General features: G+C 46.6%; 2 protein-coding genes across 6 annotated transcripts in view; one reads left to right on the forward strand and one right to left on the reverse strand.

The window, feature by feature from the left end:
• Positions 1-258: 258 nt before the first annotated feature.
• On the reverse strand, positions 259-111251 carry MARCHF4 (membrane associated ring-CH-type finger 4). Of its 2 annotated transcripts, none has more exons than XM_074910924.1 (4): positions 109980-111251; positions 37854-38009; positions 28663-28855; positions 259-8429 (listed from the first exon to the last, which is right to left on the reverse strand). In XM_074910924.1, exons 1-4 carry the CDS (start codon positions 110460-110462, stop codon positions 8068-8070), a joined length of 1194 nt encoding a protein of 397 aa, XP_074767025.1. In that variant the 5' UTR covers positions 110463-111251; the 3' UTR covers positions 259-8067. The 2 variants fall into 2 exon arrangements, with proteins under 2 accessions (XP_074767025.1, XP_074767024.1); XM_074910923.1 differs by having other exon boundaries at positions 37848-38009.
• Positions 111252-129882: 18631 nt separating this feature from the next.
• The window catches only part of SMARCAL1 (SNF2 related chromatin remodeling annealing helicase 1), a 40484-nt gene continuing 26187 nt past the window's right edge, over positions 129883-144179 (forward strand). The window contains exons 1-7 of one of the 4 annotated variants that reach the window (XM_074911322.1): positions 129883-129965; positions 130915-131873; positions 132534-132584; positions 135198-135458; positions 136639-136689; positions 141782-141962; positions 142956-143106. In XM_074911322.1, coding sequence (XP_074767423.1) covers positions 131003-131873; positions 132534-132584; positions 135198-135458; positions 136639-136689; positions 141782-141962; positions 142956-143106 — 1566 coding nt within the window. In that variant the 5' untranslated portion in view covers positions 129883-129965; positions 130915-131002. Of the gene's footprint in view, positions 129966-130103; positions 130221-130761; positions 131874-132533; positions 132585-135197; positions 135459-136638; positions 136690-141781; positions 141963-142955; positions 143107-144179 lie in introns of those variants that run through there. The other 3 variants (XM_074911325.1, XM_074911326.1, XM_074911324.1) reach the window with 3 other exon arrangements.

Here is a 144179-nt window from a genome sequence, read left to right on the forward strand (position 1 = left end):
ATGTATATTTTCATTAGAAAACAACCTTGAACACCCAGGAATAGTTTTCTAATAAACGTAAGCTCATGAAGAGCACTTGGAAGTTTCCATTCTGGGTTCAGGAGAATGACGGGACAGTAACACAGTTGACATGGTCATTCCTCTTAGTCAACCCCTCCCTTGTGGCTGATTGTTTCTTACATTGCAGCCTTCCCTTCCCCGTGCTTCCTGCCCTGAACAAAACCAGCACCCCACCCCACCCCCACCCCCAATCCCACAGACATCTCTGTAGATGTCTCAAAGAGAGTATTTCTGCATGGACACACCATTGACTCATCTCATCCCTCAGTGAACATAGTGATTTCTTCCAGGCCCGACTCAGGACCCTACCAACAGAGCTTGGAGATCCATGCAGAGACACTGCTTCCTCTCCTGGGCAGACCCTGTAGTAGTGAAGGATCAGACTGTAGTCCTTGGGAGCAATTTCAAAGGGGACTCACGTGAGGAAATGCAGAATTAGCCTACTGGGAACTCTGCCTGCTGGGGATGAAGATCCAGGGAAGTGTTCTTGCCATCCCCACTAGCTACCTCCCTTCTTACTCTCAGCCTCTCTGGGGCAAAAGTCCTGAAGGGGTTGATGCATAGCTATGAGCTGGTTGTGCTTCTGGAATGAGGAAGATTTCCTCCCCAAGCCTGGCCTGCATTGCCTACAGAGGGTTTGTTCATAATGGAGAGCTGATGTGTATGAGCTAAAAACATGAGGGACAAGGCTATTTGTCTTTGCTACTGTATAAATCTGACAAAGATTCTTGCTCCCCTGTCATCAGAGCAGACCTCACCCGGTTTTACCACCACCTAAAGTACAAGTGCTTTGTCCTCACCATGTTTTTGGCTCAGGTACATCATCCACTCTAGTTACCCTGAGGCTAAGAAACAAAAGATTCCCCATGCCATTATTCCACAGCTCGACAGCAGTGAAGAAGTTGCTTGAAAGCATTTGTTCTTCTGGATCAAGAAGTTGAACTCCATGAAAAAGGATTCTGCTGGCCACACCAGTCGAGGGATAGGAGGAAGGTTTGTGTGCCTGTTAGCAAGGAGTAGAAGGGCTGTCCGTAATCCCATCTCAGAGAGATGCTCTACCATTTAGTAGCAATGAATCACCCCTTTCCAAATGAAAATGAAGATTATGGAATAGTGAGTGAAAGGGAAGGAGGAATATAATCTCATAAGAACATAAATACTGAGATCAGCTGTTTGCAGAACATCAATTTTTTCTGTCTAACTGGGAAAGAAGATCATGTGGATCAGGCAGAGATCTGTTCATCTTTCTAGGAAAAAGGGTTAAATTGAACCTCTGTAATGTGCAGTGGAAAAACTCCCAGAGAAGTGCAGCAGGATGGATTTTAAAAGAAAACTGTCTTCTAACAAAGAGCAAAGCAGCTCTGTCACCAACTTAAGCTGTGAAAGAATGAGATAGGTCACTTGTGGGGGCACACTGGGGAAGTACAATTCTTGTGATTATTGTTATCAAAACTTGTATATGCTGATAGATGCTCCCACTGCCCAACAGTGACTTGCTAACAACCTGCTAACAACAGGTTGTTGTCCTGCCATAGAGGAGCACAACTAGAGGCAAAACATCTCTGCCTAATGCTGGCTATCCCATCCAGAGGGAAGCTGTGGTCCCCTGTAGAAGGCTATGTTCTAGGAAGGCTCCTTGATTATGAGCAGACTCGGTCACTCAGATTTTCTTTGAGCAAGCACAGAATTGAATGTGATGCCCTAATTCTGTTTGGTAAAGCACATCTTGATGCATAACATAACATATAATGGAGCATCTTCCTTTAGTACCTCTTCTCTACTGCTACTTAATTCCATAAGTCTTGGGTATCAGAATCCTTTCTTTTCCTCTTCTTTTTTTTTTTTTTTTTTTTTTTTCCCCCTAAGATACTTGGGAAAAATAAGGATTAATAATAATAAGTAAACCAGCTGGGGAAAATACTGTCAATGTGGCTTGGAAAAGAATTACTCTCCGAGTCCTTGTCCCTATTCAGAAATCCATCTCTTCTCAAACAGTTGTGATGGCAGGTGTTTGTGCTTTTGCATCATTGTGCTTGTTTGAATATGGCTCAGATAAGTTTGAGGGGTCTTCAGTCTGTTTCCCGCTGCTGGAGCTGAGTGTCTGGTTTCCACATACTTCTGCATTAGTTAAATGCTATACAATAATTACCATGAACCAGAGACAGGCTAGAGGTCACATAACAGCATTTCCCTCTTCTGTCTTCTTTTGGCCTGAAGTCAAATCATATGTTGTACTTTCCACACAGCAACTCCCTAGCTGCTGTCAAGACTCATTTAATAAAGTATTCTTTCAGGTTTATTTGTGGTTTTTTTTTCTTTATGTTTTCAAGATAACATTTATAAATATATATGTATATGTCTACATATATTTTATCTTGCAATTCCAGTTCTGGAAGAGGAAACATCATTCTGTCATCAAAGAAGAAATTCACCCACTGACCTGGAGGAAATTTGAATAATGAACTAAGATAGTTTTTGATGTTTGTGTAAACAGCACAAAAGTGTCAGATTCTGTTCTCCTTGTATCCAGCATGATAGATGTGAGATCAAAGACTGCCTTCAGTAACTGTAGTGTGTCAGACTTGCATTATTGAGGGAAATACTCCTAGACCCATCAGCTCATTGCTGTCATATGGAAACCAACTGATGTTTTCACTACATCTCCTTCAACGTGGAAGAAGAGGTGAAGGTCAATGCAGTAAGTTCCTACACTTGTTTCTCCTCTCAAGATTCAAATATGTCATTGCCTATCAATTAAATGAATTTGCCTGTCTGGATACCTGAAGGATGTAGAAGACTCTAAAACTAGTCTGAGGAATCCTGTGTCTGTCTGCTCAGGAGATCTTCAGGGCTGGAGTCTAGAGACAGCAGAGGGGATGAGGCATCTGGCTCAGGAAAGAGAAGGGGCCATCACAGGTGAGGCGATAGCGGGAAGGAAGTTATGATACTCAGCCTGTAGTCACTAAGGCAACTGCACTGCTGATTATTTCCCTCCAAGTACTTGACCAACTTATAATAGTAAGAGGAAGGAGTAGGTCTTCTCACCATGCGTTCTCACAAGGATCTCCTTGTGCAGGAGTCCTGGTGAATGAACCACAGGTTGGAAGTGCTAACGGTTCAGCCTCCTACACTTAAGAGTAGTAGTACTTTGCTTAGTCAAAATAATCTTTTTTATCCTGCAGAAAACAAAGATAAGATGCTTGAATGACTGACCACCACATGTGGGCAGGGGACAGGCTTCAGAACTGGAAAGTCTTCAGAATTGTTCTCCATCTACAGGCATTGGCTCTGACATTTTACTGCTGCCAGATACAAGGACTTTAAGAAGGGACCTCACAGGCATGAGTAGTATTTTTCTGTCTCCCCGAGTAAAAACAACGGACAGCCAAAACCTCTCTTGACTCAAATCTGTGATGCTGACTTGCTCTTTCCTTCAGGGAACACACCTGATTTAATTGAAAAACAGTCCATTACTTCTGACATTTGAAATTGGAAACCAAGTGTTGGATGGGTATATGGGTTTTGCTTGCATTGTTTTCTTTGTGACAACCAATTAAGAGCAGGCACTGAGATTGGCAAAGTGAATATATATCAAAGAGGACTTACTGATGGTTATGGAGTCTGAGTATTGGTACAGACTCTTAACGGTCCCTGTGTTCTCTTAGTGCATGTGTTTGAGCCACTGCGGGCACAGAGGAAGAGAGTCTGACCTTGGCACCGGGTATTTACCAACAGACTGGACGGTAAGAACGGAAGAGCTGTGGAAGCTGGAGGCCAGCACTGATGTTTCAGTAGGCAAGAATAGCACTGGCAACTGACACAGAGCAAAACACCTCTGAGGAGCATAACCAGAAGAGCATTACCAGAAAGACCTGTCAAAACTGACGGAAAATCAGGGGACTAGCAGAAATCACAAGAATGAGCAGGACCACACACACACACGATTTCTGATGATGGCTAAACACAGTCCTCCACACTGACCACCCCCAAACGGTGTTGGAGGACCACAAAGCCCAAGAACTGAGGGGTCTCCACAGTGATAGGACCTGGAATTTCTCCACTGGGAGAAACAGCTGCCAAACTCTGTAAGCTTTGTTTGTCGGTGGAAGCTGATCTGACTGCTTTGTAACAAAATACAGAGAACGTCTCTTCAGGAACCCAGCAGAGAAGACTAGAGGAAAGATGTGGGGAAGAAGAGATGCCTTCTGTAGCATAGCTGTGCCCCGTCTCTTCTGTATGCTAGAGTCCCCCAATACACAAAGTATTCTCTGTGTCTTGGGACCGTACTGTCTCCATTTGCACCTTTTAAGGTCCTGCATAGTAGCACAAAAAGGATGGCACAAGGAGGTTGTGGGACATGAGAGAACTGTGCTCTGGAAGCAAGAGACCCTCATCAGTATTTCTGCCATCGATACTTTGGGGAGGAAAGAAAAAGAGAATCCAAAACCCCAAACCTCACACTAAATATGCATTTGTTCTCTCAGGCTGGCAGCCTAGAAGTTCATAAACTCAGAATTACCTTGTTCTGGAGTAAACTGTTCTGAAAACAGTTTCCAATGGCTTCCTCGAGTTTACTTTGCTGGTGGCAGCCCTTCGGCTCCATGCTGGCACATGTATGAAGCTCTTTGAACAAGTTTTGACCTTCCTTTAGCCCCTCTGCCCATCAAGCCAGCTAATGACATGCTTCGTATTGCACAGAACACATACAATTGACAAGTTCAATAGTGTTGTTTAAATATTAAACAGTCTAGACAGGCTTTTGAGTCTTACGCCACTGTGAAAAGGCTCAGACCATCATACCCATCTCTGAAATTGGGCTGCGGGATCGTTTGCACAGTAAGACAGACAATAAGACTTGTATACATTGCCATGCAACAGAAGAGACCCCGAACCGCCAGCCCTAAGTGGAAAGTTTATTTCTAAGCACAATATATGGAAAAAACCAAACCAACAAACCCCACAGATATAGAAAACATTGTAGCAAATCCCTGGTCAAGTAGGACTTCATGTCTGTCACTACCCTGCACCTCACAGCCGCTTAAAATGTCATGCAATGGAGGAGAGGGCACTCGGACGACGCCCTCCGCTTCGGATCGAGGAGGATCTCCAAGCAGGAGAGGGCCGATGGGACTCCCGCTGAGTGATTCGGACTGTAACCAGCAAAAGGGCAGTGCTGCTCACCCCCACCACATGCTTCGTGACTACCGGTGGTAGACTTAGCACTTCAACAGGCTTTACCAACGTGGATTCTCACAACACCCCTGTGAGGTAGGTACGTATTGTTATTCCCCCTTTGAGTGGAGGGGGGACTGAGCCAAACAGCCCAAGGCTACAGAGTCGGTGGCAGAGCTGGAGTGAGAGTATGCAGAATCCTGTGTGCTCAGAGTACTAGATCACACCACTCTTTCACGGCAAGTTGTGCTTCTGACCTCATAAACTTTTAACTCTTAGCCAAATTAAAAGAATTTGACTTCTCCATGTTAAATGAGTGGAGAGCAGGGAGGGAAACAACATCATGTCTGACAGCTGTCCCTTCGGCTGTGTATGCTTCCCCCTTCCCAAAACCACCATAATTACTCATCTCTTGGAATGAGGACAGCTTCCAGGACAGGCATGGGGGTGAGAGGCTGCTGTGTTTGCTTGCTTTGGCCAGGTTTCACTCTACTGCGGATCAGAAGCAGTTCTTCCAGAGACCATTCGTTACAACACCTTCATTCTGGGGGTAGCTGTTTTTAGAGACGATAGGAATTGCCCTCTCCTTCCACCCATCAACATCCCTTCCCTCCCCTCTGCCAAAAGCACTCTTTGGTAGATAGTAAGATTGGTCAGATAAAGGTACAGTGGCCTCAGAAACCATGCTGTTTCACATGGGTCCTCAGTAAGTCAACTTTCTTGGCTGGTGTTTCACCTCCCACATTCTCTGCCAGAGAAGTACCTGTTTTGTTGTATTCTGATATTCAAAGGGACACTGTCAAGTAATTGAGGTGAAAAATGTGACCTGCCTTAAGATGCTAACCTCTATCTTCAATGTTGCAGAATGGCTGGTGTGTTCGAACCTGGAGGCTGAAGTTCGAGACCCTCTCCAGTCCGGACCCATGATGGCCTAGCTGCCAAAGGAGCTGGTGGCTCACATTTGCCCTGGCTCCAACAGAAGCTGCAGAAGGTGCTGGTACAATGACGGAGGGCAGTTGGACACAGCCACTGTGCAACATTGCTCAGCACTGCTGCTAAACGGATGCGGTTTGGCTGAAGTCCCTATCTTAATTTTGGGGGGAGGCTTGATCGCTACAGGTTCACTGGTTTTGGGACAGCTGAGCTGTTGCTCCTCAATTAGCTAATGTCTGTATTTTTAGGGTCCCTGCTCTTACGCTTGCTTTGTGGCAGTTGCACTGGCAAAACAGCTCAACCCTGTAGAGCTGGGACATACCCTCCATAAAGCAAGGACAGTCAGCAGGAAATCAGTAACATGGATTTTCTCCTGTCACAGAAGAAAGGTGGGGAGAAGGTCGGGGATGGTGAAAGGAATGGGGTGAGTGGAGAGAACGATACGTGCCCAAATGGAAAAGGACAAAATTGGTAGGGAAAGAAATTTTATTTTCAAGCTTGTAAGAGAATATTACAAACAATGGAGAGTAAAAAAAGCCCAAACCCTAAAAACTATTTAAAAAGTACTTGACAGTGTCCCTTTAATATCCACAAATGATTCAGCCATTGTGCATTGAATGTTCCTGAAGAGCAACCAGTACCTTCAAGGATATATCCCAGAGAAGGAGACTTATTAAAAGTGTTATATATTCAGTCAGCAACTGTGCTCCCTCTTCAGACTAACTCTCTCTTGAATGATTGAATGGAATAGACTCTGTAATAAACTAACAGACTGGATGTGAAAGGCTCAGCCTACAAGACTGAGTGAGACTGTTGCAAATTGAGCAGCAGGGATACAGACACCAAAAAGAAAAGATGTACATCTCTAATGCATGAGTGTCTGAATCAGCAAGGAAGCAGAAACCCACTGAGATGGGTCAGCTTCTTGTGATCGGAATAAAATGGAAGAAAATTAACCTGGAATGTCTGCATGGAAAAATGATGTGTGTGAGTGGCAAGATTTGGATGCTGGATTTGTGGTTATGAAGGCATAAGTCACACCAGTACTTGTGCTTGAAACACTTGTGGAGTGTTTGTACAAAATTTGCCAAAAATGTCTATAGGTCATGGAGCACCCTCCCCGCTCCCAATTCCACCCTCACAAACCCCTTGTTAGGAACATTATGAAAAAAACAGGATTTTTGGTGAAATTTGGGTATGCCTGGGTTTTGTTAGATTTTCTTGGTGGGATGATTCAATCTCTCTTTCTGTAAATCAGTAGTGAAAAATCTCCAGCCATTTCACTTCAGTTATCCTATGGTAAATTGAACGAGGCTCCAGAGTGACTCATGAAACAAAACAACTCATAGCCCTGGTTAATCACAGTCTGGAAAATAAAAACACTCCAAATACTTTGTTACCTTCCTTGTTTTTATAAATCTCACACTGTGTGTGTGTGTTTGTGTGCACGTGCATGTGTGTACGGGGGGTGTGTACAGAGCGTTACCTATTCCAGGTAATAGGATTTGTAAGACATGCTAAACCGTCTGTTCCTCTGCTTCCCCAGAACTCTGCCTACTCAGTTTGTAGTCTGTATTGCACTTGTTTTGTTTTGTTGGTTTTTTTTGTGATTTGTGTTGTTGGTTTTTTTTCTTTTTTTTTTCTTTTTTTTTTTTTAAACTGGCTGGAAAACATTAACCTCTTTAGCATGAGTGTGCAACTCTCCCTCCACCTGCTTTTTTCCTCAGCTGGCCAGGTGCTGCCTCTTATATCTTGTGCAGTTACCGAAAAAGAAAAGGAGAGGAGAAAAAAGAAAAAAGAAAAAAGAAAAGGAAAGAGAAAGAAAAAGGCACACCATGCTCCTCTGCTTTACGAGTTCTTTGTCTCCTCCACTTCTTGTTAAGGCCTCCTGAATTCCTCGGCTCAGACCGTCGTGACCCTCATGACGAGCTCTCTGTTACTACTAGACTGACTCCTCTGTTCGTGAGGCCTCAGGTGGCTGAGTATATGCAGGATGGTATAAGCACAGTGGTGGTCAGAGAGGGTGCCTGTGGCATGGCCGGCAGCCCGTGCCCCGCTGTCGGCTGGAGCGGAGTTAGTGGCTGTACCACCAGTGGAGGACGAGTGGGTGGTTTGGGAGGAGGGGCGCTGATTTGTCCTGGTCCCTGTTTTTTGTTCCTCCATGTCCTTTGTTTTGTCATAGTTCAGCACTTTCCACTGCTGATTGACCGCCTGCCACCGTTTAAAAATCCGGTAAACCGAGGGCCCTTCATGTATTATTAGACCTGGAGGGAAGGGGGAAAGAAATAAACATAAAACAGAAAGAAAACTTTAGAAAGAACCATAAAACTACCCCAGCATCCTGCCCCCAGCTAGCTGGTTAGCTCAGCTCTCCCTCAGCCAGTGTTTATTCAACAATAAATCATGTATTTTAATTACAGACTGGAAGAGCACCAGTGCTCCTGCTCTGCTGGATCCCTTTTCCCCTGAATTAAAAGGATTACAGCTTTACCTCAGCAATCAATAAATGGATCGTAAATGCAGCAGAATGAGTGATGCTCTTACAGCAAAACAGTATCTGTTTACCAATAAACGCCCGAGGTTTATCTATCACTGGACTAGTTTTGCATGCTGCATAGGCATGATTCACTGAGCTAACAGCTGTGTTTGGAGGGGGTGTATCTGGGTCTGACGTGCCGGTGACGTCTGCTGCACCAGCGTCATGTGTGTGCACAGCCTGAGTCTCTCCCCACACACACAGCAGCAGAGCAGACACGCACACGGAGGCCAGAGGCGGCAATCGAGCGAAAAAAGGTCCTGTCTATACCTGTAAGTGGTTTGTCATCCCAGGCAAAGTTTTGCTCATCTGCAGAGCAGGTACCTCATCGTAGTACGTCATTGCTCCCTACCGAGGGGGAAAACAACACGCTTGAAAGTAAAGGGCAGATGAGCTCACACCATGTGTGTGCTGAGTATGCACGTAATGTATGTGTCCTGCTACCCATCTGCAAATACCAGAGCTGATGTCCTGGGGATGGCACTGGGCTGTAGGACCCCTGACTTGTAATGACCTCAGCACCTGAAAGAGTGTGAGCAGCTCAGGCCCTCCCACCCAGCAGTTAGCTCACCTCCCAGAGGTCTCTGTCATCCTCCCCACCCTTGCAAGAAGACTGAAAGATTAATGTTAGAAGTTGTTTAGACAATGGCGGTGCTTGAGAATTAAGCTCTGTTATTATTCAAGCTGCCAGGCTTTGGCTAGACCCTTTGAAAATACTAGGTCCAGCAGTGACTGCCACACTGTGTTGTTCTTCCCCACTGAGGCTGGAGGAAGATGCAGTGTCTCATGTAGACTGGCTTAGCTGACACACTGTAATATAATTAACAAGCTTTGCTAGAGAGTGGGATTTATGCAGAATGCAGGGGGTCTGAGTCCCCCTGTTTTGCAGCAATCTGTCTATTAGGAAAGTGTCTTTGTGTCCCGTGTAACTGAAGCCAGACCAGCAGGTAGGACTGGGTGAGTTGGCCCACAGATAGCTTCATTGTTCTTAATAATGATGGCTTCACTGTTCTTCGTCAGGATCAAGATTACCAGGAACATTTTGAGGAAGAGCAGCTCTCTTGCCTGCCTGTTGCAAGCATATAAATACAAGAGCAAAGAACAAAAGACCCACAAGGAATAAGAAGCAAAATCACGCTTAGACAAGGAGGTTGCCTTGACCAGCAATGTGTGGAGAGATGATGGTCATCACAGAATAAAATGGTTTACAGCTAACCCTGATGAATCAAATGCTTTAACCCCCACCCACCTTTTCCAGACTCTTCTAGTTTGTGATGGGAGATAATTACTGGAGTAAACCCATGCTATATCAAAACCCCAAATATCTGGAGGTCACCCAACCCTTAGGGCTAGTCTCCCCATTACTCACTGATGGAATGCAGCCACCCAGTTTCTTAGGGTCTGCAACTGATCTTACAGAGTTAAAACCCTAGCTTCAGTACAGATTTTGTTTCTAGCCTCTCTGGTTTTAAGACTTGCTGACTTGATCACAGATTAGCTTCAAGGGGACTCTCACATTCACTGTAATGGGGTGCTGAGCCTGCTTATTGGCTGTAGAAGTAATTACATTGGATAGTTTAAGTATGCACATCTGGCTATTTTGGGACAGGGAATGGCATTAGGCACTACATTATGAGAGAGATCTTCCCTCTGGTTCCCATAGACCACTGAGATTGCACAGCTGTATTCCTGTAGTGATGCCAGCTTTTCATAACCAAACACTGTGATGTCATAATAGAAAAATGTGGGTTTTCCTCTGTACTTGAAACACAGCTGAGAATTCTGACATATTCTGATCAAAGCATCAACCATATAAAGCAGGACTTAGGGAAAGCCTGCAGATCCAGTCAAGGAGACAGAGCTTTGAAGCAGGCCTGAAGTGGCTCAGCCCATGACAATGAACATTAGACATATATTTAAATGAGCTGTCTGATCTGTAATGAATGAAATTCCACTCTGATCAATGACAGAGCCAATGTTTCTCTGAGACCACTTTAAGCCTTGGATAAAAGAGCCAAAATCGAATGTTTTCTCCTTGGCTGTAGAACATTCTCCACAGAATCAAATCCATTCTCCAAAGTATTAAACACTGAGCCAGGATTGTAAATCTATTCTTAATTACCTTATCACAAATATTTAATGTGCAGCCTGATTCAAGAGGGCTGTTTATAAAATTCTTGTTTGTTTGCTTTCTAATTATAAATGTTTATGATCTTATGCAATTAACTGTGTGATGCTGATGGATGGGTTGCTGAGTCAACTGAGCACCTGTTTTCTTAGATAATTTTGGTTTCCAAATATTTATAAAAGTAGAAAATAACTTGTTTTCATCTGTATTTACTGGGCTCTAAATTACTTATCGATTTCCCAGTGTCAAGCTCAGGAAGCTATAAAATTAAAAAGGAACGAAGTGGAGGGGTGGGCAGGGAGGCGGAAGTAACAATGATTCATTTGCAAGAGTAAATGCCAAGAGTAAGCAAGAGTCCGTGAGTTTATATCAAGCTGCGGGACGCTTAATGCTCCCATCGAAACAAATTTTGTCTGCCTGAGATAAACTAGGATTGGAATTCCTACGTTCAGCTCTGTGCGTTCCCTTTCAGAAACACCCTTCCCTCAAGGATCATTCTTGCTTACAGAGGTGAAACTTTCCAATTAAAGGCCAGACTTAAGTTGGAAATCCTTCAGAAAGAGTTGTATTCAACTAGAAGTGTCCAGCTAGAAGCAATTATTCCATAAGCCAAATGCTGTGTATGTGGGGAAGATAGCAGATTGATGTGAACTTCTCTCTGCGCACTTCTCTCTTTTCAAGGCAGAAATGTCTATATGAGAATTTCAGATGGATTCTGGTAGTGGCCTGGTCCTTTTCGACTCCTTCCAAGTTTATCTCACCCTCTTCTGCTTCAAAAAATCTGTTCTCAACAGATCCTCTGTGAAAACCATCCTCTTTGGAAGGAAAATCTCTGTGAGTTTCATGCAAAATGCACTGGTCCAGACTGTTGCCTGCCCCATGAAATCCCTTGTTTGTGGTGTTGGTGAAATGAAACTCCTATGGAACGTGGGCACCGAAGATGTGCTGTTCCCATTCCCATTTTCTCATGTAGAGACCTAGCTGAATCGGCACCAGAAGAAGTTCCTTTCGCTGAAAGCTGTTGAATGCTAGAAATAGTATTCAGGGCAACTATAATATACACTTGTCTTGTTCTTATTTCACTCATGTCTGTTTGTGGCCATTGATGGAAACAGGGCATTCTTAGACATTTCTACTTGCACTGGCTTGTGCCATGAAAAGATTTCCCAGATGGCTCTGAAGCTGGAGACAGACCATATTATGTGATGGGGTCATTAACCTGACAGCAAAGACTTAAAAAAAAAAGAAATTTCTAATGCCTCTGCTTGCACTGCCACCTTGATATGGCTGTGCTGTTCCCAGAATAAGACAGAGTATCTCTGAGCTAACATGGCAGGGCTAACCCAGTGCAGTGCTCCGAATTAACACATGCTGAATCTGGAACAATGTGTACAGGAAACCACATTGATCTCTGTTTGCTGTGTTCACTCTCTCCATATATTGGCCTCCTGCTCTTTCTCTTGTGGCTTTATTATTATTGAGTCCATGCAGAAGGTCAGATCATGGTCAGCCCTGTGGAGCTCTGTAGAGTCCAGGCAGGAGAGACTAGTGATTATCCTGGGTGAAGGGATTATTTCCCAGAGCTGAGAAGCTGCTTTGGGCTTCACAGCACAGGCAAACACAACAATACCTTGACAATAGGTTATACCAAAACTATACACATTGTTTATGTTGGTATCTTATGCTTTCTTTCATTTATTATACATGGGAGAGTACCCAGCACCTAACCACTGCTCTTATGCAAAACTATCATCGTAAGTGACCCAGCCCCAAAGTGCACAGGGCTTGGTTCCAGGTTAGATTTAAAGCAACAGGTAAGCAACATCAATACAGATTGGCTAAGCAAGGGTGGTGTCAGTGCAGTTGCACACCCAATCAGTGCATTCCCACAGCATCTGGGAGAGCAAGGTGACAACTGCTGACTCTGGGGAAGACTTACCTCTACCATTTACCCCCCACCCTCACTTTCATTTTCATCCCAGAGCAAGAATAACTGGACTGTTTCTTTTCCAGATGATCGAGATGCAGTCTGCAACAGAGCTAGCACTGGTGAAAACAGTTTAATTTCCATGTTCTAGTGATTGCCACAGCTAACCCTGAGCTTCTGGACTCTTAGAATGCAAGAGTTAGAAAGGGGAACATGACTGAGGGTGAGCATTGTGGCCCAGAGGTAAGGTTCATGTCACTGTAGGATTTCTCTGAGCCTTGCAACACCTGCCCACAACACATCACAATCCACATGAGCAGTCTCTGTGCAAGGAAATGCTCTTGGTGCTGAGGGTGGACATACATGGGCTGTGTGCAGGTGGCCCTTTGTCTCTTGGGATTAATCGGGACAGAAGTACATTGCCATTAGTGGGCCTGTGGCAAGACTGGTCAAGAGAGAGGTCCTCAGCCCAATAGCTACAAGGGCTGTTGGAAGAACTTGGGCAAAACCCAGATGTGAGACAAGGACAACTGTCCAATGGGTAAGAGGGGATCAGTTGGTGTACCCCTATCCTGTGAGGTTAACCCACATGGTTGTGAGCCTCCAGTTTAAGGCAACTTTGGAGCAGTGGTTTCCCAGAAAGTCACCTTCTGCCCATTGTTAGCCTCTGCCACCAAGTGATCTTTTCACCAGGACTTTCAGCCTCTAATTAACCTTCCTCTTATTCCAACATTTGCCATGCATTTTCTTGAAAGCGACAGGTAAATTCTTGGAGTAGAAACTGTTTCTCCTGTTTGCCAGCAAAGAAACCACCAAAACAATGCTTCTACTGACAGTAAGTGGTACATGCCCCCTGTGCTGACACTCATATTATCTACAGGAAATAAAATCGCAATCTGTTCCAGGCAGTTACTCTGTCCTGCTTCTCATAAAGCTCCTGTCTTTCTACCTGAGCTGTCACTTCTTGTTTCCACCCTCAGCAGCACTTTCCCCTCTTGGTTTCCTTTCCACATGCAGTTTCACCTCAGTCAGACAGCTGCCATGCTTTAGCCTGTTTCTGTTGCTTTCATTGCTGGGTGTCAGGGGAAGATTATGGCAGCTGTGATCAAAGCTTAAGGTTTGCATCCACAGCATTGGTGGCTCAGGCCAAGGTAAACCAATCCTGCTGGGAGATGATAACACTTTCATTGCTGGGCTTTCGCTCTATTGACATCACTGCATACACAAACTCTTCCCTCTCTTTCTGCGAATTCTTTAATCTTTTGTGGCAATCTCAAATTCCCCCACTTCTGTTTCCAAAGCTCCAGCAACTCAGCCCTCATTTATCTCTTTGCCTTAATCTCATCCTATATGCTTTATCCTTAGCCACCTTTTATCTTAACCTAAGAGCAGAAAGGTGGATGTATTTGTTCAGACAAGGGGTCTCTCTCTTACAGCATCCTGCTTCCAGCAGTGGCCAACAGTACAAGGAAGAGTGTAAAAACAAAGCCAGGAGAGTGATGTTTCCCTGATGGGCTCTGCACACTGCAGGGGCCATACATAACCACAGATGGTCTCTTTTAGCTAATTTATATTCCTGAACCATAGGATTCTAGCGCAGTACAGTAAAGTGTACTGACTTTTGCTCTGCACTCTGCATTTACTCATTAGGCTACCCCACCCCTTTCCAAATTCTCATAGTCCCCGTGAGATCGCTCCATTCCAAAAAATGCTTTAGCAATAACCATGAATCTCTGCCTCACCCCAGCTTCGCAAGTATCTCACAGTACGTAGGAGATGAGTCACTGAGCTCCCACTGGACCCTTCAAATCTATACTGCTTTTCAGTGCAATCCTCTGTACTTTATTCCTCATCCATGATGCAAGATAGTCTTTGGTGATAAACTGAGAAAAGAGAGCCAGAGGAACCTTTTTCGGGGAAATACAGGCTGGGGAAGGGGCACCTAGTATCTGGCATCCCTCAGCATTGTGGTAGGGTCAGTTTCAGCTAAATATGACACATTCTTCAAATAACCTAGTGTCTTAAAATCCTTGAGTGGCCTAGACTTCCTAGTGGGGAAGAGGGTGAACTAAGTAGTGGGGAGAGGTAGATTCATAATTGAAAGTAATGTCATGGCACCAGGGGGACTCTGCACTTGGGCTGATTTGGGAGGGGAGAGAATGAACATCGGAACTGACCACGTGGGGAACCAGGTAATGCCCTCCCTCACCTCACTCCTGTTCATCATCTTTCAGAACCTCTTCATTTCATCTCCCTTTTTCTCCATGTAAACTTCACAGGAGGGTGCAGTTCCCAGAGCAGAGAGGTGCAGAATCAGCACTGTACACCCTGCCTTCCTTTCAATATTCTGATGAAATAAACCGATATGTCACAGAATTGCTGTCTTTGGCAGTGTGACTGCCTGACCCAGCTAGTGTTTGGGATTCTGATTTCTCCTTCCTAAGGGTAGCGCTTTGCACTTCTCTTTATTCAATTTCATCTTGTTGATTTCTCCAATTTGCCAAGATCATTTCAGATGTTGATCTGATCCTCCAGAGTGTTGGCAACTTTTCCAAGGTTGGTGTCATCTGTGAATTTTATAACAGCACTTCGTATTTCATTATCTAAGCCATTAATAAAAATATTTAAGAGAGCAGAGTCCAAAACAGTCCTACCTGAAACATATTTCCAGTTTACAGTACACTACTGACAACTACTGAGAAAGCAGTTTTTTGACTGACTGTACACCTGCATTATGGTTATTTAATCTAGACCACATTTGTCTGGTTTGCTTAGGAGAATCTTAAGGCAAAGCACCAAAAGCACTGTCCAAGTCACGACACATCAAACTGACTGCTTCCTCTTTAACCACTAGGACAATTGCCCTCTCAAATTAGATATGGTTATACTCTCATGCTCATCAATTGGTTAGTTAAAAAAATATTCTAATATTCTATGAATCAGTTAAGCTGATTTGCCCTTTGTTTCCTCAACCCTCAGTTCCTACCTTCCTTAATGATAGAGATTTTATTTAAAGCTAGGTAATCTGCTTGCATTTCCCCACCTGCCTGGCACCTCCTGCATACTCCCCAAGTTCCTGATGATGAAATGTTTATGGGTCAGAGACTGTTCCTGCAGCTTCCTCTGAAGTTCATTAGGACGTGCTGACAAGGACAGAGCTAACTCGTTTGAATATTTTTGAGTCTGTTCTTTTCTGATTCTGCCCTGGGCTCCTTTCTCCTCATTAAAATTATTTTAGTTAAGTTTTGAAGACTGAAACAAAGGCAACATTTAACTCTTTGGCCATTTTTGTATCAAATATTATTTGAGCTCTTAGACTTGCCTTGTTCTTCTTACTTTACATATGCTTATGGACCCATTTCCTGTTGCCTTTTGTAGCTCTGAATGGTCATCCTGGGGTTCAGCTCTGATGGCTCCCCATGCCTGTGTGATTTCTAGAGACTTTTCATTATTTGCAGGCTCTTCTTTCTGCCTTTTGTGTGATTGCAGCTTCTGATTTTGGGTCCTCAAAGAGCTCCTGATGCAGCCTCAGAGCTCTCTTCCCACGCTTCTGAGCTTTCCTCTGCACAGGCACAGTTTGCTGTTGTGCCTTTAGTATCATCCCTTTTGGCAGCTGCGAGCTGTTCGCGCCTCTTTTATCCTTCAGATTCCCTTCCCAAGAGACTCCCTGCTCTGGCCCCCTGAGGCTGCTGCCACTGCTTTTCTGGAGTCCATTATCCTCACAGCATACTTCAGCTCAGGAATGCTTTCACTGCACAGTCACTTCATACAAAATACTGCGACATACAGATTTTCATGGATTCTTTGCTTTCAGGTGGAATCAAATAGGGAGTATAGACTCCTTCATAATTGTTACCTGTTTTCCAAAATGTACATTTTGTCCCCAGAACGTTTCAAGAGCTTAGTGGACAGTCTATCCTGCATACAGGAGAAGTCCAGGTAGTAGATAACCTGGGACCTGTGGTGCTGTCTTTTAGATATTTCTGATAGTTGCAAGACACTAGACCAGTGAGCAGGATGTCTCCAGTCTACAAGACATCTAGCAAAGATCTCCTCTGAATAACGCTGGAACTGTACAAGGAGGGTGTGCAAGCTGAGAAGTGTCCAGCACTGAATGACATATAGCATAAACTGAAAATGTATTCATAATGATTAGAGCTCAAGTGAATGCTTAGCGTATGGAAAAAATAAGTAGCTGATCATAATCAGTCATTTTCTTATCAGTCATTCTCCATGCACATTTTTTAATATCTAAAGAACTGATTAAATATGTACAAAGCTGGGCTGTGTTTTGGCTCGGCAGAACTGTGGCAGCTACATGGCTGGATCCTGTTGAGTGCTACTGACCACTGAATGACATGTGCCATCATGGAGCCTGTGGGTCTGGGGAAGACAAAACACTCCTTCTGCCCATTTCCCGTTAGGTGCATTTGCTGTAATGGGGCTCCACTGGCAGGCGGCTTTCACGCTGATGTGTATGCCACGCTGGGCTTTCCTCAGGCCACAGAGGTCACGACTCAAGCAAAACTGAAACGGAGCCCCTCAGGAGTGAGAACTCCATAGCCTGGGCAAAGTCCTCACCAATTTGCACATAAAGCTGCTCTCAGCTGTCTTGACAGGTATTTTATGGAGGTATGGACTCTTCCATTTTGGGTCATTAACAGCATAAACAGGCTGGCCCCCAAGCCTTCAACTGCTGACTAACAGGCAAATCTTGCGCTTATCGCGTCTTGTTTCCTCTCATGCAAGCTGAGGTTCAAGGACAGCTCTGCCTCAAAGCTTCCTCAGCCCCAGGTGGGCCAGGACCCCCCACAAAGGCAGCAAGAGCCCTTCTTCTTCCCTGCCTCCTCCACTCCATCTGGCCTCTGCAATGGGAGCAGCAGGTCCCCTCTGGGCGGGCGGTTATGCTACGCCCCAAGCGCTCTGCAGCCATTAACACCCGCCTCCAGACTCAGCAAGAGCCCTGCTGGGTGGGAGATGGATCCAGCGCACCGCCGTCTTAGAGGGTCCCCACAGTTGCTGTTCCACCAGGTGAGTGATGATGGCAGACCTCACCCCCTGCCATGCTGGAGCCGAGCACGGGGAGCTGGGGAAAGGAGGCAGCTCTTTTATTACTGATGGGAGTGCTTGGCATGACAGCTGGCAGCATCTCTCCTCCAGGCAGCACTGTGATTTTGCAGGATGCTGCTGAGCTATACGGGAAGAGACAATTTCCAGGTCGTGACACTGCAGCATGTTATGAGTTTGTGTAACACAAGCAAGCAGCAATGATCCCTGTGTGCACAGTGTGCTGTGGGCTCCTCTCAGAAGCAGCAGCAGCACATCCCATACATGGCATTTGTAGCTGGGGATAGAGGACTGCTTTTATCCAGTGGAATGAGGACATGCAGGACTGCCTGTCGTCGGGCTTGGGGAGCTGGTGGGAGATCAGGGCAGTATGTTGTAGGGGCACTGAGGGAGCTTTAGGGCTGCTAGATAGATGCCAGATTCTCTGCGAGGTGCTAACTTCATTCCAGGACAGCCATCCTCATTCATGTCCTCTGCTCACCCTCACATTCCTCTGCAACACAGGTGCTGGGCCCTGTAGAACTGAGCTGGTAAGGCCCCAAAATGAGGAAAGACTGGCAAAATTTAGGAGCTGAGAGGTGCCCAAGGGACAAGAAATTTCTTTTCATTCAGTATTCCCACATGGTTTGTTTGTAGCACATCAGCAGTCTGCACGATTCCATCTGTGACAGAGAAGCTGGGTTGACCCCAGGAACTGCACACAGCAACACCATCCCCCTGGAAACACCACAGTATTTTCAGCTGTAAGCACAGGAGATACCAACCACCACAACTTTCTCCTGCCCTACCCAGACTAGCACTTTTACAACCTGCCTCAAAACTGGGACAAAAAACCAAACCAAACCAAACCAAGAAATAACAGCAAAAACGGGTAAAATAAACCCCAGAGAAATCCTCACTCAGGCAGTAGACAAACCATAAACAAAAGCACTCCTATAAACTCAACTGGCTGTGGACAGCTACGGCAAAATGGATGTTGTGCCCTTAAGGGCTCTTGTATTACTGTGGTATTTAATTCATAGCGCACGATAAAGCAGAGGAGTAAAGGGCAGTCTCTAGCTATGCAGGCAGCAATAAATGAGTCTCTTCCTGGAAAAAGCAATTAAATAAATAAAGACTGGAGCTTCACTGGCTGAACAGCCTTGCTTCTGAATCATACATCTCCAGCATCATTCCCCACTTGTGAGTCTACCCTTAACTGTGCCAGTACAGGAGGGATAGGGCTTGGAGGCATTAGCCATATACCCACATACCCACTTGCTCTCTTAAAGTTTCCTCTTCTTGATTTGTAGCTAGGTTTATATAGACCCTCTTGGTGCCTTTTTTTCCCCAAATTTAAAATGGAGACGAGAACACCACCCCACATCTTGGAAGGACTTTGTGCACAAGAGGTGAAAGTCACTCACTGTGTGCACGGCAGATACTCTTAGGTCCTTAAAAGAAGGGAGTAGAAAATAATTTCAAACTGGATTGAACAGAGCACTGGCCAAATGCACACCCTGGTATCTGGGTCTCTCTTTCCAGACATTCCCTGACAAAAGTCCACAGAGATGGAGACTTGTGGTGAGGAGAGAAAAAGCACATGGCTTCCATTTCACTACACTTACACCACAGCCGTCAGTACTCCAGGTCTGGATCCTGAACCCTTCCATCCTGTAGCTAATGGTACTCTGACCAAAGCGCTGCCCGTGTAGTCATGCTGCATCCTCAGCTGCACCTGGGACGTTTCTTTAAAGGCAAAGCTGGGCAACAGCACTGTTTGTGTAGGGCTTGGAAATATGGCTTCACACTTGCTTGGAGCGAGACTTGAAAAAGTCATGCTATCCCCCAGGATGGAAGAATACATGCATATTTTCAGGCAGGTGAGAATGTTTCTCTTGGACTTGAAATTTTTTTCAATGTTGTATTCCAATTCTGACACTGAATTTAAAATACTCAGCATGAGCAGTCATCTCTAAATGCTAAATCAAAATGCTTTGTTCAATAATGATCAAAACATGACATTTGCTTCTTGAAGGTAGAACTAGTGCCTCCCTCTTCGCTTTTATTAGCAGAAGAAATTCTGTAAGAAAAAATTAGTATAGTTTCACAGTTTTTCATTTTCTAAGACATGTGGGTCCTGTGTGAGTCCAATCTCTCCAGACTGCTCCAGCCACCCAAGCGCTCATTCAGTAACAGGAATAGGGGCCAGTTAGGGGAGAGAGAAAGGTGAGTACAGATCACCCTTAACAGAGCATCCCCCAGGGTAATGTAGGGCACGCAGACTAAACTAATGGATCTGGAAGTGCCTCTGAATTTGCAATTGCTTCTACCCCCCTTGTTGGAGCGAGATGTGGGCACCTTTCCCCTCTGTCATGTGGGAAGGCAGCCCAGGGACATGAGGCAGAAGGTGCTCATGGGGCTCTCTGGACAGCCTTTTCTTGGAATAAATGTACCCCTAGGACACACCACAGTGCAGTCTGTGTTTGGCTGCTTTGTCCTCCAGAGCTGTGACAAAAATCTTTCACTGCAGACCCCAGGGATCCTGTGAGAGTTCCTGGAGCCATCCACCTTGGGTGCTGCAGCCTTTCTTCTCTGCCCCCCCCCCCCCCCCCCCAGTGTCCCTGCAGCTGTCACCCCGCCTTCTCCCCTGCAGATGGATGTCTCCCCAATTCACACAGGGCACTATGCAAAACTAAGGAAGGCAGTAGGAGCCAAGAGGACAAGGGTCCTCTAGCTAGTCCTGATCTGTCACTAGCTAGAATCCCTGGGAGGGCAAAACTTCTGCCTTCCTGATCTGGATATAAAAGGTTCTCCCACCATTGCTGAAGACTTTTAGAGGCTGCAATACCCAGCTGAGTGAATGCTGATGCAGGCTGAAATGGGCAGGTAAGAGTTCGTATGCACTTACGGGATCTGTCAATGCTGAGCTGACAAGAACGAAAGCAGTGAAAGGAACTGAGTGGCTAAGTCTGCAGCAAAGGTCTGGGTAAGAGCTGAGCCTTGTAGGACACAGAGAGGTCTGTGAGGTGACCATGGCTGAGCAGAGTGAATTGTTCCACCTGGTATAGTAAGTGGCCAGACCTTTGCTTCTTCAGGCTTCCCTGCATTCCGCAGGTAGTGATGACTGCCCACTCCACACTGGCCCTGCCTGAGTGTCACTGCTGTGGGTTTGTATGCTGGCTGAATCTCTTCCAAGAAAGTAAAGTTCTGGCTAAATTACTGGGCACAGGTTCTCTGGCATTATTTGATCTTATTGAACAACTTCTGCCAAACACTGCATGGTTGTATGGATACTGTGGATCCAGCTCTGCCATAGGGCAGAGCGACTCCAGCTGTGGCTGCCATTGGTGGGTCCTGGTTCAGGAAAAAAAGCACTGTTCAGGGAGTAACTTCCACACAGGATAAATTTAGCAAAACCAAGATTTGTTCCCATCAGTAAGAAAAACCTGCACTGCTTGACCTGATATCACTCATGAGTCTGTTTGCAGTGTTCTTGCTTACAGACTGCTGTATCTCAGTCTGAAAGATGGCTCTGTTGGTAGGTAGCCATTCCTCCTGGAGAAGAACTGATCAGTCACCACTTTAAGAAGCAATCCCAGAACTGGATTAATGTGGCTTCATGTTAATCTCTTCTCACCTCTGTTGCTGGCTCCCTACAGATCTGAGGACACACCAAAAGCAGCCTCATCTACCCTGCACAGGGGATGACTCCCCTGTGGTCTCATCTTTGACTATGGATTTGACTCCTCTTGCTACTGCCACAACAGCATGCCATGGACCACAGCCTCCCACCTCCAGGAGTAACACGTCTGCAGGGATGGAGGCTGTAGTAGGAGGAGCGACGGGACAGAAGGCAGTTGGAAAAACACAGCCTGGCACAGAGCTGAGGACTTTTTCCAGCCTTTACTAGACAGTACAATTTATGCAGCTGGTGCGGGAGGTCCTACCAGCTGCCTACAAGGGAATCTCCTGCTGTGGTGTAGAAGCTGTGACAGTCAGGTGAATGCTTCTGCCTCTGCCCATGGATGGGAACTTAACCCAGGGACACCAAACACTTGATTCCAGCACAGGGTTTAGTGAAAGGGAAGCATTGTTCTGATTATAACGTATCACCCTTGAAATCACAAGATGCAGTTCACAAGGTAAAAGGATTTCTTTTCCCCCTCAGAAAATGTTAACTATGTTGCCCTCGTTAAATGCTAAACACATTGATCCACTGGAGCAGAGAGCACCATATGGTTATTCATGACAAAATACATCTCCGGAGCCCTGTTGCAACAGTGGGAAACTGCATGGAGATGGATGTGGTGAGGGATTGTGGAATTGAAAGGACACGTGAGAAAGGCCAGGTGCTGCTCTGACAGCGGTGGAAGCCAAGCTCCTTCCCCACAAAAAGGGAGGGGGTTCAGAACCAGATCCAAAGCCTGTGGTTCTTTGCTCAGCAGCGGTGTGCTCGTTCTGCAGAGAGCTGCTGGAGCTGCACTGGAGTTCAGTAGGCGCATTGAGCCTGTGCAGAAATGCCCGCTGGTGAAAGCAGCACACATGCACGCACACCAGCTGGCCCACTCTGCTCTCTTATTGAATAATCAATGCAGCATTAGATAAAAATAGGTCCCATCTTTCAGGAACAGAGGGGTGGCATGTCTCGGCTCTGCCAAGCATCCACTGTTCCTGGATATCAGCCAAGAAGTCAGTCAGCAGATCAGCTGTGCAGCATCGCTTCTGCTGCTGCTGGACCAGGTACAGGGCCCCCAGTGACTGCTCTCGAGGGACAGTCCCTACCCAGCTTGAGAGCCCCACAGTGCACCTTGTGGGGACTGTTACTGTCTCTACACCCCCCTTTACAGCTGCTAATGATTCGCTCAGAGATTTTTTGAGCATGCACATTGTGGCTGAATGTATGCAAAGCAGGATTCACAGTGCAAAAAAAGCAAATCAACTCCCTGACTTTATCCCAGCTGCCTGCTCTGATGATAGGGCCTGGATCTGGTCCCTCCAGTTAGCTCCTGGTAGCTCCAATTTGCAGGCAAACTGGGCAAGAAGTGCATGAACAGTGTGGCAAGCAGTGCATTAATCTGAAGGGCACAGAAGACTTCCACACTCAGGGGTCTCTTCCAGGTATGTTGAAGCCATACATGTTTGCTGTCTGGGTTAGTCTCAGGTTTCTCGTCCAAAGACATCTGCTGAACTTCTCTGCCTTGTGCACTGCCTCTAGGGTGTCATTAAGCCAACGCATGGGCTTGGTGCTTCCCCAAAACATTCCCTACTGCTGTAGCAATTCTTCCTACTTTGTACCTTGGGGGGGACTGAATGAAAACATCTGTTTTCCTTTTGAGAATTGGATCAATACAGATGAAGACCAAGACCCTGAAGACACCTAAATCCTCAATTTGTCTTTATTTTGTTGGGACTTTGACTTCTAAATCCTTTGAATGCTGAGGGCCCAAGTGACCTGGCTAGAAAAAACCCTGAAGGCTACCTCAGCCTGGCATTTCCTCTAGGAAGGAAAGCTCATTTAAAAAGAAACCACATTAGTCTTGGCAGGAAGCTTGAATTGTGACCGTCTCAAGGAAGCTTCATTAATTACTGTTCCCATTGCACTATGAAAGATCAAATGCTGTGGATCAGTTTTAATTGGCTATTGATTTCTTATGTTATTACCTACGGTTGTGCTGAGATGCCATCAGACGTACTGGATGCTTTTGATTATTCTTGCTGGCAGCTGGGATTAAAAACAGCGGGCACACACTTCCTGATCTGTAATGGATTGCCATGGTGTGCCAACAAAAATCGTTGGCAGGATGAATGGTCCTGCTTTGCCTGTCTCTTGTGCTATTGAGCTGCAGTGCAGTTACTGTTGTGAAGGCAAATGCCCTCAGGGACTGGCTGCCAAGGAAAGCAAGGAAAAAACTTCAAAGAGCATGAGGATTTAGTGCTTTCAAAAGTGCACTGCTGTCAGCACCAAGGCAGGGTGAGTCAGAGAGCAAGGACTGGGTGGGCATGGACAAAGCAACAGTCCCCACCAGAGAGTGATCCAACAAGAGACAGATCAGATTGCTTTTGCATCACTGGAGATAAACCCCCCAGCATGCCAACTGCAGGGATACCCCTGTGTAAGCACAAGCAGGATGGCACACACAAACCGTAACAGTGACAGCCCTGTGCACACAGGCTGCTAATGGCCTTCCTGAGACATGCTTCTCCCTCCGAGCCGATCTGGTGATGCCTGAGCCTGGACTGACACGCTCTCATTAACTGGCAGAGTTCCTTCTTGTTTAGCAGGAGATGGTTTCCTGTCCTCCTGACCCCAATGACACCTTAATCTACAAACGGTGACTTTCCCTAATTGTACCTTAACAGAGAGAGAAGCAGACTTGTCCTTCCCCCTCCAAGGACTGTCACGTAATTAACAGGCAGGTATCTCTCAGGATTTACAGCCCAGCTCTAAACTGCTACTCTCCCTATTCGGTAACTCGGCCTATGAAGCCTCACTCCATTTATCTCTGTATTTTGGTAACCACATTTCTGCTAATCCCTCTCTACACCACCTTTCTGGATTTAACTCTTATGGACCCATGCAGAGAGCGGTTCATCAAATGAACAGCTTCCATCTCACTTTTCAGTCACTTCCTGGTTGCTGATCTCAAATGTCTGTGTTGTAGATGGCTTCATAGCAGAGCGATACCTATGCTGGCACCATTACCAGTTTCTAGTTTAATCCAACTCTCGTATCTGTCCTACAGACATGACCAGAGATAGCACACATGAAAGAGAGAGATCAGAATCAAAGACATTGGGTCTGGCTAGATATCAAGAAGCATTTAGTCTGTTCCTCCTTCACAATCTGGGATCATCTCTCCACAACCTGTTCTTGACATATGTTTTCTAACAGGTTCTTTAAAAAAATCCAGTATTGGAGACTCCTACAAATCCCAAGCAATCCTTTCCAGTGCTTCCTGCCCTCCTGTTAGATGTCTGAGAGCAAGGGGGAGAACAATGTTGAAAAATCATCTTGCACATCTTGCCCAGATGGACATAGCTTCTGGCACTTGGGGCCATACCATCTGTCCTGCTGGTCATGAGGAGCAGATTAATTTTACATTGGTTGTGGTTTTGTTTCCATGGTAGGTGAAGGGGTAGCAAATGGAGTCTGTCCCCTACAACTGTTTTTGTGGAGCATGCTAGGATCTAGCAAAGTCCAAAGAAAACTAGTGTATTCCTGAATGTGAGTGGCTGAAGGTCAAACCCAAGACCCCTGGATTTTGATGCATGGATCAATAGTCTCTGAGTTAACAGTCACATTTTGAGAGCTCATCTTAGGGATGGTGTGACTATTTCAGATCAAGTACAGCTCAAGTGAATGTAACAACCAAATGATCTGCATTTAGGTGCTCACAGCTATATGTGCAAGTGAGCACTTGTGCACTCACCTTTGAGTCCACATTGGAAAGACCAGTGCTGCCATGGGATTGCCCATGAAAATTGCCATAAATATCTCTCTCTTAGCAAATGGGTACCTAAACCCCTTAATGACTTGATAGAGAGGAGACCACATTAAACAGATGGGCAGTTGCTGACTAGGTGCATATTCCACGTCTGACGATAGTCAGGATCTCTGCAGATTTGGTGTCTTCTCCAGCTCTGTGACTCTACAGTGCCAGAGGAAGTGTCCCGCTGAGCACCTCCAGTGACACGGTGTATAAATTGGCCTCCTGGACAAATGTCACTGGCTACTCAATGGACATGAGACATCCAAGGACAACTGAAATGGGAACTGGCAGGAACTACAGAGGAGATCTGCTTCAGCACATCTGCTCTTTAGTAAAGCCTTGTCTTTCAAACCCCTGCCCCTCTCCAGTAAAAGTAAAACCTGGGGTCAAATTGAGGGAAGAAACAATTGGAATTCATACCATTAGTGTAGAACCTACAGTATAACATTCTGCTAGCTAAGGCTGCCCAGCCTGTTACCAAACAATGCACGAACAATGTGTGTGTTACATTAGTTGAAAGAAACAGGTGTGGTAGTACTGACTGCACTTAATGTCCTGCTCTTTCACCATCACTGAGCATTTCTTAGTTCCTAAATCTCTCCTACCCACCCACAGGCTAGAAAGCAAAAGGGGAAAAGGGCTGGGCTGTGGAGGAGGAGACACCGAAATGCACAGACAGCACCCTGGTACTTCAAGAACTGTTGTCACTGCAATTATCCATGAGAGGTTTTATCCTGAACTTGCAGAAGTGGAACTAAAGCCCAGCGAAGAGTAACAAGAGGCTTCGGGCCATGTTGGCAGTCAGAAGCAGAACTCTGAATCTCTAGAGTCAGCTTCGTCCGGCTGTGATCAAAGACCCTGCACGAGGCTGCATGGTGTGGGAGAGGATAGAGAGGGAGTATAGCTGTTCCACAGCGAGGAACTCACTGGGAGTCTTCTAGGGAGCTGGCATTGCTGCATCCATCATAGTTGAGCAAAGCTATAATGAATGAGGAATTAAGCCCAGTCGCGGAATTCCCTTTGATCAGCCCTTTCTGCTGGCCTGACCTGGCCTGGCCTCTCCATGGGACAGACCCGCCTTTTAGTTAGCACTAATGCAGTCCCCCGAAATCAGCAGGGCTGGAGAGAAGTCACTCAGAGGAGAGACCTGACTGCATGGACAGCCAGGGAGTCACAGCTCTCTCTGAAGACCTCATTTATCACTTGGTTCAACCTGGGCAGAGAAAGAAGAGAAGAAGGAGGAGGAGAGTGAACACCAAATCTCAGCTAGCACTACTCAGAGCTCCTTTCCACTCCACTGCAGACCTGGGAGCAGCAGCAGCTGGGATTGCAAAGGGTATTGATGCACAATACAAGCAAGTTTTACACTGGAGCGTGGCAGAGGCAGAGGACTGGCTGCATGCACATATGAGCTTTTCTAGGGAAACGTATACAATGGCTCACTCCACACAGTACAAGTGGAGCCATCTCTGGGTAGTCTCTGAGGTGCTGGGCAAGAGAAGCCACATTCAGACATGTTAACTTATTGCATCTGTAATGCTTCCCACTTGCTTTTGAATTTGTGGGAAAGCCAGCATGCCTGGCCCACCAGGACTACCAGCTGTGCAGGGAGGATCCTGAGACAAGGGACTGCCCCAAGTCATGACTCTGAAATGTTCCTGGGAATGGGATGGCTGCTTGCTCTTTGGCTGGGAAAAAGAAAAGCTCCCAGCTTAGGGCTTAGAGAAATAGAGGCCAGACCCTTTAAAAAATCAGTGAGAAAGAAACAAGAACTTCAAATCTGAATCTGTCTGCCCAGTTCCCCTTCAGTTCATGGCTGCCATGGTTTGTTCTCCACCATGCGGGGAGGCATTAGGTCCTACTGAAAAATGAGCTAAACAGTTCCCCTCAGCGCTTGAAGCTTTACCAAAGCCAGTTAATCATACTACTGACATCCACCCAGCCTGGGGCTCTCCACTTCTGTCCTCTGCCAACAAGGTGACACAAATGCACACACATAGGTATGATTTTTTTTCCACTATCAATTCCACCAGCAAAAAGATGTCACCAGTGGCTGTTCTGCCAACATGTGGGAGCTGCCCATCTCTATTTCACCCCCTTTGCCACCCTTTGTTCGTGGAGAGATGTGGTAGCTCCACCAGCATCTCATGAAGGAGCAGGATGATCTCTACAGGCCAAGCTTACATCTTGTTGAAAGCAGAGTGGTGGCAACAGTGGGAGGAACTAGCCTGGTTTTTGTCAGGCCCAAGTCCTGTGCTTGGAAGGATGCTAAAGCCAAGAGCCATTTGAACCTGGATACCAGGGTGTGTAGCCCAGACCTCTGTCCCTGCTACTGAGTTTTACTTCTGTACCCCAATTTCACCAACTGCTTCTCTGTGATGTAGTCTGTCCTGCTCCTCCTGAGGGCTGAACTGGGGGCTGTGCTCCTTCCCTCTGGAGAGGCTCTACCCACACAAACACATTTCCACCATGTCAAGAGGACTGCCTTGTCCCACTGAGCTTCTGGGAGGTTCCTTCTGCCTTTATACCAATGATGGGAGGACCCAGACATGAAGAGCTCTCTGGGACCCTCTTTGTTTCCTGTCAGGGTCACTTGAACTGATGTTATATGGTGGCATGTGCTTGGGTGAACACTGCTCAGGAGCATCTTTGGAGAGGCTGGTGTTCACTGGACTGTTTTGGTAACCACCACTCTCTCAACAGCCTGGATGGTGAGTGCCTCTGCCCATGGGTGTTGTCAGCTACATCCCCCCATCTTGCAGACCTGCACTGGGGCTACAGCTCAAGCTCTCAGGGAGACCCTGCTGTGTCCAGGCTGTCAGCATGTACTTTGCTGTCTGGGTTTGCTCAGTGTGAGGCAGCTACATCCTCAGAGCCCCTCTGTACCAGGCTGGGCCATGACCTGGGCTGGCTGGGACTTGCAGCTCCAGGGTGGGCCAAAGAAGGGGTAGCCACCCCTGCCCAGCAAAGAGACTGGGCTGGAGAGACAAGGAGTTGCATGTGGAGAGACCCTGCCATACCCAACCATGGGGCAGTCGCTAAATTATCTGTTCCAGAAAGGAAGGAGTTTCTCAAAAGCCTTACACACCCCAGCCTTACACCCCTCTTCTTGCTCTGAAGAGAGATTTGTGTCCCTCTGGGGTTGCTGCAGGTCCCTCTGCCAGCCCAGCCAAGGAGACACTCTAGGGCTGCCCAGATGAGCAGGGAGGACTCTAACAAAGGTGCTGTGCAATCGAAGAGGAGGAAAAGCCAGGGAGACTCAATCTGAGCCGAGCTGTACCGGTCAGCTCTCCATGCCATCTCCCACTCCTCTCCGCGGGTGAGCGGGTGGGCGACCTCGGCCATGCCATGACATACAATCACCCACCTATACAGACAATGTCCATGAAGCCGTACATTCCATAGCAGATCTGGAAGAGCAGGTCCTGGCGCTGCCATTTGGCTGAAGGACTGAAGGTCGACCAGATGAGCCATGAGATACTGGCGATGAGGAAGAGGGAACCCAGGATGGCCGCTGCTATCTGAACCTTCTCAATGACTGTCAGAGAGATGGCCTGCCACTGCAAGGGGAGGCAATGGGGAAGAGGAGAGGGGACAAGGGTGAAGGAGGAAGGAAAAAGAGAAAAGATTAGTTACTTAGGGCACACTGCTGGTTTGCATCATTGTGGTAGTTTTGGAGATCCCAAAGAGCACCTATGAGCATAAATGCTTTTACCTGGTTCACATCTGGGGTGGAGGCATGGCAGCTGTTCAACAGTGCATGGCCCCAACTCCTAAAGAGGCAATGGGGAGGAATCCTGCATCTCACCAGGAAAGCACAGAGACTTGAGGGAGGCAGGATGAACTGGGGGCAAGACACCAAAAATAACGTCCCCATGACAAACCAGGACATTCAGTTGCTCCCTCAAATAGAGGGCAGGCAGCATCCTCGACCAGGACATCCTATTACCATGAGAAGAATTGTTTCAGTGAGCCAAGCTTTCCTTTGGAGGCCTCCCATGAGCTGGCTCTGTGCCACTTTGTGAGAGCTGACAGGATCACAGTACTAGGTAGGATCTCACAGCAGCAGTGCACATCCCACAAAACTTGTTACAAACAACACAAGTTGCTGTGGTCAGGACACCCTGCCTTCAGGTGATGACACGTTCAGGCTGTGTTCCAAGGTAAACGTCAATGCTTCTTCCTCAGAAGAAGAAAAAAATAGAAATAACTCCCCCAAATCCATTCACTATGTCAAATAGCTTTGTACAAGATACGGTATAAATATCCTAAACCTGGACTCCTCTCTGTCATCCATCATAAAACCTCCCCACTCAGATTTACACTGCTGAGAGAACTGCCCTGTAAAAACCAAGAGAGAAATAGCTTTCTTTAACAAGACCTGGGGACATGGTCCATAGCCCCTCCTGCAAATCAGACATCAAATGCATAAACAGGCTGGGGAGAGACAGTCTCTCCTGGCATCACAGTATATAGGTCACCTTTAGCTGTGAGATACATGCCCTTGAAATCTCAGTGGGACTGGAAGAAGGATAAATAAAGGCGGACTTCAACCTCTTACAAGTATAGAGGATTCACAGTAATTGAAAATGTTTAGTCTGGATTCAGCCCAAATACAGTGTCCTTGTGAAGTGGCATCTCTGGCGAGCCCTCAGCACCCTGCACATTTGTGAAACATACCCTGGGATGGCAGGGTCACCTGTCAAGCCTTGTCCCATTCTTTTGCAGGTCAAGAAGGGAGTTCAGTTGCTGGGTCCCGTTTCAATGCCCAGGCCAGCCAGGAGTTAGCAGTGTTTTTTTGAGAGGTAGGGAGGACTTTGAGCCCTGGTCAAAGGGTAAGAAGAACAACAGGTGATTTGTGCTGGTTACAGGGCTGCATGGCATTGCTACCAGTCCAATGACCAAACCTCCGGACTGAATGCACTCCCCTGCAAAGGGCTGCCTTTGGAGAGGAACAGATGACAGCTTCAGCCTGATGCTGAGGTCTGCGGGTTGCAACTGGAAGGAGATTGCCTGGCTTGGCTCAGACACGAGCTGAAGTGTCTCTGCCAGCCTTTGCTCCTTGGCTTATATCCTGCAAGGGCAGACAGCCCTCAAATCGTTATGTCAGGGATGTGCAGTATCAGTGAGGTCGGTGGTACCAGCTTATTTCATAGCTGGCCACAGAGTAGATGGCCATAAAGCTGCTGAGCAGAGAGAGAGCTTGTTCCTTGCTGAAGCAGGACTGGGCTTGGCTAATCCCAGTCCCCTTCCTGCCATCCGCTCCAGCAGCTGGCCCAGCCAAAGGCAAACACCAAGCACTGGGGACACTCAGAGATCTCTTCAACAGCCCATTTCCACTCTGCCACCGCCCGACCTGCCCAATGCCTCCACCAAATCCAGCCACACAAGTGGCCCCTTTGTGCCATGAAGAAGTTGAGGTAGTGAAGAGCCCTGGTCTTAGAGCTGGAGGCTTGGTGGTGCCAGCTGCAATGGGTCAAGGCTAGATGAAGGGGTACTGGAGAGCACAGAGGATGCACAGCTGTGAAACTCCTCTCCTGACATATGACAGAGCAAAGGCCACCCAGCACCCATCACCTCCAAATTCGGGTTCTGAGGGTGGGATCAGCAGCTATGCTGTCCTCCCATCAGCTCTTCAGCTTTGTTCTCATCAGCACCATAAGCAGATGCAGGACAAATCTGCATCGGTGCCATCATCTCAGAGCTCCAGGTCTAGAGGCATTGGCAGAGAGAGGGTTTGGGTACATGTGTGGGGTTGCATTTCCACCCCTGAAGCATTCATGAGACCTCATCTCCCACTAACTCTGGCAAACACTGAGGGGACAGGAGTCTGGTGCTGTGTGAGAAGGTTTTACTGCAGGTCCCTCATGCTGACCCGTGTGTGCCTGTGCCAGCCAAATCATTCTGCATCATTTCTCTCTCGAGAGGAGGTAATGGACTGGCTCCTCACCATCTGTCTGGCACACTGCAAGGCCAGTGGTGGCAACAGGTGCTTCCAAGGTAGCAGTTAAAGACAGAAAAAGAATAAGGAGCTGTTTTCTACAACTTGCAGCCACATACAAGCAGCACCACTGCTTTGCAGAGACAGGGAGGCTTAGGTGGCGTACTAAATATACTGTCAGAGGGGATGGGGCTCAGAGCACAGAGAAGTTACACTTGAGTACAAACTTCAAACCCTGCTCCCTTCGGTTGGGAACAGAGAAGCTGAAACACAGACGGGGATGCTCCCTGATGCTGCTCAGCTGGCAGCAACTGCTGGGAAGTTCACTGCAGCGATAATGAAGAAGCTGGAGTCCGTCAGCTGTGCCAGGGGGTAGGAGCCTCTCCCCCAGCATGTGGCACTAAGTGACAGTGACACACACAGCAGCAGTCCTGACTCTGTTCAGGAGGTGGCACTGGGGTGTGATTACCCTCTGGCAAGGAGGTAAATGGGTCAGAGCTGAACACTGGGGAAAATAACCAGCTTGCAGAAGAATTTAATATTTTCCAGAAGAAAAAAAAAGTAAGTAATGTGTTGTATTTCCTCTCTGGCAACCCTGAGAGCTGCAGTTTAGCATCCCACAGCTAGCTCGAGCCACCAATAACTGGAGACATTATTATTCATCTTTTAATTTCATTTTGCTACATGTCTTAGGATATGAGGTTTGCACAAAGAGAAGGGGTGAGACAGGGGATAAAGCATGTTACCCAGTGAGAGCACAGACAGAAGGATCCAAGTGCGGTCCAGAGGGGGAACGTGCTGATGAATTTCAGCTGCAGGCACTGGGCCTGATGTGTCCTTGCACTGGTGGCCTTGAGAGCCTGCCTCAATCACAGCACTGGGCCTTTCAGATTTCATAACAGCCCTTAGAAAATAACCCATTTTCCAAACCCCTCTCCACCATCGTTATGGCCAGTAGACCAGTGATTTGGTAGGTGACCCTACTATCCTTGGGTCACTGCTAGAGCTGCAAAGAAAGGTCTCAGCAATGCTGCAGAGTGCCTTTACCAGCACATCTGAAACCCCCAAAGCTTTTTGTCTGAATGCTCAGCTGCAGACCCAGCCCCCTCCCTCCAAATCTCCAGCTCAAATGTTCAAGCTCTAGCAAGGTCACAGTGTCAAGCAATCCAACCTTGCAGGGAGAGACCTAAAACTGAGCTCTTCTTTCCTCAGCTGATAATGACTGTTGAGTCCCGGGTAGCTGCTGAGCTGTACTGTAAGTGCACCTTTAACAACCGGCAGCTCACCCAGGTTGTCAATCAGGAATATGACCTTTAGGCAGGTAGAAAGCTCTACAGATGCTCTGCCAGCACTGAACAGGACAGAACTAAGGACTTGGTGGTACCAGAAAGCTTTAAAGGCTCTTGCAGGATAACAGGAGCAGCTTTATGAACTCTGGGCTTACAATGGCTTCAGAGCATGCCTAAGCAGCTCTCTGCAGCGGCTTGCCACCTGTACTAGAAAAAGGGCTCTGTCCCTCCAGACCATTTTTCAGAACTGTCCTCATTCACTCAGGAGCTGTCTGTCCTCTGCTGCCAGCCCCCTTGATCGAGTGCTTTGGCACACCGTCCAGATATGCACGTGCAAAACACCACACACTCTTGGATAGATTCTCCCCAAGTTTCCCTGTTTTCCCCAAACTGCAAAGCTCTACGACCCAGATGCCTCAAAAATGGTTTCTTAGGAGCCCAGGTCTGACATTTGTGATGACCTTAGCCAAGGTGCCAAGCTGGGACCAGTGCCTGACAGTCATGTCACTCTTGTTCACTTGGACTGTTTCATGACCTACGTGTTATACTTGGGACAAACCTGTTTCTCTGTTTGCTTCAGTGCTTCTGCTCAGAAGCTTGTGAGTGAAAACTCCCACTGCTAATGTAACACAGATTAATAATGTCATTACTATGATATTTAAGGCCTGATATGTATCTTCCTTTCTTTGGCACCATCAGTCTCCAAAGGTTCCCAAGCACCAGCACAAGCAGATCCAAGGCAGATATTTGCCTGCAGAAGATATCTATGTCTTACTGCAGCAGCTTGCAAAGAATACTTGCTTGCTGGAAAAGCCTTCCTACACTCCTCTGAGAGCTCCCCCATGCCTGCCTCAGGCAGTTCAGTTTATTTTTATTGCTGTATCTGACACGTCCCCTTAGTATGTATCATTAACATCCTGAGCTGTGCTATTCAGCAATTTAATTTTCGGGCCCAGGATCACAAGCAAGATGAGGTTTTCCCTAGAAGGTTGGAGTGCACCATTCCCAGTACTGCTTAGGTCTGGCTCTCCCCTTGCTTCTGTCCCAAGGCCCTTGCCATCTTCCTCAATTATCTTTTGGAGGACGGCTTTTCTTTTTATAAATTCACCAAAGAAAGTTATGCCATCGCTGTGATACTGTGAAACACTGCTGTGTATTTGCAGATGCTGTGACTTATTTAGATACTAGAAAGGCAGCAGGGAGGAAGGTAAGTCCACTATGGCCATGTAACAGAAGCGTGCAGTGATGACACCCCCTCTCCTCCATGTGCCAGAGTATTTGGTAAAACTCAGGCTACAGTATCACTATCCTAGAGAGCCCCTGTTAGAAGGCAGAGGCCATGAAATCTCTCTTGCTGTGATTGCACCCACTGCTTGCAGGCTGCAGGCTGCAGCTGGAGCTCAGCAGGGACCAGCCAAAACTCAACACAAGTGATTCAGCAAGTTGGGACAACTAGGAGACACCAGTGAACTTGCCTCAAGCTTTTTAGGTCAGGAGCTCAGGCTGAAGTTCAAACATCCTGGGACCTTGGCCACTTTTCTTGCAGATGCTGGTGTCCTGATGAAAAGACCATATAAATACACACTTATCGGCTCTTAACAGACCATCACTACAGTCAGAATAGAGCCAGAGGAGAACTGGGACCAGATTCCAAACACAGCACTGGATAACTGAGGATCTTTGAAGCTGAAACAACCCACAAAGGAAGAGTCAAGGCTAACAACTGCAAGGCAGAGTTGAACTCCCCGAGACTGCAGGCAGTTGTACGGCTAGGAAGGGTGGTTCAAACAGATTTTCTGTTTGCTAAAATCAGATCATCAGAGTGGATGTGGCCCAGGAGCAGCTACAAAGGATCTGTATGATGAAATCCACTGTGGAGTCCCATCCGCAGATAGCTACTCCACTGTGTATCAGCACGAGGGTGCCTGCAGTACTATCATGTGCTTCTAAACCCCTGTGTCTTCAGGGCCTTTTTAAAATCACGAGCTTTGCACAAATATTGCAGTGGAGAGGAGCATTTAAACCCTTCATGCCCATGGCTCCTGTCTCGGTGACTGGGAGACTGGAAAGCAGGAGGATGGATGGATGGATACGAAGTATGGATGGTCAGACAAAATTTCTGGATCTTCTGGCTGCTCACAGCTGATGAGATGCTTTTACTCATTTGCTGCCTGACTGCTGCTTGACAGGACACCTGCCATGCTGTTCAACAACTTTAATCTCCCAGTATCAGCAGGTTTGCAGTGTTGCTGCTTTAAGACTTTTGCTCTTAAATGCATTCAATCCAGGGATGGGGGGGTGGGTAATTCATAGAGATTCATTCTGCCAAAATACCAGACTAAAGGCCTCTCTCTGATATGAGACATCATAACAGCCTGGAGGCTGGAAGGAGTCTGTGTTAATTATGCATGAACCATGCTCCCCCGGCTGTAACTTCCCTGCCCACGCCACGAGTCTCCACACACATCTGGCCCACACCATGCTCCTAGGCACTCCAAAAAATGTGCAGCAGATGTCAAAACGGGCAGAAGAACATTCAGATCCTGGGGAACATGTGGGTGTTGGGTGTGCTGCTCTGCTCAGACCAACTGGACATGCTTCAGGGAGCCCAGGGCCTGCCAGCTGCCTGGGTTTGGCTTTCCAGCAGGCTGCCACATGAGAAGACATGGGGGATAGGTAGGCCATGTTGCTGGTTAAAATCTAGCCAGGCTCAGAGCATCACTCAAACAGTTTTCATTTGACAAGGAGGTGAGGTTTATGTGGTATTTGCCTGTATTATGGTGGGTCTGAAACAGACAACCATGACTTCCTACAGCATTTTCCCTCCAAAACCTGTGCTTGAGAAATTCAGAGTTTTCTAGTAAGAATAAAGCCGGGCAGGCATTCCAGCAGACCCTGAGAAGAAAGGCCATGGACTATTGCTTTACTTAGAGGCATGCTTGTATATCCATGTGGCCCTGTTATCCACATGTGGGGTGAAGGCTGAGCAGGAAGGATGTTCTTCCTGCCTGCACATGCTGTGGCATCTTGTTATGGCACAGAGTGTCAGGGCATCGCAGCCCCTGGGTCCTCTCTGCCTCCCTTTCCCAGCATCAGAGGATGGTGAGAGCCACTGAGGAACAAGGCATGTGTGGTGATGGGTTATGGGGGGCCTGAGCCCCCTTAGTCCTTGTGGAAAGTCCAGGTCTGGTACATCAGCCACTTCCCATGGGACTTCACATACTACTGCTAATGTAGCACCTGCTTTGCAGAGGTGCCTTTGTGCTGGCACCAGACAGGGTGCCTGGGCATGCAGCTGTAACTCCACACACACTGAATTTATTTCAGATTAAGCGGCATTTCGCTCCAGTTGCTTCTTCCCACCCTCCAAATCTCCCAGTGCTTCTGCGGGAAGTGCTGTGAAATCTAAGCCAGCAGCATGCAGCCTTCAAACCCAGGGTCTGCATGCTCCTCTGGGACTCTCGCTCCTGGAGCTGAGCTCTCTAACTCAGTTGCTCCTGCCGTGCAGTTTCTGTGTTCGTGGCAAAGGCCAGCAGATCAGGCCACTTTCTAACAGGAGAGCCAAGAAAGACCAATGCTTTGCACAGGCTTTTGAAACATGTGCATGGAAGGGGAGCTTGCTCATGATTAGCTCCAATGAATTTTAGCCTAGTGAGGAGCTGGAGGAAAGTCACTGACCTGTTGTTCTGAGCTACCTGCAGGTGTAGAGCATTTGGAGGTCATTCATTAAAGGCAGTGCTGGCTACACACATGCTTGCAAATCTGCACCCACAAACCTCCAGTGCTGTTCAGCATCGCACCCCAAATCTGAGACACAGGAAGCATTAGGGCACTCATGGACCAGCTTTCCAGAAATAAACAAATGCTGCTTTGTCCACATCTCCCCTCCTGTGTTTCAATCTGCTCTGAGTTAATAATGCGTGTGGGGCTTGGGATGAAACTGATCTCTCCAGCCAATGGCACATGGAAAATTGAATCAGAAGCTGTAGGGACTTGCAGAGAGCAGGCAGTCTTTTTCCTTCCCCCCAGCAAAATTACCCCACGATGCCCCACTAATTTCACTACTTCATTTAAGTCTGGAGTCCTAAAGGGCTGCCCCTGTTTCCTCACTGTGGTTAGTGACCTCAAGCCTGGAAAAAAGTCACAGAGACTGCAATTTGGAGGAGAGAGCAGGAGTTTTCATTTCCCCCCACCCCTGTACAACTGGGCACCATCACTAGCAAAGTCCTTGACTCCTGTTAGAGAGCAGAGCGACCAGCAGAGAGCCAAAGCCCTCCACTAGGTGCTGGACAGACCAACACCCTTATGGACGGACATTGCTCTGGTCTCTAAACCACAGCACGCCGCTGTAATGTCTCTCCAGTCCAGATGATGCTAGTTAAGCAGTAGTGCCTGGATGTAACGTGCTTCCTTATGTCTGAGGTAGTAATGGTGCTCAGCAAAGGCATGAAGCAATTAATCCATCTTCAGGTGTTGCCCCCACAATAAATCAATAGCTATTAAGGATAATTTATCCCATTTTTAACAGTCACAGTTTTCCCCATTCTGAATTTTGATTTTAAATTACCAGCCTGCAGTGGGGCTTATTAAACCACGGTGCTTTTGAACTCGGAAGAGAAAGAAGGTGGGTCTTCTAATGCCTTTCACAGTCGCTTACATCAAGACATGCTTTACCTGTTGTGTGCACATCTGCAAATGTTCACCGAGAATCAGGCTTGGAGAGACCAGAGCATCAGAGCCAACACCATGTGTGCAGTGCCAGGATGTATTTGGTCTTGGGGAGCAGTAAGGTGAAAAGGGTGGCAGGATCAGAGAGATCTGTAAGAACCCCCCATTTGCCTCCTCCATCCCTCATGCCAACTCAGAGGAGGCTCAGCAGGAGGAGATAGGGGTTAATGGCACAACACATGGAGTCTGAAGTTACTGCTCTGTTGCAGACTGTGCTCTGTTGTAGCAAGTCCCATAACTGCTCCGTCCTCCTCTGCCCCTGGGGACAGTGGCATACCTGTGGTCTCATATGAACATACTTGAAAGGCTGTGAGGTGTTACAGCACTATCGTGGTCACACTGGCATTTCAACAGGAGGGAAGTGAATGTGGGAATTGTCAAAAGACAGAAAGAGCAGACTCCCAAGGGATGCCCCCAGTACCACTGAGCAGAACATGGGGCCTCTTTGGACCAGCCCCCAAAAACTCTTCCTAAGCATCTCAGACATACAGGTTACTCTGCATATGGAAGGAAAACCCAGGCAGTTAAAATCCACTTGATCCCAGAAACAAAAATAGAAATTAAAATAAATAGACTTTGAAATGTCTCTAGTACCTTTACCTGCAGAGGGTTCTTTGTGCTTATGGCAATGACGTGATACTTGTAGTAACACAGCTCACAGCTCCAGCATCCTCTCTCGCTAATCCATTTGATCAGACATGGCTGGTGCGTGCACTTCACCGATCCATCGCATCGACACGGGCTCAGCAACTCCCCCTGAAAAAGAGAGAAACATCAGTGAGGCTCCCTTCCTCTCACAGGCATGGCACAGCATGGCATGGCAGAAGCTCCATCATCCACCTATTTGCTCTTTGTTCCTTTTTATCTGGTTTGGCTTAGGTAATCATTCTGCCTCCACCTGGTTTCCCTCTAATAATTCTTGGCTGATGTGAACAGAGATGTAACAGTCTCAAATACTTGGGTCCTACATTTTTTTGTGAAAAGAGACAGATGGGTAGATAAGAGAGGCCTAATACCACCACTGAAGAAAAAATTAGATGAACACAACTCTTACTAGACACCAGAGGACTCACACTAGACCACAGCCATTGGACACAGCTCTGTTGGCAACCAGATGCAACTGTTTCATTGCTTAGGTTTCTGTCTCTCTGCTACCTATTTTAGAAAGCAAGGTTGGTGGTGGGGATAGCTACTAGACAGGCTCTGCTGCAGACTGGTGTCCCGCTCAGCCCGGGGTGGCTTCCTCAAGCCCAGGTAGGCAGGAGGGGGAACGTAGATGCTGCAGCCCTTGGTCTTTCTGCACAGGCTAGCTCATGCCAGCCGTGGAGGTGCCACTCCTCCCCGGGAGCTGGACTGAGCCCAGCGCCATGCGATACCTCCCAGGACTTGCCAGACAGTGGGCGTTTGCAGCGCTAGACACAAGATTCTCCTTCCTGGTGCTCCTGGACTGAAAGGGACAAACCTGACTACGGGTGGCAGGTGTGTGCTTTGGGTCCAGGTCTTTGTGTACTCACAGCCCACCAGGGAAAAGGTCCTCAAATCTCCCCCCCTCCCATCCACTGCCCCCAGTCTGTCCTGAAAGTGAGTCATACTGATGCGTAGCTTGTAAGGCTGGCTATTTCCACCCTAGAAGCAAGCATGATGGAGAACAAATTGTGTCCTGGCTTGTGACACACAGACATTTACGAGTGGTGGCCAAAACACTGAACCTCCTGGCTCACTCCCTTGTTTCTGGTATAGCTTTAAACATGATATCCAGGAAAACCCAATATTATTGTGATCCATCTGCTATCATCCTGTTCACAATGGGACTAAATGCCTCTCTGCACGCACAAGCTTGGGAGCTCATTTTACAGTCATTTGCCATCACTTACTTAGGGAAGAACAGAGCCGTTATATTTTACTCCCCACCTCTTAGTGATTAGAAGTCACAGTATAGACCCCCAATAGTGTATTTAGCTGTGCTCCAAGACAGAAAAGCTTCTAAAGGCAGAATGAGAATATCTACAGGATGGGGAAGGCTGACATCATACTTTCAGAGTTGGGGAGAGGGTATTTCCTCTTAAACCCCTTGATCAGCCCCATTATTACCATGATGGAGTACCAGGGTAACAGACCCTCATGTCTGAGGCTGCTGGACAGTAAAAGACAGCCATCCCATCTGCCTTGGGTTAGGAAACCAGATCCTGCTCCTGCTAACCCTGATGGGAAATTGTCTTAGCTTTCAGGGTACCACATCAGGTCTCAGGACCTGAGGAACTGAGCACCACGCTGGGCAAGAGTGATCCTTTTTTTATGAAACCTAATGTAAACATGTTAATCATTTCATTTGCTTCATTTAGATGACCTAAAAATGTCATCCACAAAATTTTAGAAAAACTGTAAATAACTGTTTACATTACTAAACCAGGCGCAGGTCTACCTGTCACCGTTTTTTCACTGCACACTGGAGGGGTTGCAAAGGGAGAGGGGGAGCAAGGAAGGTTGCAGGATCTGTGAACCTTTTTCACCTTGAAAGGTGTGACAGGATAAGCAGAAGGGAAGCAGGGAATGATTAGAAGAGAGGGAAGTCCATGTGGGAAGGAGCACTGACATTTGGCAACTCTGAGGTGCAGTTTGCGGGGTGCAGGTTCAGCTATGCCTGTTTGTGCCCCTTGCTGGGACGAAAGTGCAAAGGGTGATAAGGAACTGCGTGAGCATGTACTGCCAGCCAGGATGCAACAGGGGAGGGATCAGGGCTTGGCACTGCTCCTCCTCTCCCCTGCTCCCAAATCTCTTCCACACCAAGAGAGAGCCTGGTACAAGGACCGCTGCTCTGTGCCTCTGGACTACTCTCCTCATCTCAGTTCCTGATGCTTTATTTTCTCAACAGCTTCACTCCTCAGCAGACAAGTGTGATCCCAGCACGAAAGAGGTAATGCAGAAACATCCCAGCTCTACAGCTTCCCTGCCTTTCCACCTCACTGCACACCAGGGTCTCTGCAGGGCTCCTGCAGAAGGGAGCAGGAATTAAAAGCAACAGCTTCCAGGAGAAGGCAGAGGAGAAAAGCTGTAGCTGGAGCCTGGACTCACATTGGCTTCTTGGACTCTGTAACAAATGACTCTATGAAATCTGAGCTTGTCTCTTCAAAGCAAAGAGATGTTCATAGATGTCCTACACCTCCTCAGGGACCCTGTCCCCCTTTTCTAATTGGGACTCTCTGCCCCAGACAGTCCTGTCAGCTCCTGCAAGAGCTCAAGACTCAACTGCAGAGATGAATCCCCCAGTTCCTTGATTTTTGCAAATCCAGCAAAAACCTAATTTATCACATTTTCTCCAGCCATGTGAAATATTATATCCTTGCGTGCAGCGCACAGCTATTTTTGCATACTGTGAAGCCCAATTCTGTCCACAGCAGGCATTCGTAAAACACTGCCACACGCACACACGCGCACATGCACTTCTGTACCAGCTGAAAAATAAACACCGGGGGCATATTAAAGGAATAAATCCTTTGTACAGCAAAGGAGAAGGACTCTAATTGCTGGCTGTACAGTGAGCTCAAGAATGGTCCATGGGCTGTGATACACATGAAGGATTTGCTGCACAGAGACCTCTACTAAAAGCTACACACACAGAAAAGCAAGCCCAAAATGAGGTGCAGATCACAGCAATTAAAGATGGAAATTAAATCCCCATGCCAGTTTCTGTAGGTTTGTGGAAGATGGCTCTGCACAGCATATTCTCCAGTGCTTCAAACAACAGCATTCTTATCAATTTCCTTTAGGGACTACTCTCCAAAGACCCTTTGAAGAGTCTACTTCCCAACACTTATTTTTGCAATTTTCTTTTGTAGAGTTACATCCCATCACTCAGATCAGACTAAGCAGCATTTCTGCTTTGTCAACAACTAGTGGAGAAATGCTCCCTGGCTGCAAGTTTAATTCTCAGCTTGCTCAGTACCACCTTGTTCCCTTGAAACAACCAAGTGGACTTTGGACTCAGGGCACCTGTCATTTTGTTGTTGTTATCCAAGTCTATATTGGGGTTCATGTCAAAGGTGGAAAACCAGACTTAAGAAAAAGGGAAGGGTGCTCTGGCTCCAACCACAACCCTCTCAACATATGGATGAAATACTCCTCCCTATATTTAACTCTTCCGTACTTCTGGGAAGAGTAATGTATTAAGCAGTTATATATAATATTCCTCCCTATTTCTGGCTGTGATGGGAGCTTGTCTCTAGGAGCAGCAAGGGCAAGGACAGACTGAACTGGCTTTACCCTGAGGACGATACTGCTGGAGACGAATTGGGAGCTCAGGTCTGTTCCAGCTCTGTCCTCTCATAAATTCCCAATCTGTGCCCGTTGCAATACATCAAAGTGGTTAATGATTAACTGGGCCCTGCTATTTTTAAGCCTACTGGGAGGAGTTCTGAGAAAGTATGGGAAAAAAAATATTGCCCGTGCGCAGTTCTGATGCTCAGTATATCTAGGGAGAAAATAACAACATCAGCAACAGAGTCACCCCTGTTGCGTGCTGGTGTCAGTGTTTCACCTGTCTGTTTTGTCTGTCATTTATCAGTGCTGGGAGCCCATCCACACACTGCTTCTAAGGTTGCAGCTCCTCACCCACCAGCAGACAGTCATGGGATGTGCTTCCCAGGCCTGTTCTTTTAAGTCAAGTATAGCAAATTTGCCCAGCCAGTCTCCTTTGAACACGGCAGAGCTGGGGATGATGGTGTCATTGGGCCAGGACGTGGTCTTGTGGGCTCTCCCAGCTCCAGCTGTGCTGACCTACGTCTGCTGCCTGGGCTGCTCCTGAGCACCAGCTCAGCTGGAAAAAGCCACGGTAGCAATATCCTGCTACCACAGCTATTAGTAAACATTTTGAAAACCCATGCAAGCTGTACAGCAAATTGTGATAGCTGATGGTGATCATAACACCTGCAGTTTTTCCTCAACTGTGTGTCTTCCCTGCTCAGGTGTGTAGTCCCAGTCATCAGCATCACCCACAGGACCAGTGCCCTGCACCAGAGCGGGGTAGTGAGAAGCTGAAAGTTGTCCACATCACAAGGGCTACCATCTCTCTCTGGGTATGCACATGCAGCTGCCACTGCTCACGGGAGTAGCTACACGCATGGATCTGACTGCTAACATTTATCTGAGTTTGTCTTGTTTGGAAAAGGAAACCAAGAATATTTAATTTCAGGTCTTCAACTGAGTCTCCTAAATACACTTAAATCTTCACATTGAATTTAAATGCAATGGGAAGTTTTATTATGGCAAATAAATGCCAAATTATTTCTATATTAGGAACATAATTACAGAGGAATTATGTCCAATGGCAAAGAGAAACCCATTGTTACAGAGCTGGTAAACTTCAATAAACATGTAGTAATGATCACTCTGTCTTCACACACACTTAAAAGAACTGCCCCTCCATCCTTTTAGACTAAACACACACGTTACTATCAGCATCTCAAATGCTTCCCATGAGTACTTTCCTGCATGCAAGCACTGTGCTGGTCAGCAACAGATAACAGGGGACATGAAATAATTAGCTATGAATATATATGTATGTATGTGGCATGAAACTCTCCAGCACTGGAAGAGATTGATGCAGAGTGTGTACCCAGACAGGAGTGGGCTTATGTCTCCTGTGGTGTTGGGACAGCACAGGACACGGCTATGTACAAGGTGGGGTGGCATCTCCCCAGGCACCCTGGCAGAGCAGGGTGCTGACCCCAGTCTCTACCTTGGCAGCGATTTGCCAAGACCTTCCTTGGGGGAAGATTCCCCGACTGGGCAGCTCCCTAGAACCTGGGAAATCTATAGGAAAATCTGTGTGTGTGATTATAGAAAGAAATCACCCAGACTCCTTGCAGCTCCCTTCCCAGCCCCAGGCGCCACCATTGCTGCCATGCCACCTCCGAGACCAGGACTGGCTCATTCCACAGCTCTCCTGCAAGACTGGGCAACCCTGCAGGATGCAGAGGCAAGATCCTTGTGCCCTGGGGTGCAATGAGTACCCCCCACTCCAGCAGCAAGATAAAATGCAGCTCTAGAAAGGACTGAAGAAAAATCCAGCTCTGAACAATTATTTCTGTTGCTCAGCCGTGTCTTTAAACCTGCGGCTGTCTGGATTAAATTTTTGGTCTGGGATCTTAGCCTGGCAGCTCCCTGGGGCAGGACCTCATCTTTGCAGGGCTCTGGCATGGTAGAAGTGTGGGTCCCTCTCTGGGAATGCTCATTCCCACGGCAGTACGAGTGAGCAGCCACAGCAGGGCATGGCAGCCTGGGGACTCTGAGGTGGGTGCAGGAGGGGAACAGTTCTGTTTTTTCATGGTTTTCTGCAATTTTCGATGGGTATTAGCTGTTCTGGCAGCCGTGCGAATGGGGCACTTATCTCCGACAGGGCGATGACTAATCTAGCAACAAAACACAAGCATCCCTCTGCCTACAGGCTGGGTGCAAGTGAAAAGGCAGCTCAGCTTTAATGCACCCAGTGAAACACCACGCAACCCTCCGGGCCCATCAGGCGTATTTTGGCAATGTCTGGAAACGTGGGTGGTGGTCAGGAGAGAGATATGTTTCATACAGTCCTGAGCTGAGACCCAGTGTTTGTTCCAGAGCGAGTCCTGTCTGAAAAGCCACCACGTCTGCAGAGTCCTGATCCTCTGAAAACAGCACAAATTGCCTTTCCGCCCACGGAGGCTGCTGCCGCGACACCTCCGAGGAGCACCAAGGCTGCCACGCTGCTCAGGCTTTTTCTGCACCTCTCTGATGAAAATATGAAAGGCTGCAGCCACAGCTGTGGGGAAGGCAGGGTGGGACCTGCTCTGCAGGAAAAGTCATTGCACGGCTATCACAAGTGACGACTTTCTGGCTGAGCCATTGCTGCCCACAGCCTTCAGCTTTACTATGGCCAAGGAGAATTTCAAGTGACCTCTGCTCCTTCCCGTCTCCATTGTTTTGTGCCTGTCACTGCTGCTGGGACAGATGGATGGATGGACAGACAGTGCCAGAGATGGCAGCTCAGAATCTGGGAGTAGGATGGTGAAGGGGGAAGAAAGGGAGGCTTTCCTTTTTCTGAGCCTTGCCAATCCGCATGAGGTCTCTTTGTTGCTGCAGAGCTAAGTGACCATCACCCCATCTGGCCTGCTCACCAGGGCATCAGTGAAGCTTGCCCATGTTTTAAGCCAAAAGATGTTTTTTTGCTTAAAGTGGATGACTCGGGAGGCTCACCTGTGTTGGAGGCAGACAGCAGATAAAACCCCTGTGTCCCCATGCCCAACAATAGTGGAGGGATTTGGGGGAGAGGCATCTGGCCAGTCCCCGTCTCAGAGCTGTGCTCTGGTCAGCAGAGCACAGGAAAGCCTCAAAAGGGCCCTGAGCTGCATCATGGCATTGGGTCTCCTCTTTACCAAATTGCCCTTCTCCTCCTCTGCCACCTCGGAGCGGGATGTTCAAAAGCAAGACCCCCACAGCACTGCCTGTGTGCTGTGGTGGGATCCCCACCACTTATTAACAAGGATGAGTGTCTCTTTGAAAAAGCCTGAGGGCAGCTCCGTACTCCACCTTTCCCCCAGGGTAAGCAATGGTCCAATGGACTCAGCCGGGCAGGAGCAGCGACAAATCTCGGCAAATAGATCAGCTCTCAGCCCCACCAAGGCGAGAAAAAAGGATGGCTTTTTTTCCACCTTTAATTACTAAAACCCTAAAGAGCTCTGCAGGGCAGGAGGGTGGGTGAGAGACAAATGAAGACAAGGAATAAAAACTCAGGAAAAAAAGAGAGAAGGAGGAAGATGCTTGAGAAGTCCTCGGTGCAGAAGGCCCAGCACATTAGAGAGCAGCGTCTCTGCCTCCCTCTGACAGGAGCCTTCGCTGCGGTGACTCATCCTCAGAGCAGTCTGAACCGGTGGCTCCGCTGCACAGCTCTGCCCTCGCTCCCTCACTGATTTCCAGGGGAAGGTGATTGAACGCAGCTCCACAGAGCCTAATGTGAGCTGTCAGGGAGCTGGGGCACATTTGCTCAATGCCTTGGAAACAGAAAAGCAAAGGAGGAATGTTGCAGAGTTTAATGTGAAATATTTGGACACGGCCCTACCCCTTCCCATTAAAAAAAAATTAAAAGGAGAAAAGGGCTTACTCTAGACAAGGGCTGTTTCAGTATTTAGCTGATGGTACCTTGCTCATGTGTTTGCCCGCAGGCAGGCACAATCCACCAGTTCTGGGTGCATCCCTGCCACCACTGGTAAAGGTCAAAGGGAGCCGGTACAGGTAGGACCAGAAACATCAATCTCCTCTAAGGGGAAGTACTTTCAAGGAGCAGAATGCATACATTTTTGTGAGAAACAGAGAATCACAGGGTATTTTTTGTGCAATGGGCTATGGAGGATTTTAACACCTGGTTTCAGGCCAGTGAAGGGTGAAAGGCAAAGAGGCCTATGATGTAAGTCCCACTCAGCTATGAAAGGGGGACAGCATGAAAAGGGATGCTGGGGGCTGGTTCTCACCTGGGACAGGTGAAGAGAGGAGAAGAGTCCCTAAGGGTCCCTTTAACTGAGAGGGAAGATGCTGAGCTCCGTCTCTGTGTGTGGGTCTTGCCAAACAGATGGGCCCTTCTGGGCGGACATTCGTCTGAATCCTGACTCATCAGTTGTCCTCAGAGCAAATAACACAGCAAGCACTGGGACCTGCAAGCAGTCCTACCACGCTGTTTCTGCCACCACTGAACCCAAGAAGAAGCCACGACTGATCCTGCACTGTGTCCAGCAGACTGGGCCATTCTGCATCCCGCAATATAGCAGAAGGGCTCTACTGACTTCAGAAAGGAGAAAATATGGGCCTTGACTTTCTGTAGGTGTTTCTCTCCAGCAGTTTGTGCCAGTGGTGTCCCTGGCTCCGTTTGTCAGCAAAAATGGAAGTCCCACCACCCCGTTTCTCTGCCACAGGGAAGCAGACACCAGGCTGTCCCGGCTGCGCACAGGCGTGTTGGCAGAGCCCAGCCACAGCCCTGCCGTACCGCTGCAAGCTCTTGCTCTGGCAACTATCACACAGGCTTTTGGCCAGTGTCAGCTATGCCACCAAAATATGAGTAGAAAAGGTTTGTGAAAATCTGTCCCACCCGAAAAAATTCAAACCTTTCCTGAAATATGGAATAACAAAGGATTTTCAGGAATTACTTATCAATAGCCCAAGAAACAGAGAGCTTACAATATATAGATCACATTGAGATCTATTTGCTTTTCTCTCTACAGAAGGATTTCCACAAGAAAAATAACTTTACTTAGGTCTTCTAGAGCCCACTTCATCCTAATGTCATTGAACGTGTTTTTGATTAGCTGATTTAAGTAATTCTTACTAAATGTTGCTCAGTTGCAAGGAATCAAAAGGCAAGCATCTCAAATATCACCTGCTGTGCCTCATCAGGTGTGATAATAGCACCAATTAAGTGAAGAGCCTTCAGTGAATAGAAATCACAGCGCTGCACATGTGAAATCAAGATACCTGAATACCCCTGAGCACTTGGGTGTTATAGAGCGAGTTCAGCTCCAGACTTGTCCTGAATACAGAATGGAGCTGTTTTAGCATCTCAGAGACTAAGTGTCCTAGTCTGTAGCTCTTGGGCTTTCACCCAAAGTATTGAGGCTTTAAATTTCTGGAGATTTACTGTAGACCACATCCATTTTGTGAGCTAGAACAATCTAGTCTCTTCTGAAAGAGAAATCCACTGTGTTTCACTTTGGTTCTTCTTAATTAAAAAATAAAAGTATTTCAGACAATACTTAGATTTATTCTGTGTGAGATACAAGAGTGAGCTCAATTTTGTTCGCTAGGATGCTGGGGTAAATCTGATGTGACTCCATGAAGCCAAACAGCTCTTCAGCGTGAATCAAGTACCCTTAAGTTATGGCTTGTTGTAATAAATTTTCAACCAATTAAAGAGGTTTTCAATTATTATTTTTTTTTCTACTGAAAAAGCCTCAGCTAAATAGAATTCTTCTAAATATACTGCTTCTTTTTCATGGAAAAAAAAAAAGCAAGCATTCCTTATTATCTCTAATCCTTGGGGACTTTCACCTTTCTACTTCTTCAGTCCTCATCAGATCCATCAATGTGTATTTTAAAAGTTCGAAGTATAAAGTTAATGCTTTCAGCATGCAAGTACTATACAATACAATCCTTATCAGAGATGTGCTCATAATTCAGCAAATTGAACTTTGCAGCTACTTCCCTGGGAAGCTGTTCATAAAGATACTCAGCTAATGGCCATTTCAGAAAACATTATGCCATCAGCGTCTGAGGAGCAGCCATGAAAAATCCACAGAAATGGATCCTGGTTTGACTCTCCAGATGATAGATCCCACTTTTAAAGATAGTGAAACAAACAGAGCAATAGACTTTTCTTCTTTTCTTTTTTTTTTTCTTTTCCCCCCCCCCCCCCCCCCCCCAAGAATGCTGAAAAACCCTTCAACACAAGAGCTGGGAAAATCTTTATTCTGTACCATTTGCCTCATCTTCCTGCTTTCTACATGAATGAGAATATGTCCAGGTGCTGTTGGCAGCTTTACAGCTCTGAGATGCTCCTTCCAAAAGTGTAGCAACTGTTGAAGAGCTGCTTCATGTCAGTACCATCAGCTCATCAATAGAGGGGAGTGGAAAATGATGGTACCGCAGGATTTGGGGGTTCCTGTTTGCCACAGTACCCTCAAGTGACCTCCAGTCAGGACCAAGGGCAGCAGGGTGGGGAAACTGGGGGAGCTGTGTGCACGTTCAGTAAGTGGAAGCCAATGATAAGGTGCAGACATAAGCACAGAGTACATCTCCAGTACTCGAAGGCAGCATGTCCCAGCTGGGAGCTGATGGGGATTTGGGAGGAGGGGGGTCTCCAACAAGTCTGGATGGGGATGGTTATGCAGGAGCTTTTCCTGCTCCACCTGGGCTGGTCAAAACTGGCAGCTGAGAGATGGAAACCCTCCAAAGCTATCTTTGTCTCCAAAGATGTTTGTGTCTCTTGCCACGTGGGGTAGCACTGGGCTGGGGGCAGCCACTGGCCTCAGGTGCAGCCAGGGTGAAGGCTGCTGCTGGGGCCAAGGGTAGCCTGGCATGGGGCTGAAAGCAGAAGTGGTGGAGGGGCAGTGAAGTGGGAGACAGCACATCACACACAGGGCTGCCGCAGCGGCTGGGGAGCTGTGATATAAAATAATGAGCACGGTTTGTTTACTTTTAGCTTCGGTAGCGCTGCAGGACTGAGCTGTTTCATTAAGACGTGGCCTGATCTGCTTTTCCTTTCTGCCTCCTGGACTCAAGGAGAAGAATACGCAATTACAAAGTTCACTCATGTAGAGCCCTTCAATTACTGGGTAACTCAGTTACGGCTTTTCCAAACGTTATGAGACTCGTGCAGTAGGACTTGACATCTGAAGTAATTCATTTTTCATCTGCCGATTAGCAGAAATTAAAATGGTTCTCAGAACATCCCAGTTTATGTGAGATCAAGTTCCTTATTACTACAGACTGTCTTAGTGGGGAAGGCATTTCTTTTTAACGTCTCAGGCAACCCTGTAAAGAGAGATGCTGAACAAAAATATATGAAGGAGGCAGCAGAGGGGAGCACAGAGGCCCTCAGGGACCGTGGACGGTGGTGCTCCAGAGCCTTTGCTTTCCAATCCTGCCATAAGGTCACTTAAATGTTTGGCAGAAAGACAAAATGCTTGCTGGCACAAACATATACTGGAGGCAGAGGCACCTCCTTTGGAAATGATGCAGTTACAGAGTAAGGCTGAACTGCCTCTACTGACAATGAGCTAAATATCAGCCATAAATATAACGTGTTTCTTCAGCAGGTATCTGCCGAGCTGGTGGGTGAAGTGGCAGCAGAGCAGCTGCCTGCAGGATGCACTCGTGCAGCGATGATGGATGCTGCTCACAAACCCCAACAGGCCAAACCAACCACCCGCCAGTAATACTGGGGAAAGACCTGCGGGGCTGGGGTGGGAGGTGTCTGCAGGGCTGGCAACTCAGGCTGACGCCTGGGGGAGTCAAGGGGCTGCAGATTAGATGGGAGAGCCAGCAGCAGTGTCGAGCTGCTGGAGCAAGTGATGGGATAAGGAGGGGACAAAAGCAGGGAGCCTCAAATCACTTGGCCATGGCAAGAGTGGTCACATTGCCCCTTCACTTGCTTTCTACTTTCAAGGCATCCTGGGTGCTGGAAAAATAGGTGAAGACCCCTGGGGAAATGCTGGGATTAGGAGGTGGGTGAGTGCAGTCTTGCCAACTCTCAGCACCATCCTCCGCCCCCACTGTGGGAGCGTGGTCCAGAGCTCATAAACCCAGAGGCCCACTTAGTCGAAGTGCAGCAAAAATAAACCATGGGAAAGGAGAACAGGCAGCCTAATCCCCAAATCCCTTTGCCTTGCATGACAACTTTCCAGCTGAGAGCAGCTCAAGAGGATAGATCCGAAGGTACTGGCGGCACTGGCTGCACTGTCCCCGGGGGAAGCTGCACAACATTAATTCTGATTTTTCAATGCTGCCCTGGCCAAAGGCATCCTGTATAAAAAGCTGCATGAATCTATGTGTTTCAGTCTTTGCCTGCATGTACCTCCTGGTGCAAAGCCTTGTTGTGTTTTCCTACCCCAGCTGGGGAATCCAGCTTTCCCTTTTGCAGGAAGAGTATAAAACAGAGGAGAAAAGGTAGAAATGAATGCAAGAATAGCTGTAACATCAGTAAAGTGTGCTACAGAGGCCATTTTCTAGCTTTTCTTTTGGTCTTCCTCTTGCACCAGAACAGTATCAGGTTTATTGTGCGTGTAAGAGTTAAATACACACAGAGAGACATGTATATATAAGCAGTGCCAGGGCTCTGAGGTTTTGGCACTGTCAGTGTAAAGATATTAAGCATTACATAGGGCTGATTTATTATCTGACTCTGAAATAACCTTTTGAAGATATACTGATTGGCAATTTGCATATTAACAAATACATCAACACTGAGGCAATGTCAGATGTTGTGCACGGCTATGTTCCACTCCAGAGGTGGCTGAATTTCAAACAGTGGCCAAATAATTTGTATCCTTCAGCACAAAAGATGCCCTATTGAAATATGAATCATTACCCTTTCTGTTGTTGATCTTTATTGTGCTTTGACAAATTGCTTCCCCTGCTCCATCCCCATGGGATTTGCTGTATCAGATATAAAACCTGCTTCTGCCATCTGAGATTCCTCCTACCACACCTGGATTAGGTTACTTAACTTGGTGAACCACATCTAGTCAGCTAGGGCCATGACAGGTCTTCCAGCATCCTCCTTTAGCTAGGGGGTAGGCTGCCTTCCTCTGAAACCACACCTCTCCTCCATAACAACTTACAGTTCCCTTAGCAAGTTGTGTCTCCACACAGCAAGGATCAAGTGTCTGCTCCTGGCTGGCCTTTTCTTTTGCCTTGGTAGTGAAGCTAAAGGCGCAAGCAATGAAACTGGTGCTTAGCCTGCTCTTGGGCAGTGTTGGAAATGAAAAGTCGGTGTGCACCGACCCATGGGCTTCAGCCACTTGAGCTGCACAGAGACACTGCTCCACCACTGTCTCCAGTGGTGATGATTTTATTCTCTTTCTACTCTGTGGTCAGTTTTTAGGATGGGATTGTCCTTTACATCCACCCAGCTGCTCTACTCTACTTTCTGGTACACCAAGCTAAGAGCAACATGGAAACGCGATGCTTAGCCAGCCCACTTCCCTGATAATGACCCGCTGTCATCTGGCAGCACTAGTTACTCCTTCATTACTGATCATGCTGCAAGCAGCTGGGATGCAAAAGGGTCACCAGCTGGGCCATCAGAGAGAGAAGAGGAAAGAGAGATGCTATTCTCATTGCTTTGCCCTGGCTGTCATGGATGTCAAGTGGCCAGGGCTGGAAGTCCCAAGAGCTGAGATCTTTTAGTGTGGCACTCCTGGGCTTTGATATGCCAGGAATATTTTTAAGAGTTTTTTGAAAGTTCCTAGGTTTTTTTCTTGCCTTTTCAGAACCGGGGTTAGTAGAAAGATGGGCACAGAAATAATCACTATTCACAGATGTGTACTACCTGGAAGAAGTCCCACTAATTGTTGAGATTTGTGTTCAGGGCAGGGTAGTGTGTAATCAGCTACTCATCTGCTCCTTGGTGCTGAACGCTGAGAAGTGTCTGCAGAGCCAAAAGCATTCAGGCAAGACTAAAGAAACTCATTACCCAGCCATCACCCTTCACGGCGATGCTCCGGGAATGGGAAATATCTGCATCAGCCACAGATGCTCCTTGTGAGCTGCAGTGCACTGGGAAGCCCAGCCGCCTGAGGTCGCCATGGGCAGAGCAGGTCCTGGCCCCGGCTCTCCCTCCTGCAGCTCAGCTGATGACATGCTGTTGGGTTTGGGGCAGCCTCCACCTCGGGATCCTTGCTCTGTGTATCAGGGTAATGACTCTTACCCACTGCACACAGCCAACTGGAGACTTCATTGCTCTGCATTTGTCAAGGGCTTTAAGATCTTGAATAAACAAGGCTGTTGAAGAGCAAATGATTAAACGTGGCTGGCCACCACTCTGCACAGACACTGATCTTCACTAGCATGCCCTTGCTGCTCTGGCAGTTGGAGTGTCCCTGACTTGAGCACTGGGGCAGCCCACATCTGCTCTGGAAGAAGATCCCATCCCTTGCGACAGCCCGGTCCATCCGCAGGGGTGTGTAAGTGGCAGCTGTCCTTCAGAGCCCCCTGCCAGTGTTATGTGAAAGCAAACTGAGCCTTTGAGGGAAAAGAGGTTGTTCTACTACTGCACACCCACCCAGTCTTCTCTTATTCACTACATTTACACACAGATCCCCCCCAGTCTGACTTCTGTGTCCTTGCTGAAAGGAATGGGCAGTGGGAGGTGATTTTTTTTATTTCCAAAACGAGTACCTCCAGCTACCATGCAAGCCTTTGGGAAGTGCTGGTGGTCAGTGAAGTCCAGGGTTGGCTGAGGGGGTTGAGGTGCCTTGGCAGAGACACAGCACCTGCATCCATGGCTCCTGCCCAAGCCACGTCTGCCTTCATCTCTTCTATCCCTGCATTTCCACAGGCAGTACATTTCACTTGGAGATTTTTTCTGAGGGGCAGTGAGCAGGAAATGAAACCGGTGGTGCCTGCCGGCAAGGGTACTTGTAGTCATCCTGAGAAGCTGGAGGACTTCTGACAGCCCTAGGGCCTGGCAGGTGGAAAAGCTCCTTCTACATCCTCCAGATCTTCTCCTTCTTGTGCTTGGCCACCATCCCTGGGCTCTGTCAGCAGCCGGGAAAGCTAAGCAGGATCTCCAGGTGGAACCTGCCTCCTGGGCTTCAATGTCCAGAGTCTCCAGCAATTTTGCCCTCTGCTGCTGGGAACAGACCACAGGTTTTGAGTTTTTTAATTTAATTTCTTTAATTTCTTTGGCGATATCAGAGATGAAAGTCTGCCTGGTAACAGTACAGATGAATGTGAGCACACAGGGTCTTGAAACATGCTCTGCTGCACTGCCATGTTTCAGGGCTGGCTGTATTGCAAACAGAGAGCAGGGTGCCCAGGTCATTCGTGACCAGCTCGTATTCTGGTTAAATTCATTGCTTAATAGGAAAAAAATAATAATCCAACCCTGTGACTATTAGATTTGCCCACTGTTACAGAGGGGAGCTCCCCTCCCCCCTTACCTGATTAGACTGCAAGGAAACAGGGACATAAACTGAGTTTCCCCAAGGTGAGCCTGAAATACGGGCACGTTTGTCACCACAGGAATGATTTTATTTGCACAGCCTGCAGGTAACTCGGACATGTGAAGGCACCGTGTAGCGCTTGGGCTGAAGCACACGAAAGGAAGGCAGAGGGGAAGCGGTCACCTCGGCATAATGTGATGAAAGGGAGCGAGGTGTGAAACTGCAAAGGAAACAGAGACACGAGAGCTGTGGTGCGAGGAGTAAACGCAGGCTGGCAGCGTGCGCCGAGCCCTGCCCATGCTGCCAGCACACTGGCCACAGTCGATAGTGGTGCTGGCTGTGCAGAAACAGCCAGGCAGCAACCCGGGGAAGTGGTTTTCCCTATGAGGTGGCGATAAACAGCTGCTAGGACTGAATGTGTTAAAGTCAGGCTGCCCTGAGACTGCCAGCAGATCCAGTCCTGCCTTGACCTGGGTGATGCTCTGGGCCTTGTGATTTCAGGCAGGGGGACCTCAGAGCTGATTACCTGCTCACTGCCCTGGGTACAAGCCCTTCAGAACAGGGCTTTGCACTGTCCCCAGCTTTGTACAGACCCTTGCACATTGTCTTCCAGAAGCAAACCCAGTATTTTCCCCATGCTAAATATGAAAGAAGCTCAGATACACAAAGGCAGTCACTCAAACCTGTCTGTCTGACTCTGCCATAATCTTTCCTTTCCTCCTTGGCTGCTCTTTACATGACCTCTCTACATACACTGATTTCTTTTTTTTCATCCCAGACTGTCAGGAGGAGATGGCAATAGACAGCTGCTTACACTGTGCCATGTCCACCTGCACTGTTCTCTCAGGAGAAACATCATATGACACAGCTGTGAAAGATGATGGGAGCAATATCTTGGGACAGACACAGGGAGCAAGCAGTGCTATTATGCATCAGCAGTGTAGATGTACCCAGGCTCTTTGCACATCAATACTCATTTATGGAGATTATCACACATAGAAGAGATTCCTTGTTCCCACTGGGCAGTGGCAGGAGGATCCTAAATTGCCCTGGAACACAGAACAATCCTATTACAGCCTTTCTTTTAAAGTATTAATATTGAATTAAAACTAAAAGCATCGTAGCTAAAATAGAAAGCATTTCCAGGAGCCCAACTTTCTAAAATAAAACCCAGGGAGAACCTAGGGCTTTTCTGGCTCAATCCTCCTCAGCAGGGACCACACAGCATCACAACCTACCTGCAACTCTGCATCTCCTCAAAAGGCAACCCAGGACTTTTCCTACCCAAGCCTTCTCTTTAACCTGGTGATTGAAGGCACCTGTGGAAAGCCATTAGGCTCATCTCCACAGTCCTGTTCCTTGCTATCAGACACACTTGAGCATCCCATATACACCCTTTAAGAGCAGAAGGTAAGGCTGGTTTAGGGTTAGGATAAGGCAGTGGGGTCTTCTCTTGAGGAGGCTGAGGCTACAGCTACCTGCCCAGGAACGCTCCCAGGATTCCCAGAACTGTAGCCTCTATAGCTGAATTACTTATTAGATCAGCTGTGACGAAGGTACTTTTAGGCTTCTATTAAAGCAGAGAGGTGGCTGGGCATAGGTTTACTAAGGGTCATGCAGCAATCTGGGAAGCTTCTGCTGGCACTTGGGTGGCTGTGTACTTGGCCAGCTCTGCTAATCTGGCTGAAAAACAACCTGGGAAAAACTGAAGTCTTTGATGGGGCCAGGGAAGGGATAGATACATAGAAGGGAACCTGTCCTTAGAAGCAGGGTGGAAGGATGCTGTGCTGCCTCTTAGGCAGCAATGTTACTGCCTTGATTTGGCTTCAGTGGGTTGTGATATGTTGCTCTGAGTCGTGCAGGATTGGTTTCCTTGGTACAGTGACAATGTTAACTTGTACCTTCCTCCTAGGAGGATTAGCTCACTGGTCTTGTGGTCCCATGCAGAGCAGGGTAGCAACAATTTTTCTCAGCCTCCCCTTCCCTTGTCTCCTCTTCTTGTCTCTGGGCATGCAGTGCCTGCATGTGTTCTATGAGCTCGTTCCTAGGCATGAATTTTAAGTGTTTAGCAACAAAATACAAACTAAATTTATTCCTAAATCAGAGCTATTGTCATGGGGAAGAAAAAAAAAGTCACCTGATAGACTTTGGTGACCAGGAAACACCCAAGCCTGCCCTCTCATCAATGCATCAATATTTCTTGGGTACAAAATCTCAAGAGCAGATTAATGGCTGAATGTAAGCAGGGAGTTGGCATGAGGTTTTTAACCTGAAACTAAACACATACAGTCTTTAAGTTTATTTGATTTAGAAGCTCCTCACAGTTCTCCAGTCCCTAGAGGAGACTTTCTGCTCTGCACAGTGCAGGACTAGAAAATGGGAGTGCTATAGATATAAAGGATGGTAAGTTACATCTACCTCATCCTTGCTGTGTTTTAGGCTTGTCCTCTCTCACATGAACCTGAATAGAGACATCCAGTCAATGGGGAGGGAATATTTTTCACCAGAGAGAGGCAATACAGTTCTGATTTTTTTTTTTTTTTTCTTCCCTGATCTTCAAGAGTTTGAGATGATCTTGGAGCTAAAAGTAATTTTTCTGTCCATGAACCACTGTTTCTCTGAGGTTTAAGGCCCTCAAATAATGGGGCTGCTCACCCCTAGTTTTGGTTGGTGCTCAGCTCTCTAACCTCCTCTCTCACACATACCCCTACCTCCCAGGGCTGCACATTCTCACCTCTTTTTGTACAACCAGATTAATCCAGAGCCTCTGTATCTGGCCTGTAATTAACACGGGTTTTTCTGTGGTTCAGGGCAGTTTCTCACCTGTATCAGCTCATGATGAAAGCTATTACTGCTCTCTCCAATGCTGTGAGCTAAGGGACTGCACGGAGAACTACATCTCCCTGGCCTACCCCCAGGCTCACAGAAACATGTTGTTGCAACCCAGCAGCCTTTCAGGAAGTCATTCACTTCTCTTCAGTGATTTTACTATAATTCTGTGCTTTTGTGACTTGTGAAGCGGTTGTTGGCAGTGCTGACACTGCTGCCTGCACTACTGTGAACCTGCTATGAGCCATCACTCATCTCTGACCTGTCATCTTGGACTCTGCATACACAGGCAGCAGTCTCTGGAACAACCACAATCTAACAATTTTTTTTTTGCAAGTATGACAGGATAAGATATTGTGAAAATGAAGACCAAGACTCTTGGGAACAATTCTGAAATCTGTACCCCAAAGACCCCCAGTTTCTCTGCCTAATGTTATGTTTTCCTTTACACTTCAAGAAAATTATCTTAGCCTGTAAGCCTGTATTATCTGAGACAAGCACTGCCAGCAGCAGGCTGGAGATGCTGTTGAGGTCTTTGGGATGCTTTTCCTCAGGGCAAATAATTTTATTCCCCCCCCCCCCCCATTCTCCTGAATGGCTCGTTAGATCCTATTTAGGTGGAAACAGTACTTATTTCACTTGGGAGATACTCAGAGCTGTCTGCCAGGCAAGTGCTATCTACCTGGAACTATTTTGGAGGATGCTTTTCCACAATTCAACAGTAATTGTAACAAGATCACCCAGGTGTATTAGCAAACTGGGAGCTTTGAGTGCTAATATTAAATGAGCAATAAGCTGTTTACCAATTTGAGATTTACCTGTTCCCTCTACGAGTGTGAGTTTGGAGGTGGTTGCTTTTGGTGATAGTGGCTGATTTGAGGATTGCTTGTCCTGATTCACATTCACAAAACCCAGAGCAGGGTTTAGCACAGGGGAATACCCATACCAGAAGTCAGTGAAAAGGCAGGAGAGGGACAGGTACCCCATTGTGCATATGGCCTGCTGAAAGCTGCAAGGTCAGGGAGGGAGGTGATTATTTAGCAAAGTTCAAGGAGCAGCAATGGGAGAAAGTGAACAAAAATCCCCCACACAAGAAGGGTCCACCTTAGCCTGGATGATGCTCTTCTGGGCTGTGAGGGGTCTTGCCCTTGCATTGACTTTGTTCTAGCCTTCATGTGTCATAAACCACAATGTTTCTGCTATTCTGTGGATGCCTTTTCTGGATTGCTTCTGTATTAGGAATAACACACCTTTATCCTTGTAGCCAGGGAAAAAAGCCTAAAAACATTAAAAAGAGGCTCTTCCAGAAAGAACATGACTGGGTTTGACTTCAGAGGAAGGAGTTTCTTTGGTGCAGAAATTTTTGTTGCCTTGCACTGTAGCTTGATGTTATCTCCTTAGGCCAAGAACTGTGAGCCTCTAGCCCAACCCCAGTGAGAGCAGACCATGGGAAGCAGATCTGAGCTATGGGAAGAGGTCCATGGGCTGGTGGCCAGCCACACATCTTCCCTTGCTAATGGAGGTAAATGCCTTTACATTAAAAAATTGAAGCCTGCTTTCAACAGACAGATATAAGGCTGAAAAGACTGCTTCAGCAGCCAGTTCCAGCCTCCTGTTATTGCACGTCATATACATTTGCTCACAAACGTGCTCTGCTCCATTATAAAATCAGTTCCATTTAATGCCCCAACTTCTTCTGAAAACCTCCTCCAAAACCTCCCTACTTTGTCACTTAGAAACTTGCTTATGATTTTCGCTCTAAATTAATTCCAGATCTATCTGTATTAAATACTCCTGCTGCAAAATATTTTGGGGGCTTAAACAGCTCTTTTTCCTTCCCCAGAGCTTCCCCTCTCTTGTGTATTTACAGGGATAAGTTGGATCCCCTGTCAGCTGTTTCTTTTTCCTGGACTCACGAGCCCCCACTCGTGAGATCACCTTGCTGTGGTAATGTGTGTAGCCTGTTTCTGTGCTGCTTCTGGGTTGCAAGCCTCTTCTATAAGCATGAGCCATCTGCTGCTCATGCTATCCTAGCCCAGCCCTTCTTGTAGCCAGACACAGAGGTATCAATATTGCACAGGAGCTGGTGGGGAGACTGTTTTCCACAGTGTTGCAGGATCACGTTTGTCTTTTTCATTCCGGAAGCACCCTGGTCATTCAAAATCACCATATGTTCAATGACAACACCAAGGTCTTTCTCTGCATTACAGACGCACAGATACCAGGCTTCCTCAAGGAGATCAATTGCCTTCTATCTGTTGTTCTTAATTTTTCTAAAGTGGAGATGATGGACACAAGGAAACATACACCCCTCTGCTTCTGATGCGTGCAGGATGTTACAGCAGCAAGTGTAGGAATACTGTTTGTACCAGATGCTGTATATTGGAGCCTTCTGAGACCAGCCTATTGGAGGTGGAAGCCTCACAGGTTTATCAAATTTCTAGTATTTGTGCATTAGGGACTGAGAGATTTAACAAGGGGATGCCACACTTTTGGCATTGCTCCACACTAGATCAGCTCCAGATGTGCCCAGGTCTTGTCTAGGACTAAGCCCTGTGTTGCTCCCTTGCATCCTGGCCACTTCACCAGCAGCATGTGGATCTGAGCTACTCCTAAAGCCAAAGGGTCTTCAAATGACAGAAACTCCTGGCTACAGAAAAGCCAAAAAATATTGGAGGAAAAGCACGAAGGGGCACAGCAGGGAAAGCCCAGATGAGCTGAAGATTTTCTTCAGCAAAGCAGAAGCCCTCGGTGTCCCTCTTGTCTGCATTTCCCTCAGAGATGTGGGGCACAGCAAGCACTTTCACGCAGTGATGCTCTAAGCTGTAGAGCTGGGAAGGGGAGGATTGCCCCACCGGCAGCAGTGCTGGGAGGACTTCCACTTCTCTTTAATGGCAAAATTCCTTTGTTTCCTGCTCATCAGTTCAAATGCTGCATTGTCCAAACAATTCATTAAAAAAGAGAATTAAACAAACAGCTCCTTCCATTTTCCACAATAATTAGTTTATTCCTGGGAAACCTTTTTTCCTGCACTGTAATTTAATGGGCATAAGACAAATGTACTGATTAACTACTTGTTTCTAAATTTACTCAGTGCAACAAAGGGGCACTTAACCTTGCAATGTGGGGATTTGAATGACATTTACTTTTGAGAGGCAGGTCAGCATATAAGGTCAAAAAAGGACCCATCCTGGGGAAACCTGCTGCCCTGTTCCTCTATGCCTCTCCGGCTGTTCCTGCATGTGAGGCAAAGCACTGAACTGGAGGCAGAGGTTCAGACCTCTCAAATACACCTGGTGCCATCAGTACAAGGCAGCTCTCCCAGGTGTGCTCAGGCTGGCTGTGGCAATCACAGTGGTGTACCACTACCTCAGGTTCACAGGAAGCACAAGAAGAGTCACGTGTGTGTTATCTTCTGCTGTGATCTTTTGAAGGCTATGGTTATTTTCAGACTTCATCCTGTGAAGCCAGTGGAAGGTTGCAGGCACACATCTCAAGAGTGTTTTCTGGATCCCTTTGGCGCACCACCCCCCATGAGCACATCAGCAATGGTGCTTGACTACTGGTGCTGGAAAAGCAACAGGGCGGTGAATGTGTTTCCTAGCACTTTTCTTCCTCTGTTTTTGCAGAGGAAGGGTACAATCCCCAAGCTGATGTGTGAAGTCCCCCAGGGTTTGGGTGAATTTGGCCTTTGGGTTTCAGTGCAGCCCACATGTTCTAGCCCATGAATGTGGCTGGTGGCTAGCTCAATGGCTGGCTAACAGAGGTTGGCTAACTGTGCTTATTCTGCAGTGAGACATCTTCCATGTCACAGCAAGGGAAAAGCCTGAGTCATGGTGATGCCTGATTCAGCTGTGGTGCCTGGGTTGGATGAATCACCTGCTCAGCTTCACGGACTCATAAAAAGGGAGGGCAAAATCTAATGAACTGCCATTAAACCCAGTTCATTCAGGCCTGCAGCCAACATCCCACGTGTCCTGAATCTTCTGGGACGTGTGGCAGGAAAAAAAAAAAAAAAACAAACCCAACCACCAAAAACCCTAGCTCTTTAACACTTAATTCACAGAAATTTTTATGCTTTTTCTTATTCATGCTGCCATGGCTTGTGAGAGTATGAAGGCACTCTAGGGATGCAGGCAAAGATTTAAGACATAATCCCTTCAATTTCAGACGTTTAAAAAATATGAATGCACGACAAGAATAACTGCCTCTCCCAGGTCTAAGAGATGTTGGTAGTATGTGAAAGGGAAGGTCAGAAAGGACAAAAGAAGCCTCAATCCTGCTCTCCAGCAAATTCAACAGCAAAATTCTTATTGACTCTGCTGAAATTGGGACCTTGAAGAAAGTGTATCCTGCTGAAACACTCTGAGGATATTTTAAAACCAGATTAATAAATAATTGGACCATCTGCATCAGAGCCTGTAAGTGGAGTGACACATGGAGGGTGTCTGTAAATGGAACAGCTTCAAATATGCAGAGTAAAATACACAGTGGAATGGATTTTTTTTTCCATAATAGACATAATTATTGCCAATTTGGGTCTCTATTGCAAGCACAATGAGAGGCACTGCCTGAGAGATGGGCTGATTTCTGCTAAGAACTGAACAGACAAATAGTAAAAGATTGCTCCTGCCCTACAGGGGTGACCATCATATTAATAAGACAGACCAGGGTCAGGAGCAATACCAAGGAAATGGTTTGCCTGAGGCCATGCAGCAGGTCACCTTCCTATTTCCTAGACTCCAGTTGGGCTCCTTTTTGACAAAATATGATATTGCCTTTAAAGCCACCACTATCTATTGAATCTCCTCCCATCACCACTGAGCACTGTCTGCTCTGAACAACTGTGTTTTAATTAGTATTCCTCTTGGGGTTGCAACAGTGGTTGGGGTTAATGTTTCACACCAGCAGTATTTGTAAGAACAATGTCAGACCAAAAGTTCACTGAAAGAGGATGCTTCTGGACCACTGAGTTTAATAACTCTTAATCCCTTTTTCAGGTGTTTTATTCTTTTTCCTCCTGCAGTACCCCGAGGCAATGAGCTGCCCAGCTGTTATCTGATAACTGGTCACCCTTTGGTTCCTGGATTGGAAGAAGCAGTCAATAATTAATTGTTCGCTGTTCTTGTACCCCACTCCATTCTGTGTTTTATGGATTCTATAATCCCCATCATCATTCCTTCTCTAAGACAAGGTAAGCTCGCTATTTAGCTTCTTCCTATCTAGAAACATAGCAAAGGAAGGTGGTGTATTTTTTGGGGAAAAAAATGTTTCATTTGCATAACCTATAGATAGCAGCAACATCAGCCTCTTTTAAAACCTGAAATTGAGAGGAACATTGAGAAAGGCACTAGCAGCAAGCAAGCAAAACACTGACTGAGGGACACTGAGGGTGGGATTTATCACATCCAACGTACAGTGCTCCCATGCAGCTATCTCCATTTGAGGTTATTGCCCCGGGTTCCTCATTTAGGGGCTAGTCAACACAGGTGAAAGAGGGCAGGGTTCGTTTGGCTTATTTTGGGTGATGCCTGACGTCTCTTATGGAGGCTGAGGCAGATGTGACACCTGTGTATTGATGATGGTAACCCTCAGGCTGGGAACTGTAGCAGTAACCATTAACCAGCCACGACCAATGAGTTGATTTTGACACTTCCTCGCTGTACTGTATCCATTATTAATCCATGGGGATAGTGCTTGGTTTCTAGACATTTCTGGAGGCATATGTGGTGCAGTGTGCTCACCTTTCCCTGCGCATCTGGAAGTTTCCCTTCTCTGATTTCAATGGCAGAAATTCTGTCTCAAGAAATCTGAGACATGATATTTTTAGGCTTTTTCCTGCACAATCAGGCTGACTAGAATTTAAATTTTTTATAAATGCAAAAATATTTTTGATCAGTTGACATCTCATTTACACTAATTGTCTTTGAATATAATTAGCTTTTATAGGGATAACTCCTGATTTTAAAAATGCAGTTGAAATTACATTATATGTATATGGAGGGGGAGACAGACTTTCTGTTTCAGTTGATTTAAATATATCTTTACTGTGAATAATGCCCTTTAAATTTTTGGGAGAACAAAGAAGAAAATCTTCTAAATCTCACTTCAGTTCTTTTGGTGTTCTCATGAGCAAAAGAAAACAGCAGCATTAGCATGAAACAAATATATATTAAATAGCTGCCAAAGGTCCAGAAAAGGTCCTTACTCGTGGTGGCAAAGAGGTCTATCTCCAGTGATAAAATATAAAGGAGTAGAGCATCCCCTTGAAAAAAGGGAAAGTCCCACCTGGATGGTAGAACAGATACTGCTGCCAGGAACAGCCAGCCCCTAACTTTAGACACATGCCAATAAAGAACCCAAAGAGCGGGACAATGCCGGGACTACACAACTGCAGGGGTGCCAATAGAGACAAACCATGCAAAACCTGCAGCACCTCTCTCCAGGCACTGCCCTGTGATCAGGGAAAGACTGTGACTGAGGGCTGTTATAGATGATGGGAACCAAAAAATGTGGGAGAGGATGGAGAAGTGAAAATAGCAGGTATTGCCATGTAGATCACATCATTTCATTTTCCTCTGCTTTCCCTAACGTGGTTGTGGGTGTCCAAGGAAATGCATGAAAAGAGATGAACCAAAGGGGTCCTTTTGCCAGGAGGTTCCTGACATACACCCACACTGCACCCTCAGGATAACCTGTGTTCCCTGCTCTCATCTGGAGCAGTCTAGGGCCAGTCCCTCCTGGCATCAGTGAGTGCTTGACCACATCTCTACATTCAGCCCCACGAGCCCTCACCATGTAAGAGCACAGTGGAGTCTCTAGACATAACCTGTATCCAGACCCTTCACCTCATGGGATGGCTAGGCAACATTTGTGAAACCATGGTTGTCTTTTATGCTCCATAGTCTTAACTCTGAAGAGTAAGAAGTCGGTTTTCATCAGCAACTTTCACCTCAAACCACCTGACCATTCCCTGCTGAAACTCCTGACTGTGGGTTGGGGCAAGTTGGCCATCACAGCCTCTGTAGGAGTTACGGGTCAGGGAGTGTGGACAGCAGCTCTGGCTTGCCACTGTTTGCAGATTTAATAATGGTTTAATCCTTATGCAATGCCTCCTCTTTGCATCCAGGCATTCAACGAATGTAAAGCAGAAATAAAATTCTGCTTTTCTGTAAAAGCAGAATGTAAAGCCTCGTTAAAATCTGGTCACAGAGCTGAAGATAATACCCCTGTCTTTGTCAGTTACGAAGTCACACGAGTCCCAGCAAGGAAGGGAAATGATAGATGGAGTAAAATGTACCTCCTGTCCCTCAGACACCCCCCACTCCTTTGCGGTCCCATCAGTGGCTGCCGTCAGCACGTATCGTCTCCAGCAGTAGTGAATGACTGACAGCGCTGCACGAATCCCTGCTGGAGAGCTGTCTGTCAGGGGTTCCCAGAAGGAAATGCAAGAGGAACCTGACTGAAGAAATAACTAACCCCCGATGCAGATATCCCGTGACTCCCCTCCCCACCCTCACCAGCAGATCCAGACTCGCCCCTGAGGGCTGATGTTTCTGAGTCTGCAAACATGGCCATGGCTCCTTGTCTCCCTACTCAGCACAGACACCTCCACACTTTTGGGTTTAGTACTCTTAACTCCTGGCTGAAGGCTTGTTCACTTGCTCTTGGCCTCTCCTTGAGCATGATCCATGCTGGAGAGCCAGCTACCACTTGCTCCCATTTCACCAAAACTCCCAACTCCCCCAAAAGCTCCCTGACTCCATCCCAGCCCCCTAACACCTAGTTGTGAGCGCATCTTGGCATCTCGTGCCTTCGAAACTGCCTCGTTCAGGGCTCAGGACAAGAAACAAGGTTCAGCTCTTCTCCTCACAGGACCACCCCATGTGGGCATTCACTGACCAGGATTTACACCAGTGAGCTAGAGAGGAAAAACACTTTATTTTTCCTGATTCTAGTCCCCTGAGCTCATGGATGCTGTGAATGCTCTGGGTTTTCAGAAGGAAGCAACATCTGACTGTGCTGGGAATAAAAAGTCAGGCAGCCTTAATTTTCAGGTCTGAAGAAAGGGAAGGGATACAATAGAAATCTAGATCTTAGAAAAACCTCTTCAAAGAGCCTCTGAAAAGGCCTTGTCCCCCAAGATTTAGCACCAAAAAAAAAAGCGCTAGAGACATGCCCTGGGCAGCATCATTAGAAAAAGTAGAAGGTTGGAGCCATTCTGAACCAAAGTGGACCAAAAGCTGCAGAGTTCAGGTCTGAAACCCTCTCTGGAGGGCTGCCCACATTAAATCTATTTGACTCTCAGGCTTCAGCCTCTTGTAGGGATGGGAGCTGAAAGCAAAGGTCAGACCCACAGCAGATGCCTTCCCGGCAATAGCTGCGGGGGTTTGATTTAACAGAGGGGCTGCAGGCAGGTACAGACATCCCCAGCCTGGTGTCTGGCAGCTGGGTCACAGCTGCCTGTGGAGGTTGGCCCAGCACTGCCCTTGGAATGTCTCCTCCTGCACCACTGTGCATGTGAGGACACCTTCCCCGTGTCATGGCTGGGGACAGGGATGGAGAAGTGATGCCCCCACTGCCTTTGGGGGTACAACCTGGTTGTCTACAAGCCACTATCCCATGTTTCTACAAGGAGTGATTGCTTTCAAACCATCCCCATAGCAGTGCTGAATCAACAACCCCTAGGAGCCCTGAGCACCCAGTATCTGGGTACTGAGGGTGCACAGCTCTCAGCATTGCCTCCTGGGGTGGCAGGCAGGGGGGCTCAGGAGATCCGGTGACCCAAACTGTTGCCTTTTCCCCAAAATTTGCACACTGTAGTGACCATTTCAGGTTGGCTCTGAGTGATTCACCAAGATCCCACAGGAGGTTTGTGGCAAAATTTGGTTTCTACCTCTATTTCCTCTTTAAATGAGAACCCTAAAAGAATTTTATTTCTCCTGAGCAACACACAGATTTTGGTATGGGCCAAGCAATAGATTTTCAGACAATTCCAGAGAAGAATAAATGTTAACATAGGCCAATCACCTCCAAAACTGACCATTGCAGAGCTAGGAGCAAGGAAAATAATTTAAAATCAATTTCTTTGTGTGCCATAAACTGGATTCAATCTGTGATAATGGGACCAGGATGCAGAGCATGCAAATGAGATCATTAGTCCTCACATGAAGCAGGGTTATATGACGCTCTGGATGCTGGAGCTGAAATGTTGCAGAGCTCTAGCCAGGGGTTGGCTTTCCGCTTTGGCAGGTTTTCATTGGCCCCAGTGTCAGCTGGACAACGTGACAAGTCACTCACAGCGGCATCCCCCAGTTACAAATAAGCTCACAAAGCTGCCCAGGCACGAGCACTATAGACTGCAGCATCTCTTTGGTCGATTGGCGAAAAGATAACATGCATTTGGTGGAAAATATGGTGTACTGTGACTGTAAATACTATGTGAATTATTAATTTGCTGTTTACTAACTTCAATATTTTTCTATTCAATTATTCTCTATAGATAGAGCAAAGGGCTGCTCTGATTTTTAAATAATACACAAATTATTTTTTGTACATATTTACAGGAAGAATTTTTGCACATCTTTTTGCTTGAATAGATTTTGAATTATTTGTTGCATGTTTTATTAAAGCATCTGTTCAATAATTAAGTAGGGTATATAATTATATGTGAGGCTACCGAATGATTCTTATTGCAGTATTTATTAACATCGTATTGAAAATATAACTCCTCTCATGAGAGCTCTACTTCATAGCACTTTATAGGGAGGGGGCACCATTGTCTCCAATCTACTGCTGGGGAAACTGAGGCATGGGAAGGGCAGATGCCTCAAGGGACTAAGTATGGAATTAAGAGTCAAACCCAGGACTCAAGACCCAATACAGAGCTCTAGCCATCAAACACTGCAGCCTCCTGGCATATTTTGCAATCCCTTATAATACCGCCAACCACACACAACGTCTATGAACAAAGCAAAATGAGTGTGGATAACTAAAATCCTTATTGCTCTTGCCAGCATTCAGTAGGCAGTTATTGACCTCAGCATTCAAAGAGACAAGTCCCAGACCCTCTGCGCAGATGATTTTAAAACACAAATGGCCTTAAAAGTTACCTGGGAAAACTTGCTGACTCAGGAAAAAGAGTTTTTCATGTTTAGGCTGAACCCAATTGCACATGCTGTGATGTAATTTATTGTTCATAATACACAACTCATTTAAGGCTTTGCAAGCTGTGAAACATTTAAATCAGCAAGAGGGTGACTTTGAACACTGTTACTGAAACAGGGTGGGAAAACCTTTAGGTAAAGGGACAGAGAGTTTGGAGTTGTTCTGTTCCTTGCCAGCTATCAGAAAACTAACCTAAAGGGATTGGGTTTCTGCTTCAATGAAGGACGCTCAGCCGAGCTTTTCACTTATTAATTATTTGCAGCAGTAATACACAGACACAGAGTAGAGCTGGACAGAAGTATAAATCTAGCTGAAAAAAATGTAAACCTGTAACAACTGATCTCATCCAAGGCAACATTTGCTCCTAACTCTTGCTTTTTCTTAAATGCAGCCCCAGTTCCTCAGCTGAGAGCTATGAATCAGGTTTCCATCAGCACCTTGTAAATGCAACAGAAAAGGTCCAGGTTGAAATGGTGAAGGAGCAGCAACTGTATGGAGCTAGGAGGAGTCTTGGCTGTGGGCAGAGATTTTGTAGACCAGCCCGGCAGGAAGGTGGGCATATCATGAGCTGGAGGAGGTTTTGCTTTCCAGCTTTCCTTGACAACAGGGAATTAACCTCCCATGCTGAGCTGCTCACTTTTATTTTTTTCTCCTGTGAGGCCTTTGTGTTGCATGAGCTTTGTTCTGTCCTTGCTGTGAATTTCAGAGTCAACACACAGAAAAATCTCTCCTAAATGAGATTTGAGTAAATCTAGCCCTCCCCCCCCCCCCCGCCCTTGGCATCCCCCAAATATTGCAGTGCTTTTGTGCAGATCTTTACATAAAGATCCTGGTAACTCCTGATTAGTGTCAGGTGAAGGACATATTTTTTTTCCTCATGTCTACAGTAGGTATCTCCCACAGAAATGAAAGGAAATGGATTTTGTGCCACCTCCCCTGCCAATGGGACCTGTTCCCCCTCAGTGACAATCTTGCTTTTCTTTGTGGTGGTTGTTTCTAGCCCTGCTGAATCCAGACTTTCTCATGGATGATCCACTCCTAGAGCACTGCTGGGATTCATTTCACAGCCCTCTTTCTAGGAATGTATTTCCAAGGGGTTTATGACCCCACTGGCTAAGAAGACCCCTAATTTGGGAACTATTGATCCAGAGGTCACAGCTCTGGTGTACTGGAGCATGCAGAGACTGGCTTGACCCTATTTTCAACTGGAGACCTGGTGATGCCAAGGCTGATTTTTATGGGAAACCTAATCCTAGCTTCTTTCCTGGAAAAGTGAGACCTTTTGGGACTACACCTATGTGGTAGTGAGGGAACAAGTTATGGGAAGCTCCACTGGTTTCTGACAGACAAAGAAAAGTGGTAGATCCCACCTGAATGTTCTTGCTCCCACAATGCTGACATTGGAGCTGATCTAAATCACCATGATGCTGCAGAGCACAAGGTCTTGGTCCAGTCAGCCCACCTGAATCCGAACCTGTCACTACACAACAGCACCACAAAACCAGCCCCAGGACTGCAAACTAACAGGTAAATTCAGCTTTTGTTGTTACTGGTGTGAGATGAAGCTTGTAGAAACAGTGGTCAGATAACCTCTCTCAGGCTTCTTGGTTTATTTACCCAGCTGGGGCTTCCCACAACAGCCAGGCTGGGGACAACGCACCATTGCTCAGGATGTGCCATTTACCCAGGTAATGATGCAGAGCTTGGGTCTCTTCCTGCCTGCTGGGAAGCACCTGAGCCCATGGCCATGGGAGTGCAGGAGAACCAGTTTTGGGTGCCAGCCACATGCAGGGGCCCAAGAGGGGTTTATATTGCAGCCAACCTCAGAGAGGTCCTCAACGTAGAAAACCTTCAAAATCCAGCCCTGCTTGGCACTGATCTCTCTGTGCTGGGAAACCCCAAATTTATGTGCTGTAGATGAAAAGAAGTGGCAGAGTGCAATTACTGACACGTCTTGGCTCATGATTATGATGTTGCTAATTAACCACCCCCAACACTCCCCAAAGACCTTCCCTTTGAAACATGGAGCCACCATGACTTGTGGACAGGACAGTGACAGAGGTGGGCACATGCCTGGGGCACTGGCCCTAGCCCTGTACAAGGAGCCTTTTCAATTCACCACACTGCCGCCCCCCGCCCCCCCCCCCCCCCGTAGAGGTCCTTGCACATCATTCAATCTTAATCCACCAGATGTACAAACCTAAGGTCATCACTGTACAGAAATCAGCAGAGCACGTACCTCCACTGAGCCATAGTGATCACAATGTGGTTCTTCACCTCCTCTCTGTTCTCCTCCTCCCCCCTCAGCAAAGCCATGATTATCACTGTTTGGGGGCAATACAGTTGTGGTTACCAGGACATAACTTGGAGCTCTGCAGCCCTGATAGTGATGATGATGTTTGGTTTGGATGTGGTTTCCATTCCCCATGTGGGACCACTGGGGTTTCCTCTGTGAGCTTATATAGCAGCTCCTCCCCCAAAATGATGCCATTCCCAAGCACTGCTGTTCATTTCTTCCCCATCCCAAAGAGATGCTGTGGTGGCTGGATAAGGCACTCCAACATGCAAAGCTCTGCCTTCTCTGTCAGTTGGGAGAACTTATAATTACAGTTTCCATTATTGTAAATTGTGTACGCAGTCCTCTAAAACATGACACTTTAATCCTATTAATTGCTGTGTTTCAAATTCTTGCCAGCGATTTACCCTCCCCTCCCCCACCCACAAACACCCAACAAAAGAATTATTCAGTCAAATCTGTAGTGCAACAACACAGCCACAAGAGCCCAGGCTGCTGCAGACAGGTTTGGGACACATGAAGAGCTGTCCCAAGGCATTTCACACAGGATTGTAGGGCCCTTCTCCCAGCTGCCAGCAAGGTCTGTTCTTCACGTGGGATTAGTATCACCACGGCTCTGACAAAAGCCAGGCTCATGGATGACAGCTGCTTCTCCCCCTCCCCAGTCATGCTCAGCCTCACCCTTCCCCAGAGAGTGTTTGAGCTAAATTAATTCAACCCCTGAGCTTAGACCCCTGTCTGATCCCTGATGCTCAGCTCCACATTGTGGTTGACTCTCACTCCAGACCCCCCAGGTTACCAGAAGAAGTATACTACCTTGCGGGGAAAATGGGGGTTCATCACCCCCAAAATGACTTAAAACTTCTCTGTGTGTACTTTGCAGGCATAGGTGGGTTAGTACCTATCCATCTCCTGGCCAAATTTCAGCTTTCTTCCTAGGAAGAAGTTCCTGTCCTTCAGCTGACCTGTTTCCCAAGCACTTCCAGTGTCTGGCCATGCTGAGCTGGTGTGTCTTTGGTGACAGTCACCTTCTTCTTCCCTCCCAGCACAAGTCCAGTCTGCAGCAGGAACCTGAGTCTTGTCCTTGCAAACTGCTTTGGAGCCTTTTAAGTGGAAAATAATGTAGCAGATGCAAAAAAATCTATATGTAGCAAAGATTGAGTGGGTTTTAAATGCTAATAATTTTTCTGTCTGGAGCATATGCAAGGACCCCCAAATGGTTTTGCAAATGATGGTGAGGCTCTGATCGTGTTGTGATGTGAGAAGGCAAAGAAACCATGTCCAATCAGAGATGGAATCAAAGGGAGATGGTGAGGAGCCAGGAAGAGGATGGAGGCAGCTCACCTGTCTTCTCCTACAGATGGAACACCTCACTGGGTTCACAGAGGAGGAAAGGGAACACCACGACCTTGGCCCCCCTTTAAGTGAGCTGTTCTCCACCCAAACAAGAGCAGAATGGAGCACACAAAAGCACGACATGGAGATCTTCCCCAGAGCCAGACGCTAGCACAAGAGCCCCAAGAGCTGCATCTGACTCTTTTCTAATCCCTCACCAAGTGGACTTTCATCATACTCATAATTAGGGATAATAATTTAAAGAGATAGTTGAATACCCAAATCTGCTAATCCTCTAGTGAAGCCTCTTTCCTTTAATCTCTCTCTGGTTCACTAATACATAAAAATGTAGCCAGGCACCCACTGCCCTCATTAGAGAGAAACTTCACCCTCCTCCTCTCGGCCTTGGAGGCATGCTGGGAATGAATGGAGGGCACAAAGGCAGCCCTCTGACCGCTTGAGACATGCGGGAACTTTGAAAACCATCAGCCTGGGCTTGTTTCAAGACCAATGTCACTACAGAGGCCAGTTGCCATGGTAACAGGTTATCAGCTATCAAATACCATCCACAAAAAAGGTATCACAAGGAGAGATGGCAACTGGGGCAGGGTGAGGATGGACACACAGCGGAGAAGGAGATGCCAAAGGGTGGCTTTGCCCCTGGATGAGCAGGAAGGCAGGGGGAGGCCTGTCCTCCACGTAGAAGAGGCTGCAAAAAATCCACCACTCTCCTTTGGTTCCTGTGCAGGTGCCAATAGGCAGCACATAGAGGAAGGTTTTGAGCACAGGAGATAGAAGATGCAGACGTGCAGGCTCCTGATTTCTCCTGCCATGAAGGTCAGGGTGAGGAGGTTCCCATAGTATCTTTTCCCTGGCAAGGCTGGAGAACTTTATAGGGGAGAAAAAAACCCTGATGCCAAAGGAGGAGATGTGAGGCAATGAAAAGCCTCAAACCCTCCTGTCTAAAGAGTGCTGAGCCCTTCATTTGGAGGGAGATCAAACCTACAGCATGGTGCTTGAGAACTGGGGCTGTGAGGAGGATGAAGGCCCTGTGCAGGTGCAACTCTTGACTTCTCCAAGCTTCCCACTCCATCTGACCAGATGAAGATCCTCCCCTTCGCTACCATTTCTGCTGGCACAGTGGGCCACCCCACTCTTCCTGTGACAAATCTTGGTTTGCCACCAACGTGGTACTTTTGCACATCTCCTCCAGCCCTGTTGTTAGTGCCCTGGCCACTGTCCTCCCATGGTGGATAGCAGGAAGCCCCGCTGTCAGGACCAGCAATATCAGTGTCAGCATCAGTGCAGCTGATGCACTTGTTGGGCTAGAAGCACTCGTGAGAGGCAAGCCATTGTTAATTAATCAGATACGCCATGTAATAGCATTAATCACAATCAATATATTAGATAGTGATGATGAAGATGCTGTGCAATCTGTCAGATAGCAAACACACCCACACGTCCCAGCACAGCCACACACAGTTCTTGGGATGCCCATGCTCTTTGCCTGATCCTCCCAGGCTGATGACACCACAGAGCTCTCTTTTTGCCTCTGCTTCTGGGATCCTGCTGTTCTCTCCCTGCCTGGTTCTGGGTTCACCCTTCCAGTTTGCCTCTTTCCCTCTTCCCTGTGCCCTGCCTGTATTGCTTGTTTTTCTCTGGTGACGTAATTTGGAGAGCTGCTCTGAGAGGCACCCGTCTCATCCACACACGTCTCCATCTCCAGGGCTGGGGAAGGCTTTGGAAAAGGCTGGGACTGAGACCTCGATGCGCTGTTGTGTAGGTGGGCAGCGAGGGCTGTGCCGCTCCTCTCGGAGGCCCTCTGCTCCACCAGAAAAGCACGTTAGCCTTCACCAGAGCCGAGTGACAGGAGAGACTGCCTAAAAATGTAACACACTCACACCATTCATATAAATTGTTCTTCCCATGTTTTTCTGAGGAGTAAACTCCATCTTCTCCTGGTGTCCCTCATTCCAGGAGCAAGAATTTTGCGCTGGAAAGGCATCTGCACTTAGGTAAAGGGTCCTTCCATAAAAAACACTCCTCCCTTCCCACACACGCAGCCACAACCCCCCTGCACAAGCTGGAAGGGTAATGCATTTTCTCTGGCAGCTGCCACCGCAGAAGTAAGAGGCATCTTTGAGATAACAAGACTTCATTTCAAATAGGAACGGTTTTCATGGCAGGCACAGTGAATAAATGTAAGATATCTATTCTTGCTTCAAGTCTTCTTTCTAACACACATGGAAAAGAAACCCCAGACACACCAAAAACTTTGACAGAGATAATGACCAGCCCAGAATATCATGCCTTAAAAAAGGGAAAACTTTAAAAAAAAGAAAACTAAATGCATTCCATTAAAAGCAGATGAGACGATATGAAAAATGTTTTTGGAGGCTAAATAATAATAATAAAAAAACCCTCAACAAATTGGCAGAAAAGCCTAGTGAGTCATTTAATGCTCTCCGTGCAACCGGCAGCAGCTGGGTAATTTATGCCTCTCCACAGAGCAGTCTCGGGGCAGGTTGCTCACCGAGGGTGTGTTCAAACCCACCATGTTTTTGGCTGTGAAGAACTAAAGGCCCTTTCCCAGGCCCACTCCTGCTGGAGGGGAGGTTTTCTGCCTGCACTGGGACCATGATGAAGAAGGTTGGGAACTGTTTTTTGATGGCGAACAAAGCAGCCCGTGCAGCAGGGCTGCCGTGCCCTGGGAAGACAGTACCAGCAGGAGCAGGAGCAGGGCTGGAGACCCTCAGCAGGAGCTGGGAGTCTTATGCACAGGGTATAAATAGGACCAGGAGAAAGAATTTTAAGGAGAACACTGAGTGAGGGGCATTTGAAGAGTCCATGTGATCTACCACATGAGAAGGCTGAAGGAATAATTGCATACAAAGTTTGCTTTGGGGCTGATGAAGGCCAGCAACCTCCTCTGAGTGAAGGAGAAATGCAAAGCAGCCACTCTGGGATGGACCAGCAAGCATGGCCAGATTCCCCCTTGCTCAGCTGCCCTCCTGCCACCTTTTCTGGACCCTGACTTGTGGGGCTGTGAGGTGCCTAGAGATAGTTCTAGGTGGAGGAGTATGTCATGTTGTGTGGGGCTACAGGAGATTGCTTCCCATAGAGACTAGCCACCCCAGTGACTATCTCAGCTTGTACTTTCCACATTTTCATAAGACCTCAGGAAAGCTGAAGCTACCCGCTTAAAGTGGACCTTGCAAGTTCTCACTGGAAAAATGCAGTCTCTGTAAATCCTTTGAAAGTCTGCTGTCCCTTGGTCAGGCCCAGGAAGGGAGCTTCCTTCCCAACTGCACTTCCTGGGAGTGTTGGAGTTTTTTCCTAGCAGAGAGCATTAGGTACGTTCATAAATTCAAGTGCTGAAGAGGTTGCACTGCCTTGCACAGGTGGCTGAGATCCAGCAGGACTGTCACTAGAGGCTACCCCCGAGGAGCCTGTGCTAGCTACAGGTAATTAGCTACAGCTAATGCCAAACCCAGTTGCCTGCTGATCAGTTGGTCTTGTCCTCAGATAGCCATGTCTTCACAGACCACCAGTTGGACAGTGAGTGGAAGTTTAAATACTGACCTGAATGATTTGCATCTTATCTCTCTTCTTTTTACAAAGCCATGAGAGCCGAGACAAAGCCAAGACAAGGTCTTGATGTCTGTGCTTGCTGTGCCCTTGTTTATGAGAGCAGGAGCTGGACCAGAGCAAATCTCCTCTCTGTGCCTCCTGACAGCAGACGTGGCTACTTAGGTGGGATGAAGAGTGTATGTGGAGATCTAGACCTTTCCTGAATTTAATGTTTTGTGTTCAAAGGAGTTTTACTCTGATTAAGATCTAGAATAACATTTATTTAACTAGATGCAGATTACAAAGATGAACTGTCTGATTTGTAGCTTTTGATCAGGAAGAAGAAACCAGAGATGATGAAATAGTCATAAGTTCGAAGTTATTTTTATTTTTGCTAGTGGATGAGTCTCAAATGACTAAAACAAAAAAATCCAGCCAGGATTAACCAGCTGTACGTATAGAACTGGATACCTAAGGTTGGAATCTCAAATCCTCCTCTCCCAACAAAAACATCATGCCACCTTCTTCCTACCACTTTATTTATTATTTTTGGCAAATGGGTGCTGGGTGTGTGAAGAACAGTAGGATTACACACTCTGGGACAATAATATGGTGGGTGATTTACGTGAAACTTTTCTGAATTGATTGTTGTTACAGGGAAGACTTTGAACTTGGGTAGATCAAGTCACATGACTCCAAGGCAAGCATCAATCCCCAATAAAGGGCTTGGGCTTCTCTTATAAGTAGTTTTCCTCTTCTTTTTATTCCTATTGAGGCTATTTCTGAATTTCTCTCCTTTGAGAACCAGTGCTGATCACTAGTGTACATCACTCCTTCACGCTGTGACCTCCCACCTCCAATAGAGCTAGAATAGCCCAGCATTTCTCCTTCAGACTTTGATTTCTTAGATAAAACACTTGGCTGTGGTTTTTCTCTTGTCCAATGGGGTCTTCATGCCTGTGGTCATCCCAGAAACCCTCCTCTGCCCAGGCTTCCACAGGAGGGCTTGCCAATGCCACGGTCATGATTTTCCTGCCTCTGCAGAGCACACCTGGCCTGCTAGGTCCAGCATTGCCCTTTCCAGCTGCAACACTGGAAGTCCAGGCTGTTATTCCCTGTAGTCCTACTCCATTTCATGTCATTTCTATTACCCAGAGTAATCCAAAGCTGAGACTCTAATTTTCCTCTCCACGGTCAGTGCCTCTGAACGTTATGTCATCAGCAGATTTCATTAGTGCATTCCTGTAATGGCCCCCCAAGCCACTCTGTCCTTCAATCAGGCTTTCCCTGCCCCTTGAAAAACCTGATAAGCAAAATCCACCATACCAGCAGCCATGGCTGGGGCAGTGCTAGTAGGGACTGCAGTTCTGGTGCTTATTCTGAAAGTGTCCAGAGATGAAGAAAGCTGGAGAGATTGCAACTCTCTCTCTGATACACTTTTTTTTTTTTTTTTTCCATTTCCTGTTTTCTTATCTTTACTTTTTACATCTTGTGTTTTCCCAACCTTCTCATGTTCTTTGTTTTTAAGATGCAAAAAGGAACACGAATCCGTAAATGTGAACACTCATGGTTGCTGCATGGAAAAGGATCTTTCTGGGAGATTTCTTCAGTGCTGAACAGTCCCTTCTGTAATCTTAATGGGTTTAGTGCTCACAGGTCCCCTGGGGCTTGAAGTTATCACCCATGACCTTAAGTACATATGGGTTAAACATCCTATCCTGTATGTTTTGTGGAAGCCCAGGGGGACACAGAAAGGACATTTTAACCATCACAGGGGCACTGACTTCTGAGGATCAGCACTTGGATCCACTCTCCCTGCCCAGACAGCTAATAATCTCCTTGCTGAGTAAGAAATTTAGTCAGTGTTAAATCACATGTTTGTCTGACTGTGGTAAATGCATTTAGTTGGGATTTGTAACCAAACAGGCAAGCAACTCTTTCTTCATTGATAAGGTTTCATTATTTTCAGTCTGAACATTGTAACTGCGTGTATCTGCTACCTAGGACCTTTCATTTCTGCTGTACTAACATGACAGAAAGGGAACTGGGTCCCCATTATGCACACAGTATTTGCAGAACTCTACAATTAACATGTACCCTTATATCTGCTAAGCTTCATGCAGTAGGCATGAAATCCCACAACCACTTCTCCATTGCATGGTGTGACACACCAGAGGCATTTCCTGGGCTACCACCTATCCCCGTATCACTTCCTGAGAAAGCAGATTCTTCCTTTGGAAAAATCCAGTTGCTCTGGAAAGTCCAGTGCCACCTGAAGGCATCAAATTTACTGCTCACTGCACAACTCACCTACTTGACACAAGGAGAGGAGGTGTACATCTGTCCATAGGTAACTGGAAATGTGGCAGATTAGGGCCCAAAGCAGGGAGGCAGCAGACTACCACTAAAAGTAGTAATTTCACATCAGTGCCACTAGTGTTGGCAGGCTTACCACAATTTAATATCTCTAAGGAGAGATCTAGACAGACTACAGGAGCAGTGATTTCCCCAGCCTGGCGAGTGGCCCAGACACTTGTTTGGATGCCCTTTCGCCAGGACACTGTTCTTTGGATGCCCTTTCACCGGGACGCTGTTGTTTGGATGCCTTTTCCAAAAGCATCATGAGAACTTTCAAGCCTGCCAATGGGAACAGGCACTGCCATTCTGACTGAAAGCAAGCTTCTTGAGATAAACACAAGCTCTAACATCACACTGGAGACTGGAGACAGGTGGGAGGTATCTTCTTAACTCAGTAACACTGCTCCAGGCAGTCTGTTGGGTCTGGACTGAAAGGGTCCACAAGCAGCAGGCAGACCCTCTGTGGTGACACTGGGATCACTTCCAACAAGTGTTTCTTCTTTCTACCCGCCCCTGAAGCTTGGAGCTGTTTTCTGCTTAGTCTTCTCCCTTACTAAATCTCTGTGTTGCCTTGAGGACTTCTGACTCTTGAAGACTCTTCAGTCCTTGGCACAATTTGGTCAGCTGGACATCCCTTTTCTGATTCTTCACAAACCAGAGAGAAGAGGATGGGAAGGGCTTTGGGGACCTGACACAAAACAATCTGAGTGCATTAAATCAAATTAGCTTGTAAGGGATTCATGTTTCACAGATAACATCACAAACAGCATGCAAAGATACAGGATTGAACATCTTTCAGTCCCCAGCTCAGAGGCCTATCCCACCCACTGCTCCCGGGTGGCAGCAATGACAGCATGTTCTCAGACTGCCAGGATGAGAAACCGTGCATTTGCAGTGAGGGAGGAACATGCGATCAAGGAGTGTATCTTGGCCAGAAATCCAGAGGCAGAGATCCTCTTCAAGACTTGGCATGTCTGGTCAGGCAGGACACATCATGACTTTAGAGCAGTTCTGTTATTCAGGACCCTGGTGCCAGCGTCAGCAAGGTAGGAGCTTATGAAAGTAGCAATGGGAACAGTTATATGATGCTGCTCAAACTCAGAAACTTCCAATAAGTTTCAGGCTGAGCTTTGGATCAATTCTTATTCCTTCCAGATTGCTTCACTCATCCCTCCTGGGTACTCTTGATCAAATCACAAAAATGCTGAGCAGATTCTTACAACATACTTTCTAATAAGCCCTTTAGGAAAGCAGAGTTGACAGCATCTTACAGTTTTTTCTTCTTTCTTCTTTTTTAAAACTAGCTCCACAGCCTCTGCCAAATGCAAGTATGCCAAGTATGATCAGGCTGTGGATGGCACCATTCGTTTGTGTCAATCCTCTTCATGCTAGATGAGCAGACAGGACATATGGGCCTATCCTTAACAAAGTATACACAAGAAATAAACAGGAGATTTCTGCAAATCAGTAAACTTCCAAGTGCAAGATTAACCCAAGGACTGCCAGTTGCAGAGAGAAGCCACTATGAGTTGGAAAAGTTAAGAAATGTTCTTTTACTTCCAATTCTTGTAAATACATCCTGGAAGGGGATACAGTGGAGAGGAGAGGTCTCCAAGGCCATATTGCCCACTGTACTTCTCCATGGACCAGGGTGTGCAAATCAGCATCTCAGAGTGTGTTCAGCCTCTCAAACACAGCTTGCGTCTTATTCTCATGTCTTGAGGTTAGTCTGGTCATCTGGACCATCTGGAGTGTACCCTGACTCCCTCTCCACAACCCTCCTACAATTTCAGAGGTGACAAGCAGAACTGTGAGTCCATGTCTGGGAAAACCTGCCTCTGGTGAGTGGAGAGAGAAGCTTAATCTGCTTAGCTTAATGAAGAGAAGGTGAAGACGTGATGTGACTACAATCTGTTAAGTACTACCACTGGGAGAAGTCTTAACAGTGGAGGGCTTTTTAATCTGGTAGACAGGCAGAACGAGATCCAGTGGATGGAACATGAAGGCAGGCAGATACAGTCTAGAAATAAAATGCATTTTTTTCGAAACAGTGGAAGCAATTAGCAATTAAAGTACCTATGGAGAAATGCATGAGGTCCCCCATCTCCTGCAGTTGTAAACAAAACCCAGTTATGTTTGAAATGATAGGTGTCACTGAGTCTGAAACGAGGGGAACCTGCTAGAATTTCACACCACAGAGAAACCAGGATAGCTGGTTTATGAAAGACTCCGTTTAAAAAATCCATGAATTTACCTTTGCTTCCTAAAGGCTTCTGAATGTCTAATAGCTGTTGGAGGTGTGTATCATGCGGATACACACATTCTCCACCAGAGAATGTTAATAAGGCTCTTAATCACTTGCACATACTCCTCCTCTCCTGCTTCAGTTTTCAAAGGCCCTATGGTAACTGTGACCTCTCCTCCATACCTATACATGACCAGAATAACCTGCCTCCTCTTGCAGCCCACCTCCATGCTCTCTTCTTGCAGTTTTTCCCCTCATCTCTCGGGCGCAAACGTTCCCTGCCTCTCCCCTGGATCCACTCAGAGGCTGCAAATATGTCTCAAACCAACCAGAACATCTGGCTCCCAGTTTGGAACGTGTTTCTCCGTTTTTCTGCTTGCTGGGGCATGAGGAGGATCTCTGTGCTGCTCAGGCTCATGCTGAGTCCCAGATGTCCCTCCAGCCCCCACCTAGAAGCAGCTGTTTTGGCCAAGCCACTACACTCTGAAAAAGTTCCCACAAGCAAAATGGTCTTGCTGGAATCCATCTGGTGACCAAAGGGCCACATGGGTGCTGTCAAGAGAATCAAGGACCCTCTCTCCTAGTTACTGCAGTCATGGCAATGACACGTCCCATGGGATTTTTCCATTCTCACTGGCACACTGAACACTTGCCAGAGATCTTCTTGTCCAAAACCCTCTGAGATACTTTGGCAGTCCAGCCCTGAAGTCTTTCCCATGGCACAATGTGTTTGTGCTCTAATGCAGGCAGAAATGCATGCACCAGTTACTGCCCTGACCCAGTTTTCCCAGTGACCACCAATGGTCTGTCCAGTTCTCTGGCTCGAACTCCAGGAAATCCACAGGATCTTAGCCTGGAGGCATTCAAATCAATGCTCAGTCACACCTGAAGCATCATCCTTTAATCAGAATTGCAGTCTTTTTGATTATTACAGAATCACAGAATCATCAAGGTTGGAAAAGACCTTGAAGATCACCTAGTCCAATCATTAACCTAACATTGACCATTCTCAACTACATCATATCCCTCAGCGCTATGTCAAATCAACTCTTAAACCCCTCCAGGGATGGGGACTCCACCACCTCCCTGGGCAGCCCATTCCAACGCCTGACAGCCCGTTCTGTAAAGAAATACTTCCTAATACCCAGTCTAAACCTTCCCTGGTGCAACTTGAGGCCATTCCCTTTTGTTCTATAGCTTGTTACTTGGTTAAAGAGACTCATCCCCAGCTCTCTGCACCCTCCTTTCAGGTAGCTGTAGAGGCAATGACGTCTCCCCTCAGCCTCCTCTTCTCCACACTGAACAACCCCAGTTCCCTCAGCCGCTCCTCCTACGACCTGTGCTCCAGACCCTGCACCAGCTTCGTTGCCCTTCTCTGGACACGCTCAAGTCATTCAATGTCCTTTTTCTAGTGAGGGGCCCAAAGCTGAACACAGGAATCGAGGTGTGGCCTCACCAGTGCCGAGTACAGGGGTAAGATCCCCTCCCTGTCCCTGCTGGCCACGCTATTGCTGACACAAGCCAGGATGCCATTGGCCTTCTTGGCCAGAACACACTTTGGCCAGCATATGTCAGATACATCCGATCATTTCAGCACCACCGCTGAATTTCATTCTTCCTTTTCTCCTGCAGTCAGGGCTACCCAATCTGTGCTCTGTCATCACTGCCATCTCTATAGTGTTGCATGTCCCCCCATCATGACTTCTCTCATCTCATTAGATATCACAGAGTCCCACCCTTTTTAGCATGGTTTGTAATGGGAATGGGGCTTTTGCTGATAACATGTGGGTCTGTGTATACCACCCATTAACTCATTTTTAAGTCACTGGTCACTTTCAGCCAAATTAGGCAAGGATTGGAGGGCTCCAAGATAACAAATCTGCTTATGTTTCTTGAAAACAGAGGAATGCATAGAAGAGAGAAACCTTATTAAGAACCACCAATGTAGAAAAATCAATGCACTGAGTAATACTCCTTATTAGACTCTGGAGTGGAGTATCCACACAAGATGGAGAGAACACAAAGAGAAGTGTCAGAAATGCCCTGGTATCCTGGAAATTGCTTCAGTTCACATGATTAAGCACCAGAGAATTTCACTACAAGGCACAGAGGAAAGCAGTCTTGATCAGCCATGATCCACCCTTTTCTTCAAGACCTCCACTGAAGACCCAGGGTCTTTTCTTCTTGGGAACCATGAGGTTAGGGCCAGGGTGCCAGCACTGGAAACAGTGTTGGTGGAAGATCCTCCCATCTTGAAGACATCTAACAAGCAGGAAGAGCACATTTTCCAGGCTCCTCTGGATTTCCCTCTCTACCTGCAAAGCAGCTATGTCACCCTGGGAGACTGGGTGGTGTGCTGAGGAGCAGAGAAGGCAGAGACTTCACCAAAGAGAGACTGGGAGTTTTCCCTCCACAGGGATCCCGTAGGTGTTTAGAGGTTTTACTACATGAGGAAAGCCCATCTGCCAAGAGCAGAGGGAAATCGAGGGATTGGGGATTCCTGCCTCATGCAAAGCCACGCCAGCAGGACAGCACTCGCAGGGCAGAGCTAGAGAGCTGAGCAATGGGTTCAGCAAGAGCTAATACAGCCACTGGGACTTTGAAGTCATCCCAACGGGGTCACTGCTCTGACACTAGATCGGGTGTGACTGTACCATGTCCCCAGCCTGACTGGGATTTGGAGAGCACAGAGCACTCTGAGACATGCAGCTCCCACTGCAGGCAAACATGCTCTGCACAGCTTGGACAGTCACTGGGGTCCCTTCTTTTTTAATGACCTGGTATTACATGTGGCTGTGACATGGCTTCTGGCCACACACTGGCCCTGCTTGAGGATGATCCCTGGACTCCTCCTTGGATGAATTACTGGATGCCCAGTAATTCCCTTGTCTTGGCTGCTCCTGGGATGGCACTCTCTGTGCTGTCATGCTTTCCCAGTGCTGCCCCAGGGGTATTCAGCCACACTTGGGTTTAATCTGTGCAAAGCTGGGGCATGCCATACAGAAAAGCATGGCCAAAGACTCAGTGGGTGACATCCTCAGAGGAACTACGGAACTGTGAGGTCAAGAAAACACAAGTGCAAAGCATTATGGCACACACCCTATTTCTCCTGCCTCCTGCCCTCAGCATAACAGCCTGTCCCCAGACTCCAACCCCAATACTCCCATCCTGTGCTTGAGCAGCCCCAGCCTGTATAATGCAACGCCCTCATGACCCTATCCTTCAGATGAGTTCTCCCTGGGGACCATCAAATCTGCTTGTGCTGATGCTGACACCTATTAACAGCATGGCTTGGGCAATGCCGAGATATAAATACAGCAGGGATTGCATCGGCAGCCAAAGCTGCTGTGTGGGAGGGGTTGGTGTGTGAGGCTGCATCGATGTGCATTTTGCTGGCACACACAAACTTGTTCTGCCCGTGCAGAGAGCGGCTGAGCTCCAGGCCTGCTGTGTGAACCAGAAACCACCGAGCTGCCTTTAGCTCTGCTGAAAACCTACATTCCCTCCTATCAAAGACTGCCACTATCTCCAGATACAGCCAGAGCCTTTGTCTCAGCCTGCAGAGACTATAACTACACCTGGGAGAGGCACTGGTGTACAACCCTGTATGTGGAGCCGCCATTGAGATTCAGAGTTACTGCAGCAGTGAGAAAGTGGCACTGCTTGATCCCCAGGGCCTTTGAACTCCGTTATCAATCTCTGCTTTGGGTCCTCCTGTTCAGAGTATCAGAAGGTGGCCATTGCTACATAGGCAAAGGAGCAGGAACGGTGGGTAAGCAGAGAGCGCTGAGGCTCCCAGCAGCAGTGGGAGGAATGGGAGAAGGGTTTGCTGGGGAGGTAAACAGGAATGACTTTCAAAGGGAAACTGGCAGCGTATTGTGTATGATTTTCCAGTTCTTCCTACCTACCTAGGCTCCCAGGCTCCCTGTTCACTCAGTGACACTTACAGCAGCCTCCTGGAAACACATTTTTGCACTGAGTGCTGCTGCCTTTCATGTTTTCTGGGGCCGCTGCAACTGCAGTGAGAATAGAGGGGAGGAGAGCTACAACCACTTCACGTTGCTGGGACCGTGCACAGTGCCCCAGGCACCAGGAGTGAGGATAGGGGAGAGGGAGCTCTCTTTTAGCTCTCCTGATAAAACTCCAGCTGGCTTTATTTCACATTACATCGCTGCTTTGAAATGTCACGCTGCACACATGAATTTGCTACTGTGGTGTTACTCCTCCAGAAGAGGCTGCCACATATATCTATTTATTTTAATGAAAAAAAAAAAAAAAAGCAGAATGGAAGGATCTGTTCTGAAACCCAAGGAGATGCAGAAGCTTGTCAAAGAGAGAGAAGGCATGAGGATGACATGAACGAGTGCTAGCCATCTCCAGTTGCCACTGAGTCTGGGACCCAAGCGCTGTGCTATGCCTGCTTTTTCAGACCAGGAGCAGGGTCTTCAGGGTGGAAGAGTCCACCTGGGCCCCAGCTATGGTTCTTTAAGACACCTCAATATAAACAGTTGCCAAAGAACCAGGTGCCATCAAAAAACAGGCATGAATGCACTTGTGGGCATCCACACTTATTTGAAGATAACAGTTACAATAAAGCTCCAGAACACAATGAAGAGTCACTTAATGACAAGGAGATTATGATCTACTGGACAATGAGGCTCATTAAAGGGAAGGGCTGGAAAACTAGAGAGAGAGTGAAAAACTGCATTTCCAGAAGCTGAACTTCCTAAAAAGGCCTAAATCTGAAGGCAGTACGTTCTCCTTTGACAGCGCTTATAGGCTGGGATGTAAAGTAGAGGATGAGGGTGAATCATTATAACCTTTTTTTTTCCCCTTAGCAGACAAGGAAACTGAGGCACAGGCAGCCAATTAAATGGAGATAATCAGTACGTTTCTGAGAGCTAATGTGGAGACACCCAAACTTCACTTCTAGGCCATAAACATCTGTAGTTAATGACAAAATGTTAATTACTGGCAATCAGCTAATGAGGGTAAAAGCTGAACTAATTTTCTGCTGCCTGGAATGCTACTCTAGACCATGTTTTGCCCATCAGCTGAACTGCTATTTAAAAAGAGGATGAAAAGGAAAAGAAAAAAAAAAAAAAGCATTTTGGCACCTCACTCTGCCTCCCCTGCCAGACCAGATTAGTGCTGGGGGAAATTCTCTGGTGCAGACAAGCCCTAGTTCATTTTCCTGTGTCAGGTGGTGAAACAGCTATGAGCCGAATACCGGGCTGAGGGGCCCTGTTGCCCATCCCTGCCTCCCACTGGGATCAGCTCAAATGACTTTATGCAAGGGTGGAAATCCTGGTTTTTCCTTATGCCCAGTAGATACTGAGCAACTTTGCTCTCCATAGAGGGACAGCGACAATTTGCTGCCCCTCTTTTTACCCATCTAGGGGTCAACCCTGTTCAGCTACAGCATGAGGCAGGTCTAAATCACCTCCTTCTTGCATTCTGAAGCAGCAGCTGGAGATGAAACTCCTGGAGCAGTAAACCAGCATGTATTGCTGCTGTGCATGAGTAACCAGCATCCATTCTGGAGGAGGCTGTGCCTTACCACTGGGCAGAATGATTCATCTGTGTGTCATGGACATGGTGGCAATAGCCTTGTAATAAAAGGCAGAGCCATGGGGTAATTTGTCATTATGGTGACTATCAGCCTTGCACTGATCAGCCGGGGTGGTCACATCCTCGATGCATGCAAGGAAACCTCTCCATGGCACTGAGGAGGGAAACACACCAAATTGGAGTCACTGGAGATATGGCCGTAAGTGGAGACCCTGGGTCAGTATACTGTACAAAGTGGTTAGGGGGTTATGGAGATGTTAAATAAAGTCTTCCACAGTGAGCTAGGGGGTGGGAGATTAGCCACAGGTGTAGCCTATGGCACAGTAAAAACAACTTTGAATGGCACTGTGCTTTACCCTGCCCTGGCACAGCGGGTTCGTGGTAACTCCATGCTAAGGGACCAGAAATGCCAGGCTGAATCTCATGCAGGGTAAACAGCTAACCATCCCTTATCCTCCAACCCAGTTGCCAGGGGCAGCTACTTCTGAAAACTTCTACCTCCAAAATTCACTTTTAAATCTGGTATTTCAGATCAGTCCCAAGCCCTCACTAACAGCCTGCGTCCCAGATTTGTCTGTGGTCCCTTTCCTACGGTCACATCAAACCAGGCTTCTCATGCAGCACATTCCCGCTGACTCTCCTGCGAGCTCTTCTCTGCACCCTCAGGGAGCCCAGGCTGGCACCCAAGTGTCTGCTGTGCTCCCCCACCACACACCTTTAATCCAACAGGTATCTTCAGGCACTAATGCCAACAGATGAAGAAAACCCTTCCTGATTAAGATGACACCCAGCTTTTTGATAAAGCTCGCCCCTTTGCAGACTCACCTCCCCACTGCCACAACACTGAGTGTCAATCAACTTCTACTGCTGGTGCAATTAATTCCATCTCCCTTTGCAGCCCCAGTTCACTGCGTGCAGGGAGAGCTATCACATTTCATGCTCTGAAGGGCTTAACACCCTGCTACACACACATACATGCATACACTAGCAGGGTGGCCAGCAGAGTGTTTTGAAACAGACTGAAGAAATGGGAAATAAGCAGGTTTCCTCATAGACAAGGCCACCCTAAATCAAATTTAGGGGGTGAGAGGACAAAGCAAATGCAAACTGCTGCTGTGCAGCATGACACGTCCTTGCTGTAACACACATGAGCTGCTTACCCAGGTCAGGACTGCATCCATCCCACAGCCCCTGTGGGTGAGGGTTACCTGAGCTCTGCATTTTCTCACTTGGGCAATTTGTAACTTGTTTTCCAAGGCAGCAGCTGCTACAGTGTCCCGGTAGTCCTTTCCCTGTTTAAAAGCTACCTGCCTTTCAAACGGGGCAGGTGGAGAGGTGGCTGGGGGCCCTCAAAGCAGAGGACAGCAAATATCTTTAGCGTTTAGCTCCGTGGAGAACATCCCCTGCCTTGGCACTAAGGCTGGGGATCCAGTTGCACATGCTGAGCCGGGAGGGATACATCCTGCCACGTGGCATTTCCAGTGCCAGCTGTGCCAGCCCTGAGCCTGGGGAGCTACGGTGAGCCCAAGGATGGCTCTGCCACCAGCAGGTCCCTGCAGCTGGCTTGGATGCTCGGTACGAGATTTCTGCCTCATCTGCAGGGGACTTGATGGCTTTTGGGAGGCAGCATAGAATGAATGGTAGAAAATGCATTTAATGAAACTGTGGAGCCATTTTCCACGTGCTTTCATCCAAGGCTATGCAGGTGCCATGCAATTTTTAATACACTAAGCATCCTAGTACCTAACAGAACTGACTACTCTCACTGAACTTAATATATGGGGAAAACAAGGCACAAGCGGGGCAAAAAGAGCAGCTGCAAACTGTAGCGACGTGGGATGTGCCAGGGACACTGGCTCTCCAGCAACCAAACCTGCCCTATATAAGCAACTCCAGAAGCTGGGAAATTCCCCTTTACAAGGGGATCTCCATGTAGCTATTGGCATTTTGGAAGCCAAGCCAGGGAGGCAGAGCAGAGAGGCAGGACCGGGGCTGGACAGCCCATGCTGGGGCTATGCATGGGATGGAGAGCAGGGCAAAGGGGTGACAGAGCTGCATGTCAGGGTGTCCTGTTCCTGGCTGCTTTGAGTCCCTACTCAAAGTCAGGCTAACCCACCACTCAGTGTGCCCAATAATGTGATGTTCAGACATTACCCATGCACTGCAGAGGGAGAGTCCTGGCCTCTCTCCTCCTCCCCAGGGCCAGGAAAGCAACAGGCAGCTAGGAAGGAACAGGAAAAATAATCTGTGATGGAAAAAAAAAAAACCAAAACACTTTGGGCCACAGCAGAGATGATTACACCACGAGCGAAAACCACAGGAATTTTCTTCCAGCCCAAGAATATGTGCAGAGCTTACCAGAAGGGTGCCTGACAGGTTTCTCTGCAGAGAGCTTAAAGGGGGAGACCAGTTTGCTTGGACTGGAAGCCAGCACTGCCCTGACACCAAAACCCAATTCATCTTCTGCAAGACTTGCAGCCAGCTCCAAAGCTCCCCAAATTCAGCATGCTTCTCAGCAATGCCACCGCCCTCTGGGCTGATGCCATGGAAAAATATTTCTGCACTACTGCTGCCAACAGCTCCCCAGGTGACTGGAGTGGGAAAATCCTACAGATCACTTTAGCTTATGGTATTCAGGCTACATTTTACAAGTGTGCTCTCTCAGGTTCAGCTCAGCAAGCGCAAACGAGCTGTGTGACTGGTGTGCAGGGGTTGCTGCACCTCTCGCTTCTCCTGCATTAGCACAACACGGCTGGTGCGCCCGATGCTGCAAGATCAAGTCAATAACTACTATTGTTATTATCTTTATTAATCAATAGTAATATCCTTATTTCCTCTTGTGGGGCTTCCCAGCACATCCTTTCTTATTTATCCTCTGTCTTATTTACGTCCCGAGCTTGCAATTAGATCTGGGTGAGCGGCTGCCGGCACTGACCCAGCTGCCAAAACCCAGCCATGCTCTCACAGACAAGTCCCTTTCAGGGTAGGAATGATTCGACCGACTACAATCAGCCTGTCCGCAAGAAGGGAGACTCCTCACAGAGCTGGGGCCAAAGCCATCAGCTCCTCTAGGCAGCTTGCTCTGAGCTGAAAAGGCTGTAAGTACCTAATGTCCCTCCAGGGAGATGCAGAGACATCTGCTGCAGCTGTAAAAATATATAAAATGAGGCAAGGTTAATAGCGGCTATCTTGGTCATGTGCATGTGTGTGTGTGTGTGTGTGTCTCCTTTTTTCTCACTGTTTGAGGGCTGTGTAATCATCAATGTCTTTACCTTGACGGTCTCCCTGGGGAGAAGGGACAGAATGGTGTCCCAGTGCCCAGGCAAAAGTTGGTGTGTGGGCAGAGACATGCTGGAGGACACATGGGAGGTCTCTGGCAGAGCAGGGATTTATACCGCAGGCTTCCAAATGCCAGGCGAGAGGTTTCATCCCAGCACCATCCTTCCTTCCTTTAACCAGCCTGTATGCCCCACCCTGCCTTTGCATTCATCCTCTTTCTAACCTGTTGGTCCCACTCTCCCTGGCAACACCCGGTGAAAAAAACACAGCAAATTCCTGAGCTAAGCCAGGTTTTAGCAGTGTGAAGTGACCTCGCCACGAGAGAGCTCTTGCTCTCAGAGAGAACAAAACTGGTTCTGCCTAATTGCTCCTGGCAGCATGCTCTGCTGTAATGAAGGTGGGAGCATGGTGGCAGGGGAAGGCAGTGCTATGCCTTTGCAGTGAGCCCCAAAATCCATCCTTTGGTGTGCTAAAAGCACAATGCGAGGCTGGGCTCACTCCTTCAAGTCGTTCACACTGTGGAGAGCTGTGCTTGCTTTGAGCCAAAATCCGCCTTGCACATATACCCAGCTCTAAGTGCTGGAAGGAGGCTTGTCTCACTTTATTTTTAATTCTATGAAAAGCCTAAAATACGTCACGAGTGAGGATTTGTGTTGTGGAAAGGCTTTTTCATAGACCCTTTGGGCTCTTTGTTTCATGCACCCAGCAGGCTCTGCAATAGTTAATTTTGCCTCCCAACTCCCGGGAGGGAGGGATGGAGGGGTAGAAGGAGGTGTTTGTATTTTTGGTTGCTGAATAGGGCAGGAGGTGGATGGCTCAGAAATTAAGTCTGTGGTCTGGGTGCTTCTTGAAAGCACTAACACGCTTTCTTCCTTCTCACCCAGGGCACAGTGGCATTTCACACTTCTGCTTGGGTCTGGCTCTCTGGAGACCTCTTGGCCATTCCCTTATGCTTCTCCCTTCACAGCAGCTTAAGTAAGAGTCAAAGCCCATGCCACAATCAGAAAAATGGCTCCTCTGCAAACCAGCAGTCTGGTACCAAACCCTAGGCAGAGGCTGGGAAAGCTGTGCCTGTCCAGGGACGGACAGGCTGGTTGTGGCACCTAAGCCAAACTCAGACGGTGTAGGAGAACGGGAGGGAAATTTTAAAGGAGGGAATTAATAGCAATTCAAATTAATCAACTATTTTACACTTGGAGGCTGAAGGCCTGACTTTGGTTAAATAAAGGACTTTGTGGACACAAAACTAAATGGGTCTCAAGTAGCCTGGACTTGTGAGCAGGCTAGAAATCATTTGAGATTTCCTGTTCATCCCTAGTGCAGGGATGCTCAGGGTCTGTCCCCAGCAAAAGCAGGTGGGAAAGAAACTCCCTGTCTGCTGGTGTTGGGTACCTGGTGTTGGGTACACTCAGGAGATACAGGGGTTGCCTGTGATGGCCAGACCTGTCCGGGTGAGCCCATACTGCCTTTCCAGAGCTGTCCTCTTCACCCGGCTCCTCTGCTGGGGCAGGCTGCATTTGGCATCACTTTCTCCCTTGGCAGAACAGGACTAGAAGTTAAAACCTTCCACCTGCTCCCTGGAGGGAGAAAATAAGCAGCATTTTAAAGCATGCTTCAGGTGACCACACTCAAGCCTTTAGGTAGCTGAACCTCCCAGACAGAAACCAACAACCACAGGCAAAGAGGGGAAGTATCTTCCCTTGAAAGGAGGTGATGCAGTGGGATAGGGATATATCTCTTTTTTCCTTTCTTTGAACATCACAAATGAACTCCATTAAGCAGTGACTGAGCAGACGGTACTGAAAACAAACACCAAATTAAGCACACCCACTCCACAGAGAGAGGTTTTGCCTGCCTTCTCCTCCCACACTCCTGCCAGGGAGGCAGGTGAAGATGAAGGGAGGGCACCTGGAAGGACCATTTCTGGAGGCTGGGCTGGGACAGCTACTGGGAGAGGGGGAGGATGTGCAGGTGATGGGTATGTGCCAGAGGGGAAAGAGCCCTATGTGAGAACAGTCACGTGTGATGAGTCAGCAGTACTGAGCTTGGAAGGGCTCTGGGAAACAGGGGTGTAAGGGAGGTGCTGCTAAGTGTGGCTCTGAGGTGACAGTCACTGAGGATGGGGTACTGGGATGCCCCAGCAAGATGAACTGGGAAATAATACTGAAGGTAAAGGGCTTGATGACCTGGGAAGCAGGGGTCTGATGTGACACTGGAGGAACTTGGGATAACCTGCAGTAAACCAGGTTGGTCAAAGAATGCTTTCTCATTCCTGGCTGCTTTCTGCTCCTTGCTCCCTAATGGAGAAAGGGCAGCAGCAGTCCTGGGATGGGCATGGGTACACTGTTTGTCCAGGCACTCCAGAGTCCCATAACCAAGACAGGCTTGGAGGAAATTATTTCTATCTCTGTTGGGAGAGGGAATTGGGAGAGAGAGGCACCAAACCCAGCCTCACGCTCACCAGAGGGCGGTCTCACCATAAAGCTAAGATGACCTTGAAGTGTGGCTCCTGACACCAGTCCCACTCTGCTGCCGTCCCCAGGGAGGACAGAAGGGACCTTCAGTCAATGTTATAGCACCAGGTCTGAAGGAGAGAGGAGGGAAAAGGCAGGAGAGCCATGCTTGGAAACAAGAAGAAAAATGAGTAGTGGGGAATCAGCTGCGGGCCATGGGGTGGAGAGAAGCAGGATGATACAGGAGATGGGGGTTATGCATGGGATAGGGCAGGAGCCATGAAGTACAGGTAAGGCAGGTGGTAGGCATAAAGCATGTCTATCTAGACCTTTCCAGCTCCAGTTTTCACTGGTTCTACATTAATTTGATCTTAAAAGTACAGCAGGTTAAGGATGGCAGTAGCACACCACCCCCACCCCCCCGACATGAATGGGAAGCCAGGTTCAGGTACCACCTGGGCACCAGTGATGAGCTGACTGCTGCCACCAGTTCAAGAGGCTGGGCTTTGCTGTGCTTATTAGGGCAAGCTCTCATGCTGGGCCCGCTCAGCCGTTTAAAGGTCAATAAGACAGAAGTTGAGACACCACTGAGACAGCTGCAGGCACGTTCATGTCTGAAGGCAGGCAAGTGGGTGGGTGCACATCTCTGTATATACAAAAATCTTCTCCCCCTGCCCAACACCTTTCTCCAGAACAAGAAGTCTAAATCCTATCAGCAGTGACATTGCAACGACTCAGCCTCCTCACACTGTGATTTTTGTAGGGTTGCAGAATTTGGGTTGGGAAAGGTCCAACCTCCTGCTCAAACCAGGGCTAGCTTTAAGATTGCCCACGGCTTCGTTTAGCTGAAGATTTCTGAGAACTGAGATCCTGCCATGTCTCTGGGCCCTTGTCTCAGGGCTGCATCACTCTCACTGTGCCAGTTTGTTTCTGTATATCCAGTGATATACAAATATACATACACAAGGAAATCCCTTGTTTGCAACTTGTGCCATTGCCTCGAGTCCTTTGCTGTGCCCCTTTGGCTCTGTGGTCTCTATATTCTGACTTTAAGTAGCAGAAGGCAGCAGATTTCCCTTATCATCTTCTTTTTGTCAGACTGAAAAGTCCAACTCTCTCCACCTTTCTTCACATGATGTGCTTCTGCCCCTTCACTATTTTAGCAGTTCCCACTGGACTAGCCCAGATCATAAATCTCTCTTTTGTACTGGGGGGTCTTTAGGCACTAAAAAAATTTCTGAAATTGCAGCCTGCAACCACCTCATAAGGCCCTAGTATAGCCCTGCTTTCCAGGTTGGCCAGAAGACATTGCATCCTTGATCTGAGAACAACTTCAGTGTCACTTGGGAAAAACTGCAAAATATATGAGAATGAAAAGGGCATGGCTCCATGCCTAAAAGTGCCATTGGTTTTATTTTTCCTTTTACAGAGGTAAAAGGGACTCCCTGCTGGGACAGACGTTCATGTCAGGCCAGGCAGGGAGCTTGTTTTCTTGAAGAGCTGAGCCCAAAGTTTTCTTTATCTCACAGGCTGAATTTACAATAATCCCCTTGAAATTGTTGCAGTGTATCTTCAGATGTCTTATACTTCATTGTTGCTAGAAGGAAGTTGCTAAATTCTTGGCATCAGGATGCAATTCCATGCACAGTTTACCCCTAAATCTGTGCTGCCATCTCCCTCTTCCCTTTGACCTCCTGGGTGCTCTGCCCTGCCCCTTCACCAGTGCTGTGTTGGTGACCAGGTGGTCAGATCGGGGAACTGATTCAACTGAAACTAATAAAAAATTTTTAAAAGTTGATTCTTGTTGGATCAAGCCCCTGTCTGCATGGTCACTGGTGTTAGAGGTGGAAAGGGTAGAAATGTAGAGTGGAGGTTGCTGCTCACTATAGCTGTATGGCCTTAGATTGGCTCAGCTTGCTCATGAACACACACCACCAAGAGACCAGAAAGTCATCCTTATGCTGGGGAAAGGTCTGTAGATTAGACTTTGCCTTCCTTCAGTGACACCCACCTCTTCTCCAACTTCCGTGACACCTTTTTTTTCCCCTTGGGAGTGTCTCTGCTACTCCTGGCTCAACTGCTGAGGAGGGAGACACTATGCTGGGAGGACACAGTTTCTGAAGTGACATTAGCCTGACCTTCCTCACCGTGGAAGTTTGGCCTTCCAGCATTGCGTGTCTTGTTCCATGCAGCCTTTCCCCAGAGCAACTCATCTGTGACAGCCCAGCCCAGCCATCTCCACTCTTCATCCAGCCCAGCCCACCTCTCTGAAGCCCTCAGCAAGGTGTCAGTCTTCATTAGCAGAGGAATGTGGGGGTTTTGCCAATATAAATTCCTAAGTAGCTTGGCTGAGCACACAGTCCCAGTGGAGCAAAGACACTCCAGGACTTCCTTCAGTGTTGTGAGCTGGGATCTTCGTGCTAGCATCCCTGACCTCAGCTTGGGTAAGGGGTCCCTGAGGTCTGCCCTCCTGAGGGTTTTCTCTCAGGACAGATGCACAGAAATATCTATCTCCATTCTATGATCTGGCCCAGCTCCCTCTCTAGAGGGGATATCTGACGAAGAAGGTTCAAGGAGATCTAACTCTTCCTTACTATGAATACCCAGACATGCCAATGGCAGAGGGAGATGCATCCCTCTTAATCCTTCCCAACAGTATTAACTAGACAGATCAGGAAGAAATTAATTAAGCAAAAGAAAAAACAGACTGAATACCTGCGCTGAATACCAGGCTGAATGTCTTGACACTGAATTGCCTTATGATAGTCTCTTAGGGACATGGAGAAGCCTGGGGTACTCTGGGCCTTTGAAAACAAGTGTGGAAAAGCAACAGAAAAAGCAATGGGAGAAATGTGTTGGAGCTGGAAGGTATGAACTAGAAAAGAAACAACAACCCTTCAATATCTGTGACACTGCTGGAAGAAGGATGGGTTCAGACAGCTCAGATTTTGAAAAATCCCAATAATGTAAATTCCTTAAGTACAAGACAATCTTATGAATAAGATAAATCTCTTAGTCACTTTGCCAGTGATATCCTTCTAATCTCATCCTTCCTCAATGATGCTGCTCAGAAAGTGAAACACTTTGCATAAATGGGTCTGCTGCTCAGAGCAATCACTCACGCCTCCCACTCCGACCCCAGGATTAGAGAAGTCCCCTGGATTAAGGCTGTTACTATTTTGAGTCCAGGGTGAACCAGCTAAGCAAGGGCTCAAGCGAACTTTCAAGCAATTGCAAGAAAGAGAAAAAAAGAGAAGGGGAGGCGAACAGGAGGCTACCACCATCTTAGGGAAAAGCGTGTCCCACACTGGTGTTGAACTGAAAGTGCTTTACAAACTGAAATGACCCACAACATATGCATGGGAAGGTAATAGTAATGCAAAGGCCAACCAAGCCAACTTTTTCTTAAAAAATAAAAATTTGAAACGAACTGAAGGTGCCATTTCCATAGATGTTGAGAGCTTTGTTCAGACCCAAGGTCTGCTGAGCTGTCCCTTCCAAACCAGAGACTGGAAACAACCTGCTCAAGGTTAAAAAGTGAGCTGGGAACCAGAGACAGATCTGCTGAGCTCCAATGCCCAAGAAGCATGGTGGAGCCGTTTACACCTGAATGAGGACAGCCTCAACACCAGCTCAGATTTCAGACAGACTTCAAGTTGCTTTATGGAGGTGAAAAGATCATTCTGGATGCCATGAAGAGGAAAACCGTGCCTGTTCATCCCAGTTATACATAAGACCACCAACAACCATTTGCCTTTCGCTTACTGTTCCTTTGTAGCACACACACACGAGAACTGTTCTCAATACTACTTAGGTAGCATATATTGTAATAAAGTATGTAATCCCCTAAAATACAAGAGCTTTCCTTATAATCCATGCTTGTGTAAACCCTGACAAGTATTTCATACATTCTTATCACATGAACAGGAAATAGTTTTAATGTCTCTGACAGACATACAAATTTTCAGAAGTGTCTGTCATGTTTACTATGTCAGTCCCTCTCACTATTTCTCTGTGGACACTCTCTTTGCTGAGGCTCTCCCCTCCCCATGGCAGAATTTCCAGCAGCAGTTCCAGTTGGATACTGGAAAAGGGAAAACTCAGAAGGCAGACGAGTTTTGCTGTTAGCAGCATCAGGCTGGACTTTGAGGGTTTTGCCAGGAGAACAGTGTCCCCATGCAGTTCCTACCTAGGTTTGCCGAACAGCTTCTCTGGGCTTTGGTTAATTAAAATACAGTATGTCTTGCACAACTTTTGAATCCTATTTCTGTAAAAGATATACAAAGCTGCAGGCTGTCCATCACATTTTGCACGTCCCCCATGCCAAGACTATAGTTTTTTATTTGACTGTAAATCATCCATTTTAATTAATGTAAGACAATTATTATTGGGTTTTAGTGAGTCACTTTTCTCTCAGTAATTAGTAGTAGACAGTTCAACTCAGCCCAGCGCTGGTGTAACCTGGTGACTTCAAGGCTGTGTTTAAAATCTCTTTTCTCCCACACAGCAGCTCATCATAAACAATATTAATGTTCCTGCCTTGTCCACTGGAGCCGTGTTGCGCTGTCATTGTCTTGAAAACTCCCAGCCAGGCCAGTAATGAGCAGTGCTTGCTGTCTGAGCACAAAAGGAACTGCCCAACAGGAGAAGAACTTGGCCAAGAAAAGGCAGCTCACCTCCCTGACCCCATTTCATTGCTATATGCTTCAAATCCTGGCTGCATCTGTCTTGCTATAAAAATGTCAGACTGTCTCTAACACTTATTTTTGCTCGCCGCTTCAACGTGGCCTTACTTGGCAACTTCTCCCATCTGTTTACTACTCTTCAATGTTGTGCATGTATTTCTAAATTGCTGCTTACTTATAATAATGCGAACACTCAGCATTTGCAAAGCACCTAGCTCTGAAGCGGTTTAGGTGTTTTATCGCCAAGCAAGGATCCCTTACAGCTTTCCTAGGAGGAGGTGGAGACTTCTAGTCCTGCTTTATTGATGGCATGAAAGGGCCCTACATATCACTACAGGTGAATCCAGGTCCAGACAGACTATATCGAGATGTAGCAGCTACATGCACACTGGTTGTGTTCTCATATAATCAATGGAGGTCTAGTCAATGTTGACAGGGGAGCCCCAGGAGTGAGTCAGCTGGGAAAATGTAGGTGTCTAGCTCTCCAGCTCCACTGAGTGTATTGACTAGGTGCATGATTACCTACCTCAAGATGTTTCCCACTAAGAAATCATTGTATGGGCATGAGTCAAGCACTTGATTTTTCACTGCCTGGACACCCAGTCCACATGAAGACACCTACACTGCAATACTTGCATCCAGGTGTCTGCATTCCAGAGCTGTGTCCCACCTCAGTGATGTGCCCAGGATCATGGCTTGTTTACAAAGCTCAGAGGAGAGGCTGACATCCTTGGGTTGCTCGTCCTCCTTCATCCACTTGAACTGGAAGATGAACCTCCTCTAGTCAAGTTGTCACCATGGGGAAACTACTCTAAATGTGTTCTCTTAGAGCCAGTGAGCAACCCTCCACCTGGGCTGGGACCTGTTTGTTATCCAGTGACTGAGCTGCCACCTTGACTCTAAAACCTGGGGTTTGCCAGTACTGATTTCTAAAGTAACTCTCATCTGAGAGGACTGTGCTTGCTGCTCAGTTCCCCACACCCTTCAGACTACTTCTTTTTCTGTAACAGAAAGGCAAACCCTGACTTCCCAGAAAGCAGAGGTGTCCCTCTCCAGGAACTCATGGAGGCAGGCCATGTGGTTTTCTTCCATATCACAGTGTGCTGTTTGCTTAGAGATCTTCTAATGTGGATTAAATACTGCCCTGACCAGGAATTTTTCTCTACCACTTGTTATTGTCCATCAAGGGCTCACTACTCTCACAGTCACAGCCCTGACATCCCAGTGTCAGAAAGTCCTCAAGCCTAAACCAAGGCTAAGTTCTGAAACATCTTTGATCTTTCCAAGTCAGCCTGCTTTCATGACCTGGTGAACCTGATAGCTGACCAGCCAGATGGAAAGATCTTTTTCAGTGAGCGGACACAGAGAACTGGTACAGGGACTGGAAAAAAAAAGACACACAGGCCTGATCTGTAGGCCACTGTGATTCAGCCTAGTTATGATACACTGCAAATCACCACACTGCACTGGACGTGCCACGCACACGCTACTGGGAGAAACAGCCACAGTGTTGATCTATGAGTACAAACGCACCAGTAACAGCAAAGAGTGGTCCCCTTCCAAAGAACTGCTTTCTGTATAGGAACGTCCCTGGCTGGGGGAGCTCGACTGGTGTGTTGTGTCTCCAACCCTGCAGTGAGCTCAGCAGACCTCCAGGAAAGTGCCTTGCAGCAGCCTGAAACTCTGCTGCATCTGCTCAACGGCCCAGATATGCACCATGGCATCAAGCTGCCCTCTGCAGCAAAAGTTGACCCACAAGTGACCACTTAATCTCCTCTATCCAATTTGGCTCAGCCACGTGGTGTTTGCCTTCCACCACACTGCCGCAAATACGTGCACAGCCAATCCCTGCCTAGCAGTGAGTGCTGGGATCAGCGCACGCTGCGGCAGTGCATGATGGCTGGCTGCTGCTTGGAAACCATGCCGATCCTCCAAAGACAGATGGGTCAGGGAGTGTGTTAGTGGGAACCCAGGTCCCTGACCTCCATGGTCCTCCAACCACCTCATGAAAGCCCCTGAGGGTGTGCAGTCCAGGAGCAGAGAAATGCACTGAAGACACCTACTTCTGACGCTGCTGTGCACATTTCAGGAGGGAAGAAAAACAGCTCAAGGCAATGTAGACACAGTAATTTAAAAGGAAACAGATTAAAGACAGACACGTGAGTGCAGCTGTGTCCCAGCAGTTATGCCATATGCATTTATAGGTAGACAGATATCTGGCAAAAATCCCTCCCTCCCCCTGACAGAATATAAATCATGGGAAAGGCTATATTACTCATCCAGCAGCTCACCCATTACATCTGAAGCTGTGTCAGAGGGTATTCAAGCAGTCTTGACCAGGAGGACTCATGGGTTTTCTCTCACCCCTGGGAACCAAATACCACAGGGCAGCCTGAGAAAGGGGACTCAGGGCGTGTATATTTGTCCCAGACACAGTTAAGACAGGCCAAATGGCAGGGATATGGATGGTTTTCCCAATCTCCATGTATTTGTACAGCCTCTTTTTGACTCATCAGTGTCTCCAGCGTACAAATAGCTAAGTGCCTTAGGGGCATTTACCTAGGGGTAGAGACCTTGGCCAGTACTGATGACTGGTAAGTGTACGAAAATGCAAAACGACTGTCATTGTAAGTGAGTTTTGAACTCCAGGTTGTTTCATTTCCAGCTGAGCAAATTTTCTCTTATTTTACAGGATACAGAGAGAACATATTCTCTTGTGCCTAAGCACCACTCCTTGTCTCTGCAATACAACAGAACAAATAGCCTAATCAGGCCAAAATGCAGAGCATGCTGAAAAAACTGGGAACATTCAGAATGCAGTTAGAGAAGGTGAAAACCTCCCCTGTAGCCTAGGAGGGCTGGTATTGCTGCTCTGATCATAGCACTTAGGGGCAGAGGATTATCTGATGAGAAGACAGGGTCACATTCCCCTATTGGAGAGACATCACCTGGAGAGGGATGAAATTATAAATCCTATGGAATGAGATACACAAATGGGAAAAGGCAGAACTGGGAGTGATGCAAAGAAGCAAGGAGCAGATGAACATCGTTGAGCTCTTTTGGTGGTGGTGGGATCGCCTGCAGGAGCGAACGAGTGAGGCTCCATCAGGTGCAACACAACCTTGTGCTGATCAGAAAAACAGAGCACATGTTTTCCATCTTCTTCTCTCACAAGATCATCCCCCTGTGCTTTCTGTTTCATCACAGAAACCCAATCTCAGTGGCCTACTCACATCTATTACAGGGAAGAATAACTGGATCCAACCCAAACAGAAAACAGAGACATGCTATGGTAGCAAACCTCCTGCCAGCTTCAGAGGAGATTGTAACATTTGCCCCATATGTTTCTGATACTCCTAAACACACACAGAGAAGCTCAGTTACACAAACTGGCACATTTGGATGCCTTGCGTTTGCAAATAATCTCTGATGTGGAGCTTCTCGGACTGCTCTGTGGAAATCCCTAAGTCTGTAGCCATCTCCACATCCCCCTTGGCTTGCCATGGCAGTAATAACTTCTGAAGAGTCTCAGCAACTTAGTTCGCTTTCCCACTGACAGACGTGCTTTGGCTGGCTCTGATCAAAGTTCCTCCTCTCATTAAGTTGCACAGAATTATTTCTGATATTCTCCTCACCATACATGCTCACTTAACTGGTCTACAATCCCTCCCCCAATCACATGGCTCTCCACTCCAGTTGGGTTTGCTATAGTGATCGAGTGACACATAGCGTTCTGCAGGCTTGGGGAGGAGGCACTGCCATTAGCTGATACCAAAGATGCTGGTTCAGGGTTTCCTAGGCCATACTAGGTAGCTCTACATCAACCTCCTCCATGCCCGTGCTGCCTGAAGGGCAAACACCATCATTTGGCTGGGTATGACTGCCCTGTTGTGAAGTGCCCTTGAAGGAGGCTGACTGAAATAACAGATCCTGGACTGTGATCAGTGGAGAAGACTCTAAAACTTACTGTGCAGTTCCTTGGTTTTCCTAAATGTATAGTTTCCTGAAATACTCTAATACGGCATTCAAACTTGCTAGGCTCAGCTTCTGCTGACAGATGGATCTTTTTCTTGCTTTTTTTTAAACATGGAGAACAAACACAACAGCTAAACCAGAGTTCTCAGAGCAGTGGAACCAAACAAAGTGCAAGTTCCCCCTGAATTGTACCTGGGAGTAAGGTGGCTTCTTTGATGTCTAGTAGGAGTGGACCTCTTATGACAGTTCCCCTCCATGGCATTGCAAGCCCAATGTGGGGGTATGCTCCACCTGGCCACATATTTTTATGCAACTCATAAGAGCTCAGGAATTCTGCAGCCTTTATTTATCAAAGATGGGTGAATTTCGCAAAGAAGTTTAAATGTCACTGACTGTATCTCATGGACTTACAAACAGAACTTACATGGACAAGTACTATTGCTTAGGAAAGTAAGCTAGAAAGAGAGAATATTTTTCATTTTTATTAAAATATATCTTGGGACAGGTTTTGAACCGCTTTCCAGACAAACTAATTGAAGGCAGAAAGCAAGAATAGCCTGTAGAAGGAAGAATGACTGTGAGCTTCTAGAAAGCAGCAATTGTAACAGAATGCTTTTGTTTGTTACTAAGACACTAATGGCTGTTTTGGTAGTCATTAGACAACGTATAACAAATTTCTGCTATACTGCATATTTTTAAAGATTCCTAATTTTTCAAAACCTGATTTTGCAAAGTTGAAAACCTTAGTTATGGCTCTCTTTTTACTTATCCTTCTGTTCAATTTAAACAGAAACAGTTTTTGCTCAATCAAGCTTTTTGACAACCGGTATTTCTGTGAGACTCAGATTTGAAAGAGTATCACCTCTTGGAGGTTTAGTGATTATTGGATCAAGAAGTGTCTTGTCTATGACAAAAAGAAATATCTGAGCCTTTGCTATTATTAGCTATGTTTGTTCTCATTTTTCAATCTATGGCTGGATAGCTATTTTCCCTTGGTATTTATCTGACTACCATTACAAAAATCTCAGCCCCTGTCCAAATCCACCCTGGGTTGCTAAAGCAGACATTTAATTCTGTCTCTTGCACAGCTCCTCCTAAAATCACTGTAAAGGCTAAGGGGAGATCTTATTGGTGTCTTCAGCCACCTCACAGAAAGCTGCAGCAAAGAGCCAGGCTCTTCTTGAAGGTGTATGTTTATAAGATAAGAGGCAACAGACACAATTTGGAACACAAGAAATTCTGATTAGAAATCAGAATAAAACATTTTCACCATGGGGGAAGTCAAATATTAGACCAGGGGTCCAGAGAGGTGAGTGGAGACATCCAGCTCTCAGCTGGACAAGGCCCAGAGAAATTTGATCTGGTTGGACCTGCTTGAGTAGGGCACTGGACAAGATGACCTCCAGAGGTCCCTGCATCCTAAATTATTCTGGGGTTGTGTGATTTTGTTTGACCTGATCGATAACACTCAGAATTATCACCTTCACCTGACATTTGCATCACATCCCTGAGCACACCTCCAAAGGAATGAAGTTCTTGTCTGGCAACACCAAGAAAAAAGTAAGAAGAAATTTCTTGAATAGCTGCAAGATAGGAAGGACAGGGGCTCTCCTGCAGATTTTCGCCTGGCTGCAAGAAATAAATCCATAAGGACTGGGAAAGAGGATAACAATGGCAGCTTGGCCAGGTCATGGCAGTTTAGCAAGCTGGATTTTATGTAGAAGTCCTCACTGCAGGCTATGGGGGCTGTAGCAATGTTCTTCTTAGAAATGATGTAGCCATCCTGTCTAACCCAAATGTGGGTTGAATGTAGGTGACAGCACTCTGCTCTCCTATGTCAGAGAAGTCTATGAACTCTTTTTTCCCAACTAGCTGAATCCCATATGTGTTTTCCCAGGCTGAAAGTTTCTTGCTTTTAATCTGATGTGGGATAAAACTGTCTTCAAACACAGAACTTTTTCCAGGAGGGAAATCTCGCCAGCCAGCCCAAGGGTTTCTGAAACTTGTTTCTAAGGATGCGCACAGTACACCGTCCTTTCTGGACAGAAAAGACAACATTTCATACACAAGGACAGTTTCTGCTTCCCCAGATTTTCTCCTTGGGCACTGCAACAATTTCCCATTGTTGGAGATTTTAAAATCAAGATGGGATATTCCTTCTCCAGTCCTCACACAGCTATTAACCTTCAAGGGGGAATTTCATTGAGGGAAATTATTTTACTGCTATTACAGAGAGGTTCAGACTAGACTAGCCCAATAACACCCTCTGGCTCTGGATCTTGTAAGAATTCACCTCTCTTCAATGTTAAGGAAATATTGGGGGGTTTTATGTCCTAAAATGTGAACTCTTTAGGGCAAGAAAAGCCTTTGCTTAACTTCTTGGTGCAATGCTTGACATACTGACAGCCTCTAAAGGTTACCACAGTATTAAAATAAAGAATGGTCTAGAGCCCAGAAGCACCCATAACTTTACTTCTGCCTCTTGTGCAAACCCTCTCTTTAATTACTTAACTGCAATTTCTCTCAGATACAGTATTTTATTATTACCTACTTTTCTTGAATGCTCATCTGATCTGTCTTAATGTTCTTTTAATATCACTTGGAATGGGATAATAATCTGCTTGTACTTCTCCAGCACCTTTAATCCTGACAGGTCCTAGTGTGCTTAATAAGGAGAAAAGGAAAGGGAAAGTGCTTCATTCATCAGACAGGGCAAGGTCATGCAGGTTATCAGACAGCCTGAGAAGACCTGACACAACTGAAAGTGCCGGGGTGTTTGGAGGGGCAGGTTAAGCCCATGACCCTGTACTTGCAGAAAGTGCAAACCATCCTTTGAGCTTTAGTTCACCACCTGCACAAAATTGCCAGGGTAGGTGCTGATGTGATGTGGGCGAAGTGTCAGCAGTATTCCTGCATGCCAATGCTCTATGTTACGTCTTCATCAGATCCATCCATGGAGCCTTCTTGGCTCTCTCGAAGACAGGGAATTGGAATAAAAACCTGTACAGGATCTACCTGGGTAAGGACAAGAAACACTGATGGGAGGGGAGTTGCACACAGAAATTCCCAGGGAAACCACGTCTTCCACCAAAATACCAGTTAAAGAAGTGATCTTCACAACTTGGCTTTGACTCAACTGAAGCAGGGCAATGCCTGTGCTGGGAAGGTGGAGAAGAAGGTATCATGGAAATGAAGGCAAGAAATGAGGATCTGTGCAATGCAAAAGAAAGGAAACAAAGATCACTGCACAACATGAACACACACCTGGGAAGTGAGAGGAAGAAGCTCAAGCTGAGGGTGAAGTTAATGCCCTGAGTGACAGTGCTAGCACGAAAGGAAGGCAGAAAAAAGATGGACATGGAAGAAGATGATGGATACAAGAAATTTCAGCTGATACCAGAGCATTCAGTAACAGATGTCTGTGAGACAGGAGATCTGGGGTTGGACTGAAGCAAATCAAGCCTGCAGAGCCAGCCTGACATAATGGAGCCAATGGATGAGCTGGATAAAGATGGTAAGGACAAGGAGAAAGGAGCTTTGTGGGACCCCATTAGGGGATTGTGGAGGAAATGTGAGCCACCCCATCAATGATAAAGTGATAGAAGAAGCAGAAGAAAAATGGGTGGTAGGGGCAACATTTCAGGCAGGACTGGCTGAAGGCCTGCAATTGTCAGGAAATGTTATATTCAGCCTTTCTGAGAGTGGCTTTAATTATGGGCAGAGCAGACACCTGAACTGAAATAACGAGGAGCCCTTCTCTCCTCTTCCACATGGCCATAAGTGAGCAGTGTCAGGTCCAGCCCCAGCCATAAGTCTCATCTCTGGCAGCCAAGGGATCCTTAAAGAAAGGCACAGCCACTCCTCCAGCCTTTCCCTCCCAACTCTTCTCAGGAGTCAAGGCAGAAGAGCTCAAGGCATTAATGGCATGGAAAATTGAATAGAGTTAATGCTTACTACATCTGAAGGCCCACCTTCAAGGGGCTGATACTACAGAGGAGAGGACTGGGAAAAAAAGAATGCAATTCAGTTGGACCAAGTACAACTCTTCCACCAAGGCAGTAATGCCAACTGCACAGAGCAAGAATGGAGGAGGACTGGCCAGGAAGCAGTTCTGAAGGACATGGAGGTTATATGGGATCATGAGTTGAGTAACGATCAATAATCTTCTGCTGTTCCACAAATAAATAAATAAATAAGGCAAATACCACTGTGGAATGGATGGCATCTTTCATCTGTTAAACAGGATTTAAAACCTTCCTGCACTGCTCAGCACTGACAAGGACTCAGCTGGAGAATTGTTTCCAACTTTAGACAGTGCATTTAAAGCAAAATACAGACCATTTGATGAGAGTACAGAGGATAACACCAAGGATGATTAGAGGTCTAGAAAAGATGTCATAAGAGCAAAGATACAATAGGTATTGTTTGGCCTAGAGAAGAAAAGGGAGTGTCATGACTTCAGTTGTCACCTGAACTTGTAAAGTCCTCAGAGAATGAAATTTTGCTATATTTACATGCGACTACTGGACAATACCTTCAAATACTTACTGCCTGGAAAAAAGCAAATGCTAAAAATAATCTGCTGTATTTCTAAGGGGCAGGGCAAGAAGAAATGGAGTGCAGCAGGAAAGATGGAGACTCCAGCCGTGATCACCCATAAGAACTGGTTAGATCAGCCTCTGTCAGGATTTTGGATGGGTGGCCTAACTGATCTCTTGAGACCTGGGCATTGCTCAGTGCTTGGTCATAATCAGTGTATGGATTAAGTAACAGAAGCTAAATCCACATAGTACCAGAGGTTACAATGGTAATCACAGGGAACAACTTCACAGAGGCTGCAGCTACAGGACTGTCTGCATCCAATGAGGGCAAACAACTCCAAGTGCTCAATGCTCCACAAACTTCAAAGGTGCTTCTTGCATGGATCTCTTAGCTAATGACACATATTTTTTTGCATGGAAAAAATGACCTTAAACATAAACACACTGTCAGTCAAGCAAGCCTTGGTAATCTTCTGCTAAGAGCAACATGGCAAAATGGGACCCAACAAGGCCAGTAGCTGCCTCTGGACTCCCAAACTGGTGGAATATCAAGTTCATTTTCTCTCTCCTGTTCTGCAAAGTTGTTTTATATGTGGACCTGCCGGTCTAAAATGTCTGTGACTTTATGGTAAAAAGTATGGCTGACAGTCCTATTCTCCAACCATAATGGAATTTCCTTGCAAAGTTCTTCTACACAGGAGACAAAACTTTCTCAGGAATCCGTTAAAGATTGAAATATGCATCCTCCATAGAGTTTACACAGTTTTCCACAAGCACAGCCTGGTTTGTCCTACAACCACAAGGAAAGAATAAAACAACTTGTAGAACATATTTCTGCTTATCATTCTCGCACTCTGTACCATCCTTCCCCTCACTCCCACCCAGTGAAGCAGGTTAAACTTGTGCGACTGTTGTGAGTGATGCCACCAGCGTTGAGGATGCAAACAGAGGGTGCTTGGATAAGATGGTACATAGTCTATAGGAGAACCTCTGCAGAGTAGAGCCAGATAGGATGGGTGGGACCAAGGTCTAACATGTCAATTGACTTTGGCCAAGAAGAAGAGAAGGAAGAGGTGGTAAGAGAAAACCACCAAAGAGTGTAAAGAAGAAGAAATGACAGAAGAAAAGATGTGTGAGGATTTCAGGTCTGAGCCCTGTCACTGGAACCAGTGTGCCCACCAATATTTTGCCTTATCTCATCACTTTTCATAGAAGGACATGAGGACAGCCCATTTATTATCTACATAGGTTTCTGGGTCTAGCTGTTTTTTTCCTCACCAGAAGAAAGTCATCACTCATCATTCTCCACTGCCAACAATGTCATCTATTCTACTGTAACCAGTGATAAATCAGAAAAGGATAAAAGGTCAGTTGTGAAAAGATGGGGGAAGCTTAAAAAGTCTTCAGCATCAAGCAGTTCATTTTAGGAAAGTAACCCTGACTGACAAAGGAAAAGGAGAAAGATTAAAAAGTTAACAAGCTACTCTGTGAGTATTATTTGAGTCTGGTTTCCCATGGAAACCGTATCATGTTGGTTTTTTTTTTTTTTTTTGGTCTAATGAGATACACACTCCTGTTAAAGCTTTTGCTCCAGCTGAAGCTCTGTTTCTAGGTTTTCTCTTCTTCACCCAGCCAGTTTTCATGAAACTTTCAGGAATTTAATGTCTTTCAGATCTCCACTCCCTGCCAAATCTGGCTGAGATTGGCCAATCGGTTTAGAGCAGGGCTGATGAGCATAAACTCTAACAGCTAACACTATCACATGGCTTTATTCCTTTAGCAATGAGCTAATAAAAGAGATGGGGTGGCCACAGATATAGAGCAATAACGATTACAGTCTTACTCCAGGCCTAGGAGTGATGAAAACATAGGACACACAGCATCACAGATTTTTGGCACAACCATATTTCTGACTTCTGGACTGGGACAACCTTGAATGGAAAAATACCAATGTGAGCAAAAGGCTGACACAGAGGAGGCTCTCGCTGGGAATGAATTTTTGCTTGAAAGACAACCTGAATGCAATTCATTTTTGTATGAACAGAGCCCTTCCAGCAGCAAGTGTTGCCTTTGTGGAAATAACAGTGACTCTACAGATGCAAACAATGGAGCTACATGCTTTTGCATTGCTTGTTCTGTCACTAACTGACATCAGCCACTGTTAATCATAGCCTGAAATGTATATTTAAGAAACAGTGACACAAACACAGACAAGTTCCTTCATGAAGCCTTTTATATGGGGAAAATTGAAAGAAAAGAAAAACTGCTCCTCAGGCTAGCTAGTGGCACTGAAACAAATGGGTCAGGCATCAGAGTTTCAGCATGCACAAAAGGTGAAAACCCTGTCTCCTGAAGCAATTAAAAGTCAATGGGATTACTGGCCGCCACTATTTATAGAAACCCTGCTGCATGCACATTACTGAAATACAGGGGTCAAGTCCCTGCTACTGGATGACTACCCTTTGGCTGCTGAAGTTAATGGGAACTTTGCCAATCAACTCTGCGGCAACAGTCTAAATCTAACATAGATGACATCCTAGGCTCCACTCAGTTGATGGTTAAAGCAAAGCTTTTGCTGAATCCAAAAATGTTCTGTCTGCACAGTATAGATTTGATCCTGGGACAGATGAAACAGTAGAGTTAGCTATAGAGGCGTTAAGACTCAAAGATGAGAAGGCAGAGGCGTGGACTGAGTGTCACGGAAAGCATCATCCCTCCCTTTCTGTCGTAAATTACAATATACAGATTGGAATCTAAAGGGCTGCATCCCAGCATCTCTCAGTGTTCAATTTTAGGAGGACTGGCTGTTTTCCTATAAATGATTCTCCTTCTAACATGAATTCTTCTAAATGAATCTTGTGGGAAGACACCTATGAAAAGGACATGGATGGGAAGCCTGCACAGTCTTTATGTGATTCAACATGTTTAAAAACTGTCCTGATGGTCTAGTCAGTTTGGGTAGACTCCACCAAACACCAGCATCCCCCTTCCCAAGTTTCCCTGGCTTTGGACATGCTTGTGATACTGGCTGCATAGCTGTTTCTTCTTCCACTCATTTATTATGATGCTCGTGCCCTGAATTCTCCCACAGGCTACCTCTTTTCCTCTTTGTCTCACTCTAGAAAAGAGGTACCTGATACTGCTCTATTTCATGACATCGTAAATCAGAAATGGAACATCCCAGGGACTTCCTCCACTGCCCTGCACTGCTGAGTGACCAATCTGTAGAGTGGTGGTATTTCCTGGCTTAGTTCACGCCTTCTCTGCAGACACTACCAGGCAGGAAGCTGACGACTTTTGTCTGTTTCTGTATTTGTAACAGGAACGAGGTTGAGATTCAGACTTGTTACTTCAAGCAATGCATTCTAATGACCAGCCATTCAAAGGTACTGATCATCCACTGATCCTACACAGGGTCCTCAAGAATGGTGTATTAATCCAGACCAAGTAATTTAGGGCCTCCTTAGCTCTAAAGAGGTCCTGAGCATGACAGGTGCCTACATGCTGAAGACAGTACATTACATGTTCGTGAAATCCAGACATGCACCTGGAGAGGCAGATCTCACTGGCCATGCACAAGGGGCTGGTGAGCTGTGGGGTTGGAAAACAGCCCCAGGGCTCTGCTCCTCTTCAATGTTACCTTGATCTCTAGATTAACTTCAGACCTGAAGCATGAATTTTACTTTCAGAAGTGTTATCATTAATTGCGATGACTCTAGATATCCTTAATGGCTTTACAATCTTTTATTAAACTTGGTCAAGTTCTTTGTCCTGCTAATGTCCTGCAACAACAAGCTCCACAGCCTTATGACGTATCACATATAAACGCACGTCTTAATATCCATTGTAAGTTGTCTTTCCTTCCAATTTCCTTGAAGGTCTTCATGTTCTCATATTAATGAATTGGTGTCCTTAAAAGCTGGAGGAGACTTTAGTGGGAAGAATAGTCTATTTCTAAACATTGCTGCTGAAAACTGAAGTAAGTCCAAGCTAGCAGCCTGCAGGCAAAAGAGTCCACAGTCTGTTCTCTCTGATCCTCCTTAGCCAACTGATCCTATCTGCACTGACTTTTCAAATCTCCATCTTTACAGCATTTTTCCCTAGAACAGAAAAATAGAGAAATGCAGACAGAAACTGACAGGTAAGAAAGAGGTACGCATGCTCTGTCAATTCAACAAGCAATCCTTGGGACACACTGATTTCCAAATCATCTCAGTTTTATTTAAGGACACTTTTATATTTATTTTCAGCACAGTCAGCACCAACTCTGCCGCACTCCTAAACCCTGCCCCACAGCTAGCTCCTAAACCCTGCCATACTGTTAACACCTTGCGACATGGACAAACAGTTTCTCTGCTGATGTGGAAGGACTTTTCACACATGTCTTTTCCTGCTGTTCTCCATGACTTGCTTTCAACTTGGATCCACACCAAGCACCATGAAACATTTGTGAGAGTGGAGCTCGTCTTAGTTTCTTTCTCTTGCAGAACATTGTCAGAGATCCAGGAAAGCAGACAAAATTCTGCAAACACTGAGCATTAACCAAAACAGAAGAAAATACTCCAGCATCTTTCTTTCTCACTTTCTCCCCAGAGCTTTGTCATTCAATCCAGGGTCTCAGAATTGGCTGACACAATGGTGCAGGACGCTCGCTCAGTGAAATCTTTGAAAATGCCGAGCATGTCCCTGAAAGGCAATGTCATTATCAAGAGTTCAGCCCATCAGCTTTCACGATGTTAAGCCCTCAATTTCAACAAAAGCAGTTGCGTCTTTCAACTGCCAGACCTGACCAGAGCTTGCTCTTCATGTCCTCAAAACAGGAGTCCAGATGCTGTGATCACCTGGCCATGAGATCCACTCTTTCTCATCTGCATCCTTAGTTTCTCTCACGTAACATGCAAGGATCAGAACAGTTTCACAATAATGAGCTTTACTCTTTCCTATGGTCCTCACCACATTTTTAAATTAAAGAATCAGCTTACTGCTAAGAGCCACAAGCAAACATGAGGAGCTTAAGATATAAGCAATTCAGTAGCCTGGAGTATCATGCGTGTTGGGCAATCATAAATTTAAAGTGAAAAATCACTACCGATTTTGGTTTGCATTAGATATTAAATAAAATCTACATGCAAAGCCAGATTAGTAAGAAACCTTTTTGGCTGTTGTATTTTTTTTTTTTTAAATCAAATCAGGATTAAAACATCTTTTGGAGACTCACTGTCATTTTATCTGGGTAAATAAGCTTAGAGCGCCTAACAGTCAATTTATAATGAAGGCTTTTGTTCTTGGTACTGTGATGCAGCCCTGCGAATTTGCCCACAGCTGCAGCAGTTTCAGATGCTTCTGACAGGTAAATAAAATACTGTTTATATCTATCATTGTTATTAATCTGCAATGTAAGGAACTAGCAATTATATTTTGTTTCCAAGTGGAAAATTTTCATTATGATCTTGGCAAGGGTGGTACAGAATTTATAGTTGTGGGGGTCCAAAACGTGATGGGTCTTTGCTCAGCTGTTGCATTGGAAAACGAATGGGAAATAAAGGCTAAACCGGTAATAACCACCATAATAAAAAAGAACAAGGAATTTGGATTTAGCCCTGTTGGAGTTTTACTGATGTAAGGGCCAAATAAACCAAACTGCAGGTCTTGACATCAGCTGCACTGATCCAGCTCTCAGTTATTCTGAACTGTACTTCTAGGAAGCTATGTCATGGTCTGGCTGTGCGTTAAAACCCCACAGTTTGGGCCTCCATAATGATGTGTGCTTCCCAGCTGCTGCAGGGCAAAGGGTTTCACATACTCCTCCAGCCATGCTAGTAAAGAAAAAATTATTTGTGGAATAAGGTAACTGCTCAAGGACGAGTGTCAGAATCCAGCTGTAAGTGTTTTATTATATTGGTCAGAAACTGTGAGAAGCAAAAAAGAGAAATCCTGGTGAAACTCAATTAGATGCCAGTCACGTCTGCTCAGCTTCTCACTCAGGTAGGCTGGCAGATGGTCAGCAAATAGTCTCACTTTTACAATGCAACCTACACAGGTTTTCAGTGTGAAAATTAGCATCCAATTATTTTTGAGCATTAATGTTCTCCAAGGAAGTGAGTTACCTCTATTTTAATTCTGCTTAGGCTGTACTTGCTCAGACACATAAGCCAATCTTGCAGGCACTACATCTCGTGTACACAGGCAGAATGGCAAGCCAGGGAAGAGTACTAGAACTGTGGAATAATGCAAATTCCCTGAGAGCAAGTTGCATGGCTTCCAACTTTTAGAAGAGACGGGGAGGAGACAGTCAGATGAGGAAGGCATACAGCATCTCCAGAAAAGAATAATCTCCCCCACCCCCATCTAAAAGCCTATGGTGAAAATTGTGTCTCACAGCTACCAGGCAGCTGCATAAACCATTAAAGAAGGCTACAGTCCATTGAGCACTGAGCTCTGATCTACGAGACCCTTGATATGACATCCAGCAGGGGTGTGGATATTCAGATGAGCTGGTGGCAGGCCCTGCTTCTCCTAAAGAAGTATGGGAGCCCATTCCCTACCTCCCTGCCCCATCACCACCATCCTCGGACTGACACAAAGAAAGGCATGATCACTGCATTACAGATGTGGGCAGCCTTGGGACAGGCAGGACATGTGCCAGAGCATGGTCACTCTCAGACGAGCGCCGGCTTTCCGCAGCAGAGCACACAAGTCCACGGAGGGGAAAGAAAACATGGGGCAAAACCTGTTTTGCTCCAGACTTCAACATATCATGTGCCAGGATCTGTGCCTAGAATGAAACTAGGTATCAGCCAAGTCAAACCTTGCAACCCTTTCTTGTGCGAGGATCCCTTATTATCACAGTAAGAGCACTATCCTGAGTAATAAAGGCTATCTGTATATCCAGGCATGATCCTACAAGCAAAGGTCTGCAGCCTTCCTTACCGCCTGCAGCTGTGTCACGTTAGGTACAAACATTGCTGTGTATATCACTGTGACGAAGTTGCCAGCCTGAAACTGCTTTTCGTTGTCATTAAATAAGGAGAATAACACCCAAGGGTGGCAACTTGTGTGCCAGCGAGATTGCATTTGTTTCATTCTCCTGTGCAGTGGAAGGAAACTTCACTGGCCTAATCTCAGTTGCACCAAGGAGCACCTCATGGCTGCAGCTTCAGCAGGTGCCACTGTAACCAGCGGTTTTGCTCCTCCAGCCAGTGCAACCGGGAGCGTGGGAGCAGCGGCAAACCTGCAGAGCTCCTACTAGCCGTCCCCTGGGAGCCACTGATGAGGTGGGGCTGCCTCCCGCCACGTGTTTACACAGACCGAAGTTGCATTTTTAAAAGCAGACAGCGCATTAAACGCGTCCTTTGCATCGCTTCTGGGATCACTGCAACTGGATACCCACAAGGCGACAAAAAGTCCCCCCCCCCCCGGCCGAGATGCGCTCTGCTCCGCGAAGGAATCCGCGCGTCCCTGCCGTGCCACGGCTGCGCGGCTCTGAGGCGGGCAGGGGCCCGGGGCAAGGCTGCCGGGCGGCGGAGGGACGGAGCGGGCGTCCACCCCGCACCTCCCCGGGAAACACCGCCGAGGCGCAAAATCCAGGAGCCCGGGGCCTGGGCAGGGCGTCTGGAGTCCCGTTGCGGGCAGCGGGGAGAGCCCTGCGAGCGGCAGGCCCCAGCTGCCGCCGTGGGGCGAGCCGGGCTCCCGCCGCGGCCCGTCGCTGCGAGCCCCCCCCCGCCCCAGCGCCGTTGCGGGCTCACCTGCTCGGGCCCCTGGAAGCAGATCCTGCAGAGCGGGGTGCGGATGCCGCTGTCGACGCTGCTGCCCAGCGAGTAGCGGTCCTCGGCCTTGCCCTTGCCGAAGTCATCCGAGGAGGTGCTGCTGGGCAGGGAGGCGGGCGGCTCCCCGGCGGGGCTGCCCCACTCCTCGGCGGCCGGGCTGCCCGCTCCGCCGCCGCCGCCGCCGCCCGCCGCCGCCGCCCGCCAGCCGGTCCCGCGGCCCCCGGGCGGTGCGGCCCCCGCCGGGCCGCCCGCCGCCGCCTCTGCGCCGCCGGGCATGGGGAGCGGCGGCGGCGGGGAGGGCGGCGGCGGCGCGGGGGGTCTCCGCAGCAGGAAGACCTTCAGGTCATTGAAGAGCATGCGGCAGCGGCACTTGAGGAGGCCTTGGTTTCGCAACATCTGTCTCGGACGGAGGAGCCCGCAGCAGCAGTAGCAGAAAATGACCGCGCCGGGTGGTATTAACATGTGCCTTTCCTTGGCAGGCGGGGACGGGGTGGGAAAGAAGAGGGCAGGAGCCGGGCGCCCCGCGGCCGGGGGGGCTCCGCTGCGGCCTCAGCGCCTGGGGGGGGGAAGCTGCGCTGGCCGGAGGGGAAAGGACAAAAGCAGAGCCGGAGGGCGAGGGGGTGAAAGCCCCGGCAGCCAGCTGAAATCCGGCGAGGATGACAATTAAAAATAATTTTAAAAAACAAACACAAAAAAACCCCACCCGACTCTGCGCTCCTGGGGGATTCTTACCCCCCCTCCACAAGTTTGTTTAGAAATCAGCGGGAGGAGGAAATAAATCTCCCACGCCCGAGGGTCCGGGGGCGCGGGCGGCGGGCTGGGGAGAAAGCCTCTGATCGGCTCTCGCAACTCCTAAGCCTGTAAAAAAGAAGGGTCCACGTCTCCGGTGGGTGTGGGGAGGAGGAAGAATATGGTTCTCTCGACAGTATTTGGCATCTCAAGTAATTTTCCTTTTTCTTCTATTTTTTAATTTTTTTTTTTCAATTAAAAAATAAAACCCGATCACACAAGACCCGGTGTGCACCCAGACAAAATAGCAGCCGGTCTGGCTATCAAAATGCAAAATTGGTAGCTGTTGTTGTTATCAAAATTGCCTCTTTGACAAAAAAGACCTTCACATTGTTTGTGGGAAAACACCCCACGTTTCCAACACTGTACTCCCAGGTGGCTTCAGATTTTAGCGTTGCCTTTAAAAGATTTCATAGTAAATATTAAAAGTCCTGAAAGAAATAATTAGTATTCAATGAGCTTAATCCCAGATGTACTGAGATAAATATATTTTAATATATATATAATATATATATAATATATCATATATATTTTATATATATATATTTATATATTCTGACCTCCTCTATTCCAGCAGCTGTCTGGACCACACCAAAAAAAATCAGAGCGAAATTGGTGAGGGAAGGCGGCTGTATTATTCCCTAAGGTGTTACCATCCTGGACCCAAAAAACCCGTCGAAATCGGATCTATTCTTCGCATGCAATTGACCGGGGAAACGTGGATCTTACATGGTCACGTTTCCCTTCCTCCTTTCACAAAACAGGAACGTCATCAAACGCATTGGCAGCTTGTACAGACCATTGTGGATGGCGAGGCGGCCAGGGCTCTATCAGCAATTGCAGGGACCTCCTTTTGATGCATTGGACGAGGCTCCTTCTTTCTCTCCACCACCGTCCCCACCTTCATTTTCCTCCCCTTCTGTCCTCCTCCTCCTCTGACTGTTGTTCTCTCTCACAGGCATTGACATTCAACCATCTCAAGTCTGTCGCACTCTCGCTGGCAGGAAAAAAAAAAAAAATCGGAGCAGATAATTCTCTTCTTCCTCCTAAAAGGCTCGGATGGAGCACAATGCGCCAGACACACGGGGCAGCATGGCTTATTTTTCGTGCGGCTCCTACCGCTTTGGCATCATCGAGCTGGTGTGTGCCTGTGTGCCTTTCTCCCTCAGCAGCAGCCTCCTCTCCGCTCTCCCATCCGGCTTGCCGTGATGATGTTGCTGTTGCTAACTCCCTTGGATGCAATGGGGAAGGCAGATTGTTTGCAGTGCAAGCGGGGATTTGCAGGAAGGGAGGGGTGTAACGTGGCCGCGCTGTCCTCCCTCCCCCGGCTTTAAAAAAAAAAAAAAAAAAAAAAAAAAAAAGGGAGAAAAAAAAAGCAAAAAGGCGGGGGGGGGGAGGGGAAGGGGGGAGAATCAAAGGGAGAAATGGGGCCCTCCCCGAGCTTTGATGCCCCGGGCTGCCGGCTGCCTGCAAGAGCCCACGCCGCGGAGGAAGGGCGGAGGGGCGGGGGAAGGGGCTGGGCGGCCGCTGCGGCTTCAGCACCACGAGCCGCGGACAGCTCCGCCGGGCGGGGCGCGGCGGCTCCGCGCGGCTCCGCGCTGCTCCGCGCGCCCCCGCCCCCCGCCGCCCCCCGCCGCCCCCCGCCGCCCCCCGCCGCCCCCCGCCGCCCCCCGCCGCCCCCCGCCGCCGCGCAGGCCCGGCGAGCCCCGCGGGCGGGCGCGGCAGGAGGCGGCCCCGCCGGCCCGGGGGAGGCGGCAGGCTGCGAGGCCCCGCAGCCGGCCGACGGCCGGCCCGCCGCGCCCCGCCGCGCTCCAGGATGGTTTTCACCGCCCGCCGGCCGCTGCGGGGATCTGTGACAGAAGGAAACTTTCAGGGGCAGGTGGCAGCGATCGAGTGCTGGGTGATTTCTCGGGCAACGGTGCGTGCTTTACAGGTTCCCAGCAGGAAGACGAAATCCCACTAACAAACTTTTCCCTAGCAGATTAATTAGTTGCAGAGGATTTCGTGGTTTAATAGCTATAATAATCAATATTTTTTCATTTCGCTCCAGCAGCGTTTGCTCGCTGATAGATTTGTTTTGTTTCAGTAGCATATATTTCAGCAGAAATGTGGGTTCCTTGTAGCCCAATGAAGGGTAAATATGACTGAACACTACTGCTTTAATTAGAGATTTGCTGAAAGTAACCAATGGCAGCAAAGCTGATAGTTTTTACTCTTTTCAGCCTGTTTGAAAATTTTAAGTACCAGGTGCTGGAGTTCATTAGCTTTTCTCTAAAAAAATCAGCAGAGGTGTCTATCTCCACACTGTCCTGCTCCTGTGTGTCCATGTGGCCCCATCCAGCCTCCAATACAAGGGGGAAGCGAACTCTGCGCTGGGACTTTGTCTTTACCATCCCACCTGGAACAGCTGACAAAGGTGCTGAGTTTGATGTGGACCGAAAGTATTATTGACACAGATGATCTGAAGGCTTCTAGTCTAATGCAATCCGGCTAATGTCAGTGGAATGTCTCGGCTCAGGGGGCCACCAGATGGGACGCACCTTTTGATGACACAGAGCTGGGCCTGGGTCTGACATCATGTCAACACCAGTGAAATTTCAGGCTCCTTAATTTGGTTTTTCCATAGGGTTTCCTCAGACTCCTGCTTCAGTTGGATACAGCATGCACCAACACCCAGACTGGGTTCTCTAGCCGGTCTTGTGCACGAGGTCTTCACTGGCAGTAACCCAGGAGTTACAGCTGGTAGACAATTTAATGTCACTCAAAAGTTGTGCTGGGCCCTAAACAGTGATTTGAAATTGTCTCCTTTAGAATAAGACGTGACATGCATAAACCACTGTGCCATGATCAGCAGAGGAATCTGTGTTGTTACCTAATTAAAAAGGGAGCAAAACTGATTATTCGCTACAGGAAAATGAAACCAGCACATGCAATTAATTTCCAGCAAATAAATTACACATCGGGATGCTCTAAAGCTAAAACATTCATCACTGCAGCCTGCCATTTCTCAGAAAAGCTGGGCAGATTTTCCAGTGTGGCTCTCTACAACATATTTAAGCCTTCTCAGAATTTCACATGTGTTTAATGGGGTTATTAGAGAAATAATAATGGAAAGAGCATTTTAGGGACTTCCTGAGCATGAGACAGGCTGGTTAGAGGCTGAATCTCTGTGCCCGTGCTCCAGGATAGCTTTCCACCCCCTCTGCTTTTTATTGCCCTCATCTTCTTGTCTTGATGTCGCCAACATTTTTAGAATGGATCCATCAATAACAGAATTGGAGAAAAATATATTGTTGTCATCCTTTACTTGTGTAAAACATCCTTCATCCCTCCCTCCTGCCCATGCCTGGTTTTACAGAAAGGATATGCTCAGGCTAGAGGAGATGTTTGTGTTATACTCTGGGTTCTAATGTATGGGCTGTGTGCCCAGAGAGTTGAATGGCTGATAAATGTGACAAAATAAATAAAACAAATAATAAATCGAAGGTGCTCCATATGCTTCCCAAAGGTGAGTGGGTACTATTATTCCTCTTTTGGTAAATGGGACAGCAGCCAATGTTTTCACACTTGGATGCTGCATTCATGTCCCTTGGTATGGATCAAGGTGCCTTGCTTAAAATGCTCACACTGCAAAGAGCTTGCCCAGGACACCTTGGTGAGATCCCAGTGAGAGCAGGGGTCTGTCAGGAGGCCAATGCAGCCTTCCTAACTTTGCTCCACAGGAAGCAACATGCAGCAAATGATGGGCAACACCTTCTCCTTTTGCAGAAGGGCCTGTCTCTGGGAGTTTTGGTGCTGTATCTCTTGAGACTACTAATATTCATGAGGCTAACATAGGGAGGAAACATACAGGAGGCATCGGCTCTGGTATACACTTACCCTGCCCTCCTAAGACACAGAAAGAGGAAGATAAAAACGTAGACCCATCAACTGAGACTGGATACCTGGTTCCTCTTGATTGGTTACACCTGAGCCACTGACTAGGCAATCAGAAGGGGAGATGCCCAGGCATCTCCGCGCAGATCTGCATGCCTGTTTGTTATAGATCCTGCGTCAGGATGGATTCAGGTGTCAGGCTGCAGGTAGGTCTCACGGCAGATATTCTAACTCTGGTCTTTGAGAGCACAGTGTGGGCCCGTTGGTCCTTAGCTACCACCTCAACAAGGAAGAAAAATCTATTGCTGTTTATGGGCCTCCTCTTCAACTCTCTGTACAAGCCATCACTCAGTACAGAGGGGGTGGAGGAAGGAAGAAAGAGGGTGGCCAGAGCTGCAGTGATACTTATTCTGCTTGTGTGGCAATCTGACATAAAATCATATCATAAATATATATTTTTTTTTTAAACTGTTGTTAGGTCGGAGATGTAAAAATGGCAGAGATAGTGAGAGGGTAAATGCAAGCAGGAAAGCTGTGTGTGGACTGCAGCCGAACAGCTTGAACACAGCATACCGGTCATTGTGCACGGGTATGTGAGACAGACAATATAAATGCTGATGTGGACAGCCTGGATCAGAGAGCCAGAAAGCTGCCAGAGAAACATCCCTTTGTGTTTTCCATCTCTCAGGAAGTAAATAGTTACCTAAACCCATTTTCATGCCCACCTACTTGGTCAATAGCTGCACTGCGCCTCCTGCTCCACTTACAACTCCTTAATGGTGCAGAGGAGCTTTGAATGCTGTGGCGTGGGCCCCATCCCTCTGGCAAACCATTACTTAAATCCAATCTATCGAAGGTTCCTACTGTTCTCTCAGTGATGAGTTGCTGCTCATCAGCTGAGTACACTCTGATTGCTTGTCACAGCCAGACTTCCTGGTTCTTTTTCCCGGATGGAGGTATTAAATAAATCTCAAGTGATGTAATTACCATAACTCAGTTGACAAAGCTTGTGGGAAGATATAGCCAGGGACTGAAGGGAGCTCTGTCACATTTTCTCTGCTCTGTCTTTCTGTCTGGGCAGTTGCAAATGTGCCGATATAAAGGATGCTGCTGCTGGGAAGCCACGCTCAGCAGGTGGGGGTTATGCACCCTCCAAGCATCCGGAAGTAATCCATGTATTGATAAGAATGATCTTCTCAAAGGAGATCAGAAATAATCTCTGGAGTGCTGTGCCTTGGTATATCTGCTGCCTTGGGCTGGAGCAAAAAGCATGTTACTCTGCACACAGGGAATCCCTGTGCTATTACTTTCTCCCCAGGCAGGGACTGAACTTCCACTCACTCTCTTCCTGCAAGGATCATGGTCTGCCTCTGAGCTGATACAGAGCAAATTTTTTTACTTACATGGCAGTCTGCTCTCTGCTAATGGAAGAGAGGAATTATTCTTTTGCAAAAGTCAGGAATGTCCCGCCACAGGAGCCCGAGCAAAGAAGTACAACTGCACTTTTTAGGTTTAGGAAGAAATCCAGGTCTTTGTTTTACTGAGCTTTCTCTACAAGCAGTCTTTAGGCCAGTCAATGTGCAAAAGTATGTGAGAGAGATGATACAATCGCTGATGAGGACAGCCCCCACCTTTCCTCCTTTAGGATTTGGATTTCAAATTCAAACTTGCAAAGCTGCAGCACTTCTCTTCAGGACTAGACAATCCCAAACATAGAGCTTTCCTGGTAACAAGTCCTACACTAACTCCTACAAAAGGAATTCCTTGTCCCTTTGGGTGAGTAGTCAGAACTGTGACTTGAATAGAGCAGCTGCAATAGATGGTGCATTTCAGGATATCTTCAGAAGGCATTTAGCCAAATGCTGAGTAGTTTTAACTATCTAGGAATGTAGTAATTGTCATGAAATCCCAAACCTAAAAGGACCTGGAATTTAGACATTAAAAAAAAAAAAAGAAAAAAGAAAGTATATAATCATAGGTCCCTTGAATATTTCCACTACTCTCCTGAGTCGAGTCAAATTTATTTTAAGTCTCTAATTGCATTCTCAGATGTATGTTATTTTAGCGACATGCAACAGCGCTAGAACTAGTTCTCACTTGTCTGACATGGGATTTAGAGAGAAAATAATGTTGTTAAACAAGCCCATTAGGGGCTGATCCTGAGAGATATGCTGTGCTCTCCAAATCAAGGTGAACTGAGATAATCTAGCATGTCATCAGGCATTTGCTTGGGTACCAGGATTTATGATCAGACACAGTAACATGGAGGATATTCCTCATAGGATCATTGTGATTATACCATGGCATGACATTGCCATACAGCTTAAGAAAACAGGAGCAACTTTGTACGGGAAGACTGAACATCTGTTCTCAGGAGGACCCACTTGTGGCACAAAGGGGTCATGTGTGGTGACACCATGCCAGGACATCCAGGAGATGAACCCTGTGAATCCTCTGCTGAGCTGAGATCCCTCTTGAGCTACAACTCTGCTTCAGTATAATAAACATCTTGAACCTTTGAGTCTGTTTCCCCAAATTCTTACAAATCTGTATCTTAGGATTTAACATCTTAGGCTGCCCAGATAACTTCCTCAGCTACAGCAGCTTGTTTCTGGATCAGCAAGCAAATATCCACATGCTGCATAAACACAGTGCAGGCAGTGTAGTCACTTACAAGCCAGACAATCTTAGTTTCATCAGTAGTAGATGAGTTTCCATGTTGGCAGAGGCCAAGGTCCAGACATGAGGAGAAGACGACTTTAGATGTCTTCTAAGTGACCCTCATTGCATATAGTGGGTCTCGAGAAGGGAGGGGACACTGGAGATCAGAGAAAGGCGCACTGTAGGAGGACATACTAGTTTCTCCTTGTGCTGAAGAAGCACCCACCACATGCACTATATCCATCATTTTCACAGCAGGAGCAATCAGTAGGTTTCCAGATCTGCCTGGAAATGCCAAGTAAAAAACCACTGGTCTAACACACAGCCTGTTGAGATACTGTGCTGCCTCTCTCTCTTACCCTGATCATGCTCCAGTGCACATCAGAAATGCAGGAAAGCTCACAACTGTTACTAAGTGCATGAAGATTTCATTGGCAGGTATCACTCTCCTTGGTGACTTCTCCCCACACCTTTGCACAAAGAACAAGTGCAGTGTCTGTCAATGGACAAGTGTAATTTCTGTCAGTGAAAGAACTGAGGGTTCCATCAGGAAGAGATAAGACAGAGATAAGAGGATAAGTGTGGATTTAAAGGCAGGGCTGTCGGAGATGGAGTGCTGCCAGTGATGAAAGCAGAGAGAAATGCAAGAGTAGCGAGTGGGAAAACTTAATGGATTTACACCAGCTGAAACATTCTTAACCACTGCATTTCTAAGGAGGGCCTCCCAACAGTGCATCAGAATGAAAACCATTCTGAAAGGGAGGCCTTGGCCTTGCATGTGGCCCAGCCACAGCATCTGAAAGGGAGCCTGAGCATTGCATGGACACGCTCTCCCAGGCGCTCAGAAGCACATGAAATGAGAAGAATATTACCTCCAAGTGATGGCCTAGATCTACCACTTCCTAATGGACTTTATGTTAATTAAAGGGAGATTTCAAAACCATATACTTTTTTTTTTCAAGATAATTAATTGATTTAGTAGTTTATGTAGTTAAAGGGTTTTGTAATTACATTTTGTGGCAGAGGAGAGCATTTTAGAGATGGATGCTGCCAGGTGCTGAACACTTCCACGAAGGTGCTGCGTGCCTGGATTTCCAGTGGGCTGAACCCTTGCTGCTGAAATCGCCTCTGGTCCTTGGGGTCATGCAGCTATTAATGACTTGGTCCCACTGAACTGAAGTATTCAGTCTTGCAGCCCGCAGAAGGAAACCCTCAAAAGCACTTGCTTCTGAGCCAGTGTCTGCATGTAGGCATCAATTCCTTTCTGTTGAAGGGGCTTTTCCTTCCTAGCAGGCTTTACCTCTCTCTGTTGATGGTTTTTTAACCCTCAGGTCAGATGCAGGTGACTGTGGTGATGGGCTGGCTCTAAAAGCAGCATCTTAAGACAAATGTGGCTTCTCTGGGTCCTCCTCACAGAAAAATGCTTGCTCTCATTCAAGAAGAGGAGGAAAACACAGGCCGTTAACCCCCCGAACCACTTCCCTCCCTGTGTCACATCCTAAATTCACATCCCTGTCTTCCTGACCTGTCCTACAAGGGCATGAATAAATTCCTGGCCCTGAAAGCACTTAAGCTAGGTGGGAAGACCTACAAGCCCTTTGATTTGAACAGCGAAACTGAGGCACAGGCAGGAGAATTCCCTCATTCGAGTCAGCAGTGAAGTGCTATGTGGGGACCTGTTTTACCTCATAGCAAGACTCTCTTCTGAGAGCAATTTGCACATCCTTGTGTGATGTGCAAGTAAGCACACACACAATATATATCTGTTTTTCTTCCCTCTCTTTACAACTGAATAATCACAAATCTTTGCTCCATGGAAGTTTGACTGCTGCTGTTTATTGCCCCCTGGAAACGGGATGACAACAGCCCACGGCTCCTCCACAGCAACTTGCAAAGGTCTCCTGAGCAGAGAATTATGCCCATTGGAGGCAATAAACAGCAGGAATAGTACAGTGACTAAGCACCAAAGATCCTGCATTTGTGTAGAAACAGCAATGAGAAGGAGGAAAGGATACCCTGGAGGATAGCTAGTGCCTTACGAAAAAGGTTTCCAGCATGTTCTAAAAAGGAAGGTTTCCCATGCATAAGACACCGGCCAAATATGAACCTCATCCCACCCTTGAACATGCCTATGGTCCTGGGTAAAGCGCCCATGCCAGGCACGGAGGCCAGAAGAGCCAGCAGCATGGTGCTCCAGATCCTCCTCACCTACCCCTGGAGAAGCAGGGATGGGCACTCAAGCTTGCCATAGCCCCACCAGGGCAGTTGGTGGTCACTGCTTCCCCTGCTCCCAACCATCACCCTACCCCAGCACAGCGGTCATGTTGTGGGTCTCTGCCCAGGCTCCCTGCACAGGAGGGTGCGTGAGGCAAGGTGGGCTTAGCCCAGTGCAGGACCAGCTTTTGGCACCTGCAGGGCATGGTATTGTGGTGCCCATGGTAACTCTGGGAATGGGCCTGGGTCTGATGAGTCCCAGAGGAATCTTCCTTCCAATCTTCACAGGTTGGCAGGACTGCAGGAATGACCGTGCTTGTGTACATTAGGATGATGAGGAGCTGCTGCTGAGATAAGCTAAATGAAGACCATGCTGGACTCCTCATCATCCAGGCAAAAGGCAGAACAGGCAGACCAACAATCTCTTTGTAGGGATGCTGCTTTTTCAGTTACATGGTGGCACTACAGAGAGGGGAAGAGTTTCCTCTGAACACACCAGCTTACTGGAAGTTTGAAAAATCACAGGAGAATTGACCCAGAGTACCCTGAGATATATTCCCCTTTTTCTCTCCCTGATGTGGTTTGGGTGTGTTCTATCAGGAGAGCTTGCAGAGGGAGTTAGTGTCTCTTCTGTCTGAAGTCATGGTGTATTTGGACTCTGCCGCTGAGCTCACCCCTGTCTGAGTCTGATGCCCTTTGGGGAGCTCTCATTTAGGCAGATAAGGATCAAAAACATGAGGGATCTCAGCACAGGAAACTGCCCACCCAGTCTCTTTTCTCTGAGGCAGAGCTGCTCCTGCAGTGGCATTGGCAATACATGCTCCCACAAAACTGCTGTCCCAATAAAATCCTGAGGTACACAGGGAAAAAAATAATTTCCTTTTGTTCTCTTCCCTGACCACCCTCTTCCTATATTTTTCTTTTTGATTCATTTTTACGTTAAGTGGTATAAATTTTCCGGGTCAGTGCCAAGTCCTTTGGTTGTGTGATCTTTACATATGCAGAGAGATGAGAGGAGACCAAGTGCAAACCAATCCATTCTACTAACACTTTTATTTATCTATTTTCTTCCCTCATCTCCACTGTTCCACTCCCTCTGTGTGTGTCTCTGTGTGTGTGTGTAGGAGGGATGGGGAAAGGGGATGGGATACTGCTAGAACTACTAAAAATCTCTCTGCTTGCAACTGTGGCTCTCCCCTTTCCTTCCTACTACCCTCCTACCTATCCTCCAGTCACCTCACATTGCCTCCAACCCTTTGCTCATGTTCTGCTTTGTGGGAAAAAAGAGACTAGTGTATCAAATAAAAATAATGCAGGGGGTTTCAGTGCTGATGCAAGATGCCGGGGTGACAGTCAGGAAGCTGGAGCCACCTGCCAAGTCCAGACTCACCACCGGTGGCAAAGCTGCCCTGATACGTGGTGCACTGAGGGCTCCCAAGTGGAAAGCACCAGTGTCCACAGTTTGAGCTGAGCTCTGTGATTGGAAGCAAAGACAAATACATATCATCTGTGGATCAGGCAGAGAGAGGGATTCTTTACACACACTATTAATATTTCATGGTCCTGATGTCCAGCAACCACACTGAGAGGAGAGACAGGAGTTTGTTCTTCTAGGTTTGCATTTAACTGTGCCCTTCCCACTGAATGTGAAAGCCAAGGTTAATCACTGCACACAGTGGAGTTCTTTGCTCACTAGGATTGGGTCAAGACCTTGATTTTTTCATTTAGTCCGTATCAATTTTAACAGTTTCTAATCTACTCTGACCCAAGAAGGTTCTGAACCATCAACTACAGGCAAAGAAAGGTCCAGTGGCTGTTTAAGTCTCTCACCTATTAAATCATTCAGATACTCTCCATCTAGAGTATTTAACTTTTCCAACAATCCTGTTTTCTAGGAACTAAGCCTCAAGAACTCATGACCCATCAGGTATTTGAACAGTGGCATGCATTTAAAATGCACTTCTTTTATAGCGGTGGTGTTATCACATAGTGAGCTTGTTCCTGGAATGAGCATTACTTAGAAGTTGTCAATACTTTAATCTGATTTATACAAACTATGTTCTCTCTCTCTCCCCCTCTTCCCTCAAATAAGCACTAATAAGTTCTCAACCTGGACAAATCCCAGGTAGTAGAATCAGTACATGACAATATATCAGGTGTGCTGCTGAAATTGGGGATGAAGCAGGACAACTGAAAATGTTTCTCTCCTTTGTTTTTAATCCTGCTTGCAAATAGCTGGTGCCTATCTGAAGAACAACTGCCCTATAGGAATACATTTCACTTCTTATATTACTGTGTGCCAATTAAGTAATTAACAAAAGTCTGGAAAATCTATAAAAAAAGTTGGTTGCATCCACAGGGATCAATATCTCATGGTGTCATGACCATGAATAAAACCTGACAGCATGTGCAAATTTGGAGGGAACTACCTGTTCTGCTGTTAAGAGATCAAGTTCAGGCGCTGCATCAAAGGGATTTCAAGACCTGGTCTTTAACTTGCCTGTGGACTGGAAAATATTTGCAGGACATATGAGGGCTAGTCTTTGTCCTCCAGGACTCAGTTGTCACTTTACAACCATATGATGTATTAGACATCACTAGACATGTATGTCACTGCTTCCAGCCTCAAATTCTGTCAGCATGATATTGTGCCATGATGCAGTCACAGTCAGCACCTTGATTTGATTGTACATGGCTTCACAATTTGCTCCAGGAGGGATCAGGGTCCAATTCTGCAAACAGCTCTGCCAGTGAGAAAAGTCATCCCCACCACTCTCTACAGACCTGAGCCCTTCACATCCAGCAAGCAGTGTTCTCAGAGCATGGGGCAGCACCACCCATCCTGGCAAATTTGTATGGAAATGGAGGCCATTTCCAAACTTTACTTGACCTCAGAGGCAATGCTTGATTTCTCTGTGTTACAGTGAATCCAGATGAACAACAAGGAAGGAAACAAAGGACTTGCTTGAAAAACCCAGGTGCTGCTTCCGAGCTTGGATTTTCCAGGTCAATACATTTCAAAAAATTTTCCACCGATAGACAGAAGGGAAAACCTCACCCTTCCACACTCAGTCTTGGATCTAGCTCTTGCAAAATAATTTTAAAAGGAATTTGTTGCCTGTTAAAATAGGAGATCCACTTCCAACCCATACTTCTGCACTTTTTCATTCAAGGCTGCTCCGTAGCAATGAGCAGAGCTCATGACCTCCTTCTAGAGGGTGTTAGTGAGGGTCTAAATAGCTAAGGTGGGTTTTGTAGCATGGACATCTGTTTTCTAGGACCTAGATCACGAATCATAAACTCATTTCACATACACCAGTGAACAGTTGTCAGGGAGCAATAACTTTCAGCCCTCATCAACATAAACTAAGGGCAGGCCAAGAAGTTACTGGCAGAAGACTCCCAATTCATCAACAACTTCTGGAGCATTTCTTTCCTCAGCAACAGCAGCATAATCTCAGATTAATATATTAAATCATTAATCCAGAAAATTACTCTATTAGCAAATATATATTTTTGTACATGCACAAATCCATATACATGTACATGTATAAACTCAATGCATGTACTGTCTGTGTATGTGTGCACCCTCACGTGACAAGAGATCCAGTCAGACAACTTTTGCACTTTTCTCCTTTCCTAATACAAGAGCTATGGAGCAACCACTGAATCTGGAAGATGGAAAATGTCAAATAGTCCACCAGGAATAACTTTTATTATAACATAGGATCAGCAAGTGGCTCAAGATCTCACTCAAGATCAAACTGTGCATTTTATAGTAGACAGCTACGTGATAATCCTCTGATCTAGCACGTAAACCATGGATCTGCTCCCTGGTACAGACAAAAAAAAAAGATTCAGTGGATAACTGCGCTGAATGAGTAGTTCCTTAATGAAGCAAATCTCATTATTTTTTATTGTTGTAACTAACTCTTGTGTTTTGTAATCCTTTTTACTGACAGAAATATTACAAACAGCATTAGTTTCTCAAGCCCCAGAAGTTACAACTGAGCTTAAACAAACTTTTGCAGCCCTCAAACCATAACATGAGAGAACTTTCTGTGGATCCTTCATGAATCTTTTGCAGGGTGAGGCAAGACCTGTCTTCACAATGTTACACAAAACTGATTTCCTAGATCAAATGTGAGTTTGTAATTGAATTTGGACATATTCAAGTACATGACAAACACTAAACCTGATATTTGTACAATGTATAATGTCTGTATATGGCCCCACTGGGGAAAGGTCAACTCCTTATTCACCTGTAAAGAACCCTGCATGCCTGTGCCACCATATGAATAAAAATATATTAATTGCACTACCAGTCACTTGAGCTATTCATGCCGCTTCCTTTTCCCCCACTGCCCTATATTAAGCCTTTTAAAGCCAAAAGTGACTGTAAATCTTTCTAAATGCTAAAGGATCATTTTGCTAAAACATTACCCATCTTAACATCATGTCAGATTTCTGAATGAGAATGACTTCTTCAGTGGGAACAGGACTATAACTTATACTGCTTCTCATTTCCTGAAGCACTGGAATTGTGCTGCTCCCTAATGTTATTTTATTAAGATGCGATTTGTCATCATATTGCTGAAAACAAGATAAAATGCAGGCTAATTAAATTCCTTATTTAACTTGATGAGCATCTGCTTTCTGTAGTCACATTCTTTTAAACAGAACCTTTGTAGATGTTTCTTGGGATCTGGCTATCACAATTTTTACTGGGATCAAAATGGGGAAATACTCCCCCTAAATAAAGGCATGTGCATTCCCATTGCCTATGACCCTTGTTATTTATAATGAGCACCGCCCAGGCAGACTGCAGCAGCGCCTTGTGAGCACACTGCCCTGACACTTCAAGAGCACTCCCTGTTGTGGAATAATTGCTATCCCAAGGAGCCCAGTGGAAGTCACTGAGACAAGCTGGTAGCAAAATACTGCAGCTGACAGCAAGTGTTTTCTAGATCAGACTGCTATACAAAATGTAACAAACAAATCACCTTGTGACTCCCCCCTTCTGTAGCAGATGAGACTCCCAACATAAAGGAAAATCATCTCTGTTGAAGGAGGAGGCTTAACAAGCTTAAGCACACACTTCAAGTAAGCATGTGCTTAAGTGTGCTGTTTGCCAAGGCCAGATTCTGGCTCACTTTCTATACACTGCATTCATGGAGGTTTCTCAGATGAGAGCAACCTTCCTGCATCATTGGTTGAGGACTGAGTCAGAAGGGAGTCCCATGCTGAGTCTATGTTCCTAATCAAAGCAGTGGTCTTACACCGCTCTCATCTAAGTCACAGCAAAGGATGGCAAACAGTTGTATCAGAACCCACTGTAAACTCAGGGCCTTTAGGAAAATCTTTGGCATGCCACAACCTTGGGCCTGTCTCTTGGAAACCCACCTGGCATCAGACTTTGCATCCTACAGAAGTCCAGAGCTGCTCTTCTAACTCCTCTTGATCTGGAGTATGCTTTGAGATCCTCCAAGGAGAGATGCTGCTCCTGGGCAAGGGCAAAGGACCATTAATATTATATTGGTGATTAATTATTTAACATCAGTGACCTCTGATGCTCCTGCTTAAAGGATTTCTCTGTGTCTCTGGGTCTCTCGTATACCAGGAAGAGAAAGAGCAGAGAACTGTGGCTAGCTTTCACAAACAGGATCTCAAAAGTTGGCTTCACATCAACACTAAGGCCATAGGATTAGTTTTATTCTGAGCTTGAAAACCAGGCCAGTAATTTAAACTCCAGAATATAACTGGGAATGCAACTTCGGTTTGTTTAGCCTGGTTTCCTAAGGAAATAAAGCTTATACAGTTAAATTCTCTGTGTGTGCACACAAGCCTTTCCTTCTACCTTCACACTCTTCTGCCAGTTTAACTGTGATTCACCAATATAAAGTTCTGTTCAGCATCTGGACAAAAACCCCCAGTTGTGTGGAGCAGCAGGATGTGCTCTGCCTGATCTTAAGCATATTATAAGACATTGGAGCGTCCACATTCCTAGTGCCCTCACCCCAGATGGATGACAGCTCACTTCGTGTTAAATGCTGGTGACACACTAGCTTTGGAAACAGTTTGCATCTCAATGTAGGATGTGGGGTTTTTTCACTCTTAAATCTTTGTTCTGGGTGCCAGTGGACTGTCCCCTACACCTGGGCTGCATCTCATAAAAGATCAAGAGTCAGCTCAGCTTTGCATCAGCCCTGTGAGCATGGCAGTGGCCTGGCAGCGAAGCGGGGGCCATGTGCTGTGCAAACCATTGCTCTGGACTGGAGCTGTGGAGAGGAATCCAGCCAAGAAGGACAGAAGGCAAAAAAGAGACCCTGCAATCTGTCGGAGGGGTTGTACTATAAACAAGAGCAGGAAGGTTTCAGCATGCCAGGGAAGAACAAGCTGTGTAGATAAAAGAAGCTGCTTCAAAAGAGTGGAGGGTGACTAATTTTCCTTGCACCGGGTGGCCAGAGCAGGGAAAAAGAAGTGGTCTTCACTGAACTGGCAGAGGAGGGGAGCAACCTTCTCATGCTAGAAAAGCTCATAGAAAAGCCTCTGCAGGTCCTCTTTCATCAGAGTTTCAAGGGCAGCTGGATTCAGCAAACTCTAAACTTTGTCTTTGGTGCTACAAATATGCTCAGAGAAAGGGCCTGATTCAGAGTCAACTTGCAGTAGTAGCTGGGCTGTCAAATGGGACAGCAAGCCATGGTCCTTGATATGTCTTGATGGCAGAGGGAAAGTTGAGTGGATTAACAGCCATCTGAGAAAAGAAATCCAGGGAGAGCTGGTATGGGGAGTGATGGAGGGTCAGCATCCCCTCAAAGCCAAGCATGCCCTGGCCACCTGAGCCCAGGGCTCTGGTTCCCCGCTAGGAAGCTTAGACACCGCTGAGGACCCTAAACCAGAGTAAAGGAAGCACAACTTGGCAGCCTACAGGGGACAGATGTTCGAACAAGTATTCAGGACAGAACCTAGCAGCCCACAAGAAAGGGTTTCTCCAACCAGAAGAAGCTCTGCCAGTCTGAGAGCCTTTCTTTGACTGTCCTGTCCCAAGACCTTCTCTGAAGAGCTGACCTGCATTGTCCCCAGTCAAGCAACTTGACTGGTTTTAGCTGAGAAGGAACTGATAAGGCTCATGAGCATGGGATTAATTTATTTTAAAAGGTGCAACTACAGACCACATCTGGTCAAAGACTGGCACATTTGGGCACTGGTAATGGTGTCTCTGAGCTCAGTGTGGGCTAACAAAACCCTCCAAGAAGCTAGGGCATCTGAGGGCCATTAGCCTGGGCTGATTACCAGTTGTCTGCTGTATGGCCTTGCTACACACAGCAGCTCTGTGTGCAATTCAGCCCCAGCAGAGAGTGCAGACTGACCACATGTCCAGGATGAAGGCAGACAGCTCTGTCCACGTGGAGAACCACCAACGTGTGCTGGCAAGGCAGTGGAATGAGGTAAATACACTCAATATGACAGCAGTAGGACCTCCTAAGAGCAGCTCAAAACCCCTTAGAGGACAATCCATGAGATCCCAGGATAGCTCTGGGTTCTTGGGTCACTTGTATTTCAAATATTAGCTGCTGCTTATACAAGATGTACAACACAGGCAGTTCCATCCTCATTTGGAATCCATCAGTCTGGACCAGCCCATGAGAGGATGTTTAGAGCACAATCCAAGTGATGGAAAGATCCCGGTAAGAACAGCAGGCCCCTTATGCCTGCTGAGAACCCCATTTCCTTATGTTTTTTCACTGATGAGAGTGTTTCTTCAGAAGTGGGCAAACACACAGAGCTGGGGCAAGCTAACCCTCCTAGTCCTCCCAGGGTTTTCATACTGCTCCTTTACCCAGTGGAGGGTGAGTCCAAGCCACTGCTGGAAGCATGCTCTGACTGAAAGGACACCTGGAGTTCTACCAGCAAACTGCTCACAAATGGCCTCTCATTTTGTAGGTCTGTTCCCTGCATGGCTGGGCTGTTCCTTGTGCCTCGCTGAAGTTGTGCCATATGGAGCAAATGCTTCAACGTCTGTCTGTGTGTCTGCCTGACCATGCAGCCCAAGAACTCTCTGCAAATGATGCTTCACTCTCACAATTTTCACGAGTTGGGGACAGTACCCAATAAAGGTTTTTCTCCACTTTTGCCAAGTTTTTTGGTTTGGGGATTTTTTTTCCCAGATCTCCCAAAGCAGAAGGAGCCATCATCAGACACCTGGAACTGGATAGCTGCTGTGGGGAAGAAGGTGGCTGGAAAGAGTTGCAGGGTTATGCTCTGCATGTTCTCTCTCCCATATGTGAGACTGGGATCTGGTTTAGCTTTGGGCAGTTAAAAGTGTGACAAGAAGGAGAAAAAAAAGGTCTCTCATCCATTCTTTTCTCTTTCTGCGGTGTAGCCAGCTGGAGCCTGCTGGCTTGCAGGGGAAGAAAGGGTGATGGCAAAGGATCTGAACAGAGGCCCCAGGGCTGAGCATCCTTTCCTAGCAAACCCTCTCTGCAGTGAGGGGGACAGGGATCTGGAAGAAGGTTTGACTTTTACTATTTTTCTTTGGAGAAGCTGGACCTGGACCTCTTCTCAGCCCTGTGGTTTTCTTTAAAAGTGGCATGTTTGTGAACGCTTGTGTGCACACGGTATGCTCGCGCCTGTGCACGTGTGATTCCCAGGTGAGTAACAGCACTCCCAGGGTTGTGCTGTGTGTCAAGTCGCACCTCGTTCTTGCTGCCTGCCTTGTTTTTCTCGGGCTGATGAGCTCCTGACTAATGGCAGTCACTGCTGCTTAATCAGGAAGCAATTTAAGGATAACCTTTTCTAATTAACCAGCAGAGAGAAGAATGAATAAACTGTGAAACAGCCAGCTGGCTTTGGAGTCCCCAGCCAAAGGGTCTGTCAGGTCAGAGAAAACAGCATCTGAGGACATGGATGTCGCCTTCAGACCTGCCACTGGGCAGGGTAGTGAAAGTCAGAGATGGAAGGGGGTTATGGTGCTCCCCAGGGTCTTTGCTTTCACCCCAGGTATCACTCTGGTCAAGCACATGGGCATCAACTGTCCAGGAAGCACGGCTTGATGTGTATAATCAAGCCCCATGTATAATTAAACCCCAAGAGACCTTTTTATTCAGAACTTTGATGCAAATATGAGTAATTACCTTATTATGAAAGTATTCACAGAATCATAGAACAGTCTAGGTTGAAAGGGACCCCAAAATATCAACTGATCCAATCTTTTGAGGGAAAGGGAGCCTAGATGAGATTATCTAGCACCCTGTCCAATTGCATCTCGAAAACCTGCAGGGATGGGGACCTCACCATGTCCCCAAGGAGGCTGTTCCAGTGATTGATTGTTTTCAGTATAAAAAATGTCTTTCTTGTATTGGGATGAAACCCCTTCCAGTGCAACTTGTTGAACAGCATGGGGCCCAGTATCGATGCCTGTGGGACCTCACTTGTGACAGGCTGCCAGCCTGCGTAAGACCCATTGATCACTGCCTTATGCATGTGGCCTGTAAGCCCATTTCCTACCTGTCTCACAGACCGCCCTTCCAGTCTGTATCTGGCCAGTTTGGAGGCTGTGGGAAACAGGGTCAAATGCTTTGCTAAGTCCGAGTAAGCAACATTCACTGCTCTCCCCATGTAGACAATGTTATTTTGTTGTAGGTAGTGATGAGTTTAGCCTGGCATGATTTGCCTTTGGTAAATACATGCTGGCTTTTCCTAATCACCTGCTTCATTTGATTTTTGATAGCTTCTAGGAAGACTTGCTCTATTACTTTCCCAGGGACTGGAGGAAGACTAATGGGCCTGTAGTTTTCTGGGTTCTCTTTTGGCCCTTCTTGTAGGGACTTCTGCCCTCTTCCAGTTGCCCAGGGCATCTCCTCAGCTCCACACTTTCCAAATATTACAGAAATTTGCACCGTAAGTCACTGGTCTTAACACCCTGGGGCGGATTCCCACCTCACTGCTTACAACAGTATTTTCACCCCTTCTCATGCATTACCTCCACTTTTTATTCCCTGCTCATAGTCATCCATTTAGAAGCCACACACCTTCATGTGCAAGGCCCCACACACCAGAGGCAACCAGTGAGGGAGCCCTGCCCCTGCCGTGCAGCACTGGGTACTGTCGGGGGCAACACTAGACAGGGTCCCCGCACCTCGTATGTGGGTCTGAGCCGAGCCCCGGCAAGAGGGTGGCGGAAGCAGCCTCCAGTTCCCCGACTTCTGCGGTAACACGCGCAGCTATCAGCGCCCCTAAGATGGCGTCGTAACGGGAAAACTACATTTCCCAGCGTGCCGAGCGCCCCGCGCGCCGTAATCTAGTTCCCGGCATGCTGGGCGCTGCCGGGCGCTTGGCGCCACCGGGCGTGGCGCGGGGGCTGCTGGGAGTTGTAGTCTGCGCGGCTGCGCTCCTCGCGGCGGCGTAAGGAGCCTCTGCTGGACGGTGGGTGTGCGGGTCGGTGGCGGGGGGAAAGCGGCTGGGCCGGGGCTGAGCCCAGGGCGGACTGTAGTGGAGTCCCTGGAGGAACGGCGGCCTGCAGCCCTGGGCTCCGGTGGGGTGGTGGGTGGTCTCGGAGGATGGCGGGAGACCCCAGCCTGCGGGGTGGGGGCCGGAACCTCTGTGGAAATGGGGAGCCTGGTGCCTGGGAGAGGAGCGGGTCAAGGAGTGAGCTTCATTTCTTACGGGATGGTGAGGAAAGTAGGTCTCTGAGTGCCGGACGAGGCGGACAGGCCCTGGGGCATGAGGCAGGAAGTAGATGGAGGGAGACCAGCTCTTGGGAGGTGTGGTGGGAGCCAGGTCCTCGTGAACCTCTTTTATCAGAAGGTCCTTGACCTGCAAGTGGGCCTTTCTCAAGGCAGGATCTGACTCTGCCGTTTGGGGTTCAGTACATATCTGCTACATGCTGCGAGATGCCCAAGAACTGAAGGTGATCATGAAAGATGGGGTGTTGTACCATCTTTGCTGTTAGGTACCAGAAATATGAAAAACTTCCACATAAGACTGTGCAGAGATGTATTGCTTTGCCTGCATTTGCCTTTGCACTGCTGGCTTTGCAGTGCAGGGTGTCCCTGTGCTTTGCAGCTTTATCAGTTCTGCTGGGATTTGCAGAGAAGAGTGCTTAGAACTGTTGTAGAATAGGGGTTTTCTTTTCTTTCCATATGTTTTATCTATGTAGGGTTGGCATGTAAAGCCCCAGCAGTGGTTGTCAGCATCTGTCTGCTGATAATGGCTCATGGTTCTACATTGGCCTGACAGCTCTGTGTTTTTGTGTAGGATCGGCTGCAGTAATACTCAGTCATTAATAATACTGAGTTATCAATACAGTAAGCATTTTTGGGGGGAATGGTTGAATTTTTTTCTCTCTTTGCTGTTTTTTGGGTTTTTTTTGTAGAGTGGCCTCCATTCCTCTAAAGAAGCAGGTGCCTCTGATTGATTCCTGATGCAGTTTTGATTCAGATTTATTGTTTCAATTGTGGAAGATGTCGTCAGGCCTTACAGAGGAACAAAAGAGAAGAATTGAAGAGAACCGCCAGAAGGCTTTGGCTAGGAGAGCAGAGAAGCTAGCAGCCCAGAGAAGTGGGCAGGTGGTGATTGCTGGACTTCAGGTGAAAGAAGAGAGTCCAGGCAGTTGGGGAAATTTGAAGGAAGAATACAGTCATGTCAGGTTCATTACCCAGCACCAACAGAATCCAAACAGTCCTGTGGAGCAGAAGAGCTATCTTCAGAAAGATTATAATCATTACACTGCAAACCAACAGATGGCTGGCTCACATGGAGAGCAACAAAAGAATTGTTCAGAGGACTCGGAACAAGCAAGTGACATTAAGCGGTTCCCTACAACAACCCCAAATTCTCTGAGTTATTCCCATAAACATTACATGAATGCTGGTGGTCAGGAACATGGACAACAAGCTTTAATTAATCTTGGTACATTCCAGCAGGCCAAATGCTACCCAGCTTTCAAAAACCCTGCAGAACCATCTCATCCTAGATTAATTGATAACGGGCACCCTGACGGTAGTAAAGATTTACAACGTCAGAACAAATCTGCCATAAAATATGTTTCACCATCAAGCAGTACCACCCTGAGTGACTCAAAAATGCTGATAAACACAAGCAGACCAACAGAAAGAGAAGGGGGAGGTGGTACCTCTCAGGCCAGTGGTAGGATGCAGAAGTTGACCAACTCTGCTGGTGCAGGCTCTACCTTTGAAGCTGCCTCTTGCAAGAAAGCAAATAGTGTTACAAAAGGAGAATGTGTGAAATACGGGGAAGACCGATTCCAGGTGAAAATAGGGTATAATGCTGAACTTATTGCTCTGTTTAAGAAGATACCAAGCAAAAGCTATGGTAAGAATTGATTGTTTGCTATTATCTCTGTTTTATGTTGAATTGTCAGCATCTGCTAGAACTGTGGTTGCTATATGCTTTTAGCAGTGCAGCTATTGCTGGGGTGGCATATGTGGTATTAATGGGGGGCTGGAAAAATAAAGACAGCTGAAATTGGAAAGACATTCTCGGCATGAATAGCTTGAGCCTGGATTTAGCCAAGAAATCAGAAGCTCTGCTTTATGAACAGTGCTCTAAGAAGTTTAGCATGGCAGCTGGTCAGCGTCTTTTGGGAGTGAATTGGTATGGGAAAATGGGTCACTTAGCTGTAGTTCAGAGTTGATGAGCTGATTATGTTAACTGGGTTACTGAGAGCAGTGGAATCTCCACCTTTTGGCTTGCTTCTGATCTTTTTTCCCTGCCTTTATTTGTTATATTCTACTTTTCTTTCACCCAGGTGTTGCTGCTCCCTATGAATGGCAGCTGCATTCTTCTTGTCTTAGTATTGATATATCCTATGGCTTTTTTGGTGTCATGTAGCTGTAAACTTGAGCATACTGCTTTTCAGATGTGTGTCAAAAAGTTTGGCACGAGTAGATTGAATTCTTTCTTACCTCGCATGAATGTTTCACACCACCACTTTTTTCTACCCCAAATGATTAACATTCTGCCCTATTTTAGATCCTGCTATGAAAAAATGGAATTTCAGCCTGGAAGATTACAGCAGTTTCAGTAAGTAAATGGCTTGTTCAATGATAAAAAAGAATCCAAATCTTAACCCCCTTCCCCCACCTTCCATAATTATTATTTAGCTTTGTTACTGTCTGTGGTGCTATTCAAACATAATGCCAATCTTGTAGGCATCTAGATTATAACATATTTCTGACACTTTGTAGTTGATTAGCAATAACTTTATTTTTCATGTACTCTAAATACCAAGCATAGGTTTAACCTTTTTTGCCATTGCTGAATTTTTCACCAACCAACAAGTCTGATAATAGGAACATATCTGCTGTGTAGGTACTTCATATGAATCTATTGAGAACTGAGGGTGTTCCACCAAATAATGCTTAATTTCTTGGTTTATTCATATATTTACTTTTTAAACAGCCCTTTTTTTTTTTCTTACATTTTTTTTCCTATTAATTTTGAATGTTGGAAAAGGGAAAAAGGGTGATTCTCTAGGGCTTTTGAGTGAGACTTAAAATGGATTTGCCTTTTTTTGACATAACAAGGATAGTTTTATCTTTTTTTCCTCTCCTGTCATTTTATTCTGGAAAGATTGAGAGTAGGTAGAGGCAAACACTTCAAGTAAGCTTTTTAGAAGCACATTGTATTGAAGCAAGTGATAAATCACTATTGATTTCAGTGGGAACAGAATTAGGCCTGTGTTGAGCACTTTGAAAAACCCACAGTTGAGTGCTGGTATTTTAGCTTCCCATGTGGGTTGCCACACATTTATAATTCAAATGCTGCTGGTTTGCTTGAAGTGTATCAGATACAGATGAGAGCAGAGTCTCTGCACCAAGGAGCTTGCAAATGAAGAGGATGGTTTTTAGAAATCAGGCTTTTTTCCTTAAAGCTATCAAATATTTGAGTTCTCTGTGGAAGGTTCCTGTTGATAAGTGAAGACAATATGTGATCAACATTGGGCAATGATATCAGGGGAAAAAATACTCTGAGAAATGGAATGACTTAAAAGACCTTGGTTTGAAGTCTTGTAAATGTAAAAACAATTATTTTAAAACTGTCCGCTGTTAATTTTGTTCTTCTGAATAATGTTGTCCTGTATTACATTTCTTTCTTTGTACTATAAATTAAACATGCAGTCAAGCTGAGAAATAGGTGGTGAAATAAGAGTAAAATATGCTGGTTTTTTCCAGTTTCTTTCAGTACTAGTTGTAGAGGTGAAATCTAACTATGCAATGCTGAAACTAGCATTTAAAATCTTTTGCTTCATGTATTGGGGGGAGAAAATCTAAACTGGTGGTTTCCTAGTCCTCTACTTTAAAAATTACTTGATGCTCTTAAACTCCTTTGGAGTAGAAATCTCAAATACTTGGGGTTTTTTTCTGGAAGTCACTTGTTTTAAAATAAAATTGGATTAAATCCACATTGTTTATTTATTAACTGGTTAGGAAAAAAGTGTCTGAATGTATTTCTTTTTCCTTTTTCCAATTTTAACAACTGAACTTAAATTTTGAAAGTTTTGTAAGCTGTATTATTTAAAAAGAAGCAGAGAGGATCATGATGTGCAGCTCAGTTCTCAAAGGAATGGATTTACTCTAAGCAGCTGCCAGATAGGAGAAGTTGCCTCTCTTCAAATACATGGAGGCAACTGCTTAGTGGTTCTCAAGTCTAATGGACTCTGGAGATGTTCATGAATCTTTGTGTTACTGTAGTATCTGATTTGGAGTCTGGGGGACGACCTTCACTGTTTTGGTACTGTAAAAATACAGGAAAAAATCGTTCCTTAGCTGTCACAGTTCAGCTATAATAGTAACGACAACATAAGGGTACAGATTGGCAGAGAGACACAGGGAAAAGTGGAACGTTTATTAGTGTGAATAGCTGTGGTCTCAGGCTAACAGCTGTAAAGTTCTCTCCCCATGCCCTGGCATCGTGACAGAGGTGGTTGATAGTGATTAGTAAGAGAGGAGTGCAGATGGCTGGGGGAAGTACAAGTCAATCTGTAAAACATAGTAGAATGAAGGGTTGTTGGACTTAAATTGTAACAAAGGAGACTTGGGGTTTGGACTAGATTCCTTCCTGCTATCCTTCCTACAGTATTGTGAATATACAGCATTCCTCCTAGATGAGATTGCATGTCAGACATTGACACGAGGCAGAAGTTAGATATTTTTAGATCTTTCTCCTTTGCTGTTTGCAGAAGCACCTTCCCATCTTTTCAGGCACATATTGATCACCATGCACCTGTCCCTGCAACTTTGTGAAAATGCTGTATGGCTGTGTGCAGTTTACTGTAGTATATGGTTCTGCAGATTGCTTGTCCTGTCTTAGTGCGCCACGTTTTGGGATTCATGACAGAGAGGGAGCCTAATGCAGTGACAATGCTGGACAGGCCCTTGTTCACCTACTGTCACATGCTCCTGCTGTATTCTCTGTGGAAAATCCCACCAACCTGCTCCTCCAGGCCCACACTCTATTCTTTGTCCCTGTGAGTGAAGGCAAGGAATTATCATTCTTTTTAAACTTGAAGGTGATTGGTTGGTTTGTCATCCTCTTGTCCCTTCTCTTCCCAAAGCATCCTGTGCATCTTTAGCTTATCTGTGTTCTTCGTTACTAATTCTTTTCTCTCTCTGTATTTCTTGCTTTTCTCTCTAGTGGAAGCAGTAAATCGACTTTCGTCAGTAGTTGTGGCACCACTGGAGGGAGAAAATGCAGGTGGCCTGACATCAGGCTCTCATTTCATTGGCGGTACAGTTGATGTGAAATCCCTCTTGAAGATGTGTAAGACCTGGAAGAAACCTTCAGCCCTTGTCAAAGGGAAGTGTGTGCTAATCTCTCGCTTGCGGTTTGAAGTTGATATTGGGTATTCTTCAGAAGTGATTGGAGTGTTCAAACAGATGGATTCCAGAAATTATGGTGAGTCTTTGGTTGTTTCTGCCTTATTCTAAATGTTGTTGGAGCTGCTCTTGGAGTGCTATGAATGATTTAGAGGAGAGAGACTGTGAGAGTACATCCTTCTGAAAAAGCATGAGAGGATGTGTTTTGGTGAATTGAGAGCTCCTCTAGTTCTGGTATAGTGCTGTATCTGTGTCCTGCACTTTACTCGGTGCCAGAACATGTCCTCTTCTGAGTCTCTTAGCCAAAGTGCTATTTCAGGACTCAGTATGATTACGTTTACCGTTGAAGTGGGGTGTGCTAATAATTTGCCAGCAGTACAGAGATGATGCATAAGTTCTTGTCTTTATTATCAAATGCAATTGGACATTGTCATATTTCTCCTGCTTTACTGTGGTGTATAATGGCTGCAACTACCTGAGCAGATTGAGTTTACCAGCAGCTTTACTGATATTTTTGAGACAAGTGGAACTATAGGGCAGCACTTTTTATGTTGGCATTCGTATTTCAATGGTAAGTATCAGTTTTTTCCACTTGTAATGTGGGAAATGAGACACAGAGCAATGAGATGACCTGTGCAGTATCACAGCAGGTCAGTGAGCATGGGGAACAAATCCTGGAGCTCTTGTTTTTTGCATCTTCAGCTGACTGAATTCACTCTGCCTTCCCTGGAAGTTGTAGGCAGGTGCTACCTCTGAATAAATCTGCCAGACAGGTTTGGCATTCATGTTACACTTTGGGTATTGATGAATTGGTGTATTTCCTCTGTACTGTCCTGAGCACATTGTCCATAGGGTGCAGAGGTACAGCTGAAAGTGATTGTGTTAATGACTGAAGTCAGAGTTTGTTGATTAACAAATAGGAACCTTCACGCACATTTTTATCCATTCTTGCAGTGAAAAAAGTGGTTGCCAGAATCCTTGGGCAGATGGGTTCATTACAGTGGTTCATAAAGGGCGCTGACCTTGGCTTGCCCCAGTGGTACCACCACTTCCAGATGCGTGCTCATGTTTTTAAGTGGTCTTCAGATCATCTTCAGATTGTTTGCTTAACTTGTCCAGCAATCAGTTCTCCTCTGTTAAGAATTCTTTTAAAGCAGTTCTGAAATACAGAGAATATGGATGGATAGCCATGTTCTTAGGGACAGAGTACTGTCTTTTAAAGAAGAGACTTATGACATTTTTTGTTTTAACTATTGCAGATATGAACACCAGAAAGTGGAGCTTCCTACTGGAGGACTATCCCAAACTGAGTGAGTAGCTGTGTTTTCCTGGCTAGGGCGGTTTTCTGGGGATACAGATGAATTCTGACTTCATTTCTTGGACCAAGCCTTTTCAGTCTGGGGCGATAAATCGCTAACGAACTGCAGAGCAAATGTCTTCCTGTTTTGTCAGACATTTAAACTGCCCAGACTCAAAACTTCTATAAGTTGTGTTATTTATGGCAGTCTTTTAGGGGCCCATTGGGAGGGTGGCTCGGTTTTGTCAGAATCAGCACTGAATTTCTGTGCCATTTCTTGGAGTACACAGATGTATTTATTGTCACAAAGTTATTTTTATTGCTTATGTACAGCAGCACTTTAAGAATTAAGGAGTTTCAGGAAAATGAATTCCTGTGTTCTTATTTGCTAAATTTGAAGAGGTTGGCATGGTGGCTGTCAAGTCTTCCTGTCCTTACAGAAATTCTGCCTTATTGACTCTTTTAAGCTGTGCTCCCCTTATCCTCAGCACCAGTCCGCCTTGCTCCCTTTTGTGTGTATATCGATGCATAAACTGGCACAGCCACCCGTTGCTTAGAAAACAAACACGTATCAGGCTGTTTTACTTCCAGTTCTTTAAGTAGCATGCATGGTGTTGTGCCATTTCATTTCACACCCAGCAAATACTGTTTTGCAGGTCAGAGCACTAAGTTTTCAAGTCTACTGATGATTTCTGCAGCAACCAATACATCCACAGTTATGGTCTGGGTGCTGCCTAGCTGATTTTGTTCAGCCTCATATGTTACTGCTGGTAATAATGTCTTTGCAGGCAGCACACAACTGTTAAGTATTTAATTGATGTACCAGGCAGGTTAGAATTCAGGTTGCTTCCACAGCTGAGTTGATTTTGAGGCAAACAAGATGAGCTGCTTGTTTCTCTTGATCAGATCTGCTTGAAGCAGAGGCATTCTGCTTGAAACAGAATTTCATTCTCTACTGAAATGCTTCAGTGCTGGTTGATGGATGCTTAAAAGCAAGTTTAGCAAAAAAATCTTTTTGAGAGCATCATATTTTCCCTTGCAAGTGGATTCAAAGCACGTAGTGTTGCTACAGTGTTCATTTCTTGGTACATGTTGACTAGTAGACTCCCGTCTTTATGCATCTGTGTAATGCTGGTGAAACTGGGTCTCTCGCTGGACTGAAGTGGATACCTGGTTTCTTGTGTGTTGGTTGGTTTTGGTTTGTTTTTCTAAATGAACGCCACTTTGCAGAATAATCCAGTGTCAACAGCATGTTCCTAGCACGTTGGCTGCTTAGCTTTTTATGTTTAGTTAAGTTTATAGAGTGCTTTGAGATGAATAACATTAAGCAAGTCCTAAGTATTATAATAATTATTTATCATCCCAGTCTGCCTTCTATGTTTGCCTTGGTACTTGTGGCAGTGGAATTTGATTGGGATAAGCTTCAGAAAGATAATAAGCAAGGTGCTTTACACACATCCTTAGAAAGCATGACTGAGTGTTTCAGAGCTGAAATGCTGTTGCTCTAGTAGGTTTTTTTCTCCAGCATGGGCTCCTGCTTCCCTGGGATACCAAAGGATGTTTAATAATTGAGTATCTGCATGCTCCTATGATGCATGTCTTAATAACATTAGTAGTGGTTGTAGGGCTGAAAGCCACATGGTGGAGCCTTGTAGGAACGCCAGATCTTGAAAACAAGTGTGTGTCTTGGTGGAGACTATTATGAAACTCCAGAACTGGGATGCTGACAGGCCCTGATTTCAGTGAGGTCTGATGATCTCTCACAATTTGCTGAAAGGGCCTTTTGCATGTGCAAAGGGCCGGATCCTGTAGCATGTACTAGACAGTCTGAGCAAACACATCATCTCCCAGTCTGTCACTCTTGGCCATGCTGGCTGGCAGTTCTGTACATTGCATGAAGTATTCAGAATCCCACAGATTTGAGAAAAGCAGAAAAAATATCCAGAAGTCTTCTTGTAAGGTGTAATTTGTGAGGGCATTTGAGGCTTCTAGCACGTGCCTTTTGAAGAATGGCATTTGCTTTGTGCCTGTTCATTTACCTTCGTCAAAATAAAAAAAAAAAAATTTAAAAGGCTGGTTGCCATTTCCAGTAGAGATATGTTAGCTGGGAACTGTTTGTAGAGGTTAATGTCTCTTTGCCTAGTTGCTCAGTCATCTTTATATAAAGGTCACTTCAGTAAAAAATGTCTGTTGGTTGAATCATGCTGGTGGCAGATATATCTTAATCACTCTCCCAGCTCATGTACAGAACAATAGCAACAGAATTATCAGTGAGCAAATTGTAGCAATTATGCTAACACATAGCTCAGTCTGTGAGTGTAATAACAAGCTTGTGCTGTACTTCGGGTGGAGAGAGTTCCTGCTATTGAAGAAGTATAAACTGGAGAGTTTAAAAAGTTTGGTCATTGCCCAACCACAAATGGAAATCTTTTCATATGTATATTTCTTGGAATTGCTTTCCCTTTTCATATGGCAGGGGTCCATCCTGCTGCTTTCCTCTTGGAGAGAACTGAAATAAAAATACCTTACTGAATTCTGGAGGTGCATTTACTGCTGGTCTAGTGAGTTCTTATTTCAGTTATTTTTGCAAACAGAGTTGTTTTATGTCTTCCTGACTTCATATACAAATAAACCACTAAATTAAAAAAAAAGTTGCTTCCTGCAATAAAGGGTCTGTGCACATGCATTTGTGTCCCTAGTGTAGAGGTGTCTTTTGTTTCTCAGTCAGTGGTCAAAGATTGATTATTAAACATGCTTTCCTGGCCCCAGCTCACTGTATGTTTTAAACTGGTATTTTTTTTCATAGAAATTTATTGTTGGATTGAAAAGAAATGCTTTTATCTTTCTGGGATGGGATAGAGAGGCTGCTGGAGGAGACTGAAATAGGGTTGTCTAGGAGGAGAATTGCCCTGACGATTTGCTTGTTTTGATGCATGTGTTGAAAAGATAAAGGCCCCAAGATCTTTGCATGATGGAGGCTGGGGATCCCTTTAGTTCACCTGGGGTTTTGTGGCAGATAAAGTTGAGAGGCTTCATGGGTGAAACAACAGTAGTGGTGAGGGACTCATGTGGCTGCCTGTGGGCTGGTTCTGGCCTGCAAGCTGCTACTGTCCAGGAGAACAGCAGTGGACACCAGATGAGTAGGGAATGGATGTTACAGAATCATAGAATTGTCTAGGTTGGAAAAGACCTTGAAGATCATCCAGTCCAGCCATTAACCTAACGTTGACAGTTCCCAGCTACACCATATCCCTCAGTGCTATGTCAACGCACTCTTAAACGCCTCCAGGGATGGGGACTCCACCACCTCCCTGGGCAGTCCATTCCAACACCTGACAACCTGTTCTGCAAAGAAATGCTTCCTAATACCCAGTCTAAACCTTTCCTGGCACATCTTGAGGCCATTACCTCTTGTCCTGCTGCTTATTACTTGGTTAAAGAGACTCATCCCCAGTTCCCTGCAATCTCCTTTCAGGTAGCTGTAGAGGGTGATGTGGTCTCCCCTCAGCCTCCTCTTCTCCAGACTAAACACCCCCAGTTCCCTCAGCCGCTCCTCATACGACCTGTGCTCCAGACCCTGCACCAGCGTTGTTGCCCTTCTCTGGACACACTCGAGTAATTCAATGTCCTTTTTGTAGTGAGTGGAACAAAACTGAACACAGGAATCGAGGTGCGGCCTCACCAGTGCCGAGTACAGGGGTCAGATCCCTTCCCTGTCCCTGCTGGCCACGCTATTGCTGACACAAGCCAGGATGCCATTGGCCTTCTTGGCCACCTGGGCACACTGCTGGCTCCTGTTCAGCCGGCTGTCAATCACCCCCCCAGGTCCCTCTCTGACTGGCAGCTCTCCAGCCACTCCTCCCCAAGCCTGTAACCTGCTGGGGTTGTTGTGCCCAAGGGCAGCCCCCGGCATTTGGCCTTATTGAAACTCCTCCAGTTGGCCTCAGCCCATGGCTCCAGCCTGTCCAGGTCTCTCTGCAGAGCCTCCCTACCCTCGAGCAGATCAACACTCCCACCCAACTGGGTGTCATCTGCAAACTGACTGAGGGTGCACTCGATCCCCTCGTCTAGATCATCAATAAATATGTTAGACAGGAGTGGCCCCAACACCGAGCCCTGGGGGACACCACTTGTGACTGGCCGCCAACCAGATTGAACTCCATTCACCACAACTCTTCGGGCCCGGCCATCCAGCCAGTTTTTACCCAGTGAAGCGTGTGCTCATCCAAGCCGCAAGCAGCCAGTTTCACCAGGAGAATGCTGTGGGAAATGGTGTCAAAGGCCTTACTAAAGTCAATGTAAACAACATCCACAGTCTTTCCCTCATCCAATAAGGTTGCCCTGTCATAGGAGATCAGGTTTGTCAGGCAGGACCTGCCTTTCATAAACCCGTGCTGACTAGGCCTGATACCCTGGTTGCCCATTATATGACATGTTGGTACCCTGTCCCTGAGGAATGGCTGTCAGAGTGCTGCTAATGGTGGTACACGAGCGATTTCTCTTGAGTCTTGAGGTGCTTCCTGTTTTCTTACCCAAATGTGGTAAACAAGGGGTGGTAAAGTGTAGACAGAGACAAACCTCTGTGTGTTTGGGGAACAGGAGAAGGAAGTTATCAAAGCTGAAGATGTATGATATGCTTCAGGTAACTGTCTCAGGTCACACCTGATCGCACAGGGATGGTGGAGACCTCAGAGGAGTTTAACATAGAATCCCAAAGATGCCTCAGCCTTCTAGGCTTCAGGAGCTCTTTTGTTCAAATCCATACTTTTATTTCTGAGTAAAGTGTGCCCTAAGCTGCCCTCAGTGTGAATAATCCAGCTCCAGCTGTATTAGTAGCAATCATCTCTGAATGATGGCATCAGACTTTCTGTTTTTTATAACCAAGTCTAAATACGAGGGGAGGAGATGTGATTCATCATGTGGTTCTGAAATAGACTTCAGAGAAGAGGCCAGGCCAACACCTGTGCATGATGCAGTGCTTTCTTGAGCTGTTCCAGGATAGGAAGTAATATTGTTGATGAGATTGAGGGTTGTGCCCTGACATCCATAATGCAAGTTATGTGTATGTTGTCCCTTCTGATGATAAACTGCTCTGTTCTTTGCAGTGGAAGTGTTACAGAGCCTTGTGTCAGTAGAAGTGGAGCCACTGCCTGAGGCAGTAATACAAACCTTTGCTGATCAAATACAGAGATCTACATCACAGACAGATATTCCTGATGCTGACCTTTCAGTTGTGGACTCCAAAATTGTGACGAGTCTCATGCCCTTTCAGCGGGAAGGTGTGAAGTATGTCCTTTTTGCATGCTGTTAAAAGAGCCAGTCCTTTCTCAGAACTGTGTACTTTATATTGGTGCCCAGGCTGCATTCTGTTCATGCAGGGATCCACATTTCTCCAGTCTTGGGCTGTTACATACTGGCACTCTGAGCTCTTGGTTGTTTGGTACGGTATGGTTTGTTTTGTTGGGGGGAGGGGGTGGGGTGGGGAGGTGTGGAGTTGTTTTTTTTTTTTCTTTGGGTGACACATCTATCCTGTTTCTAGCTAGAATTCTTCATCATGAGTCAGAAGAAAAATAGCATTTTGCTGGTCTCATAAAATTGATCAATACATCTCTGATCTCCCTCTTGTGATTCACTATATGCCTAATTGTCATGTGATTTTTTTTTATTTCGTAAGGTCATCTTCACCCCACCCCAAGTGTCTCTCTTGTGGTGGTGGTGGTTTTTAAATATTAACTACACAAAGGAAGGTCCCAGGAAGCAGGTCCCAGGAAGCAGGACCCAGGCCCTGAAAGATTTAAAATGACTAATTGTATGTAGAGATAAACTTTTAAATGTCTCTGTCCCCATTATATATGGTCATTAGTTGTCGACTTCAAGATGCAGTCCAGGAAAGTCTGTACTTAGTGGTGTTAAAGTGGCTCTGTTATTAATAATATTTTCTTAGCTCAACCAGGATGAACTCTGGGACAGAATGCAAGTAATATAATGGAAAAATGTGCTTTAAATAACTGTAAGGTCTTGAGACTACTCTTCATATGAAATCAAAGTCCCTAAGGACTGGGCTGAACCATTCTGTTCAGGAGCTTCCAGGCTTTGAGGGATTTGTGAGAGTTGCTCACTTGTGTTAAGACTAAAGGAGAAGATCCAAATTTACTGAAGAACCCAGATCACTTCCAGGCTGATCACTTTATAGGCTTGGTGAGGAGTTGTGCTCATCTGCTATGACAGATAGTAACCCATTTCTTGTATCTTACTTATTTCCTCTCTCTATTGTCCCAGTTTTGCAATTTCAAGAAATGGACGTTTACTTCTTGCGGATGACATGGGCCTGGGCAAGACCATCCAGGCGATCTGCATTGCTGCGTATTACCGAAAGGAATGGCCCTTGCTGGTGGTGGCTCCTTCTTCTGTGAGGTTTACATGGGCAGAGGTACTGTGAGCTCGTACTCTGTACAAGTTAAAATTTTAAGAAGATGAGTATTAAGTTGAAGAAACTAAAAATTGTACTCATTTAGAAACTTGCAGGAGGGAAATTGCTTGGCATCGACTATATGGTATATGTCTATTTTCTTTTATGGCTGATTTTCTTTTTGTGGTCCAGCTGATCTGCTGGAAGGAGGGAGATCTAGAGAAAGTATCTTCTCTGACCCTCTTGTTAACTTTGTTCCGGCAAGTCAACTGGCTCTAAGGGGGCATTTACTCATCAGTGTCAAAGACAATAGTTGTATTCAAGCAATTGTCAGTTGCATTCAAGCCCTTCGTAGTAGTATTTGCCAATCCCTTGGCTGGAATAGAAGCCCAGATGCTGGTATTCTCTGCTCTGTTCAAGAGGCCCTGTTATCATCGTTATTAAATGTCTGTCATAATACGTGTTTTGGCCTGTCCACTGTATGCTGCTGACTCCTCTGAGTCCTTTATTAACGCTGATCAGAAGCCCAAGAAAGCTTGGGTGGTTGGGAGATGTATCTTGAAATAAATCACTGTCATGGCTTGTACACTGAGCCTGTTGGGTTGCTATAGGCTAGTGAAATGTTCACTGTGGAAGGAAAAAGGTGAGCCAGAGGTTTTAGGTCAGTAATTTCATGCCCGAGCAGGAGGGGATGGGAGCTTAGCTTTCCCTGGAATGTTGCATTGATGAGAAGTGTATCGATTGGGATTTGCTGGCTTTGTGCTGTAACCAGGTTGTTAGAGCATCTTGGTGTGTGTTTTCACATCCAGTAGTGCAACAAAATGTTGGCCAACAAGAAAACAAAATTGTTTACTGAACAAGGGAGTGATGCTTATCATGTTCGATATTTCAAAGGCCCATAGATCTCTGGGTCAATACCTAACCTGAATTCTGTGGGATACCTACTGGGAATGATTTGGGTTCTGGTTTCCTGAAGTACTGGGCATCTGCAGCTAAACTCCTACATCCTGTTTCAAGAGATCTAAGCAATATGAGGTGTTCGTTTTGTTGGGTTTTTTTTCCTTGAGTGCTTGATTTCCTCTTCCTTCCCCTAC

The sequence above is a fragment of the Athene noctua genome, chromosome 7 (genome assembly GCF_965140245.1).
Source record: "Athene noctua chromosome 7, bAthNoc1.hap1.1, whole genome shotgun sequence".
Classification (NCBI taxonomy): Eukaryota; Metazoa; Chordata; class Aves; order Strigiformes; family Strigidae; genus Athene; species Athene noctua.

Bases quoted from the DNA above. Each gene is read 5' to 3' on its own strand.
- MARCHF4 (XM_074910923.1), bottom strand. From the start codon at position 110,462: ATGTTAATACCACCCGGCGCGGTCATTTTCTGCTACTGCTGCTGCGGG. The intron at 28,856-37,847 runs GTACTAGAGACA...CTCCCCTTGCAG, and splicing joins AGAACCCTCTGCAGGTAAAG to TGGCAGGCCATCTCTCTGAC. The intron at 8,430-28,662 runs GTGGGTGATTGT...CCTTCCCTCCAG, and splicing joins CATGGACATTGTCTGTATAG to GTCTAATAATACATGAAGGG.